The sequence below is a fragment of the Pollicipes pollicipes genome, unplaced genomic scaffold (assembly GCF_011947565.3).
Source record: "Pollicipes pollicipes isolate AB1234 unplaced genomic scaffold, Ppol_2.1 Scaffold_4881;HRSCAF=5763_pilon_pilon_pilon, whole genome shotgun sequence".
Taxonomy (NCBI): Eukaryota; Metazoa; Arthropoda; class Thecostraca; order Pollicipedomorpha; family Pollicipedidae; genus Pollicipes; species Pollicipes pollicipes.
The window spans coordinates 26,298,159-26,442,337 of NW_023596576.1; the positions used below are offsets into that span (position 1 = coordinate 26,298,159).

At 51.4% G+C, this 144,179-nt stretch overlaps 3 protein-coding genes across 5 annotated transcripts in view; all 3 read right to left on the bottom strand.

Annotated features, from left to right (window-relative positions):
• LOC119101716 (lysozyme C-like) overlaps nt 1-14,974 on the bottom strand; it is a 15,137-nt gene extending 163 nt beyond the window's left edge. Inside the window, exons 1-6 of one of the 3 annotated variants that reach the window (XM_037225131.1) lie at nt 14,870-14,974; nt 9,648-9,778; nt 8,739-8,912; nt 4,866-4,959; nt 4,275-4,465; nt 1-572 (exon numbers count right to left, since the gene is read on the bottom strand). The exon at nt 1-572 is cut by the window's left edge and continues 163 nt beyond it. In XM_037225131.1, coding sequence (XP_037081026.1) covers nt 538-572; nt 4,275-4,465; nt 4,866-4,959; nt 8,739-8,912; nt 9,648-9,778; nt 14,870-14,877 — 633 coding nt within the window. In that variant the 5' untranslated portion in view covers nt 14,878-14,974 and the 3' untranslated portion in view covers nt 1-537. Of the gene's footprint in view, nt 813-4,274; nt 4,466-4,865; nt 4,960-8,738; nt 8,913-9,647; nt 9,779-14,869 lie in introns of all 3 variants that reach the window. The other 2 variants (XM_037225130.1, XM_037225132.1) reach the window with 2 other exon arrangements.
• A 7,581-nt stretch (nt 14,975-22,555) lies between these two features.
• LOC119100177 (zinc finger protein 91) lies at nt 22,556-96,226 on the bottom strand. Its single transcript, XM_037223287.1, has 9 exons — nt 95,973-96,226; nt 80,906-81,124; nt 80,528-80,618; nt 80,095-80,266; nt 79,594-79,744; nt 78,165-78,346; nt 74,832-74,988; nt 22,972-23,082; nt 22,556-22,635 (listed from the first exon to the last, which is right to left on the bottom strand). Exons 1-9 carry the CDS (start codon nt 96,094-96,096, stop codon nt 22,556-22,558), a joined length of 1,287 nt encoding a protein of 428 aa, XP_037079182.1. The 5' UTR covers nt 96,097-96,226.
• A 37,645-nt stretch (nt 96,227-133,871) lies between these two features.
• On the bottom strand, nt 133,872-141,952 carry LOC119100179 (uncharacterized). The gene is made up of 6 exons (XM_037223288.1): nt 141,939-141,952; nt 141,445-141,524; nt 139,410-139,552; nt 138,512-138,629; nt 137,895-138,055; nt 133,872-136,124 (listed from the first exon to the last, which is right to left on the bottom strand). The coding sequence occupies exons 1-6, from the start codon at nt 141,950-141,952 to the stop codon at nt 135,798-135,800; spliced, it is 843 nt and encodes a 280-aa protein (XP_037079183.1). The 3' UTR covers nt 133,872-135,797.
• Between the last annotated feature and the right edge of the window lie 2,227 nt (nt 141,953-144,179).

Consider the following 144,179-nt stretch of genomic DNA (forward strand, 5'->3'; position numbering starts at 1 on the left):
ACGCCCGGTACCGCGGCGTACTGGGCGTACCTGTGGGGTACTGGCCGCGGTTGAGTGCCCCCAGAGCGGCACCGGTACATTCAACCTCAGACCGCCTGCAAAGTACCCAGCTTACTCAAGCAGCAGCACGTGACAGATAAAGCCGGCAAGGCGGGCAGCAAGCGAGAGCGTCTGCGCGATACGTCACTGTGCACTAGGCACGTTTGTCTGAGCCAGGTGTGGATCGAAATGTTGCGACGTTTTCACTGTCACAGAGTCATTGCCAGCAGCACAAGCAGTGATAGCCTGGCGGTGCTCCTGATGTTCAGGCCATACGGAGTCACACACAAAGTCACACGTCACAGGAAGCTTTCACCAAGAGTCAAACGTTACGGCTATTGTCCCCGCTGTCACACACCGACTGTCTGACATCTGACGTCACGAGTGTCGTCGCTGCCTGACATCATCGCTGTCTCTGCTGGTGGAAGCCGGAAACCACCTCTGTCTGATCGTTGTTGCCGTGAGAGGTCTGACGTCGCCATTGCCATCTGTATGACGTCAGCGTTGTCGTCGTAATCGGAGGTTGAGCGTTTCTGCAGGCGACACCAGTCAGGCAGGTGATCAGCGCCGCTAGCACGGGATCCGGTCAGCCTCGGCCCGGCCCCGGCCCGGCCCGGGCCCGGCCGGCTGGCGCAGCTGTGTACAGAAGCGGCGGGACTGAAAAGCGCCAGCGACCAGACTGAGAAACGCCAGCGGCGAGACTGAGAAGCAGCAGCGCAGGACGGCGAGGCGGCCAAGCGAGCGACGGCGACTGAGCGGCAGCAAAGGTCACTCTGGAACACCAGGAGCGGATCAGGTCACCCCGGCCACGCTGCCGAAATGTTTACGGACCCACAGTACTCATAGGCCGTGGAACGGGCGGCAGACTGCGCAGAGAGTGACTTGACAAGGCGATTCCTTGAAAGACAGAGCGCAAGCTGCGCCTACGCATGTCTCGAAGCACAATGGAAGTCACACATGGGGCCAACCAATGAGAATTACGTGGCTGAGTGAGCAGGTCTGGAATCATTGGCGGCCACCAAGGACAAGCAAACGCATTCAATGCACCCTTTGCGAAAATAACTCAAATCGTGGATTGTATTCGCGTGAGTCAGCAACTTAACACAATAACAAATCCACAAAATCGACAAATGCACAGTCTCAAATAGAGTTATGACATTTAAGTAAATTTCGTTATTTGCCTATCTAAGAGACACCTGTTTATACCACGACCTCCGCTTATATTTATTAAGCAATTACCTACAACTTCCATGACCGCAGTGGGCTTGCATCTCAAATGAAAATCACGTTTTCCAGGAATCGGCATTTGTAAATCATGGAAAAGCATCACCAATGTCTGAATACATTCCCGATAACAACACCACCAACCATCCCATCATCGTTATGTCCTAGAGCCATGCAACTCCTTGTTACAACCCTTACACCGCGGATGTAGAATGATGCATGTCAAGCAGCCGACTTACATTTAAAATACATCCGCAATTGCACCGCGACCGAAACAGTTCGACCCATATGGCTTTCGATGTATGTGTTCACAACGCTCAATCACGCTAGTGAACAGTGCCGACTCCTTTCGGCTGCGTCTTCCGCAACATCAACAACTAAAACTATCCTGATCAACAGGACGAGCACCCATGGCCAGCATGGTTATAGTATGATATGTATCAGGTTATCACGAGATCTGGAGATAGTCTCTCGGCCTCTGCTGATGACCACGCCCTTTAACTCATCGCACACAACAGCCAATCAGGAACGCAAAGAAAAAATGCAAGACATCTCTCGGACAAAACACGAACATGAACGTCAAGTGATATGACAGCTGACAGGTTACGCGAACAGAACGTACAATAGACGTGCCTTCGCCAGCGTTTTTCGTTTCAAGGTGAAGTAACACCTTCACGTCGTCCATAATAGCATAAAACAAACTGAGCGACCTACAGAATAACGCCCAGTTAAAGAACCACCACAGGGACGGTGCATCGACGCTGAAGACCGCTGACGACGACCCTCGTGAGCCTCAACCGGCTACTGACGCGGGCCGGCCCCTCGCCGTCGCCTTCAGGTTACCGTTCTCGTCGAAGATGGAGGGTCTGAAGGTTGTGGCGGGCGTGCTCCAGGCGTGCACGGCGCCCGGCTGCTGCGTGGCGCCGGACTGGCGCGCGACGCGGCCGCCCCAGGCGACGGGGCCGCTTCTAGGGACCGGCTCCCGAGTGCTGCGTCTTGCCGGTGGTCGGCGAGTGGTGCGCCTTGCCGGTGGTCGGCGAGTGGTGTGTTTGGTGGTGGATGGGCGCCTGGTGGTGGTTGGTCGTTTGGTGGTGGCTGTTCTTTTGCCGGATGGCCGGCGAGTGGTGGGTTTAGTAGTATTTGGTCGGCGAATAGGCCGTTTCGTGGTGGTCCGTGTCCAAATGTTACGAGGTTTGGCAGTGGCTGATCGTTTGGTGGTGGTAACGGGCCGCCTGGTGGTGACGGATCGTTTGGTGTGTGCCAGGTCGCCTGGTGGGTGACGGGACGCCTGGTGTTGGCGGGGTCGTTTGGTGGTGACGGGCCGCCTGGTGATAACGGGCCCCGCCTGGTGGTGACGGGTCGTTTTCTGGCGACGGATCGTTTGGTGGTGACAGGTCGCCTGGTGGTGCCGGGCCGCCTGGTGGTGACGGGTCGTTTGGTGGTGACAGGTCTTCTTCTGGTGACGGACCGCTTGGTAGTGACGGGTCGCCTGGTGGTGACGGATCGTTTGGGTGGTGATAAGGTCGCCTGGCGGTGACGGGTCGTTTGGTGGTGACCGGGCCCGCCCTACTGGTGGTGGTTGGTCGTTTAGTGGTTGACTGGTCTTTTGCCGGATGGTCCGGCGAGGGTGGGTTTGGCAGTATTGGTCGGCGAGTGGGCCGTTTCGTAGTGGTCCGTGTCCAAATGTTATGGGGTTTGGTGTGGCTGATCGTTTTGGTGGTGACGGGCCGTCTGGTGGTGACGGGCCGTCTGGTGGTAACGGGCCGTCTGGTGGTGACGGGTCGTTTGGTGGTGGCGGGTCGTCTGGTGGTAACGGGCCGTCTGGTGGTGACGGGCCGTTTGGTGGTGACGGGTCGTTTGGTGGAGACGGGTCGTCTGGTGGTGACGGGCCGTCTGGTGGTGACGGGTCGTTTGGTGGTGACGGGTCGTCTGGTTGGTAACGGGCCGTCTGGTGGTGACGGGTCGTTTGGTGGTGACGGGTCGTCTGGTGGTAACGGGCCGTCTGGTGGTGACGGGCCGTTTGGTGGTGACGGGTCGTTTGGTGGTGACGGGTCGTCTGGTGGTGACGGGCCGCCTGGCGGTTGACGGGTCGTTTGGTGGTAACGAGCCGTCTGGTGGTGACGGGTCGTTTGGTGGCGATTTCTTGCCGTGTGGTGGCAGGAGCTCTCGTGACAGCAGGTCGTCTGCCCGAGGCGGCTGCGGGCCGAAGCCTTCCTGGTCGGACAGAGGATGCACTACCGGAGTAGGGTCTTCTGTACCCCGGGACGAGCTCTCAGAGCTACTCAGCGAGGAGGAAGAAGCGGAAGAGCTGCTAAGAAACATGTTGTTTGGAAAGCGATTCGCTGCGGGTGGGGAGGAGCCTCCGGAGCCACTGAGGAACATGTTGTTGGGAAATCGGTTTGCTGCTGGCACGGAGGAGCCCTGAGAGGTACTGGAAGAGGTGCTGGATCCGCTGAGGAACATGTTGTTGGGGTAGATATTCACTGCCGGCGGGGAGGAGCTTTGGGAACTGCTGAGGAACATATTGTTGGGAAAGCGATTCGCTGCGGGTGGGGAGGTGCTTCCGGAGCCACTGAGGAACATGTTGTTCGGAAAGCGATCCGCTGCGGGTGGGGCGGAGCTTCTGGAGCTACTGAGGAACATGTTGTTGGGAAAGCGATTCGCTGCGGGTGGGGAGGAGCTCTCGGAGCCACTGAGGAACATGTTGTTGGGAAAGCGATTCGTTGCGGGTGGGGAGGCGCTCCCGGAGTCACTGAGGAACATGTTGTTGGGAAAGCGATTCGCTGCGGGTGGGGAGGAGCTTCTGGAGCCGCTGAGAAACATGTTGTTCGGGAAGGCATTCGGTGCGGGCTGAGAGGCGACCGTAGAGCTTCGGAGAAATACATTGCCGGTGCCCGGTCGCGAGGTGGGGGCCGACTGGGGGGTCCTAGCCGGCGTGTCACCGATGAACGGGTTGCGTTGCGTGTCGTCCTTCCAGCCCTTCCGGGCGCGCACGTAGGGCACAAGTCTACCTTTGTCGTGATTCCTGGTGCGTACTAGCTGGTTGAAGAGCGGCGCCAGGTTGTTGAAGTGAGTGTGCGCGTTCGTTCGTTCGTTTGGCTGGTCCGTCGACGTCGTCGTGGTGGTGCTACTCGTGGTGCGGTCGCAGCCAATTGTGTACGATGTCATATCCGAGCCGCGACACTTGTTCTTCCATGCCGTCCTGAAACAGGCGCGTCGGCGTTTACCGGGTGCGAGAAGCCTGCTGGCGGCGACCACAGCGGCCATCGGCGTCCCACCGGCCTGCGACTGGGCGATTTGAGCGACCAAATGAACCGACGTCGCGGAGATCTTACGACCTCTACCCGGGACGGAAGAGCGCTGTTACGAGCAAACAATCTCTCGGCCACCGGCTCGGCTGTTAGCAGCGTGGTCCGAACAGGACCCAGCCATTCCTCTGTGTCATAAAACGGCTCGCCTGTGGTCAACACGACACAAAGCCGCCAAGCCGGCTTCGCTTGGAGGAGGGATTACGAGTGACGCGCGCAGGCCCCGCGTAGCGGCTCCAGACGGCCGGCGGCGGCGAAGATCCGCGTGGGGTACTGATGTCGACGCCCTCTCACCAAGCCATGAAGCCGTTGCCCTGCAGACGCTGGTGCTCCTTGTGGATCATCATGACGCACGCCAGGTCGTCTGTGATGTCGTTGTCGTGGAACGCTGCGGGGGGGTGGCGGGGGTGCGTCAGGTGGGCGTTGTTGCGGATGGCCGATACACGTCCCACGTGCGACGGCGGTGCAGCCTGGACCGCTCCCGGCCGATATCACAGGCTAGTGACCGGACTGAGATCCGATCGCAAGCGCTCGCGCAGCCCGGGACGTACTTGGGATTCTATTCCCACCTGCGCAGCAACGACAAGCCCGATTTTTGCAGGTTCTCCCCGAGAGGCCGGGGTCGGCTGCCCAATCCTCTTGCGTCGCGGCTCAGAACCCCAGCAGGGATATTCTCTTATATCCTGCCGCCGACAGCACGGTCCGCCTCTGTCTAATGGCGTGCTAGCGCAAGCAGCGGCGCCACCGCCAGTGAGGCAGACGGGCTGGCGTGCAGCCCTGCGGGCGTCCGCGGCGGCGAGTCGCGCCGGACACAGCCGGACCGGGGCCGGGGGCAGCGGCGCCACCGCCAGTAAGGCAGACGGGCTGGCGTGCAGGCCTGCGGGCGTTCGCGGCGGCGTGTCGCGCCGAACACAGCCGGACTGGGGCCGGGGCTGTGTGGGGCACTCTGTCACGGTTGCAACAGCCGGGGACGCGTGACAGGGCGCGGCACGTGTCACCGCTCGGTCTACTGAGGGACGGCCGGGCCCCGCGGCTTCACTGTCGGCTCTCGTGCCGACTGGCCATCGGCGGTCGGGCCCGCCTCGCCCGCACACCGCAACAAGTGCGATGGCGCGTGCCGGGGCGGCGTGGCGCGGCGAACGCCGCCGCTACCGCCGAACGACTTATGGACGGTCGCGCGCCACGTCCGGCCCCCAGCAGGGGGAGGGGGGGGGGGGGCAGCGGCAGGCGGTGCATGAGCAGCCACGTTGGCAACAGTCGGCTGTAAAAGCAGAGGCTGGGTGAGGTTTTTGGTCGCCCGTCTTGTACCCTGTCAGGCTTTCCCTGACATGTAAAGTAATGAAATTGAAATGTGGTCGCCATAAGGGTTGGCAGGTAAGATGAGATATGATCGAGCATTAGAAGACAATGAAATTTTACTCAAACGCGGGACAATGCCTGATAACCACAGGTACTTGTGAGTGCTGTCAGAAGCTGAACTCTGCCTCTGCCAGGTTTTGATTAGCTGTTTGAATGCACTAAGACAGGTTGTCTGGATGGGCTTGGATTTGTCATTGGTTGAAATCCGCTGTGGGTGTTGACGTTTTTTAAATCCAACACTAAACTCAGCATCGGGACATTTTTTGTTGCAGAAACTGAGCCGGTAGGTGAAGCTCACTCTTGGGAATATGACAAAGTATATCAGGTACGCGCCAGTAGTAAATACTTTCCGTCGTTATCGGAGACCTGGCCACTTCTTGCCAGCAACTGGAATCCACGTAGCACCGTGCCTGCAACTAGCAGCGTCTACATTTCTTCGTGGAGAAACATTGCATTCTAGCCACAAGACCTCCGGGACGAATATCAGCAAATGTTGTGGTTGGTAAAAAGGGGAGGAATGCCGTGGGCCGCACCATGACATAATTGGCAGGATCAGCGAGTTGTGGTCCGCTACAACGGCGGCAGCGTACCGTGCCTGTCATGCAGTTACAGGACGTCCTGGGGTCATTCATTAGGCAGCGCATGACTGCTATTTGCTACGGGGCCGAGGTCCGGTGTGAGTCAGAATAGACCCGGCGGAGCACGCTGAGCCCGGCCGCCGCCGCCGTCGGGCCGAGCGGTGGCCGGAGCGGCCAGGCTGGGGTCATCGGTGGCCTTGCGAGGCGCCGCCGCTCCGCCTCGTTCCATGCCTGGCGGCCCACTGCAGCCAGCGCTATCCGACTAATCAGGATTACCAGGAGGACAGTCGGCGACCACCACTGGACAGCCGCCGGCACGGACGGCTCACCGCTCGCCGGCCTTGAGGCGGGCATATGCATTGCCGCCGCGCGGTGCGCTCAGGTAATCCGACTCACCACAGGACGTGCATTGCCGCCCCGTGCGCCCAGGTAAGCCGACTCACCATCGGACGTGCATTGACAAGTGACGGAAATAGCTTTGGTGCGGATTTGGGCGGCGGCTGGCGTCAGGAATGCCACCTGAACGCGGACACTGTTGGCGACGGCTGGCGTCAGGAATGCCACCTGAACACGGACACTATTGGCGACGGCTGGCGTCAGGAATGCCACCTGAACACGGACACTATTGGCGACGGCTGGCGTCAGGAATGCCACCTGAACGCGGACACTATTAGCGACGGCTGGCGTCGGGAATGCCACCTGAACACGGACACTATTGGCGACGGCTGGCGTCGGGAATGCCACCTGAACACGGACACTATTGGCGACGGCTGGCGTCGGGAATGCCACCTGAACACGGACACTATTGGCGATGGCTGGCGTTAGGAATGTCACCTGAACACGGACACTATTGGCGACGCGTCCGCGACGAAAACCGAACATTTTCAGGCAGCTCACCCCGTTATAAGTTGCATTTGTCCGATCCTAGAGAGGAAGCCGCGGCTGGCATGAGCCTCGCTCCCCAGTCTGGCCAAGGCCAACAGTCGCCGGCAGTTTCTGGAGGCAACGGCTGCGATGGCCGCCCAGGCCGCTCATCCCGTTGGCTCATGGGACACGGTGTGGCAGCCAGCGCCTGTGGCCGCGGATGGGTTACCGCGATCACCCCTGTCCTACGTGACCCGTCCACCGCGTGTTGAGCTTACCCCGCAGGGCATCGTCCGTCCGTACACGGAATACAGCTTTGCACGATGGCCAGTGTGGATTGCTGCACGACAGTGTGAGCGCGCGTGAAGCGCTGCCAGGGCGAAGCTAACCAGGATATTAGCCGGAGGTGGACCGACTTAGACAGGACGGAGTCGACCCGCAACAGAGCGCGGGCTGGCCAAGATGAGACAGAGTCAAGTCTGCGATAAAGCGCGGAGCGGGTCTCGAATTGACCTGAACTGAACTGAACTGAATTAAACTAAACTAAACTATACTGAAATAGACTGAACTGAACTAAATTCAGCTGAACTGAGCTAGCCTGACCTGACCTGACCAGACCTGACATGACTTGACCTGACCTTACCTGACCTGACATGAACTGAATTGAACTGACCTGTCTAAGCATAGGGAGTGTGGTCTCAACTTGAAAAAGCATACCGAGGCAATGGCATGGACAGCGCTATGCCCAGTTCCGCACATCTGACATCGTTTCGTGCAGACTATAGCGTGCTGGTCGCTTGGTAAGCTATCGTAATCCTCTTTTAGGATTCGAATTGTGGCGGCCCACTCTTGCCTTAACGGATTGGATGAAAGGTTCTGATCAATTCCTCTGATGGATCCATAGTAACAGCAACGTAGATTACACACCTGTACTGAGCTTCGGGGTTCTGCCAAAAGGCTTACACCTTTACATGACTTCACGGATGAAAATTAAGTAATTTCTGTTCAACTTTGAAAAGCGGGGAGCCTATGCTCGAACTTAAATATCAAAGATTGTGCTTAATTCGGCCTCAAAGTGACTGGAGTTGTTGCAGGAAATATACTTGAATCCCACAGAAAAAGTCGCGCAGAACCTAGTCACTGATCATTGCTTAGAATATGCTAGAAAATCATCACACATAAGTATGATTATGAAAGACGCCTAGAGAAGACAAGGTTCTAAACATGCCTCGCTGGAAATTTGTTTTAGGGAGAAAAATCATACAAAGAGAGACTGTAAAAACTGCACTGCAACAGAGGAACTACACCACGCGTCAAGGGTCAGGCCCAGGCCAGAAGCCGAGGAAGGGCGAAACATCATACTCACCGTCACAGCTCTTGCGGCACATGTTCTTGTAGCGCCTGCCGGGCTCCTTATGGCGCCAGTCACACCAGTAGATGTCCGAGATCTGGAAGAGGCCGTGGTCGACCGAGTTGTCCCAGTTGAGGCGACCCTCGGCGTTGGTGTCGTAGCGGGACTCGTGGTAAGCCAGGCACACCCCTGTCGGAGGGCCGGGCACACGTCACGTGACTGTCCTCGGGTAAGGTTGGGTAAGGTCGGGTAAGGTCGGGTCGGGTAAGGTAAGGTCGGGACGGTGCCACCTAGACGCTGATGTGGTGACTGTAATCAAAATGCATACACGGCCTAAGTTGGAAATGAGCTCCCGAGGGTTTGTGGTCCAACCCGAGGATCGTAGCAACTGATGATGTTGCATTTTAGTGACGCATTGATGAACATTGCGAATGAATCAAATCCGCCATGAAGATACGCAAGGCGAAATTAATGGATTCTGTGGTCCCACTGTTACAAACTTGCTTATGCACAAGTACGCGTCAGTCGGTCTGAAACAGCTAAGTCACAAACTTAGCACTTCGTCTCGGATCATGGGATAAATTATATGGCATTTGCTCTGCGTTCACAAAAACGGGCTTGACCGCGGTCGATATATCTATGCTTTACAATTTGCTGCTCGAACTTGAAAACATCCTATTTAGACCCATGGAGCTGATTTACCTCAGCTGCATTGTTCGATTGATTCCTCGGCAGTGATAGTGACCTGACGTGGGAGTTTGAGCGCGACAAAAGTTGAAATATAAAACACATTAACAGGAAGAGTAACATCGACAGCTGAACTGTGACATGCCCACACTGTGCGTCCTGGCGACTCCCGTGCGCGTCTGGATGACTGCGCGCGAGAGCCATTTCTGGGGAGGTGTGGGCAGTGGCGTTACTCACAGTCGGACAGGTCCTTCTCAGGGACGCCCTTGCGGCGCAGCTCGTTGACCAGCTGGCACCGCTCGTACACCATCGCCCGACAGACATCCTGGAGGAGCAGGAGGCTTACTGCCGCCAGCATGCCGCCCATTCTGCGAACGGAGAACGGTGTAGGTGTCACGTGGCACGTGGGGCTCAGCTCTCCGGGAGGTGCCAACAGGAGCTCTCAGAGCTTGCCCTGCAGCTATGGGAGGGGGGGGGGGGGGCTTAGGGACGAGCGGCCGTGACCGGGACGGCGGAGAGGAAGTTACCTCTGCATGTGGTAACGCTGGTCGGCGATGTTTGGACCAGAGCCGTGTCGTGGGTGCGCTCCGGGAGAACAACAGCCAGTGATTGTCTTGGTTCGATAGCCTTGAAGTTCGCGCCGCATGCAGCTGTGCTGGCAGCCGCGCGCCGCCCCTAAGCCGACAGGACCCTCTTAACCATGGGAGTTAAGCTATTTAGGTCGGACGCTTAGTTACGGTTCCGTGTCTATGTTACGTCCGATGGATAGTTTCGTATTAACGTGCACTAATGCGGACCGTAAGGCTTCATCTTGTGGAGGGTGAGGTGGTGAAATGAAGGTGTTTGTGGAAATTCCTTCATCTGACTCTGCGTTTTGCTCACAGCCAACACTAATCTTTCTCAATAACAGAGGAGGAATGTTGTTCTTCATCGGTGCGCTGGTAGTAGTCCTTTGTGGTTTTCAGGTCGCGTCAGGTGTCGGGCCAACCGCCTCTACCCACCATTGAGATATTAATCCCCATGCAATATTCATTATCCCGAAGCATGTAAGCCTGGATAGAGGTCTAAACAGTGTTTATCGAGAGCTCGGCCAGCAGTGGGTAGCAAATGACCTCGGCGGTCGGCTCGCTTCCCCAAAACAATCATTAATATGGGCGATCAGCGATGGCGCAGCGAAGTTGACGTAAACCATGCTTCTTCTGTCAGCTTAGCCGGTTTTACGTGGGCGGGTTGACCCCCGCCAATTTTTCACTCAGCATGCTATATACAAGAAAACATGACCGTGACCTTGTACGTGAGCAACAGCTTTCACTTAGGTTATTTTATGCAATACTTTAGGGTTAAATTTTATGCAATACTTGCTGTACTGTGTGATAAGCGGCAGTCTGAGTTCATCAGCATTCACATTGAATAGCCTCGGATTCGGGACTTAAATGCAATATGTTTATCATGGTTTATTAACAAAGTTGAAATACCATTAAACTCTCGATTTGCATAACTTGACCCAGCGTAACCATGATCTGAATGCAGGGCTGTAGTTCCCTCTTCAGTTGGGGGAGGGCTCCAGCCCCTTTCCCTACAACGCGGCTTCCGCTCCCCCCCCCCCCCCCCCCTCCCCTCCCAACTCTGAGACAAGATGGGTCCAATCTATAGAGGTTTGTTGGCTATTTTGGGGCAGGTTTTGCCATTTTTAACTGTTTAGTCCCAAGCAAATTTTGCAAAATAACTCCGCTGTCTGATTGGCACGTCGCCATTGATAAATAAGTCGTTTTGATGCGTTGGAAAAAAACGGTAGCTTACGTATTCCAGCTAACGCAGCTAACACACTCTGTGAAGAATCGTCGCCAAAGAACTGGATATCCATTGAGCGTGGTATCCAGAATGCGTCACGGGACGTATTTTGTAAGTACAAAGCGGATAAGGATGCTTTTTCACACTTCTCAAGTGCAAACGTTTTAGAACAACACCAAGGCGTCATAGTTTGACCCGAAGGAAGTTAAAATTGAGACTGAGTTCAGGTGCAAATAAGCTGCGATATCTGCTGGAAGAACGGGGCGGGGGTCGCTCGAGCTTTTAGAAGGTCGGGGAAGGCCAGTTTTCAAGGTGAGCATTCGCCGTGAACGAGGCCTCTTCAGGCCAAACGGTCCTCTAACGAGCTGCGGTCTTGATTACACTTGTAACTGTTTGGTAATGCGATGCTTGGTAATGTGTGCACACATTCCGTGGGAGCTACGAAGGAGAAACGAACCGCGTGAAGTTTCCCTTATGCAAAGTCATATGCCACTTCTCACCTATCTAGATGAGCAGCCCTTGTTGGAATCAAAAGTAAATGCAAAGGCAAGCACATGTTAGATCTTGCAGTGCGGTGTATTACCAGCTTTCACATAGTATCACGAAGCCATCAAATACGCGTACGTTACTTAACACTTGTGCCCCCATAGCAATGCGGCCTCTTCTCGATCCAGGCAAGGACCTCTTCTCAGTCACAACAGTCCTGCTCCCAGTCATAAGAGAAACCACCCCTTCATCGCTTGAGGTTTCCTGTCCTGCTACACCATGACCGCATTCGTCATGACGAGGATATGCTGCTGAACAACGGACTTCAGTCATACAATGTGTCCATCTCACAGGTGGCGGCGACCTGCTCTCCTGTCAGGACAGGTGTCTGCTGCCATGTCTGGGTTCTACATCGCATAAGGGTCATGTCTCAATGCGACCTCCCCTCGTTCGTGACCGAACTACGCTTTGAAAGTTATCGTGACTTCCTCCCAGGCCGACCAAGGAGCTTCTGCTGCACAGCGACTTGGAACCATTCAGCTTACTTGTATGACGAAGATCTCCTGTACTGCTAGCTCTCAGATCGCTCCTATACTGGATTGGGCATCCTCACCGTCATGGCGCGGCTTACCTGTTCCGTGAATCTCAACCATGCGCCACCCTCATGTAATTGAGGCCTCATTTCATTGATGTTAGGGAGCTCACGCGGCACGACCAAGGGCGGTGCCACGGACTTTGAGTTGGGGGCCAGATTTTTCAGAGGACCTCCTGGGAAAAATGAGACCACCTCACAACGCCGTCTTCTGCACAGTGTTTTATTCAAGGGGAAGGGACAACGTAGGTGATAATATCAAAAAAATATCATCGAGAGAAATAACTATCGACAGTTGGACAGGCCAGAATCGAAACCTTCCACTTGTTCAGCAAAGGGTTTCGCTAGCCTAAAACAGCGTCTCATGTCTAAAGGGCTTCCCATATATAGGGGAGCCTCCTAATCCCGAACAAGGTGCAAGGTCCCGTGAAGGGGACCCCAGAGCCAACGCAGGGGCCTCCTTAGTACAAGATTGGGCCTCCTTATCCAGAGGATCGACCACCCTATTAAAATAAGATGGCCTAATGATCTAGTAAACGGACTTTTTAAAGCGGAAGAGGGTCTTCTGAGACGCATCTATTGCCCTCCAGCTCAGGTATAAGGGCCTCCTTAATGTGATTTTTGGTCTTATATGACTAACTGCAATACCTTAAAGGTGGAAAAGGAGACTGCTCAAAAAGGGGGAGGCAAAAACATCCTCTTGCCCCGTTTGCCCCCTGGCGTCGCCGCCCGTCGTGGCGTCGTGGCGTCGCCCCTGAGCACGACCTCTTCCGACCGGTCCCAGCCCCCGATCCTTCTGGGATCTGGGGCTGGGAAGTTCTCTATATCATTGAGATTGTACGTTAACGCCGGCGGCCGCGCTTCGAGACCGCATTATTGCTGTTAACCATGCACAACAAATGTGTCATGTCTTTCGGAGGGCGTCCGGAAATTTCAGGATGGGCGTATGGGCGCAGACGCCCGTTATGCTTATCTGGTGGTGCTGGCTCTGTAGATGAAATGCAAGGATTGAGTGTTGAATGGTTGGAGAGAAGGCTCCGGTGAAGCTGGCAGGACTGTGTCACCCCGTCCATCCCGTTGGGGGTTAGATCGCCTCAGCATTCATTAGCCAACGCCAGGCTTTGCCGCTATACCCGTCTGATCTCTCCGTCGCAGCACTTCCCTTTTCATGCCGCCTTGCCGATGATGGCGATGGTGAAAGCGACCCGCCCTTCCGGCGAACTTTTAAGCCGGCTAAATGCTCAGTTTCCTGCTGAGTACACTGTCACACATATTTGGTGCCCTCCAAGTATATGCAAATGCGTGGGCTCTGCAAGGGTGCCTTTCGGCCAGACGTCCTTGGAGTGAGTAACATGCATCGCCGATGCTGGCATTACCACAGCACATTTCTATTGACATAGTAATGAGTTGGCGAGGTCAGCACTTTTGACTTGTCGTGGTGCGCGGCATGTAACACACAGGATACACTGCCACTCCGCCATGCTAAAATAACAAATCCGACTTAAGAGCTTTCCAATCACACCAAATAAAAACTACCTTGCTCGCTAGGCCTGCCACGCAGCACACATGCATATTTTGTCCCTCGACTGTACAGCTTACCCGGCTGTCCAGTGTAGCGTCCTCTCTCTCTCTCTCTCTCCCCTCTCTCTCTCTCTCTCTCCTCTCTCTCTCTCTCATCTCTCTCTCTCTCTCTCTCTCTCTCTCTCTCTCTCTCTCTCTCTCTCTCTCTCTCTCTCTCTCTCTCTCTCTCTCTCTCCGTACCCGCTCGGCGTGCGCCGCCGCAGCCTCGGGTTCCCGCTGAACGATAAGGGGACCGGTCGGGTGACCCGTCGCACGGCGCCAACACCCCGGAACCGGCCCAAGCCAGGTCAGGCGCCGATAAAATGAACCCCGGAAATGGGACTCGGCCGGGCGGAGGATGGCCGAACCTGTTTGGGCCGACCACGGACGTGATCACCTGCGTGATCCGTGGCCGCTGATGGGTCGACGGGGGTCGCTGTGGAAAGCTGCCCGACTGGACCGGCTCTCTCTCTCCTCTCTCTCTCTCTCTCTCTCTCTCTCTCTCTCTCTCTCTCTCTCTCTCTCTCTCTCTCTCTCTCTCTCTCTCTCTCTCTCTCTCTCTCTCTCTCTCTCTGCCTCATATCTGGCAGCGGCTGCGCACTTTCTCCCAGCGATGTGGGCGCTGGCTCTACCACTCCACCGCTGTCAGCTGCAGGGCTGCTGCAGGGCTGCTCTCGCCCTAGCGAAGGCAGCAAAGCAGCACCGCTAGTGTGCTCAGATGGGTTGTGTTTAAGGCTGGGGACGCTTGGAGCCAGCCCTAACCGAATGTGAAATGGGAATTAAGAGATTGAACGTCATAGCTCAAGTCATAAGCCACAGAACTGTCAAGGGTCACAACCCGTCACAATAGCAGGAGGGCCGACAAAACAGCGCCTCTACTCCGGACAGAAAGGCCCTGACGCTGCGACAGCAGAACAAGCACCGTCACCCGCCGCACAACCGCGACGGACGACACCAGCTGTCGGGTGAACCCTCAACAGGTGACCCCTGGCGGCGCGCGGAGCGGGGCGTGGTGCGCCGTGTGACCTACCTGGCCATGCTGTCCGGTGCGCTCGGTCACCCACTGTGCTGAGCCAGGGGTCACGTCCGTCACTTATATAGCCGGCCGGCGGTCTCGACCGCGCCGCCTCGCACGCTCGCCTGACGGCCGCCGAATCTCAGCCGCCCGTCCGGCTTCGTCAGGTCCTTTGCACCGGCACGGTGCACCGGTGCACGGTCCGAACCGGGCGAAACCCGTCCCGGTCGCGGTGCAGCACGCCGGCGCAGGATACGCCGGAGATGCGCGTCCGCGGGATGAAGCGGCATCACCTGTCGCGCGGTGCGGTTGTCCATTTTTTCCCCGAACACCGCGGTGCCAGAAATATCTACGGCGACCGCTGATTGGCCAAGTCGGTAGCCGTGTGGGGGAGTCCAGACCGCCTCACCACCCGTCCTGGCTAGTTTACGGTCCAGTGCCACCGCTTATCCGTCAACGCCGTCTTAGTCACGGCGGGGGTCGGCGTATCGGCCGCCACTCCTTAACGCAGATAAAAATCCCGGATTCGCCTGGCCCACTGCTGACAGCCCGCGACGGTTCGCCACCCAAATTTCCGGAACCAGCCCGCAAACAGCTCGTCTGCGGTGGTGGCGGTGGCCAGCTGCGGGGCTCTCCGTGACCGCAGGGGGCTGGGCCTGGTCGCGGCGGGAGGAGGCGCGGCCGCCGGCGACGCATGACTCCGCGGCAGGCAGGTGCGCCGTGTCGCCGGCCGCCCACGCGACCCTACAGAGCCGCCAGCCGCTGAGCGTCGCGGCACGGCTGGCCCCGGCTCGCGCGGCTGGGCCGGTGACGCAGGACCACACCGCACCGCGCACTGGCCAGGCCAGCGGCACGAGCCGGGCACGAGGCCTGGGGCCTTTGGTGCGGCCAGACGAGTATAGTGGGCCAGAATATTTCCGGCTGACTGATCAGCGCGGCAAGAGGGGGGACAGATTGAGTGCGCTTCCATACCTACCTCCGCCAGCGTGCAGGACTCGTAACATCCTTTCTAACAAGGTTATTTCGACATTCTGGGGTTCAAGCTCTGGGGGGCACATGAAGATTCGCCGACGGCACAGACCTGCTTTGAGTAAGACAAAAGACAATATAGGCGTGTGACTTATGGAAAATAAAGCGATCTAAACTTTAAATATTTCAGGATATAACGAAGGTCAGAACGAAGGGCATACGCGGCCCTAAAAAATTCATTAAGTACTGATCCAGCGAGGACGGCATTCCTACCAGATGGCTGTCTTGCAGGATAAGTGCGTCTAAACACGGTTGTACGCAGTTGCAGCCTGGCCCTGTGTCTCGTGTCGTCGGATCGTGCCGTGTGCTGCGCGCGCCGCCGCCGCCGCCGCCGCCGCCGCTACCGCCGTCGGCTGGGGGCAGCGCGGCACGGCGCCCGTCATCCATCTCGCCGCGGGCGACGGCGGCGGTGCGCCACAATCGCGCGCGCCGATCGCCGCCAGAGCGCCATTTCTCCCCGCCACTTCTTACACTAGCCAGAGTGCGGTAAAAATGGCACTAATGGCGCCCAATCGAGTTACGGCGCACGTATGGCCGGCTCTGGTTTCCATCCGGCGGCGGGCATATCTATAACGAGAGACGCGGCGGCGGGCCGGCGCCTGGTGTTGACCTACATCATTACCAGTATTGACAGTGTTTACGGGCGGCGAGCAGCGTTCGGGGGCGCGGGGCCGCGCCGCTGCCGCACCACGCGCCCTAATCGAATGACGGTTGGCGCCCGGCCGCGCATCATTTGCCGTTATTGAGCCGCGCTGTTGTGGCGGTGTAAAACACAAGGCCACCAAACGCGGCCGCGCACGCGCGCGGCGATTGACGTTGACACTGATGGTTGGTACTCTTGGTCTGTACTCGGCGCCGCGGTCACTTAGCTGCGCCCGGCTGTCGGCGAAGAGGGGACAGGCACGTGCTGGCCGGGCCGCCCTGCGAGCGGCCAGGACCAGCATGGGACACACTGGGCCCTGGTGTCATTTGTACGCCAACTGCATGCGCAGTTATCGCTGATTGTATGGGAGGGGCGTCTGCAGCAACTGGGCACAGATCACGTGGCTGTTGTCTGGACACTGAACACGATCCATTGTCGTGTTTACAAACCACTGAGCATGGTACGCCCATGCATTTGTTAGTAGTCGTTCAGTAGCTAATCGCCCATGTGTTCCCACACACACACATACACACACACACACACACATATATATATATATATATATATATATATATATATATATATATATATATATATATATATCAAAATGGCGAGACTACACATGCGCGAAAAAATGCGATGACATTTAAGTTAGCGGATGGAAGTAATCACACGCATGACTGTAATGAAATACCGATATATGTATCAAGGTGTCGAATCAGGACAGAAAGCCTGTGGATAAGCTCCATATCGACAGGAAGCCAGTGGCTCGTACATATATCTTTTGGTCTCAAATGTATGCCGGCCAGCCGTCACTTGAATGCTAATGTACCGAAATGCAAGCATGCTCGGCAAGTTTGGAAAAAATTATATATGCCAATAAATTTTTAGAACACCTTTCAAATCCGCTCAAAGCCCTTCACTAGATACATTGCAGGCGTAGGACTGTATCTTGATGGATGTAAGCTGGCAGCACATGTCTGAAACGCTTGAAATATGTCGTACATTCCGAGCCCAAGTGGTTTGGAGTGTCTGCCTGAGCGTAGTGTGACCTCAATACGCCCACGATCGGTGGCCATTACCAGGCTGTTACGGGTCGGAGGGTGGGCGCTTTTAGAGCCGTCAATTTCCTGACTAGCGCTCGACTTCGCCAAATAGCGGCGCTGGTGCTCCGTTAGGGGAATTGGCGGCGTCCGCCGTCCGCGCTGCGTCGGCTGACGCGCAAAAACGCCCCGGGTTGTCACGCGGGCGCGGTTACGGGTCTATCGCGGCGTTTCGTGCGGCTCGGCGCAATTTGACGAGTGGCTCAGGTAATTAATTGGTAATTACTCAACAGCTTGTAAAACGGCCGAAAGTGGCGCAGCGCACCAACTGAGCTGGAGTGAATGCAGGACTGAAGGCAGGGCTTGCGGCGTAAAGGCTTGGCCAGCTGATGTATATTTGTGACCAGTAATCACGTATAAACTGCGTGGTACAACATTTTGCACTGATGCGTGTCGACACGCCACTACAGACTTCTATCTCACTTACGGTTGTTGCGCCTGACCCAGACGGGCAAGAGTTTAGCCTGGCGGGTCACATCTATTACGTCGATGTACCTCATATGACGTGTGTTCTCGCTCTGCCTTTTCTGCCTGCGTTGTTTTGTTTGCAGAGCTTGAGTTTTAACAGCAATGCACCTGTGAGTGGCTCATAGGCTGGTACACCGCATGACAATGCGGCGTGAATAAAACTCACGTGCTCGGCGTCCTCAGAGGGACGCGAACAACGTCCACCGTTCCGCTAACTCAGGCCCCGAACCGAAGCAGGCGGCTTTGAATCAATGGCAATCTCGTGCGGCCGCTGTCCAAGGACTTCTCATTTAGCGTGTTTACGCGCAATTTGATGCCGGCTGTCTGCTCTGGTCTGTTACCAGCCGAGTGGGCGGCCAGCAGCGAATAGGACATCAGCCGGTGTTCTTTCCGCAGGGGCGAGCGCGGCAGACAATTGACTGTGCCTCGATGTTGGGCTTTGTTGTGTGCGGGAAGGAACCAAGGGAGGCTCACGGGCATTGACAAGAGAGCTCTCGCAGTCGCAAAGGGTGACCTTTTGAAGCAGAAGAACCTTTAAAACTCCTTTGATTCACCGACTGGTCTACGACCTAAGAAATCGTATTGACACGGTGGAAGCGTTCCCTTATTGCGCGCTTGAGCGGATTCACGGACGCTTAATTCAATTATGAATTGGGCTTGAATGCACATAGGCGACGACAGCTAAAAGTCACACGCTAAGGCTTAGAGCACCACTAACATTCGCCACATTTGCTCATTTTCTCACTGATTCTGATCTTTTCCATACATAGCTGAGTGCCTTCTCAATCTGCAGATCGGTCAGTTAAATGATGTATAAACATCGCACTTTCAGCGCACGTTTTCATCGAGTTTGCATGGGTTCCGGGCTTATAAAAGACAATAACAATGGGTGGCGTTTTATTCAGGCAAAGCAAAAAGATCTTTCAAACCAGCGCAAATTTCGTCACTAGGTACGCTGCAAGCGAAGGACTGTATCCTGATTTGCATGTTGAGTGAAGTCTCCAAGTATCACATGGACTTGCCCTGCTAAACTTTGTCGAAGGCGGATACGTTGGTGAATATTGGTGAATAGGTGCAACGCCCTGTTATAGTCCTATAGGTGCGACATCCTATTATAGGCTTATATGTGCAACGTTCTGTTATAGTTTTATTGGTGTAACGCCCTATTATTGTCCTATTGGTGCAACATCCTAGCATAGTCCTATACGTGCAACGTCCTATTACAGTCCTGTAATACGTGCAATTGTCCTTCTCACCAACGTCTCGATTGACACCACGCTGAAAGCGTAGTGCCTAGTGACTCTGCGATCGCTCCCACAACATACTGCAGGCATGCCGACGACAGTGTGGTTGACGTAAAGGGGCTGGATCATTTTCTCCGTATCTTTGTAGCATTTGAGGGTAACTGAAGCCTAATTGGAATTGCTGAGGGTGGTCATAAACCAGAAGTGATGAAACCCACGCTCAGTGACTCTCGTTATTCAGTGGCTAAATAAGTGCGAATATGTGCAAGTAAGATACAGCAGCTTACGTTGAAATACAAATCATTGAAGTGACGCAACGAAAGTTCTACCGTCACTTCAAGGTACGAAGCACCATCGATAAGCGTAATTTGGAGTCTAGTACCAAAGGTTATTATCACTGGAAGCCCCTGAAATTTGCAGAAGGAAGGCGGCAGGGGAATCGCACGCAACGAACCCTCGACGCCGCACAAAAGACCACGGAGGCTGCGCTGCGCAGCCCCAGCACGTCCTGGCGGTCGCTGAGCCTGCAGCCCCAGCACGTCCTCGCGGCCGCTGGGCCAACAGCTCCAGCACGTCCTGGCGGCCGCTAGGCAACACCTCGGCTGCGGCCGGAGCACGGCCCAGAGGATGGCAGGAACTAACGGGGAATCATTGCATATGAAGTATCCCTCCACCGCACGCTGACCTGGACCAATGAGCAGTTACGCGCTTATTTCAGCGGCTGGTTTTGAATACGCGTAGGGCTGACACTGTACTTTTGCATCAATTCCAGTTCAGCGATGACTCATATGAGAGACAACAATATGAATAACTGTTATCTTCCTAGTGCAAAATGCGCTGCATGGTACCATGAGCTGCAGGGGCATGAGCGGAACTTTTCGGTTCGAGGATTAGAGTGATATGACGGTGATAGTCAACGCCAAGCGATACATGCAGGTGTTCGCTAAGCCCTAGAGGGCCCCGAAGCGTAGGTTTGGTAGCGCAATACCGCAGCGGGTCAAGCAGTGGCTCCAGCAAGATGTAGCCAAAGTTCACACATCCGGCAGGTTCCGAAATCACATACCAGAGGTGGCTCCGAAATATCTTCCTGAGCGGCTCTAAAAATATAATCTCCAATCTAATCTAATCTAATAACTGATCTTATCTCTAAAAATCTGGCCCTAATAAAAGAGGCGCAAAGCTGACCCATATGCTCACCCGGCCCCATTACCCTGAGTTTGTTTTTGCTCTAGTGTGACCTCAAGTCTCAGGTTTTCGAGCAAACCCCACCATCATCGACCAACGCTGCGGGATTCGCAGGTACACGAGGTGCGGCTTAAGGTATGACGCGCCGCCCTGGAAGCAGGGTGGCGTCGCGCTTCTCTCCAGCTGAATCTCACGGGTGGCCGCGAGCAGATGTGATCTGCAGCCGTGATTCAAAATGTGACATAGATGCGTCCATTTTCCAAAAAAATACTGGATTCACTGAGGGTGTGTTTTTTGGTTTACACACAATTTGGATGTCGGCCACGTGTTATTTTAATCCGCCTGTCTTTTCTGAGACACCCGGTAATTACAGGGCTTTGGGGTAGATGATGAGGTGGTGAAAAGTTCTCATAAGACCACTGTATGTTTAACTGACCAAGGTACTTGATTCGCAGCAGAAATGACCAAAATACATTAATGCCGTGGATGGTTGTCGTTTTGTTTCAATGAAAAATATAAAGCACGGTAAAATGATACAATGTAGTTACAATACAATGTAGTAGAGTATAAAAATTATGGGTTAGTTCATGTGCTCACATCGGTTCATAACCGTGCTATCAAAAGCAAGCACTGTTTAGATGTTCTTTAAGTACCACAATAATGTAGCACATATCCTTCTTTTCAAAATAAAGCTCAACCCAATCTTTTTGCACACACAAAATTTCGGCACCGTGCCTTGCCTTTTTACTAAGTCAAAACCTATTTCGGAGGTTCATTTCACTTAATGGCCAGAATTTTGTTTTCGTTTCGACACTCGCTTGCAAATGGTAAGTGCCACCGGAGAAAATTGATATTCGCTCATCAGATTCACGACAACGTAAAACAAGAATGCATATGTGATCCACAATGACCTTTTAAACGTGTATGGGCGATGACGTTCTTTCCGAGCAAAAGGGAGTGTCCCACATTTATATGGGGTTTTGAAATGAAATAGCCATCTTAAAGACCTTTCGGTGCTGTTCACAACCCTGTCTTTCTTAAGACCTAACTAAACCCCTCTAGTTTGTAAGGTACACCTCCGCGATAATGGGGCAAGGTTTATCGGGGAGAATATTTGAGTCACCTCGGAATTCATGACGTCATGATAACACCGTTCAAATCCTGTCATTTCATAAGCCATGCAGCGATCGAGGCCAAGAAAAATATTATTGTCGAGGCGTTCATATCTGGCGTACGTGAGCGCGATTTCCAGACATACCGGCCGTCAATTGCCTCTCAATGTCGTGCAAGGTACGATGACGTAATCAAACCATGACGCATTGAGGAGCATATTTACTAAAAAAATTGCGCTGTCTAGAGCAGTCTTGTCCATTTAAAATGTACATGAATAATCATAAGTGAGCCTGGTTCATCATGCCTGATGCTTGCTTCGACACATTCAGATGTGAGACACTCCCTTTAAAGGTGCGCAGGCGGGCGCGGGAGTTCGAGGGGGGCAGGGAGGGCATGCGGGAGCTGCTGAAGATCTGCAGCGGTGACTGGCCTCGCCCACGTCATCCAGGTGGATGCTGAGGTAATGGAAAATCATCCCACGAAGATGACCAAATAGCTCAAAATTTTGGTCACACCAACGGAACAGCCCACTTTACCATTCAGAATCGCCTGCAGATGTCTAAAAGCCTTCTCAAGGTGGTTAAACAGCGGTCGCATGAGTAGAAGGAAGAGAGGCCCAAGTTGGCACAAGGTCTGCAACGCTACCAAAAACACGAACATGGTTTGCGGAGTCACTCGTCGCCACAAATGAAAGCTTGTTGTCGGTACTGTACCCAGATACCAAGAAATAGTCGATAGAGTGGAAACACGCAGACTCTCGACCTCCCAAAATTCGGTGCGCGGGTATTCTCCAAAAAGGTGATGTGCGCCACATTTTGGGACCATGCGGACGTGGCATTACCCTAGCTTGTTTCTAAATGTAATCCTATTGCAGAATTGCTGCACGAACACATCCTGAGTAAACATGTCCTGGCGGTCATCTCCCGGCACTGCGCGGGGACGACACGCAGACGAACACCTCCTGAGTAAACATGTCCTCGCGGTCATCTCCCGGCACTGCGCGGGGACGACACGCAGACGAACACCTCCTGAGTAAACATGTCCTCGCGGTCATCTCCCGGCACTGCGCGGGGACGACACGCAGACGAACACCTCCTGAGTAAACATGTCCTGGCGGTCATCTCCCGGCACTGCGCGGGGACGACACGCAGACGAACACCTCCTGAGTAAACATGTCCTCGCGGTCATCTCCCGGCACTGCGCGGGGACGACACGCAGACGAACACCTCCTGAGTAAACATGTCCTCGCGGTCATCTCCCGGCACTGCGCGGGGAAGACGCGCAGACGAACACCTCCTGAGTAAACATGTCCTCGCGGTCATCTCCCGGCACTGCGCGGGGACGACACGCAGACGAACACCTCCTGAGTAAACATGTCCTGGCGGTCATCTCCGGCAATGCGCGGGGACGACACGCAGACGAACACCTCCTGATAAACATGTCCTGGCGGTCATCGGCCCGGCACATGGTGTCCGGCGGACCGCAATGCGCGGGACGACCGAGACAACACCTCTGAGTAAACATGTCTGCGGTCATCTCCCGGCACTGCGCGGGGACGACACGCAGACGAACACCTCTGAGTAAAATTCCTCGCGGTCATCTCCGCATACGACACGCAGACGAACACCTCCTGAGTAAACATGTCCTGGCGGTCATCTCCCGGCACTGTGCGGGGACGACACGCAGCCTGATCAGTTTTGACCGCGCCCCGCCTCATGCGACGGTGTCGCGACTGGAGCTCTGGCGACAACTTCCAGCCGCTGAGGCGTTCCCTGTATGCCCGGACTTCGTTCCAAGTGAAGTCTGGTTGTTCCCTCAAATGGATGATCGCCTCACTTGCGTCGCTATCTTTCGCGGTCAGCACTGGAATCGGCCTTATTTCAGCATGGCAAACGCGCCTTATTCAGAGGTTTGGTGAAGCCATGAATCAAACGCCTGGTACGCCGCTGGAAGAACTGCATTGAAAAACAGGGAGAAGGCGTAGAAAAATGAGTCATTGGTGATGGAAACATGTTGACAGATGTGCTGCCTTCAGTGAAACGGAGCGTACTTTGGGCGGCGCTGACCCAATTTCAGCCTATTTAACCTGAAAGGTCGCATGTTTTCCCTATGATCTAACCTTATGTAAGAATCCCCATTAATCAGATACAAAAAAGATTGCTTACACAAACCAGTGACTGAACATCTCCAATTCTTTCTAGAAGGTAATCTGAAATGCCTGCGGGTGACAAACTATTAGAAAAATTGCAGACCAACACGTAACTTAGTATTTCCGCGGTCATCATTATTGTGCAAGGGTTTTGTCTGTTATTTCGTTGGACGCAGGTAACATTACTTGCAGGAACGACTCGTGACATCCCATGCACAGCATTCCAAGGAAAACATATTTTCATCGCTGACAGCCCCTGATACTTACTAATTTAGTCATGCAAGTCAACAGCCATACCATAAAATGCCTGTTTTCTCAAAATATTTTATCATTGCATGAGCAGTGATACAATCAGACTTGCAACATTCTGGTGCAGTAAGCTTCACTCCATTACACAAAGCGGCAGTTCCTGGTGTCTTGTTGCGATCGACACTGCTAGTCTGATGCCACGCTTAGTGCGCACTCTCGATCAAAATTTGTTTATAAGCTTGCTCAGGATTAAGCTGATCACTTCCTCTTGCTGGTGGCGCTACCACCATTAGCGCCAACCGTATAAACCGTAGCCCATAAGTCTCCCGTCTGGAAGCTGACTGGCTCGCGAACTACTGTACGTCATTTTCCTGCGACGGAGCGAGAGGGCGCGGCAACCACATGACATTACGCCATGTGTGACCGCGACGAGCACGTTGTTCGTGTTTAGATCTGCGGGGATGCGAATCGGAGGGCAAGTTATGGGGGGGGGGGATGTTCGCCCTGATCAGTATCTCACGAAGGCAAGCGTTGTCACGGTTCTTAAGTCATGCAGCCAGCCATTGAACCAGCTGTGCTGGCTCCCGTCTTGATCAGTAATACACTGGCTTATAGCGGTACCGGTATCTCCCCATCTTTCTCAGATCCAAAGACACTATGAACGGACTCATCAGGACAGCACCACCTGGCGGGCACTGCTGTCGGAAGATCACTCTCCAGGTGGGATGAAAATCAACTTGGCTAAATATTAGCATTGTGTTAAGAAGCGGCCGGTAGAGTACACATTCACACTGCATGAACGATTGCATGACTTGCCTTGCCTAGAATGGACGGATGTGGTGAATGTCCATGGCATTAGCGCCCACGCACGGTTTTGTGAGTGCTCTTCAGGTGCCCTGGCCGTCGAGATAACAGCATTGGCGTGCATAGACGGCGGCTCAGAATTGATCTCTGATAATGCACCACGCGGTACATTCGATGCCGGGTGCAGCGAGCCATTGGGCGTTACAGTTATTTCGAAGGGGTGATCGACTTACCTTTTTTCTTACCCCTATCCATTGACAATCAACCAGGCTTGCCCCTCCTAAATCCCAGCGACACAGAAAAAATGTTAAACCACAAATCTTGGAGGCAAGTCGCGGTGGCACTCCTTGCTAAGAGGAGGATTTAAAAACTTTCAGAGCGAGCAGGCGAAGCTGGACAGCAGATAATCTCAGGAACTAGCAGCGATAAAAAGGTGATAGCGGCCTTATAGTGGTAAATAGTGGCCTTATCCAAAGCCACCGTACCACTGAAAGCTAATCCCTCCCCCCCCCCCACTTTATGCAAATAACTCACTCACCATGATATTGGCAAGGGTGATTCACGCAAGCCGGGAAAGGCACTGTCTGGTGAGGAAGATGCAACGCGCAGGTTTTTAAACAGGCCGCCCACCAGGTTAAACAAGTTCTGGAAAACAACTTATCAGAAGAACAAAGCCGCTCTTGGGCAAAAGTGTCGCACATATGGTATCTTAAGCTTGCAAACACACACATACACACACACACACACACACACACACACACACACACACACACACACACACACACACACACACACACACACACACACACACACACACACACACACACACACACACACACACACACACACACACATACACACACACACACACACACACACACACACACACACACACACACACACACACACACACGAACACACCGAGACACACAATCACACAGCGGTCCCTAGATAATAATCCAACTCCAGTATTTTTAGACTTGCCCGGTTCTAGCTTTTTTCCAAAAGTGGTCTATGGAGATCTTATAATGGTGGCATGAAACAAATGAATTCATGAAACAGCTCAGACGAAAAACATTTAAGAGTGCTTCACCTACAGTTTGTTCTATGATATGGAACAATGCATATATTATGCAGCCTTGTATTGGGGTAAAGATAGGGATAACTCCGTAAGTCAGCAAACACAGGACTTAGTTCGATACATGGCTAATGAACTTAAACACCATCATCAGTCGCTTTTTGCAATGCAGGCAAACCTCCAGATGCCTACCTCATATCAGATTCAGGCCAAGCATAGCACCTAGCACCTAAGGTCTAGGCACGGCCGACCGGCCGTTCACAGGTAAAGACCTGTACGGCGAAATGTAGAGAGGCATGGACCGATCACAGCATATCTCACGGGCATGTGACGCATCTAAAGCGAATGAACTGCAGCTAACAACAGACTCGCCGCGCTCACCACTCACCCGCACCACCGGCGGAGCGGCACGACTAGGGGGTCCGAGACCGTGTACAATCCAAGTACATTGTAATTGCTTGCCACTGAAAGGGGATGCTTCACATTTGGAGATAATGAGCTACGTCACTGTTTAATTGCGTCATTGCATCTTGCACAACAATGATTGCGAGCCAATTGACGGCCGTTTTGTCTGGAAATCGTGCTCACCCACGTCATGTATGAGCCACTCGACAGTTATCTATTTCTTGGTCTTGATCGGAGCATGGATAATGAAATGACAGGGTTTAAATGACGGTAATATAATACGCCATAATGACGGTATTAGGACGTCATGTATTTCAAGGTGACCTTGAAATATTCCCCACAATTATCCTGCCACATCTTTGTGGCATTTAAGCTCAGAGGCCAGAAAGAATCAAGTCTTACAAAGTGCATGGCCGTGAGCTGCATCGAAAGGTCTTCAATATGGCTATTTCAGTTCGAAACCCCATACAAATGTGGAACACTCCCTTTAAGGCTGCAGCATGCATAATCATGTTCGTCGCTAATTTTTGCGCATTCGCCTCGCTGGTCACACACATCTGCCAGTGACAGGTTGTTATCGTAACGGAAACAGTCCGGTGTTCCCGCGGCCTTATTCCGAATATGTCTGGTGTGCGCATCTTTACCTTTCAGGCCATTGCATTTCAATGTTTTTCTACGCAAATCATCATGTTTGCTTAACAACTTTACGTTTTCAGCTCGCTGGTCATGTACACCTTCCGCTAAGGATCTTTTCATTAGCTATGCGAATATCTCGATGTTCCGATTGCTTCTAAGTGATACGTCCGGCGCCCGACGGCCCGCCGCGCATTGGTGTCCTGGCACCATTGACGTCACGCTAACGTTAAGTGAACAAACGAGAATCACCGGACGGTTTTACCTGTCTTATATGGCCTTAAGTGTAAATCAACTATTTGGCAATTGACCTGAAAATGCTGGCCATCTGGACCGCTGTGGTGTGATTGCAAACACCAAGCAGTACTTTGGTCTTACTCCTTTCATGGGTGACGGGTATTCACGGATAAAGTCATCTCGGAAAACCTAGCCTGTTGTTTAAGGGAACATACCTTAACATGTCTCGCCTTTTAGTACTTTTCAACTTGCTGTTACATTAAACGTGTGCGGTTTGACCAGTGATACCAGTTTTCTCGAAATATCTCTGAATAGCTCAGAATTTCGATTTCAAGGAACCAACCCTGCGGGTCAAATCTCACTAGATTCCCTGTTCACTAGCATGAAAGAAGTGCATTTCATTTGTTTCGCTTTTTGCAACATGAGTGTTCTTTAGCACGCTCTCGGGTGGGGGTCAAATTGACCCTCCCGAAGGTTTCTCCTGAGTGATTTCCGAAAGGCGCGGTGTAGCTACGCCAAATTTTGTGTAGCTGTGGAAAATTACATGGCGGATCGTTTGGTTTTAAAAGTTAAGATGAACCTGGTAAGGTCGCTGACCTACGGCAGGTCAAATTGAGACCATGGGTTCTACGAAGTCAATTTATAGGGAATCGTTCAATCTGATGCGACAGCGGAGTGTCAGACGAAACCATACATCTCCGAGAGACTTTCTTAGGTAACACAACAATTGAATAAACAGGTTTCATTGACGTTATGTCAATTTTGAAGATCAGACCAAGGTCAAATCCAATCTATTTTATTACTTCAGGAGTTGTTGTATAAGGTAGTTTAAGGTGCTCATTTCGAATTTATTGATGATAGGAACCGCACTATACATCCCCCCTGAACTTTTCGAAGGTCAAATTAATTCACTAACCTAAAATGACCCAGGGCAAAATTTCGCTTTTAGGAGCATACTGCCTAGCGTAATCTTTGTCGCTTGTTCAAATGCAGAACCCAAGGCAGTCTTGTAGGATTTTGGTCACCATGACCATCAAAAGATCAAACAAGATCAATGACCTTAAAGGAGCATGCGACATTTTGTTTAGAACAGGTATCTAGGCTTTGGTGATATTTTGGGGACCAACCTGGAAATTTACCTTGCTTGACCTTATTTGATCCAAAGGTCATGCATAAGGAATCTCAAACTTTGACCTAAGAGAGTTCATACACTGTAAATTTGGTGCCTCTAGCTCTCTTTGTTCCTGAGATCTCAGCGGGGTTAAATTGACCTCCACCCGAGAAAAGGGTATCTAACTGGCCACCCGGCGCGTGTTAATGTTTGCAATATACTAATGTGTCCAAATATTGCTGTAATAACCACTACAAAAGCTTGAAATGCTGTTAAACCATCACGCGAACATGAAGCAATCCTGCCGCCAATTCAACGAAATGTTTAACAATGGCTCTGCTTTCTCCCCTATTGCGTTTTTTACCACAGTGTTTCAACGCCAAAGTGCGTTTCCTTTCGAGACGCACTTTGGCTTTGGTAATGGAAGAATCACATGATCCACGTGACTCACTGGTTCAAACTCAAACAAACCAACTTCTCAGTAGCAGGCCCTTGCCCGCTAGGTCAATCATAAATGTTCTTTTATTCGTACCAGTAGAGGTGCGTAGGATCGTTGTCATGACGACGGTGGTCGTGACTGAACGGAAGAAGCGTAGTGCTGTTAGAACGCGTTGACAGCGTAATTTGGACTCGAAAATGATGAAAATCGATATCCTTATTATGTATTGACGGTGCTGCAGTGACACTTCCCAGTGCTGTTATTAGACTAACCAGCCCTGAATTTTTACTAGAGAATGCTTTTGAAATATGCCCCTAAGGTGGGACACTATCTTTCAATGATTTCAGGGACAGCGTGAGATTTCTAAAGTACATTTTTGGGGATCGGCCCACGTCAGTTCACTCTACAAATATCGAACTGCAAGTTGAAACCAACAGCCCAATGTTTCATTACGTAATGTTTCAGTGTTTGGGTCTTCTATTGTTCACCACTGGCTCAGCCTTTCGCAATGATATCTCAGAGGGAATGTTCCACATTTGAAGGATATCAAAGAAAGCATTAGATATGATTAAGTAAGCTCACTTACAACTGCTGGTATACTTTTAAGTGGAAGAGAGTGCTCCAGACAACATAAGTTCTCTGTCTAGTAACTGTGCGCCTCATTGTGTCAGTGTTTGATTACGTCAAGGCACCTCGCGCATCATTGATTGAGAGCTAATTGACGGCCGTTTTATCTAGAAATCACGCTCGCGAGCGCCAGCTATGGACGACTCGACAGTTATAGTTGTCTTGGGCTTTATCGGCGCATAGCTAATAGAGTGGCGGGATTTGAATGACATTATTGTGGCGAGTGTTTTCGGTCTTGAGAGAAGGGTAGGGCTGTGAAAAGCACTGAATGATCTCCAAGATGGCTATTTCGGCTAAAAAAAAAACCAAACGGATGTGGGCACTCCCTTTAACTGTCACACATGCGTGAAATAGCGCTGCTGGTAAGTTATACGTTACTGCATCCAATGATCCAGAATTACGAAAATTGCAGGGCTGTGGACAGCACAATTGATAGTCATGAACTGGAACACATGCCCGCGCAGCTTCACAACGCGACCTCTTCCAGCTAAAGCCTGGGCGTGTCGCATTCGAAACCAGTTTCGGAATCCGTGACATTGACTTCCCCTTTCGGTTTAGCGATGGCCCACGCCGGGGCCCGGCAGTGCGGCAGCTTCGTTAGTAACCAGCAGACGGTACGTCCGCCTACATTGTGCAGCTGGTTTCAAGACTTTGCATGCCTTGTTTGCTGAGATCTGACTTTAATCCTGACTAGCTGAACAAAGCGATCCCCACTTTTGTCGGCTCGGTTGTGCCGACTCCCCTACGTCAACACTTGTTGTTCTCGTGTCGCAGCAGCCCCGGGTCGTCGATGTAAATGTCGATGGACAGGCTTCCCGGAATTATGCGATTCTTGCTTCCGGTTTCAATGAAGTGGGAATTTCTACTGCACATAAAGCTCAATGTTGCAAGGAAATCACGCGTCGGCTTTTCAAAGAGACCACCTGGAAATGTGGAGAAATCTATTGCATGAAGCAATGTGCAACGGAGCCAGGCCGCCACATTAATTAACTTTTTTGCTGCCGAATTCAAGCTCAAGCAGCCCAATTTGGAAAATATTTTGGAGTGAAGCTAATCCTCTCAGGCCCACTTAGCGCATGCGGGTAAAATCGTGATGCTGACGTTTTTCTAACATACAACAGACCTCACATACGAAGACCACGCATCTATGGTAGCTGGAGGACTTCACCGACTGGGGAAGAACACCTAGGTACATATGTAGCATAGCTAACGGGCTGTGCTGTAAATATACTGGGGACAGTCGAGGATGTGCACATTGGCAGGGGGAAATGGGAAGAGAGGCGTGAGTTCAACTGGCTGGAAGTAAAAAAAAAACTTTGAATATTCAACATACCATCTTATTACTAAACTGCTTCACACGCATTCGTTGGAAACTATTTGGATTATTTCCTACGCTAGGTTTGATGAACAGAAATAATGTATTTTCATAGCCTGGTTTATTTCGTTCAGAAACTACGGTTTTGACAGAGCTGGTGCTTACAATTCACTTGGGTACAATGCTAACACGCCAACCCAACGAAAAGTCGTAGAAGGCACAGATCTTGATACATTGCAGAACGCCAGGACTGGATGAAAAGTCTCCGATGCTGGTTTGTTGAGAAATATCATAGTATTCGCATGAAGCACACAATTTTTTTTGTCTTTTTATAGAATGCGCATTTCACAGAAAGATCGGTCATCCATGTGTTTAATACACGAGGAAGCTGCGCAGCTGCAAGAGAGGACCACGAGGTCAAGGGTGAAAAGCGTGCCTATTCAAGTGAGTGGGGCACTAGCTTCCCTTAACTTGGGCTCCAGATCCTTCCCCAGCTTCGGAAAGTAAGTTGACGAAAGCCGGGAAGAAACTTGCATGTGGATGTAATTTAAGGCTTATGTTTAGTCATAATTCACCCCTTAGCCCTCCACACCCCACTATTTATATTATTTTGTAAAGCAACACCCTTGCATGATGTGATACTTTCGTCATGGCTTCAAGAGTTTGTGCAGTCTTATAAAATCCGTCATTTCCTATGGTTTTTGTGCTCCACTGAATTGTGTGTTGTGGACCTATGAATGGGTTGAATGCACAATAGCATTACCCTAGCACGAAGCTAGTTAAGAATGAAGCTTTGTTGGGGTTAAAGTTTGTATTTGACTGAGCTGCAGTCCTGGGACAGCGTGCCATTGTTGGCGTGTGTGTGGGGGGGGGGGGGGGGGGCTGGAGAACACTACGTACAGACACTAGTTTGTCAAACTTTTCTGACGTGTATGCTGCCTGTGATCTGATTGTTAAATACCTATGGTTTCAGTGCATGTTGCCAGAATTTGCTGTTGCTATCCCAGTATAAAGCTGGAGTGAATATGCATGTGGTAATGCCTTGAGCACCATAAATCGATATTTTGCACCTCCAGCATCTATAGGCGCTAAAGGTAAGCTGGAGTTAGAGGTAGATAAATCGTCACAGTAGTTAGTGACGTCTGTATGTACTTGTCACCATCTTGGTGGACAATATTTGTGTTACAGCATTAACTCCTGAACCATTTCCAAAGATGTTTCCCCCTCACTTGCAAACTCGGGATCTAGCTCTTCCCACCTAACTATCTAAACACAGTGGATCCCTACAGCAACCTACATTACTTTTGCATGGAGTACGATTTTAGCCCAAAGCCATAATTTGCGAAAAATATGAATCGTGCGATTTTTATTTAGATCCAACGTTGGGGTAATTAGTCAAAAAAGGAACAAATTAATAGAGGCAATTCCAGCTAGCCAGATGGCGCTCGATGCACAACCGTATCTAGGCGAACTGTGCACGTGGGTACGGTGTCGGTATCATGCTTACGAATGTGGGGGTGTATACTTCAAGAAATATCACGCAGCAGTATTGCATGCGTTTTGTAAGTCGCATTTCAGTTATCAACAAAGGAAGTCTGGATGCAAATTTCCATGTTTTTATTTTTTGCTATACCTCAAAACTTAAGCGCTGGAAGAAATGAGAACAGGTGCGTAGCAACTGATAGTAAATGGAACCCGGTGAGTGTGAGCACAGCCCCATTGGTAGCAAGTGAGTTAGTCAGAGGAGATATCACCATTGAAGGCCTGTACTAGCAACCCAAGCCCTGCACATTCCGTTTTTATAACCATACAGTTGATTAGATGGTAGCATATGCTGTAAATAAATGACATGGCAGTCAGGTAGGGTGTGCTGGCTTCACATTTAGACTATACACGTTAAGGTATTTTTGCTGAAGTATAGCACTGCATTTAGTGGGACTTTGCAAGGTATGAACTATTTTGAAACCATAACTACTGGAAACATTCTCTTGGATCCGAGGACACCCCGTGGCGATTGCGCGTCGCCTGGGAGCCGTGATTCGCAGAAATCAGACGCATTTCCGCCTTTATTACCCCGCACTGATGGATCGGCCGTGATCAGCTGCAGCCGAGGGTTCCCAGAACTAAGCCGGTCCTGAGCATGTTCCCCGAACCCAGGGAGCTGCGGAGAAGCCACGTCACAGACCGCCTGCTCGTGGACCGGGTGACCCAGTCCGTGCGAAGCTTACGCTACCGGAAATGGTGGACAAGCCAGAAACACTTGCGGTTAGGCGGGTCGTTACCAGGAGATTGAAGGCATCAGGGATGATCGACGCGATGAAAAAACCCAGCAGAATGCAAGATTATCATGAAGCTGGCCGTTAAACCCACCGCGGAAGAAAGGGATATAAAAGCGTATTTTACTGTTCTGAACATACCGCTAGGAATTAACAGCTAAGCGCGATATATCGTAAAGCACGGATGATGTTATCTCTGCGGTGAAATATTTTAAGCTTTCAAAAAGACGCTGTACAAATGACCACATCAAATGCAGCTCTCTGGAAATCCCTGTGGGTGTGTCTGGAAAAGCCGATGCGTTCACACCTGGTCGCGTTTCATACTACGGTCAACGGCGTCATCCCCAGAGATCGCCATCCGTGCTGCGGTCAACGTCTTCTTCCTCGGCGGTCGCGACCCATGCTACGGTCAACGGCTTCATCCCCAGCGATCGCCTGCTGTTCAGGGGCAAAACAACAGGCGGCTTGTCAGATGAGCTGGAAAACTACGGCGACGAAGCAAAAGGCAGCGAGGCAGCATTTCGCCAATGCAGCGAAATGCTGTCTTGGCTTGGATAGCTACACAATGTCATAATCATCAGATACCAAACGCTTTGCTCTGCCATCAACTGGACGTCCACTCAGGAGGCCATCTTCGTTTAAATGTTTTGCCTAACTATGGGCAGAGACTCATGTGAACTTTTGGTTTATGAATACCGCATTTCCCTATCAAACAAAATGTTTTTTCCTGTTGCGTTTTTAGTGTTTTAGTATTTTCCCAATTTTGAGGGAGCTGGGCAAGCTTACCTTGGCCAAGTCCCCTCCAAACAGATATAAACGTCTATCCATATGTTCAACTATTGGTTCTTGAGCTTGATGATTCAAAACTCAAGGAAAGTAAGAAGTCGTTGCCACAGAATTCCAAATTGACAGCATCATACCTTAAGGATAAAGATTAACCCTGAACACAAAATGGGCTAGCTCATTGTTATACGTGCAGCCCAGAGCTTGATGACACAATGACGAATAGCTGTTTCAAATGACAAGCTGGCAAAATGATGCCATTTTGAGTCCGGAGTTTCTATGCTTACTGTTATCGACCTTAAATAATCAGGAGGTGCTGGTCGTAAGACGACCTTTAAATAAACATATTTAAATAGGTTGATAACGCCGTTTAAAAATGGCGTTGTCGAGCAGGCATTGGCTTTACTATCAATACTTGCTCTGTCAAGCTGTGCTCATAGTCAGAAGAGCATTCTCTCGTCGAGTATTGACTATAAAACCAATGTGTGCCTGAAAAAGTAATTTAACCAGTACCTCTAGATATGCTGAAGGTCGATAACTCAGAGCGTTCCAAAATTCATATGGTGTGGTGGGCGGAAGGTAAATATAAATTCATGCTTCCAAAATTTGAGCTCCCGGAGGCCTCCGCACGAACAATGCGCTGGCTGCCAGTACGTTGTCCTTTGACCCCAAATCCTGGCACCTGCCCTGCCCGGCCGATTCGCCGAGCTCGAGGCGCTAAGTGCTGGGTTGACTGCCGCCTAGTTCGATAATTATTGACCGATCTTTACAAGCGGAAGAGCAACGGGCAGTGAACCCCGAGTCGGGGATGCAATAACAGGAAAAATGTCTACATCCGTCAACCAAACGGCCTAATGTTGAACGACTGGTCGCTGCCAGCATAACAGCTCTGAACTCAAAATTCCAGAAAACCAGGAGCTCCAGGTCTTTTTCACTAACTTTGAGTAGAAAATGACGGCTATTTTTTGAAGTGGCTTCTGAAGTTGTCCACGTTGTCTCGGGTGGTGTTTATAAAGCATCATGTTTAACACTCGCCGTTGTTGTTAAACACCCGCCTTCGTTTCATTAACACTCACCCTTCTTAAACAATCGCCTTCATGAACGTTGTTTTTTGTTGTCGTCATCTCGGTAAACGGCGACAAATACACCACCCACTCCGTCCGTATTAGCCTGATTGCTGCCCAGGAAAGGCTGGTTCTTGATGTGTTGGGCAGAGAGAGCGAGCAAGCGAGAGAGAGAGAGAGAGAGAGAGGCGGTTTATCGTTTAAAAAACACTGTTTCGTTTACCATCTCACATAGTTCGTACTGCAAACGTGCAATGTGCTATTATATATATATATATATATATATATATATATATATATATATATATATATATATACATATACAGATCACAGCGGACTCAGCATTGATAATCTTTTTTGATGGCTTCTCAATAAATGTGATAGCAGCTTTCGCTTTCCTCGATGCTCGTTTAAGATGGCACCAAAGCTCATGTTAAAAGAATAGTTCCCCGTGACTATCCTAACGTTGATCTCATGTCTACATACATTAGTTCTTATAATATCAGTACAGCGCAAACGTACCAAATGCGCGTTTCAACACAGATACAAGCATTTACGCATTACATTGGCGCATCATTACACTTACGCATCATATACATAGCATTACATCGGTTATCTCTGTATTGTGACATGTATGTAGCATGTTTGCACTATAACGATGGTTTAAAAAACTGATGCGTGTAGCCATGCGATTCATGCTAGAATAGTCGCGAGAGAACTTGAACTTTACAAACACGTGATTATATCGACTTTGCCTAAAACTGTCACTCTGGAAAATGTCCAATGAAGGATGAAACGTCGAAAACATAGCTTGCATTAGTCGTGCAACCGGGCAACCGATATTTTCTTTTATCATGAGCTTTGGCGCAATTTTAAACGAACATCGATAAAAAGTGGAATCGGTCATCAGATTTGTCAAGAAAACATAAAAAGATAATCAATGCTGAGTCCACTGTGATTTTTAATAACACATGTATAAAGAATAATCTGCTTGCCGAGCTTTTATATATATATATATATATATATATATATATATATATATATATATATATATAAGTGAATATGTTTGCATCAGTCGGGGTGAAAATTTGCCGTTGGGATGCAATTGCTCCATGTGGTAATATGTTTGGGCCTGTAAGATCATCAATTAGCAAGTTATGACACGAAGTCTGCGTATTTTGAGTGGTTTTGCTTGGTTCATTACTTGCCAGCTACAGCAAAACGTTCAGAGTGTTTATGCACTCCGTTTGTGTTTTCCTAAGATCGACGGCTTTAGCTTAAGAAGCAGACCTCTATACGCGGGAGATGGTCGGACATGTTTCCATAACCTTGGGCATAGTTTCCTCTTGTGTCAGTGATGGTGTTCATACCCAAGCGTTGCAGAACGTCAAAGGTGATCTTCAAAGTTCTCTTCTGTACCCTTTCGATATGATGTGCCTGTTTGGCAATTGGCCTCGCATGGAAAACGGATGCATAACACTGAGAAATGGTCGAATGTACCTCAAAAAATCCAAACAAGCCGTTCTTGAGATAGACGGAGCTTCTTCATAATGCAGAGCATATATTGATTACTCGGCCTCTTAGTTGCGTCATTCACATACTTTGTTATAACGTGTCATCTGATGCTGCCCGACCTAAATAGTCAGCTTTGGCTGCTATTGGTAGGATTTCCTCATGGAATATGATAGCCGGTGGCACGGACAATAATTTTTTAGCTGTGAAAAAAATGCATGACTTCATGGTTGTTAGGGTTGAAGATAATCTTGTTTGGTATTGCCCATTCACATTTCACTATCAGGTTGTACTTGCAGATCGCAAGGCTGATTCATTCGGCCCGCTTCACACGGCCGTAAAATGTTGAGTTCATCTACAGTCTCATGTTTGTTTTCAAGTTCAGCACCGCTGAACTTGAGAACATCGTTAGACACATGGTTGACTGTGCCCATATCACCACATGGTAACGTTTCCAAGCCTTTTTTAGCAGAGAAAGCGGCCAACGACGATACGTTGGGAAGTGCCCCAAGTAGATGTTTTCTATTGAATTGCTTCGTCTGGCGTTCTGGCCGGCTGCTGTCGGTCCTGCAAGAATGAACGCAGCCACTTGGCATACACGGAGCGAAATCCCAGGGCAAGCATACTCTGAACAACCGTTGTGCGATCAGTGATGTTGAATCCTTTCTTGAAATCGTGCAAAACCGCGGAAAATAAGCTGTCTGGTTCGTACAACTTCGCCAACGCGTTATGCAACAATCTGATTAAGTAATGGTGGGGGAAAGAGGAGTTTATCATATTACCGCATTGACGCATGTGCATTTTTGTTGTGAAACTTGCTTGGCATGGAACAGATACCGCACAGATAATTTTGTATTCCAATCGGATCGCTGAAACGCATGAAATTGTTGTCAAAGGACATGACCGCGCAGTTTTCTATGTTGAAGACCCAAACATTTTTTACCGTGTTTGTCGGAGGGCCTATTTCCACTACGGCCACCCCTTCATTGTTTGTCCGTGACTATGCCTTCAGCTTAACCTCTAATGCACAGATTTGACCAGCACTATCCTGAATCACCGGCACTGGCCTGCCGCTAATCGCCCTCAGTGGCGGATATGAACAACCGATTTCCGCCGAAGTTGACCAGCTCATTTCTACTGCAACGAAAACTGCACCAAGAGCCCCCGCCACCAGCCTGCATGACGAACCCCCGCCAGTCCGTTTCCGGCCCCTGTCCCGTCGGCGCGCCGTCCTCAGACTCGTCGTTCGCCGTCGAAATTCGCGGAGCCGTTCGTCGCGCACGACTGGAGCGACGCGGCCGGGGTCGTTAGTCGTCGGCGCGCGGCGGCGGCCGGCGCCGATTTCGGCGAACCGGCTGCCACAGGCGCACGGCCAGGCCGCTAATCGCGGTCGGTAGCGCTGCCAGCGGCAGCCCGCGTCAGATGGCCCGAGCTAATCCTGCCATTCCCGGAGGTCCGTGTCGGTGTTCGCCAGCGGAGCCTGTTTTTGACGAGCCCGCTGTGACCGTGAACTGTGTGACGCCAGAGCAGCATACGCCTCCTCTTTAGGTGCGGGGGAGGGGCTGTACAGAGTGCACCCGAGCCCAGATGGCGTGTCGGGTCGCAGATATACCGGACATGCCCTCAGAGAGTGCATGCTGCGGAGGCTCTGCGGTTGGTCGAGCGTCACCGCCTAGGATTTACTTGTCTGACGGCATGCAGATGGCACATCTCCACTCCACGGGCAACAATTTCGGTTTGTGGGGAAGGTGCTGGCCTGCGGACGGATGAGACAGCCGGTGCCGACAACTCGCTGGAGACAAGCGGCTGTCGTGTCCTGGTTTAAAACAGTAAATGCCAATAGAGCAGCACTACGACGCTGAATGCTGGTGTCAAGAAAAGCGACCTAATCATGCTGCGCGTAGAGGGAGTGTTCCACCTTTGGAGGATATTTCAAAAACATTCTCTTGTGACCTCAGGACCAGTTAGTCTAATAACAGCCCTTGGTAGTGCCGCTCAGCACCGTCAAAACATAATAAGATCATCAATTGTCATTATTTTCGAGTCCAGATTACGCTGTAAAGGCTTCGTAACAGCATTACGCTTCTTCCCTGCTGTTGCGACCACCGTCGTCATGTTAACCGCCGTGGCACCTTTACTGGTGCAAATACAAATAATAATTAAAAAAAAAACGTTTGTGATCGGCCCAGCACCGAGAAGCGGATTGGTTGAAGTTTGAACCAGTGCGTCACTATGAACCGCGTAATACTCCCGTACCCAAAGCCAAAGTGCGCCTCGAAAAGAGCGACTGTGGACAGCGCCGTATGGGAGAAAACAAACCCATCGCATAAAGTTTCGTTGAATTCACGGAATTATAATGTTATGTTCGCATAACTTTTGTCTAAACAGAATGTTTCAAGCTTTCGTAGCATGCATTACACAAACATTGTAACACACTATTGTGTTGCAAACCTTACAGAGCACACTAATTGGAAAAATGCAAGGCAAATTAAACATATTCCTTGCATGGTGTCAAATAAGATTTCTCCCGCAGGAGCGGCTACTTTAAATCGAAATTCTGCGCTGTTCCGAAGCATGTGGATGAAACTGGTATTACGGATCACATTGTTACGCGCCCGATCTAACAAGACGCGAAAAGTGCAGAAAGGTAGCGTACTCCCTCTAGCTCCCATTCCTAAAACCGCTCAGCTGATTTTGCCGACTCTGTCATGTTATCGGCGGGTGCCACATCAGTATTTGAATATTTTTGCTATTTGGTCCGGCTGTGCGAATCTACAGCAAGCGATGTTATTCAGTCAAGCTTTTCTCTCCCCATACCTTCTCTTTAGGACAAACATAATTTGTCGCGAAGTTTCAAACGGGTGTCAGAGGCAGTGAACAGAAGCTGAACTCCCACTCCTCGTGACCTTTTGGTGCTGCCACTCCTGCAGCAAAGCATGCATAACTATGCTGAATTCTGAGTAGAGATAGCAAAGCACCCGAAATCCCCACAACATGCTTTGAGACAACCTAATACCGAGGTCATTTCGATTTCTGAAAGCACAGTCAGTCAGGATTGAATCCATTATGTTACCGACACCTTTATGGATCTGGCAGATAAGCTAGTCACAAGATGCTTTCCAGCGCTTCTTCTCAATTTCACAGGTGTGACATGTTGTGCGCAGCCCATATAGTACTAGCACATAATACCTGTCTTATTTCCATCTGCTCGGTGCGAGCGCGCCAGGCTCGGCCGCCGAGACAGAGCACACGAGGAACACGGCTCCGGGCTCGTGGCGCAGCAACCACAGAGCACGGCCACCACAGAACACCGCAGGTGGGCCGACGCAGCAACCACAGAACACGGCCACCACAGAGCACCGCAGGTGGGCCGACGCAACGACCACAGCCACCATACAACACCACAGGTGAGGCGAGGCAGCAACCACAGAACACGGCCACCGCAAAACACCACAGGCGGGCGACGCAGCAACCACAGGACACGGCCACCGCAAAACACCGCAGGCGGGCCAGCGCAGCAACCACAGAACACGGCCACCACAGAGCACCGCAGGTGGGCCGACGCAACAACCACAGCCACCATACAACACCACAGGTGAGGCGAGGCAGCAACCACAGGACACGGCCACCGCAAAACACCGCAGGCGGGCCAGCGCAGCAACCACAGAGCACGGCCACCGCAAAACACCGCAGGCGGGCCAGCGCAGCAACCACAGAACACGGCCACCACAGAGCACCGCAGGTGGGCCGACGCAACGACCACAGCCACCATACAACACCACAGGTGAGGCGAGGCAGCAACCACAGGACACGGCCACCGCAAAACACCGCAGGCGGGCCGACGCAGCAACCACAGGACACGGCCACCCCAGAACACCGCAGGCGGTCCAGCGCAGCAACCGCAGAACACGGCCACCCCAGAACACCGCAGGCGGACCGACGCGCAGATCGGGACGCGTGACCCAAACAGCCATGTCCAGACCTGTCAGCATGTTGGAGTTGCAGGCGGGCGGAAAAGGGCGTCAGCCCCCAAAGTTTGGATTGCATGGCATGTAATGCGATTTTGACGCTCACTCGGCTGGCCTGCGGACTAGCCCACCCGACGGAGGGCGTTATGTTGGACATAGGCAGCCACGTCACTGGTAACACGGGCGGAAATCTGGTGGTATCAGCACAGTGACATCTGGAGATATCTAGGCAATAACAGGCCTCCACACTAAGGCGATACAACTCCTGCCTGCAGAGATTTGGGATGGCTATCATTCGGCAAATGTGGTTCTCTGCAGGATGCGTAGTATACTCATCACGTGCATTTTAATGACGAAAGGACAAAGTGTGTTAGGAATCCATCGAATGACACCCGTTACAAAAACCCTAAGCAGCGCATTACTTGCATGCAATATGGGTTGCAAGCATTACCACGAATATTCATCACTTCCAGCACATTTATCTATATACATTTCTATGTTTACCATGTGGTGTCGTAATGGATGCCATTGAAACACGTACGGCTATTCTGAAGTAATTGCATGGGTCGATTCAGATACTGTCGCCATAGCACTGTGACCGTTTAAGTCAGCTGCCGGAGGGGAGCTGCGTGAGTGGGAGTGGGGCGCGGCTGCACCAGCCCCGGCTGGCCCGAGCCGCTCCATCGTATCAATCGAGCGCAAGTCCGAAACAGCCCTGGGCTTTTCTAGAGCTTCGGCCGGTCGGCTTGCAGCTTCCTCTGCCCCCCCCCCCCTCCCTATTCATGTGCTTGAATGGCCCAACCTTTCAACGAAACCCACCAAGTAAATGCTTAGGAAATTTGCAGGCACCCCGGGGCTTTGCGGGGCAGCCGACGTTCAGCCTAGGCGGACTTAGCGCTACAGCTCTCATTACGATTTGTTGGAGCTGTTGAACAAAACCCCCGTCCCCTCCCCCTTCCCCCAAAATCAGCTCATGCAGCCCATGTTCTAGCTCATACTGCTCACCTTGTAAGGCCCAAGGTCGGACATGTCTTGCCCGCTCACCGACCCCGCTCGCCATGCGTTGCCACGCCGGCCGACTGTGTCCGCCAACGGTCGCCACGCCGGCCGACTGTGTCCGCCAACGGTCGCCACGCCGGCCGACTGTGTCCGCCGACGGTCGCCACGCCGGCCGACTGTGTCCGCCAACGGTCGCCACGCCGGCCGGCTGTGTCCGCCGACGGTCGCCACGCCGGCCGACTGTGTCCGCCAACGGTCGCCACGCCGGCCGACTGTGTCCGCCGACGGTCGCCACGCCGGCTGACTGTGTCCGCCGACGGTCGCCACGCCGGCCGACTGTGTCCGCCAACGGTCGCCACGCCGGCCGACTGTGTCCGCCGACGGTCGCCACGCCGGCTGACTGTGTCCGCCGACGGTCGCCACGCCGGCCGACTGTGTCCGCCGACGGTCGCCACGCCGGCCGACTGTGTCCGCCGACGGTCGCCACTCCGCTCGCGTGTGCGAAGCGCGCCAAGCTTATAAGTTAATGAAAGGGAGAAGCGGCCGTAAAGTTAATCAAAAGTCGGCCGGATTTATGCTGCCGGTACACGAGATCCTACCATTACGGCGTAATATTCGCCGACGGAAGATTAAGCGATGTTCATCGTATCAAATATTCATGGCGGCCGGTCGGAAGAAGAGGTGAGATATCAACAAGCGGCGTGTAGAACAGTTCCGAGCACCACGGGTGGGGGGGGGGGGGGCTGTCTCAGGGTGTCAGGTCGCTGTCACGACTGCTCCGATGAGAAGAGATAAATGGAACACCAGCCGACATACTTAGCGCCTAGCGTGAAGAGAGCTACAAAGGCCACCAGAGCTGTCGGCATCAACGGAGCGCACTGGGTCACTGATAGTGGGACGGGGATCAGCACTCGGATAGGAATGAGAACTGTCCTTCCTACCAACTGATCGATAAAGTAGAGCTGTACTTACAGTCACGCCCATGCACTCCACCTGTAAAATGCAGCCCCACTCTCTGACGCATGGCAAGCCTCCAAATACCGTCCACTTTAGACAAATTGATTGATCAGATAATTGGCCTGCTAGCAGCAAATCGAAGTTAGTCCCCACAGTGCCGGCGTCTTCCTTTGGGCACGCGCAGCTATCGTTATGTTGTAGACGTATTTTTACTGTTACTGCCCCTACAAGTGGATAGCATGCACAATGTTTCGCGCATCCCAAAAAGGGTACTCTAATGGCCTGTCATCAACTAGGTACATGCCACGTTTCCCTGTTCAGATTTCAATCCGGTGGCTGTTACAGTGTAAAATATAATTGTCATCTCAATGAATAACAAGCTTTCCTCTTCACGCTAAAGCGGAACGACTTATTTGTGTGTTCAGCTTCTGTATGCGCATATCAGGCTGCATGCGTTCGTCATTCACCGGGAAATAGCTTAACTGACACTTCAGCCCTGCCCTTATAGTTTATATCTGCTCAACTAAGAACATCCGCAACTGCAAGTGCTGTTGCCTACACTTCTGTCTTCTCATTGGTGATGGGTCTTACTGTAGGTATCGTCCAACGCGAAGTGCATATTCGTTTTTAGCGTTTTCTGTCAAGAACCTGAAACAATGCCGTCCTCAGGGATGACGGATGCCTTCCCATTGGCTACACTTACCTGGACTATGCCCAGGGGCGTAGCCAGTCATGGCAAGAGATGGGTACCGCGGTCAAAGTGAAGGTGGAAAAGGCTTGTGGCTGGTGGAAAGACAGCAGGAAATCTAACACCAAAAAATCACCCCAGAAATGACCCACTGGATTTCATCGTTTCTTCCAGCGCTAATTTTTCTGTTGTAATACGTTGAGTTTCTTGATTGAAGGCGATCCAGAAACTACGAGAAGGTACCATTTATGGGAGCAGAAATGCATTGAGATCAGCCAGAAATTAAATGACTCCAATCTGCATCGAACAAACCGTGGGCGCTTTTCATTTCGCAACGGTTCATTCGGAACTTTCAATGAAATGATAGCATTCGGAGGCGTTGCCGAACATTCTCCCCGGGCCTTACGGAGATAGTGAGTGGCTCGTGGATTAAGCGCCGGCATAAATAAAAAACGCGGTCCAAAATCTGTGTTTAGGTGTCTAGCTCCTGCTCGCGTAGAGAAAATCGTTAATTTTCTAATCCGTCAGCGAAAAAGTATTGAAACTGACTTTAGCCATGCGCGCCTGAAGGATGCTCAGGAGAAAGAAAACTGACACGCGACGTTGCAGTCTCCGCGGGCTTTGCGGTGTCGGCCCGACAGCTAGCACTTGATGGGGGTCGACGGGCGAGCGAAGACGACCACATATCGCATGGTAATGGTACTTCCGAACGTTCCATGAAATAGCTTCGCATGCGTGCAAAATGCATCCGGGCCGTATATTTCACATGTGCGATTTTCAGACTTATATCGGAACAGAATGGTGCGTAAAGCACCACGTACTCGTACCGCAATGGCGTAATCTCGACCCTACGACCCTTCGGACCCTCCGATGGGACCACTGATCGTTGACGACTCGGGATCCTCGGGACATAAGGTTGGTCGCTTGCCTATGGTGGTCACGTCACTTGTTTGGGGCAATTTGTCGCGCCCGTAGAATCTGATGCCACTTGAAATGAAAGGTCTTGTGGATCCCTGTAGTGTCTCCATAAAATTGGGGGGCCTCATTGTCACGCCTGACGTAACGGATTTAGGTAACTCTTCACTGAATGGCCTGGCCCAGGATTTCGTCAGTGAAGCGCCACGGGCTTTGTAATTTTACTGGAATTCGTTGCCTTTTAGAAATAAAGATCCTTGGACCCTTTTAGGTACCTCTTGGTTTTAGGTGTCCCTGAAAAGGGTTATGATTTCCCGAAATGAAGATTTGTGGCGCCACTAAGCCCAACGCTGCAGGCCACACCGATCAGAAATTTCTTCAGTGAAACGCACAGAAAGTTTTCTTGAAAATAAATGTTATGCCTCCCCGAAGTAATGGTTTTGGTGCTCTCTTGGCCGTGAAGACAACCCATCTTTTCAGCAGATGAGTTGTCTTTGAACCGGAGGAAAATGAAAAATCAGTATATAACACTTTTGGGAGTAATGAGACGTCTATGAAGAAACATAACTAAACACTAACGCCCATCTGCTGTCCTATGCACAGCCTCAAGAGACGGACTTTTGAGGATGAGCACTGCTCGAAACATTGAGTACCGTCAATCATGGCTGTAGGAACAGGGGGGCCAGGGGGGGCCTGCTGCCCCTCCCCCCCCCCCACACACTTTTCAAGGTGGGGGGCCAGCAGTGTTAATTGGCCTTCCCACTTTTTATATTAAGGTTGTGTATAGCTTACTTTTTCACCACATTTAAATACACGTGCTGATTTACCTAGTTCACCAGCTATCTTTCTCAAGATAGATCATCTTTTTCTTTTACTTATTGGCCATCGCTCAGTGTCACAGCCGCAAGCAGACGCCACGCGGCCTATGGAGACTGCAATGCCGTGCGTCCAGGCTGTTGTTGCTATGACTTGCGTGCGCGGAAGTTCAAAACCATCTTACATAGTTTTTTATCAGTAATCAATTCTGACTGAATCTTGAACATTTAAGACGAACGTGGATTATCCATGTTAATACAAGCTTAGGACCCCACTTCATTCACAATCTACGCTCAGGGACTCCTCGATATCTCTGAAGAACACAGAACTGGAGCCTGTGGGACAATTATCGGACCACCTGCGACGACCAGGAATGTTGTTGCGTCAATGTGGGTTCCTGTGCTGATCCGGGGCCAACTGCGCGGGTCAGAGGGCCTACCGTGTCAGGGAGGGGGACAATGTGATATGTCCTTCCAAGGGCTTCCGGATCGACAGGAGATCCCGCCCTGTGTCGCTAGAATTACAGCCAGAGACTTCGCGATCGGACGGAGTGGCCCTCCAGCCCTTGACCAGAACCGGTAATGTGCACGTGGTATTCTACTCAAGGGGCTCCTTGCCCGGAAGGAAATAAGGAGTCTCACTATTGTTGAGTAGAGTGAGGGTCTGGGTCTGAATAGAGTGTGTCGAAATTAATTCTTAAAAAACGAACAAGGCCACCCCATATTTGCCTGAGAACGTTTATTTTTTCAGAATGAATTATTGAAAAAAATGCATCAAAAGGTTTGAACATACCCACCCGCAACCTCGAGAGCAAGGACAGTGATGGTCTGGGTCGCAGCTTCCTTAAAACCGAACGGCGTCGGCCACTGCAAGTGCCACCAGACGGCGGGTGCCGTATTAATCTGTCTCCTGGACAGATAAATAGTTACAGAAACACGAAAGATAGAGAATCTACCTTTACTCTTCTAGTTCCACCGCCAGATTCCAGCACCACTTCGCGGCACTTTAAGGGCCAATCCATTCTTATCATCAGTCTAAAAATCGCACACGTGAAATATGCACCCGGACCGCCTTGTAGTCGTAAGATTTCATGTCCTGAAGCGTTCAAAAATACTTTTTCAGAAGCGTTGTCATTTCCGTCCACCCGTTGCCCACGACTCAGTATTAGCTGCTGGACCAACGCTGCACAGCCTACGGAAACTGCAACGCCTGGCGTGAAGGTTTTTTAAACTAAGATTTGCGAGTACGCATGCTCAAAATTATGTCACATAACTTTTATTACTATTCGATCTAAGTGTTTAAAGGTATTTATTTCAGAACCGTTGTCATTTTTGCCCACCGGTGGGCCACGGCGGAAACTTTACCACTGGGCTGGCAATCCGCGGACAATGGACAATGTAACGCCTAGTGTCGAGGTGTTATTGCTTACTTTGTTTACGATTTTGCGAGCGCGCATGTTAAAAACCACGGTATATAAATGGTATCACTAATCCATTCTGACTGAATGTTAAAAGCTTCCAGACAAACATGGCTTGGCAATGTTAACACACATTGTTGACCACTCGACCTACAATCAAAATTTTGACCCTCAAATTTAGGTCGAACATTTTGAACTGCAATCTACCTTTGCGATGTCCTCAATGTCTGTAGAAGGCAGACAAAACATTATAAAAAGATTCTAAGCTATATCGGTCTAGAAAGAATCCACTAAACCATTGTAAATTAAGGACACCGGGGATTTATTCCATGCGGTCGTTAAGCGCCTAATTTCTGCAGCTTATTGACCTTAACAATGTAAACAGAATTGATCTCTAGGTAGCTTTTGGTTTCTCTTCTGGTTACAACATAAAAATAGTCATGAAACAAATAAACCATATCTGGGGATTTTTAGGGGGGGGGGATAACCATAAGAAGGGCTTTTGTCAACCCTGTTAGCAAGGCTCTGTCTACCCCTGCCTACACACAAAAGCAGATCAAGCCATCTACGTTAAATGACGGACAATTAAATATCCCTTGAGCCAGTTCATACCTGAGGTAAACAGCTTCCCGGAAGCATTTTTATGGGGTGGTGTGGTGTAAGGGAAGATTATTCGGGAAAGGTACTGTTGCAGGTGTCCAACGCATGCTTTACATTCCAGCTGATAGTAATGTTGATTCAGAAATGTCCAACAAAGCAGCCATACCATCAGTTCGCGGTCAGTCATTCAGAGACAGCCGGGCCAGGACAGTGGCCACCGACGGCGGACGGGAGCAGGGCTCAGACAAGGAGCATATGACAGAAGGGCCTCCATTCTGCGGCTTGGTTTTCAAAGGAGAATCACCAGTTCTATGGCTTTTGTCACATGGCTTTTGGCGGTTTCAAGCTTCCGAATTTGTTTCCGCCTAATATGCCGCGGCATGTCTCATCTCTTGAAAAGCAGCCAGCGAAATGAAGGCACAGGCAAAATGAAGGCACAGGCAAAATCAACTGTACTGTGAGCCATCGATTCACTGTAAAAATTCTCACCAGCCTATGCTTAGGCCATATTTTAGGCATCTACCCTTTGGAGACAGATGCCTCCTCAATGACCCAAGATGTCTACCTGCTCGTGGAATTTCGCCTCCCCAGGAAACACAACGTTAAACTGGACGAATAATCTTGGGAAGCTGGATGGCCTTATTTGCCGAATTCAGATGAGTCGGATATAGGCAAGAGGGTGCACCAGTGAGAACAGCTCTAGATGGATATCTAGAATAGCAGTCATTACATCTGAATGAGAGGCGATAACCTCCATCCCCCCTCCCCCGTCATCGGGCTTGTTTTCCAGAAAAAGTCCCTCAAGCACTCCCTGAGCTTGCCCCCCACACTTTTTGAAACGTTTCGACGCCTATGCCGTCATTGGAATCTTTTTAGCACGAGAATGTCGATTAATCCCTTAGTTTAATGACGATTTTAAACACATTATAAGAACTTTGCACTCATAATTAAAAAAGGAGAGCTGAAGGTCTTTTTGTCTTATATCAAATGCAACTTATGACCAGAATAAAGTGGGCGAAACCCACGAAGAAATGCGTCTGGGATATAGGATTAGGACGACTATTGAGTTTGACCCTCACCTCCGATGAAACGTGTAACGTGCCACCTTTGTATTACTATATGGTTAAGCACTTGCGTGCACTTATGAGGATGCATGCGAACTCGCGATGTCGGTACCACACATACCACCACACACACACACAAACATGCGGCAAATGTTTCACTTATTATGTTCTTCTGAGGATGACAAGCAAATCAAGCGATGTGAAAGATGATTATAACTGACGCGTTTGGGGCATCTGCGGTAAAAGTCTGAATTAATTTGAGTGGGAATGGCACGCATGCTTGCTTTAACAAGGGCCTTTATCCTTATTATCTCACCAAAACACATCACTCAGTAAGGTTTGGCCTTAAAATGTTTGAGCAGTACAAGTGCAGCGTTGTGTTGCATGATGGATCCTTTTGCACGAAGCCTCCTCAATCAACATATGTGCGCTTGTTGGCATACCGCTTTAAGTTGCCTTATTTTATTTGGACATATGTGCAACACGACATTTTCTTATTCATCACTGTTGTAAACAATGTTTGTGCGTCGGCGATTTTCACCACTCATCCACGACAGATCCTGACATGGCTCCGACCTGCCTTTGATGCCAAGCATAGCTGCTGCGCGGATCGTGCATACATCACACTGATCGACCAGCGGCCGCTCGTGCCGGGCGCTCTCCTGCCGGCCGCCAGCAGCCCAGTAGAGCCACCTATTGACGGACGACCGAAACACTACATGACCGAGTCCGTGCGGTTGCGTCGGCGCGAGCTCGGACGATGGACCATTCAGCTGCCAGGGGATAGATCATCCCGCCTAAAGCACGCGCATATGATGCTGGAGTCAGACATGTCTCCGGATTAGCTGGCTTATGGCTGATTAGGGTGTGCAATTTAAGTTATAATTACGGAGCGCTACGATTCCATCCACCGGGCTCTAGGAGTTTTAAATATGAATGGCGTTGAATCGGAGGGAAAACCTGCTTCCGTTAGTATGCATAACATGCCGTATATATCTCGCGTAGTCCTACTAAATGGTTCAGTGAAGCATTGCACACAACTGTCTGGGTGGACCATCCCGTCTCTCGAACATAGCGCAGGCCTCCAAACCTAGCTGTTAAACCATTGTGTCGTGCTCTCCTCCCAAGCATAATGTGCAGGGTTCACACGCCTGAGTACAGCTCAGACATTAAGCAGCTAACTGCCGACTGGTTACAACAGGTAAACCTGAGCTGCTAGTCAGGTGCTGAGTAGCAACCGACCTACTTAACCTCGCTAAAGTGCTATACTATTCATGCTGGTGCGTAGCTGCCTGAAAAAATTGAAGCTCAAAATGCTCCTTCCCTACTGATTGGCTTTGAGCATGCATGAAGCTAGTGCAGTTTATCCGTAGCAGGTTCTGACAAAAACAGGCACTATGCACAATACCGCCTCCAGCCGCATTAGCGTCAGAGCAACAGCCATACTGCCTCCAGCCAAACAGGCGTCAGAGCAACAACCATACAGGCCCCAGCCACACTGACGTCAGAGCAAAATTCATACAGCTTCTAACCAAACAGGCGTCAGAGCAACAGTCATACAGCCTCCAGCCAATCAGGCGTCAGAGCAACAGCCATACAGGCCCCAGCCACACTGACGTCAGAGCAAAAGTCATACAGCCTCTAACCAATCAGGCGTCAGAGCAACAGCCATACAGGCCCCAGCCACACTGACGTCAGAGCAAAAGTCATACAGCCTCTAACCAAACAGGCGTCAGGGCAACAGCCATACAGGCCCCAGCCACACTGACGTCAGAGCAAAAGTCATACAGCCTCTAACCAAACAGGCGTCAGGGCAACAACCATACAGGCCCCAGCCACACTGACGTCAGAGCAAAAGTCATACAGCCTCTAACCAAACAGGCGTCAGAGCAACAGTCATACAGCCTCCAGCCAATCAGGCGTCAGAGCAACAGCCATACCGCCTCCAGCCAAACAGGCGTCAGGGCAACAGTCATACAGCCTCCAGCTACCTAAGCGTCAGAAGAAAAGTCAAACAGTCTCCAGTCACCCAGGCGTCAGAAGAAAAGTCAAGCAGTCTCCAGTCACACATGCGTCATAATAACAGCCATACCGTCTCCGGCCGAGCGGGTGTTAAAGGGACACGAGCACCAGAGGGTGCTCAAATCAACATTTAGATCCTTCAGCAGGTGCTTCAGGAAGATAAGCTACCCAGTGTGTATCTGAAGCTCAGGTACCAGATACCTGCGCCTGGATCATCTTCACTCATACTCTGGTCAGGGCTTTCACTTTGCATACTTTTGGGAGGGGGGGACTGAGCCCCCAAAGGCTGACTCGATGCTGAATGCTCTTCTGCCCCCCCCCCCCCTCCCTCAATGCATATGGGCCAAAAATGGGATATTGTGCCAATGAAATGCGGCAAGTGTCTGAACTTCTGGTACACTAAGTTCTAAGTGCATCAGTATTTTATCATCGTCACGAATCATTATTATCACTACATCAGCTCCAAATCGGAAAACATTCTTCAATATAAAAATATTTTTAGCCAGCCGATTAGTTCTAATCATCTTAATTTTGACATCAGAGACGTAAGTCAAAGTGGTCGATGTCCGGGGAGAAATTGGAATTAAATGGTGGGCGAGGTCCACCTAATTGCCTCTTGTGTTGACCTATTTAAAATCAGCCTCACACAAACATCAGTATTCCCAGCTAGAGGAGCATCTTCAAATATAACCAATGCTTGCAAAAAATGTAAGCGCTGTTAACCGATGTTATTATAACCAATGTACCAAAATCATGACCAATCGTAATCGTACACAATCTTGGTTCTACATCATCCTATATATGATTACAATTGTTCCACTGTGTTGGGCACTGAATGTAAACGTTATAGCTGTGATCTCTCTTTCAGCATTAACAATTTAACCAATGTTTGCCCAATTACAACCGTCGTGTAACCAGCATCTTTCGGCATATTGAAGATCAATTATTGTAAATATGAGAGCTCTGAATTCATCATGCCTCCAAAATGCTCGCAAAATTTACGAAAGAGTATTGCCAAAATGCTAGTGGCTTGCTGAATGCATTCGGTTCCTTAAATGCCTTAATGCCTTGCGCTCCAGTACTTGAACACACGTTGGACCAGGCTTGCTACTAGTTATTCATGTCTGTGTAACGGAAGAGAGTATCGCATGATACATTCGACGCACTGGCTCAAACCTCAACCAACTTCTCAGTAACAGGCCCTTGCTCGCCCGGACAATCCCAAACTTTTTTATTCTCACCAGTAGAGGAACGCATGGATGTTGTCATGACGACGGTGGGCGCAGGGAAGAAGGGCAGAGTTGTTTCAAAGTGTTCGGAACGTAATTTGGACGCGAAAATAATGAACACTGATATCCATATTGTGTCTTGACGGTGCTGTAGTGGCACTGCCCAGCGCAGTTATTAGACGTAACAAATACTGAGGTTTGAGTAGCGTGTTTTTGAAACACGCCCCAAAGGTGGGACAATCCCTTTAAAATTTGAAATGTATGTAAGTGACTGTCGTAAAAAGGAGTGAAGCAATGTGTGGAGGTTTCTACGACCTCTGCAGTCGCAACTCCCTGCAGTCCCTGCGCAGTCAGTCTTTGGGCCTGAGCCAGTGACATCTCGGACCAAACAACAAATAGCTGGCAGCTTGATATGCTTGCCAGGCTTCGTCTCCACCAAAAGCCCACCGTCATAGGCGCTGACAGCTTTCTGACGCATACATGCATAGCACATGACGAGCGACCGAATCTAAAGGAGGCAAAAGGCGCTGTAGAGCTTTTATGATTATTTTCACATCGCTGACACGGCGAAAAGATTCAAAACATTGATCAAGTAGCTTATAACGGACGATAACGCTCTCGTTACTGTGTCTAACTTCTTCGAAAGCATAAGAATCTGCCAGCTTATTGACATAGTTTTTACATCAACAGTCTTCTCTTGCAATGGCAATACGGAAAGAAGATATCAGCAGCGTACCAAAATCATGTTAAGCGTTGACCTTATGTTCAGGTGCTGCTGAAAGCATGCAGCCGTGTGCAGGATTTTGTAAAGATCGGGGACAGCTCCCAATGTCCCACAAAATAGCGCTGAAGAGATCTGGCTTTTTTCCATGGCCCATACCAGCATGGAATGTGTTCTATTTATTTGCTTCTATTTGTCTACCTCGATTTTTCATAGTGGGGTTTACTCACATGCATATAGAGTCTTAACTGAGGCACGCGGCCCCTCGAATACGCTCCGGCAAAACGAGTTATATTGACGACCATCCTTCACGTAAATTATCAAGAGCGTTCCATGCTCGGGAATTTCGCCACGACTCACTTATTCAACATAAGGTGCCCTCCTCCCCCCCCCCCCCCAAAGAAACATCTCGCTCTCCATGCTGCTCAACCCTCGGCCGCGCCAGTAGGTCGGCGGGAATATCAAGCGTGCTATACCGACCTGAGGGGCGTGTCCTTGTCAAAAGAGATGTGTTGTACGGGCTGTATTCTGAGTTGCGCAGGGCAATGATGTGGAAAAAGAATGACGTTAAGCCGGTAACGCCCGAACGAACATCTGCAACATGCAACAAAAACACCCAACGCACTTACAAGGCATCCTTTCACAGTTAAACGTTCAGGTCATGCCACAACAGACACAGTCAAAGACATAATCATCCACAAATGAATTGACGAAGCAGATTGCACGACTGCTGAATCCATATTCACCAGAGCAGGCGCCGACACTCCAAATGCATACTACTTTGTGGCCTGTTCGTCTCCTCTGATCGCTGATGTCGGGCTTGCACATCTTAACTGAAGCGTGGCCTGACCTGGTCACATCTTCTGCATTTGGTTGTGTGGATCGTTGGTGTAGGAGTGCATGTATGCATGCATTGATAATATATGGACTGTATGGTGTGACCAATGATTATTTATGGGCTGTGGGGAGTGATCATTGATTATGTATGGGCTGTGTGCCGTGATCATTGATAATGTATGGGCTGTGTGTCGTGACCATTGATTATGTATGGGCTGTGCGTTGTGACCATTGATTATGTATGGGCTGTGCGTTGTGACCATGGGTTATGCATGGGCTGTGCGTTGTGACCATTGATTATGTGCGGGCTGCACGGTGGGACCATACAGCCCATACATACATGCATATAAAGGAACCACACGGCCCATTGTGTGGGTTGTGTGGTATGACCATTGATTATGTGTGGGCTGTGTGATATGACCTGCATGGCTGCAACGGCTGTGGTGTGACCTGTGGCCTGCTGTACAGTGGAGGTGACTGGTCAACCACGGACCAATGAATGAGTGCAGTTGTACTAGAAACGACTGTCTCGGATTTGAGCTGTCTTGGCCGTATTGTGCGGCGGGTAGACGTGCGAGGGCTCATCCGTAATGCTTGTGATGCATGTGCCGTGGTGGTACGATGCTGCACACATGCACAAGTACAGCATGCGTCCATGGCTGACAGGGGCTAGGGGCTGAATATGCTTTGTACCTTTTGGTTATTTTGAATTTGCAACTGTTAAGCATACGGTTAACATCTAACCGAAAGCGTCAGCTGATCCATGCTTAACTGGGAAGCCCGTACATGAGCGGTTACACCAGTTACACAGGCGCATTAATAAAGCAAGCAGGCAGCAGCCCGCGGCGCTTTTTATGCCGGGCCGTGACGTCATGAGCTTGATGTGATATCAGGCTCCCGTGTGTCGTTGAATAGCGGACATTTATGTGTATGCATATGCCTGTGCCTACTGTTGATATATTTTTGATTCTTTTTGTGCTTTGGGCCAATATCCACTAAATTCCTTACAATATTCCAGCAGGTGCAATCTCCACCAGTTTTTTCAGCGGTACACCTCTACGATGATGGCGTTCATTGTTGCACACCGTGTAGTCGTCATGCAAAAAATAGCTGTATTGCTACCGTGTAAGGAATTGCGGCAGCCGTTCGGTTCAGAATATTATTTTCCTCTTGAAATGTATGAATGCTGTTTTTAGACTAAAATGTAAGCTGATCATTTCTTGCTGGCTGGTCTAAGCCAGCAAGGCGTCACGTGACGCACAATGCATCACAAGCGAGATGCACAGCAGAAACGTAGGAGGCTGCTGCCGGTGGCCGCAGGCAGCACGGTGACGCGGCGCGACCCGACAGCGACCGGAAGTGACGGCACGTGCGCCAGTTGGTGGGCGGCCCTCCAACGGTCGGCCTCTCTGAGACAGCAGGCGCGTGAGAGGCCCACAAGATTTATCGCCGGGACAGACGGGCGGCGGCGCTTTAACCGGGCCCTGGCTGCCTTCCGACCCGGCCGGACTTTAAAGGCCGGCCGACGGTCACCCCGCTCCCGACTGACCGCTGCTGACGCTGGAATGTCGGATCGCGGCTAAAAGGAAGTCCGTAATTGGAAGGGCTTTAAACTCGCCGAGCGACGGCCTGTCTCATGTCAGACACAAGCGCAAATATTTCAGCCATGTTGTCCGGCGACAATTGCAAAGTGTTCGACGAAACTTTCCACAATGGTACGAAAGAAGTCGTTTGATCACATTCTTTGAAGAATAGCGCAGACATTTTGAAACAAGTAAAGTCAATCTGCTTGTATTGGCCTGTGTGGAACAGCTTACTTGAGCCTGTAGAGAGGCAGTAAACGGAAATGAATTTAATGCAACTTTTCTAGCGAGTAAAACACATCATTATGATCTTCTTAAAACTCTTGGTAACCATGTGTGAATGTTTGTTATAATAGCTGGGCTGATAGCCGCCAATTTTTTGTCCATTAATGGTTACGCCAATACCAACTCACAAGGCATTGCGAGCACTTTGCTGCTACCAGCATCCGTCATAATGACAGCTCAGGCATCCCGTTTCAGCTTGGCATTCTCATTTCGCAGCTCAGGCAACAGGTAGGGTGGCTTCCAGCGTAGATGGCATATCCCTTTTACAGTGGCAGTATGAAAATTGTATTGTGCCAGAAGGAATGCTTCACATTAGTAGATACTGAAGCGTCAGATATAAGTTAATTTGTAACTACTGCTGTACTTTTAAGCGGAAAAGACTGATCTAGACAACAAAATCTCTTTATTTAATAAATATGCTCCTCAATATTTCATTGCTTGATTGCGTCATTAAACCTTGCAAAACACTCATTAAGAGTCAGTTGACGGCCGCTATATGTGGAAATCGTGCCCACGTACGCCAGATACGAGCCACTCGACAGTAATAGCTGCATTGGTCTTGATCGCCGCATTGCCAACGGAATGACAGGATTTGAATGACGTTGCTATAGCGTCATGAATGCCTGGGTGACCTAGAAATAGTGTGCTCGAAAAAGTCTGCACGAACCAGTTTGCACACCTTTGTGGACATGTAGCCAGAAACTAGAGGGGTTTTAGGTCTCAAGAACCGGACCGCATGACCTTGAAACTGACTTTCACTTTAAACCCCCATACAAGTGCAGAGCACCCAGTTCAAGGAAATGTTCCACACATGAAGATGTTGAGATAAGCATCAGATATGACTGGAAAAGCTTGCTTGTAACTATTGGTAAGCTTTCAAGCTTTAAAAGCCACCCCAAGTAGCAAAATTTCAAAGTTTGTAAAAAATGCGCCCCACTACGTCCTTGTTTGATGGCACCACGGAATGGTTTCGTGACGACAGCAATTCCTGGCAGCTTCTGGCAGCCAGATCTAAAGAATACCTCAAACGCACGAAAGCTGACGCCAACAAGCCATTCCCGTCGCGGGCGCTGTGTTGGGCGGCGGATTAGTGAATAGCTTGTTTGTGGACTCTGTCTTGGTACTGGTCGCAAGAGAAGGTTTGGTGGGTTGGTTGACATACGCAACGTAACGACCGCCAGCTTTTAGGGCAGATTATTAATATTAAAGCACGATGTGCTGTGAAGACTGTCATGAATCTCGTAACGAAAACTACCAAGGATTGTTGAGGATGTGAATACTGTACTGTCCACTTGCACTTGCCTGCAGTACTGTGGTCCTGATGTTGATGTATTGTGTGCACAGTAGTGACTTTCTTTATTATTTGTAAATTGAAATGCAACTGCATGCAAAAAGTAATAAATCTGTACCATTGCTATGAATTGATTGCCAAAACATTGTGGTTTCTGTGGTAAAGATGGTAAGGTTGAGTTACCAAAAATGTTGTTTTTTTTCTTAGGATTTTATATGCAATAATTAGTGAACCCTGGTATAACCATTCTGGTGGAACAACATTCTCACTGCTGATAGTCCTTTGGCGTTGCAAAAGCAGTTGTTGCCAGTCATTCCTAAATGTTGAGCTGTTATCTCGTAGGCTTGACAAAGAGGAGTCAACCAATGTGATCCATTGTGTAATGGCACGGGTCAACAGTATTATCGTGGCACTACCTCAGTCCTGTACTGTGGCATGGCATAATGAACAATGACATGCTTTTGTACTACAATCCCTGCTGTTTTCATAATAAATTCCACCATGAAAAGATGGGTCAAGCATGCATTCTTGTGTCAATTCCGCATCTGGCATATGGGTGACCAGAAAGACATAATGCAATATATAAATCACTTTCAGCAAGCACACAACCAATAAGTGACAGGCTTGCTCGGCCTGTTTTGGAAAGCCACAAAACATGGGTGACAAAGATGCAGACATGTCTTCTGCTTCCACAGCCATGCAACATGCTGCAGCCATCAGGCTGCTTCACTCAAACATGTTGTTCACACAAGTAATAGCATGTGTGTGACAAGAAAATATTACATGTGAAATGACACTGCAAACCTGCTGACCTTGCACAACTCTGCAGACATGACATGTGCCTGCAGTTATAGTTAGATCAGGGAAATGCAAGGAAGTGGTAAAGCTGCTGATGCATACATGGCTCATGATAAAAGCATTTTCACTTGCTATCCAAGAAACCAACAGCAATACTTCACCCTTCTCAGCACACAGCATCTCACAAGTTGCAGTGACTATGACATTGATGACTTACAAGCGATGCTTGCCTGCATACAAAATTCAGAATTCTTGAGGGAAAGACAATTTTGCAAAACTGTATCATATGACCTTGTACGAGCATGTGCATAAATGGGCTGCGCAGACCAGCCCCTACTGCCAAAATGAAGTGTTAATATAATGGCATGCACTGGATTTATTGCAAGCAGTAATGCTTCAATAGGTTCAAAACGTTGGCAAGTTCATAACACAGTTGCAAATTGTCTTTGCACACCCCTACAACATAGGTGCTAGTGTTCCTTTCAGTTTACGAGTATCACCGCCCTGTCCTGTTCAAACACGAACATAAGGATAGAGCCAGCTATCGATATATCACATTTTATTGGAAGCCAGTAGACTTAAAGACTACCAAAACAATGCTCCCTCTCAGAAGTGCAAACCTCGCACGTACACTCCCCATCACATCAAGATCAATGCAAGCCACTGGCACGCACCACCAGTGATCACACCCATTTCAAGCCATTGTTCCACACTCTTTTGTGAAATAAGTGTGATTCCACGCTTGCACAGCTAGCGGGACTATCAAATTGCAGGTTTTCTCACAATTTCCGCACAGGTTTCCGGTCATAACACCACATTTCACCGTGAGCTCCCTTCCAAACAGTCCCAACGAGGGCTCATGACAATGCATATCAAGAGGTTGTACTTGAAGGACACAATTTTTTGTTTCAGATTTTGATTTTTCGTGCAATATGTGTTAAATATTTAGCAAAAAATATATGTAAAATCACTGTGATGTTTCCCTAATGTTATAATGCCTAGCTAACCCATAAACCCGTGCAAGATTGTTTGCCCCGGTGCACACGGCGCCAACTGAGCTGTCCGTAAGAAATACGCGAGTAGAAGAAAAAACTCCAACAGGAAAAAAAAGACAGAGCTACGTTGCGTATTCTTTTAAAAACATTGGGGATAGCGTCATTCTTTTTTTGCGGTGTCGTATTCTTTTGCAGACAGTGACGTTCTTTTTTTGTAACTTTGGCCCATGGCCTAGATATAAGGAAAAACGCACCATTGACGAGGAGTGCCCCACAACTCTAAAGTGCTCACGCTTACATTCGCGACACGCATTCAGCAGCGAAATCCTAATAACAGCCAACCACCGTGGATTGTATATGTGCCGCACCACGGCTTTCGCGAACGTATCAGCGGCCATGCTGTTTTTGACCATAAGCAGAAAACGGCCTGTAATATCACGGCGATCGTGTGACGTTTCTATGACATCATCATTGCGGAAGTGGCTTTGGCATATTCCCTAAATAAACCTTTTGCCACTTATGCGTGGGTATAACTCAGGCTTCAGACGGCTTTAGATCTAAAAAAGGGGCATGGCCGTGAACGTATCAAAGGTCCTCAATATGGCTTTTTCAGTTCAAAACCGAATATAAAGGTGGAACATTCCGTTTCAAGTTGATCTGTTTCTATTTCCCTCCTCCTGGGGCCGCGTAGTGGTGCTCACACCTGTGCTATGTTTTTACAGCTGGACAGGCGTTTTGCCGCGAGTGCTATGGAGGTTCGCCCAAAGTATGATACAGGCGGCCAAATCTCACAAACATTGGAAAGGTAGTCGAAAACGCCTTTGCTTTCAGTTTCAAGTGGCAAATTGTTTGCACAGATGCAGAGGATAGGCTAGTCCAGTTTACTCATTTGCTGTAAAATACCAGATGTTAAATCAGACCGACCTTCCCTTTGCCTTTGTCATTTGGGACGAATCTGATCATCAGTCAAATACTAAAACTTCAGTTACTTTTCGTGTTATCAAAGACGTCTCCCAAACCTAAAAGCTTTCGCAGCCAGGTTGTGGTATATAATCGATCATTTTGGAGACAACCGATCGAAAGGTGCCAATGTCCTTTCTGTAGGTCATGAGGTCCTGCGTGATCTGGAGTTTACCGCCTAGCGACTCTGGTGGCCAGTGAAAATTGAAATGCTTTGGGGTTTTAGGGTCGTTTTATAATCGATTTTGTTTCGCATAACCTACGAACCTCTCTATGCTGATTCGGGGGCAGGAGGCACGCGATGGAGGGAAGGTCTACTTCGACGACATGCTGTTCATGGAAACGCTTCTCAGAGCATGGGTGACGTTATGGGTGGCGTCTGCTGTTTCAATAACCGTGGCAGCTTCAGGGGTCTGTAGTCCGTTCCCACACTTGAGTGGCTCAGTGCAATACGAAGACCTCGTTTGGTGGACCCACTTCGCGAGAGGTCCCCTGCCCCTCTGATATTTCCCTCTCAGTACCAGCTTCTGAGCTCCAGATTCAGACCTCCAGGAGACATGATCTCGAGAGGACTTCAAAAGATTTGGATCAAGTAAGACTAGGCCTCTCTCGTAGCCCAAAAGGCCGAGTTTTATATGAAAACCTAGTCCATTGAAGCCGCTTGGGCTCTTTCGAAACCTGTGTTAGCGTGTTGCCCAAGTATGTACCATGTCGAATTTAATAAGCTTTATGTACCACGGCGTCATCACCGACAGCCCACCGGGCTACTCGTCAGCAGAAGCTCAGCTTCTGTATGTGATATGGTGGTGGTGGGGGTGGGAGCTCGGGGGTCCGTGGACTGGCGACGAAATTAGTAATTAGATATTGCACACCTGATGACCTAGTTAGTAAGTGGAGGCCGCACAACGCATGCAATAGGCACGACATTCCGGCATAAGGGCACCAGACCATATTCTCTACGTTTGACTTGATAAACTCTTGCACCTCTCAGTCTTAGGCCCAGTGGTCTAGTCCATAAATTGGCCCCATCAACATTGTTGAATTTCATGTCAGTGGTTCTAAAACTCAGTTCACTGATGCATTATGAATGGCACCGAAATGTGTTCGCAATGTAAAAGCTTTCACGAGAGAGCTGCTGTGGTTAGTGCTGAAACAACAACCGAGTTCAGGTAAGCCGGATCAATTTCAGAACCAACTTGATTTATTTGGCTAAGGACGTGGTCACTGCCAAGGGTGGGGGCGGGGGCAGTGCTTCGCGTGCCATGCTCCCTCTGGCTGCGGTGGCAATCACATGGTTTCAACGGTTTAGGCTCTCAACGGTTTGGGCTCTTCGGTCTGGCAACCAAGCATCAGCGGCTGGAGCAATGCAGATAAAACCTCGTGCCAAAACCAGGCATGATCGGCTGGACCAATACTGGTAAAACCTCGCACCAATATCACAAAGAGACCAATATTTGCTGTTCTAATTGTGGCATGCACTTGATGTAGATTTTGGGGCATTCAGCGCTTAAGACGAACTTCCACATCTTCCTTAGTCGCTTAGATTGCTAGATTGTTAGAATGTCACATTGCTCCTTAAAGCTCCAAACAAATATGTGCATTGGCTGCCGAGCACTCTTTTTAAATTTCCTGAGCGTAGGTAAGCCTGCCTTGGGTTAAAATAAGTGCACCGCCTCAACAAAACAGCTATTACTTGTTGATGCTGAGTATAAAGATTCACCATCAGTTTTATGATCTCAGTGAGCATTAGCAGCTGAAGACGGGGGCATCCGGATTGCAAATTCCCAGAGTCGCCATTTACCCGTGAGGCAAGACCGTGTTAAAAAATGACTCAGCGTCGTGGCCTGTTCTTAAGCGTCAGCGTTACCGGTGCTGAGCTGCGACTGCAATCTTGTTTTTACTTTGACAGTGTTCTGGGCGCACCATGTGTGTTTGAACGCGTGTTTGTATACCAAAATCATTTACGCGGCTTAGTTAGGTCCGAAAAAAGTTTTAGCGCGCGATAGCTACAATGAAGGCTGTGGAAACAATGGGAATGAAAACATTGAAATATCTGTGATTTGATATGTTAATGAATGTTGTTTAAATATTTGGTTACAGTATTCAAAAGCATTTAGAGCTATGACCCCAGGTGTCTGCGGTAAGACATCCAAGCTGTGGATGAGATGAATGGATAAGATCAGTGGTCGAGATATAACATTCAGTTATACGTTTACAGTCACGAGGAATTCGCAGTCAAAGATCATCAGGGCTCTAATATCACCATGCCTTTTCCAAGAGCGCTTAAACAAGTAACCAATATAAACTATGATATCTTCATCTCTCGAATCGAAACCAGGGCTCTCCCGCACCGTCGTCATATACGTAAGATTCAGAAATGGCAAAACCTAGCTAGCTTTGGGCCCCTATTTCTATACCATTACCGATTGCGTTGGTACAGTTCAGTGGGACCATTTGCAACACACCGCTGGCCGACTGCTAAGAAACGCTTTACACCGTGGACCGACTGCTAAGAAGCGCTTGCGAGGCGAGGTCAGTATGATCCATCATGAAGATGACATGTTTACGTACTATCAATCTCCTGCACCCCGTCTTCTAGTTTCGTTTGGTTTCAATAAAACGCCTTTCGACCATAGGTGACCATTTTAGAGTCTTGATATTACGGAGAGCGGTGACTGGCGGGGCAATATTACGGTCATGCTGGGAGAGCTCGATGACCAAACCATGCCCTGCTCGTCTTGCACCTCCGAACCTCACCAGGCACTGCTCGGGACTTGTGTCGGCGCTCCTGTCTTGCGCCTCCGAACCTTGCCAGGCACTGCTCGAGATTTGTGTCGGCGCTCCTGTCTTGCGCCTCCGAACCTTACCAGGCACTGTTCGAAATTTGTGTCGGTGCTCCTGTCCTGCGCTTCCTGAACCTCACCAGGCACTGCTCGGGATTTGTGTCGGCGCTCCTGTCTTGCGCCTCCGTACCTTACCAGGTACTGCTCGAGATTTGTGTCGGCGCTGCTGTCTTGCGCCTCCGAACCTTGCCAGGCACTGCTCGGGATTTGTGTCTTCGCTCCTGTCCTGCGCTTCCGGAGCTTACCAGGCACTGCTCGGGATTTGTGTCGGCCCTCCTGTTCTGCGCTTCCGAAGCTTACCCAGCGCTGCTTACCCGGCGCTCGGTTAGGCCTCCGCCACGGCGGCACCGAAGCCAGCTCACGGCTGACGGGCGCAGACGGGCCCGGGGAAACGAGGCGTTGAGAGGATTCAGGATGAAGCGGCGAGGAACGAAGGATGCGTGTGTAGTGACGCGTATCCAAACGGTCCGCAGAGTCAAGTACTATCAAGCACTTGATAGCAAATGAAACCAAAGGTGCTGTTAAGTACTTCCGGGTGCATTGTGTATGGAAACAGCGGATATTGGAGCATGCCAGGAAGACACATTTTCCAACACAATACAGCTTTGATAAAATGAGAAGCGCACTTTCATTCCATATTTTACAGTTCGCAAAAAAACTATGTGGAACGCCAGAAAATGAAGCCCATCTGGAAGTAGCGAGTGTAGATCACCGAGCGATGTGGGCAACGGAAAAATGATAGCTGCGGCTTCCCGGCTTTAGTTTGTAATTAGCTCATGGCTTCCCGCCCAGCGGCGGAAAGCCACGAGCTAATCGCGAGGGCGACCGCCGCTTATCTAGTGACGCGTCTCCAAATGGTCCGCAGAACACCGGGAGCCGCCGCGGTTGTCCCCGCGTGCCTCCAAATGGTCCGTAGAACACCGGGAGCCGGTGCGGCCATCCCTGCGCGTCTACAGGTGGTCCGCAGAACACCGGGAGCCGCCGCGGTTGTTCCCGTGCGTCTCCAGATGGTCCGCAGAACACCGGGAGCCGGTGCGGCCATCCCTGCGCGTCTCCAGATGGTCTGCAGAACACCGGGAGCCGCCACGGTTGTCTCCGCGCGTCTCCAGATGGTCTGCAGAACACCGGGAGCCGTCACGGTTGTCTCCGCGCGTCTCCAGATGGTCTGCAGAACACCGGGAGCCGGCGCGGCCATCCCTGCGCGTCTCCAGATGGTCTGCAGAACACCGGGAGCCGCCACGGTTGTCTCCGCGCGTCTCCAGATGGTCTGCAGAACACCGGGAGCCGCCACGGTTGTCTCCGCGCGTCTCCAGATGGTCTGCAGAACACCGGGAGCCGTCACGGTTGTCTCCGCGCGTCTCCAGATGGTCTGCAGAACGCCTGTAGCCGGTGCGGCCATCCCTGCGCGTCTCCAGATGGTCTGCAGAACACCGGGAGCCGTCACGGTTGTCTCCGCGCGTCTCCAGATGGTCTGCAGAACACCGGGAGCCGGTGCGGCCGTTCCTGTGCGCCGCGCGGCACGCCGCCGTAAATTCGGCGCGGCTGGCGCAGCGGCATACGGCAGGTAGGCGGCGGCGCCGTGAGTCGGTAAACAGCGCGGCGCGCGACCAGCAGATGGGGTCATTATTTGCGCCGGGCACGCGCTGACTAGGGGCCGCCGGGGAGGGGAGGGGAGGCTGGCTGCACGCGCGCTGTGACAGCTGGGTGCCGCGCCGAGTGTCGGGGGATTTAAACGCAGCACTGCCGACAGCGGACCAACACCAGTTGGTCAGCAGCCGGCAGCGGCAGACTGTAACCAGGCGCCGCCGCCCGCGAAGATTACCCAGATTTAACGCGATTCTGAATAAATTCCTTGCGCTCTTAATGAGCAGTGTGGAGGAGCGTAACACGGAAGCGAACAGATGGAAGGTGCACGGCAACTGTAACGGACAATCGCGGCAATTTGTCCACATGAGCGGGTTGTTTGAATTTCACGCGGGACGTCGGCGGAGTGGGGAGGGTAGCGGTCGCCCGAGCCCGGCCCCCACACAGCTCTGACCTCAGCCGGCCGACCACCGGGGCCCATCAGGCGGGGCGCAAGGTGCGGCGCTGTGGCACCGGGCCCAATTGTGGCTTTGGTGGATTATCTGGCCGGCCGGTAACGACATAATGAGCGTCAGAGGGGCGCGCGCGCCGTCACACACCACCCTTTTTGTCTGACTAGCTGCCGGCACCTGGCCGGAACCGGGGCCGATCCAAGGAGCCGGCCAGACCTTCTCCGGAGGCAGCGTCGTGGCCCGACCTGGCCGGCTTCACCTGCGCCGACCCACCTGTCCCGGACCCTCTACCCCCGCCTGCCAACTGGTCCCGGAGCGCGCACCGGGCCGCCACCCCCGCCGCTGACTCCCCCCCCCCCCTTGGCCACAAACAGGAGCAGAGGTGCGGCCCCACCTGCGTCACCCCGTGCCACCTTGGAGGGCGAGCCGTTGCCGGACACCCGTCGCCAATCGCCGCTAATGCAACCCGCCATCAATCTGAAAGCTGATAGAAAATCCGATATTCCAATTAGCGCAGCAATATTTGCCGGCGCTGTAATCTTACGCTATTAAGCATCATAATGGAAGTGTGCGGCCTGCCATTATATCGCCTTTGGTAAACACCTCGGAATCGTGGCTTGTTGACACTCTTTTGAGTGGGCCCCAGACAGCGACATTCAGCGGCCGAGGACGGTACATTGTTACCACATGGATTTATCGACGTGTCCGATGGTGCGGCCGTTTTCATGGGTCGCGCGCTTTGTCAGCACCGGCCATGCAGGAGTTGCGATGCACGGACTGTGCACGGCCGGCGGCGGCCGCTCAATGTGCACGGCTTGTGCACAAGTCAGGTCAATAGGCTCGGGTCGCGTTCGACTATCGGGGAGAGCCCGAGAAATCGAACGCTTTTGCATGCGCGGCGTAGCGTTCTTCCCTTGCTTTTTGTTTGTCCCATGGAGGCGGCGGCGTCGACCACCGCCAACTCTCAACAAAGCCGACGTGCCGCAGCGCAGATATGCAATCACCCGGAAATATATTGAATAATGTGAGGCTGCGACCGCTATGCTCGCCGAGTCATTGCTCACTCAGCTGACAGCACCGAGCTACACACGTCGTTAGGGATGGCGGCGCTTATCGGCCACCCGTGCCCGTTCCCGTGGGTGGGTGCAGGTTGTCGTCATCGGGAAGATGGTGAAACATACAGCTAAAATGGGTATAAATATATAATCAGGAAATATATTCCTCAAAAACCCACGCAGTCCCATTTATCGGCAAGGAGGGGACAGACGCTTACAGATTTGGTAAGTTCTATTTCGGTCAAAATCCTGTTGAGATAAAAGATGGTGCCCTTGATTTGAGAAAGATGGTTTTAACACAACCGAAACAATAAAAATCAACCAATCAACGGGCCGAGTTATCACTCGTGCCAAGAGATATATCAGAAACCTCGCCTGGCACGATGTACAGATTTGAACGGAAAATACGATAGTATTATTATCATTTGTCAACATCAAAACAAAGCCGGCCATTTTTGCAATATATGAGCAACAGTAACATTGCCGTCGCCGATATATGAGTCTAACCGAAATGTTTATAGACCGTGACCGACAGATACGCCTTCAAATAGAACACATAGAGCAAAGGTTGCAACCCTTACTCAATGCGTAATCCGCAGTTCAACATACATTCGGAAATATTGCCGGCTATGTTGCAAAAGCTCCAACCCACGATTTTATGGGCTCAGTTTTATCACTAGTAATATGACGCAGTCTTCTTAGGCGCACAAATATATCAGCATGCCTTAGACGTTTCACCGAAAAGCGCACAGTGCGATTTTGCATCATGTTTTTTAGCGTGCCTTATCTGACGTAAGCTGAAATTGTCACGTTGCTCGTGAAACTCACGTTAGCGTATAGCAATTACAACTAAGATTCACAAAATTATCCAACAGGCATTTGCGGCGTTGTATCAGGAATTGACATTCATTTATGCAATGTAGTGCCGCTACTTTTTTCTGTCATTCGATTTATTCTCATAAGATTCAATAATCACAGGCAGGTGCAAATCGATGTCTCGTGCTGTGTTTCTGGTCTTTCACTGCCATGTGCGCATCACAGCAGATGTTTGCTTACAACATTGCAACCCTCGTGATCGCAAGGTGGATAGCACCTCTTCTTGTCTCGAACTTTTCATTCAATAAATATACTTTTCCGAGCTTTCAACGGGCACACCTGATTCGATACAGTGACAACTTTCAGTGCCAAGTAAGCATTTCTCTGCAAAACTTAAACAATATAAAGACAGGTCATGCTATGCGTCACGGAGCAATGACATCAAGAAGCGAGGTCGATGACAACAAAGGGCATTGAGGTGATGAAGGGATTCACCATCTGCAAAAAGTTTTCTCTCGAGGCGCTTAAGGCCGGCGGCCCGAAGCGGCGGCCGCGGCGCGATACACAATGCCCGGCCCAATGTCTTGTCCGGCCGGCACTGCTGCAGGTGAAGCCGAACCACAGCCAGACCGCTCCAGACTGGCCAGACTGGCCCTCGCTGGCAGGCCGGGCCGCTGGGGCAGCAGGCAGTCTGCCCAACATTGTCAACGCCTCAACATATAAAATATCACTTTGGAAAGACGAAATCTGCAGAAAACATCAGTTCAAAGGCCAAGATCTCTCAACAAATGCTCAGGTCCGCCATCACATATTTAGTAGAAACAACATCTTGTCTTTCACAAGCATGCCTGGAAACCAGTGCGTATAATTGGTATCCCACCTATTCCCTGCGGGCTGTGGAGTTTTCTGCAACCTCCAGGATGACCGAACTCTGTCTCCCCCCCCCCCCCCCCCAGAGATATCGAGACCACTGGTCAAAGCTTTATGAAAAAGACCTCCTCGGTTCGTCCCAATAAGATCACCGCTTCTAAATCGCCAATCTCTCATTGAACTTTTGAAAAAGAGCTCCAGGTTAAAAAACGCGGTAATTTGGGGTATCCTTAAAGGTCATTCGCTGTGCCTATATCAAGTAGCCGCATTTTGTGGAACAACAGAGTTCAGGTGAAATGGATGGATTCCTCCGTCACATATCCATAGGAAAGGCAAAAACACGGATTTTTTAGTTTGAAAATTATGCCATTTGGTTTATTTTGCGTGATATAGGCGTCGGGCATGTGCTTGCCAAGCTAATATGTGATGTTAGATATTTTCTACATGGGCAGATCCAGGTAAACAATACTGAAGATGCAGCATTAGCGTAACATTTATCCAACGCGCCACCTGGTTCCCCCATCTTTGGGCACCCTGTCGAACTCCCGCAAAGCACACGTTGTGCGGTACATTTGTTCAGTACTAGCACCGGACACATTGCTTACTGGATTACATAGCCAAGACATTGTTGAAGGGGTTGATGTAACCTTCTGTTCTGGTCTTCAAAGATCTAACCAGAGCCCGACGTGTTCTCATATAGTGACGACGACCAAAGTAAATTACACACAGGTTTAGCCGATGGCGAGGGGTCCAACGAAAGCTCAATTTATCTTCGCATTGGTGACCCACCACTACTTGGTTCTGTCTTGCAGCGTTTTGGTCATCCTCGCTGTCCCACGGCAGAGGCCATGGGTCGGTGGCACGATCACGAGGACGTAGGTTCGAGGTTTCCCTCCGCCTGGGTTTTGGCGCCCAGAGGGACTGCGACAACAAATGACCGAGATACTCAATGCTTCTTCAGATACCAGCAATGGCTAGTTGTCCGCAACCCATGACATTTCGCAGGTAATAGTTCAACTCAGTCCGCAAACATGTGACATGCATGCTCCCTTCAAATACGTTACCGCTGCTGGCAGTAAGCCAAATTTGAGCTGTATGGACATCATAGTAAAACGCTGACATTCTTGCCCATTGGCGTTAGGGCTGCATGAGCCCTAACGTCCTTCGGTGCACTCGCCCCAGGAGCGTGAGGGCCCTATCGGAAGAAGCGGCATTGCAGAGCGGCATTGCAGGGCGGGTGCTCAAACAAATTCCGAATTTGTTGTCCATGTCAAGTATGCAAGGCGATGCGTGACATCTCGACAGGAGTTCATCACATCATCACGCGACATCATGGACATGATTCTCGTCTCGTATTTCTAATGCTAAATCGAGGAGTTGTCACTCAGAAACTGCAGGACTGTTGACTGTCAGGCTTATTTCGTTTCCACGATGCGAATTGTCATGAGACTTCTATTTGGCAGAAGACCTTCATGAGTGGGGATCTCGGTGTCGGCAATACTGAGTTTGACTCCTGTTAGCAATGATCCGTTGCACGACTCAGACTACCTCGCCACTGGTTGGGATCTATCCCTTCGCTCCACGGCGGCATGTTGCAAGGGTGTTGGACGGGCGCGCGGACACCCGCCAGCGTCTGTATGCCACTTTGAACATGAAGATATCCCACCAGGGAGTTTCCAGCTTCGCGGACCATAATTGTGTCCATGTAACTAGACAGGCTTACATGATAAAACTCCACCGATCATGACTGTGACCATTTGTATTTACGGCTGCTTAGATATTGGCAGTGTTGTTGATGTGGTGCAGCGAGTGGCACTTTAATAGTCCCTTGGTGTGCCAGGACAACACATTACAGAATAACACTACAGAGGCCAAAAACAATTAACTCTCACCGAGGGCGCTATTCAAGCGTGCAGCTAGATGTGCTCCACACGAAGGACGTCTCCACAGTTTGTCGATATGAGCGTTTTGAAACGGATCAAATTATTATCACGAACAGGCAACGAAGAGAAGCTGGACCAGTTAACCTTTCCATAAATCTTGAGTCACCAACCTACACACTATTTTTAAAAGGCATGAGCGTAAATGAATAACAACCATTTCGCACAACATGGCCGAGACCAGCATTGGCCTTGCGAAGTGTTCCTAGGTCTGTGCGTTCAATAGTTTCTATAGGACGTTTCGGAAAAAATATATTGAATGTTGTACTATCGATTCCTACTGATGTTGACAATGAAAAAGAGAATCTATGTTTGGGCCTGCAGGCACGGAGTGCTCAAATCGGTACTGGAACCAAAGTATGTCAGTTCCAAGCGGTGCCTTAAGAAATTACTGGAAATTTTTAGTTTGGTCTAAATTTACACCACTTACAGGAAAAAACTTGAGGCAAATGCCAGAAAAAATATGAGCTGAAGGATAAGACTGCATTTTGTTTTGAAACATGGAACAGCAATAAATAGCATGACGAAACCATTGCTCAGCAGGCATGTATAACGCAAACAGCGCGGTTTATTGCATTTTCTGTTGCTTTTAGACCGGTTACTTTTCGATAATTGTGTGCCTGCCAAAGAGTCAGTTCAAGCGTGCCTTACGCTGGAAATTTTTATTGCTAAATTACGGAAAAACTGAGGCAAATGCCAGAAAAACTGAGTGAGGATAGCTGCATTTTGTTTTAAACATGGACAGCACATATCTGACTAAGACATGTCAGCAGCATGTAACGCAACGCGCGGTTTACTGTTCTGTTGCTTATACGAGTTAAATTTTCGATTTTGTGTGCATGCACATCCCCCTCAAGAACATGGCGACAAGAGAGTGACAGATGGCTGGCGGAACTCCCAAATGTTATCATTCGTTCCACCAGAGGACCTCAAATGTTATCCTTCGTCCCACCAAAGGACTTCAAAAGATCTCCCTGAGATTGTTTCGTAATCATTTCGTAACGCCTTTGAGCGAGGTGCGGTGATTATGGATGTACTTGAGTAAGTTAATTATTTTGATTTCGGACTTTGGATGCTGTCAGTTCTATGCATGGGAAAATTTGACATTTTATGCTTCGACGATTCATAATCTATCTTCCATATCTCAGGTGCAGGTCGGTGACATTTGGCTCGAAATCAGCAAAGAACGAATATTTCTCGCAGAAAATGCGCTCAGAAGAGGTTACCTAGATTTCTCTTATTGTCTTCAACACTCTGAAGTACATTCTTAGCGTTCTGATAGCTCTTTCAATGTCAGGTCATCCAAGCACAAGCCAAGTCAAATTTTGATCTCTGATTAGATTTGACCGTTTGAAGGTCATACAATTTGAACTGAAAGGGCTCACACCTTACGGATTAAGTCTAAAGGCACTTTTGACCCTGTTTTTCTTTTTTGATGTGGCTTGTTTAGTTCTTGATATAGCACGACGGGCATGGAATGTTGACTTTCCAAAGCACTCGATTCACTACAGAAGTGACTAAACGTCTTAATATTACGGTATCGTCATCACCTCGTGTCATCGATTAATTGTATGAATCTCGCAATAAGTAGCTACAATGGTTCCCGCCAAAAAGTCAAATAGTAAAAGTCGAAGAAAAAGTGGAACAAAAACAAAACAAACGAACGACATTAAGGTCGAAAGGGATAAAAGTTGACAGATATAACTGCCGAATTGGAAAAGTCAAAGGACAAAAGAAGGAATGGATACTAGTCGTCAGGGATAAAATCGGATACAAAAACAACCAAAAGACAAAAATTCCATAAGGATAAAGGTAACAAGGCAGAACATCGATATCGATCAAAGTCAACCTGGAAAAGTAAAAAGACCAGTGGCCAAAATTATTCAAAACGAGTCGTCGGGATTTGACGGCTGGTATGACGATGGATAAGGCTGTGGCCACTGGAGAGACAAACGGGACAGGAATGGGACTGGATGAGGACGGACGGAAGCAGGCCGGACCGTGTGGGACCAGATCACACCTCAAAGGACCGGGCGAAAACAGATGACATGGGACTGGATTGGATGGAATCGGAGGAAACCAAATAGAAACATATGGAACCGAGCCGAACCGAAACGGACAGCACCAGGCGGGATCGCGCATGACCGGGCGCGATCAGACAGGATCGGACGTCACCGAACGTGATCGAAAGTAACCGGATGGGCCAGAATGGAATCAAACAAAACCAGACGAAATTGGACGGAACCAGCCGAAACAGCACGAGGTAAGACGGGACTGGACGGAGCATGATGCTATCGGACGAGCAGGATGGGGCCAAACAGGGCTGGACAGAACCGGACGAAACAGGATTGATCCTAAGTCCTCCTTGTGTTTGTTTGTCGTATCTCCAGGTCTAGCTTAACTAAGCTAGAAGTGGAGAATGGGATGGAGCCCCTTTCGTTAACTGATTAAGTACACATACCCGTATTCGGCGTTATGAGTTGAGGGCAATTATGCTGAGTTATCGACAACCAACGCACGAAGATGTCTGGATGGACAATAGTATAGAGCAAGCATGGAGTATATTGTCCGTACTTGGCGTTTTAAGCTGTGCTTGTGATCACGAAGGTGTCATAAACACCCACTAATGCCTTGTACGCATCCTATCGGTTTTTGCCCGTTCGGTATATTCATGTTTTGAGTTGTATTGTTTTTAGTTTTATCCCAGTCAGCTTAAGTTCCTGTCAACGTTTGTCCTTGGACCTTTTTTTCCAACAGGGCTCGTCACTCCTTTTATCCCAGCCAATTTCTATACCTGTTGACGCTTGTCTTTCGACTTTTTCTGATTCGGCTTCTACCTCACTTTACTTTTTGTCCTACGATTTTTTTTTATCCGAGGCTAACCCCTATTGATTTGTATTCCTGTCGCCTTTTTATCGCTGGACTGTTTCAGCTCGACTTTTTTCCATTCCACTTTGTTCCATTCGACTTTTTGTCCGTACGTTAGCTACAAGAATCTTACACAATACGTGTGGCTTCCTAGTGACCTCTACACTCCGAAAGCAGCATGGTGGAGCCCATCATCTATCCAGATATGAGGATCATCGTCACCAAGACGCCCAATGCACTATGCTTGCGTCAAGCAAAACATGACCAGCTCGAATTCTTGCCACAGCATTAACTGGGAAACATGCTGCAAACTCGAGAACTGCGCATAAGCCAACTCGACACTACATGTCTTAATGTTGTTTTGCCGAGGCTGCGGCTGATATTTTGTTGTGCATAAAGGGCTTTGCTTTTGCGGGAACGCAAAATGATGTCACATGCCGAAACACGTCAGGTTGGAGTTAACTGTTTTCCCAGTCGCTCGAAGCATATGCTGCTAATTTAGCCATAAGGTTTAAACATTCTCTAAAATGCTCGCCATCTCAAAAATATGAATTTGATGCTTGCAAATGAGCTGTCATATTGACAGCATCTGCTTGCAGAAATATGTCTTAAATTTTATCGCATGATGATAGTTCCCAATGTCGTGTCGAGGGTGGCACTGCACGTCTACCAGCACGTTTAATGCAGAAGTTCTGTCAATATTTGTCCACAAACCTATTCAGAACCACGCTGATCACTTCCTGCCTGACGGCGGCCATTAATGGCCTAAACCACGGCCCACAGATCATCCGCCTTTAACTCGGTTAGTTATAATTTTACACTACAAAGTGCAAACCGTCATTTTTCGGTGACGGATCACGGAGCACCCGTAAACTAATCACGTGACACCGACCTTGACAGTCACATGCACCTAGGGCGAGAAAGCGCATAAGCTTTGAGCATTGGTGCTAGGCAATGCAGTTGACTTGTTGACAATTGGGTCGTGCTACTCGTTTGTTTCATAAGTACAGTCGCTTTCGACGTCACTGATGTGCGGCGTTATTGAATCTGATGGTGAGGGTTCAGGCCATCACAGGTCACGCCAGGTCAGACATGCCCAACTGAAGACGTCCCCAATTCTACATTGAGCCCAAATACATTTAGTTTTTAGTTTTCTACACAGCACAATTGGATGATCTTTACTTGCTTTGGGATATATTCAGGTGAAGAGATGTATTTAGAAGATTATACTCATATTCAAGTGAAGAGACATATCTCATCTTATGTATAGCAGTACCTACCTATATCACAATATTTACGTCAGTATTTTGGGAATTGTTTAGGCGAGCCATAGTCACAGGTGAGGTTAATTTACCTGGAAACTTGATTTATGGGGAATTATGCCTGTGTGCGTGAGAGCGTATGCGTCGGTAGAACTTACGTGTGTCTGAGTGAGGGTGCTTAGGTGAGTGACCGTGCTTATGTGGGCAGTTGATATGAGTGCGGTTACAAGAGCGAGTGTGCTTATGCAAATGAGTGTGGTATTCCTGTCTTCAGTTATACGCGTCGTCATATGACGCCTTGCCTGCCCCGCTGCACCTTCAACAGATGTTCAGTAACACAACACATGAACGTACCTAAATAACGCTATACCCATTTCCACGCTAATCTATGCGTACTTTCACCATTTTACCTGCACGCGAACGTTCAGTACACATTTGATTTCTCACAGGGTTCGGTGCTGCACCTAATCCGGATATTCTCAGATAGAACACACCCATTCAATTGCCGATTCATAAAGTCAAGGCAGGACTGATGCGTGTTCACCGATGTTTCCACCGGCACATTATGCTGATTGCATCCCGCCTCGAAGTCCCGAGATAAACTCTCCACTCCCTCGTCACTGCCACCAATCGCCTTAGTCACTCTCATCAATAATGCACGGCTTTACTTATTATCGAAATCCCTAATCATCTGAAAATCCCTTAACGCCGGCGTAATTAGGCATGGTTATTTATTGGCCGGGGCGACCGGGCGAGGCAGTGACTCCCCGGTGCCTCGTCTGCACCCAGAACAATCCGTTTTTCATGAATAAGCGAGCATAAAAAATTCATTGCGCCAATTGTCGTCGCAGCCGAGCCTCGGCGGCGCAAATCGCCCGCGGGGTTTTGCTGAGTGCACTCGATGAAAGGCCCGGCCTCACGAGGTGCTACAGTATCGATTAGGGGACAATTAAGCGTAATTGGGTTCGAAGTGTATTTCGCGTGGCGGTTGGTTGCGGTTCCGTACGGTGGCGATAGTTTTTGGGGCCATTGCAATAATGAAGCGGTTGTTTTGCTCTGTCAGCGCGATACGTAGGCACAGAGTGAGAGAAGGTCAATGTTATTAATGCATGTTGGGGGTCCTCGACGTATGTTATTGGGGCAACCCAAATTAGAATTCGCGCTGAGTAGGCCATTCATCTTCCCAGCCGCCGGGCGAGTTTTATTATTTGCATCCGGCTTTAATTAATGTTGTTTGATTAGAGTGTTTCCGTCCATCGACAGAAAGGTGAAATTTGATTCTACGCTCGGAATATTGGCTATCGGAATCATTTATTTGCTTTCCCAATTTGAATAAATAGAATGCGCACAAATGTGTTTTATAGATAAGGGCATTAATGGCAGGTAATAGGATGTCATTAAGAACTCGGCAACATGCTAAAGTCAGGTGCGACACTATATACGGTGACATGTCCCATTCAGTCACCTTGTGCAGAACATCTATCGCAAGGGACGCAGGCATCGTGACTGGTCGCTTAGTCAAAAGACGAATATGCTACCTATTTGTCTATTTATTTATTTTCTTTCATCGTCGATAGAGCAGCGCTTCCCTGACAGGCGTAGTCGTTTAATTAAAATGCAGTAAGTCCGCAGCACACAATAGTATAAACACAAATAAGGGATGGCATGTCTCAAAGCTAAGTTGGGATGCTACAGAGTTAAAACATACTTGATCACTTGAACTATATGTATGTCGAAACTAGCATGAAAAATATCCGCGCCAGTGCTGTTAGCTAAAAAAGTGTTCCCAGCGCTTTGCGGTCTCCAAAACAGGCCGCTCTGTACTGTCTACACACAAACGCGAGGTATAGCGAGCAGAGTTCGGGTGCGGGTCAATCGATGTGGAACAAGCAGCGGGAAACAGCTGAGCAAGATTTGAGAGTTCTATTTATCTTGGAAGTCCAGTTGACCTCTGACCTCATTGAACGCGTCATAGTATGTAACCTGTGTACATATTGGAGCGTTTGTCTTGATCACCAAGACGCCCATTCGAAAGCTTAGCCCGCTCAAGAAAGCGTGCATGTTGCCCTTCCCACGAATGCAGTCAACAATTGTCAACTGGAGCGCAGCCGGACCAGACTTCGGTGGGATGATCAGTAAGAACATACCGTCTCGAAATCTGCTGATCTAAAATCATATGATACCATGGTTCGCTTCCGCTTCGCTTTTCCCTTGTTCGCGTCCGCAGGCGTTTAATGAACGGTATGCGTGTGCCCAGCTTAGGACCGTTGCCAAACAATCGGCCGCTTGTAACGGTCGTGTCCGTTGATGGTTTGTGATCGGTGAATTGCCAACGGTACGATAAGCAAGTGCCTGTGATCGGTGACCAGTGACAGAGCGTGTTCGTTGGATAGATGAATTGTTGCGAACTGAACCTGCTATCGCTGAATTCTGCCTTCCGGATCAGGGGGGACTTGTGAATACAATGGCGACCTGCTTAAGTAATAACCGAGCCGTCGTAACCTTTAATGCTTTTCGTAAGACCCCTTGTGATGCCTTATGATACCCTGCATCATAGGCGTAGGAACGGGTTAAGCCAGGGGGCATGCCCCACCTTGTGAGAACATTTAACATTAGCTTACGTCGAGCCATGGAATGTTGACCTCAAAATTGGCATCGCCTGCCCCTCGCCTCACTTTCCGGGGCGTTCGTTCGACTATCCTGCAGGATGCGGCAGCTGTAGTAATTTTCGTCGGACTCGAACCTCACATGCTTTGCTTCGCTTTCTGTCATGCCGATGTACTGCTGGCCGGCCTCTGCCAGCGGCCCAGCCCCATCCCCGTCCAGAGGAGCCTGAGAGGTGTGCCAGGCCCTGCACAGCAGGAGCAGGAGGCCGCTCCGCCGGCCGCCGGCACGCCTCTGACGTCAACAAGAGCTCAGCTGGCCGCCGTCGCTGGAGACGGCGCGTGTGCGCGCGCGCCGCCGCCCGGGCTCGCGCCAGAGCAGGTGTTACGCGCGCCATTAATGTCACATAACCTCATTATAGTGTAATTGTTCCCATTACCGGCGGCCGGAGCGCGAGTAAACGGCGGCGCGCAGATGACTCCGCGACGGCCATTACGTCAGCGTCGAGTAATTGGGATTTTGTGGGTTTACCGGAGAAGACGGCCACGTCGATCGCGATCGGCGCGCGGCCCCGGGCCAGGGCCGCATAATGAGCCGCCAAATGAGCCGCGCCAGTTGGCTGCGACGCCTTCAAGGCTGTACTGACGCCCTGCAGGGGATCCGAGCTCTCATTATCTCTTCAGCTTGCTTCCGGTCGGCGCCACGCATCCGCGGGGCCTTGGCCGACGTAGATGTCGACATTGTGCAGGCTTTGTGCACACAACCCGCCAACAGCGTTGCGCATTTGAGCCCGGCCGCAGGCAGGCCGTGCCACTGTTGCTGGCCTTCGATTGGCAATAGGTTAAGGGGCCGGTAATATGGTTGGCTGTCCTTTGTTGACATCGTTGTGCCTTCTTGGACTCTCTCGGACAATGGGGGTGCTCCCCTGCTAAGAATAGAGGCGCTGTTCTACTCAAACTCGGGGCACCCCTCTATTTGGGATTGAAAGATCTCTCTTCTTGTGTTTCTGGGTACCCTGTCACCAAGGGCAAGAGCTTACACCAATTCGTGGCACCCTCTCTGAGCCCGGGGCGCCTCAAACTAGTGCTGAGCCGCTCCATGTCAAGGCGCCGGCAGTTTGGCAGTTACAACAAAAAGCAAGCATAGCTTCACGGGCAGCCTGCTGTAGAGCACGCAGGAAGCAACAATAATGCAGCATTAAGGCGATGGTTGCGGGGTAAAAGTCGTTTAAAAGTTCATGCCAAGCTCGCGTCATTATTGACAGCACGGCGAAGCTATATCGCGCTAGCCACCAGCTGATAAACGCCCGTTCTCTTCCGTCAGCCACCCTCTGTCGCTCGGCGCGTGCCATCACAGAGGCCGGGCCGTCGCGCACTGGGCTGCAGAGAGGCGTGTCCGGCCGTCAAACGAGCCGACGCCGGCCGCGGCGCGTGCGGTTACGGCTCGCTGACCCCACTAATCCTGCGCACGCGCGCTGCGGGTCACCCGCCACGCGCCGCCAGCCGGCCAGGCGCCGCCAGCCAATCGGAGCCGCCGCTGAACGACGCCGCGTGGGGGAGGGGAGGGGGACATTTGGTGGGTGTAACGTGTGAAGACGCGGTCGTGTGCTAGACACAGCGCTGCTGTCGTGCCTCGGCAATGACCGAGACTGTGGGTGGGCTCCTCGTGAAGCCTCAGCGTGGATATAGAAACTTCTCATTGTGGAGGTTTTTTCACCCCTCCGACTACGGATGCATGGAGAGGGGCGATGCAAAATCCCCCTCCCATCTCCACCTCCTCTCTAACACTGTACAAGCTCACTCTGCCGCGCGCCTCTTGTCGGGAGACGAGAATGACAACCAGATAGTTCTCGAATGATAACAGTAATTTATTAAGATCGCAGCCAACATGCAACGAATGACACTGCTGAAATGTGGAAAATCAATTCCATCACAGCGATCCAAGGTTGCCCGCTCGCGGCACGCGCATCCATCTACGCATGTTCAACAACGTACACATAGTCACCCAGCCACAACACAATCTGAAACACCGATAATATGGGGCTAAAATCTGTTTAGAATCGTAACTAGATGTTGGATGGACCTGCAAAAAGGCACGCAGCGTATACGTATGTACAAGTTATCATTTTAAGGTGCACGTTTGTACAGTGCGAAAAAGATGTCGATGATGTGGTCTAGAGGCTGAGGAAGATAAACTCGACGGCGATTATCAGAAACAGGGCAATGCGAAGGCTGAAAGTGATCTCCACTTTTGAGATGCACGGCAACTAGGAAATTACATTTTCCCGATAATGGTGGCGCAAATTTACGATGGCAATGCTCTGCGTGACGATGACCACCAGCCGCCCGCTGCGGCCTCACCAAAGTGGGTGCATTGATGAGAGATTGCCCCAGGCGAACGCATTCACCATCTGGTCACATTGAAGCATCGATACACGTAAGCGATCCTCTTGGATATACATGGATATCATGGTCGGGAACCGTCTTAACCCAAACCGATCTTTATGATCGCGAAAGCAAACCAGCCACTTTAACGTCGAACGAACAGCCCGCAATGCAGGCGTAATTGCAGAGTCGAACATTGAAAACCATGTGCGATATGCACCGTACACGCCGCCCGCACACGATGTCACCGATCTTGAACACACCCGAGGTGGTAACAAGAGCCCTGTCGCACTTTCTGCCCAGGTACTTGCAGGGAACAGCACTGTTCTTACTTCTGCCTTTCACGATCACAAAACCGGACGACCCACCCTGGCCCCCAATACCTTTCCCACCCCCTTCTGTACACAAGCTGACTAGAAAGCTCCAGCACTCGGCGCGCGCGGTCGTTTCGTTGTTTGCACCCGCCTGGCATTCGACTGCGATGCCATCGACTCGATCGTCCCCCCCCCCCTTCCCTCCCCCTGCTCACGGCCCCCTTCCGGGCCTGTTGTGACGCGGTGCCATTTGTAGCGCTTGTGTCAAACGCCGCGTCTTTCGTCGCAGCGCATCGCCATTGATGCCCGCGATGAATTTGTTAAATGTTTGAACAGCTTGTGTGCAAAACCCAAACAACAATGCCACATCCAGACGAGCCATTGCCAGAAATCAATGGGGGAAACGGCGACCTAAGTGCTTTGTTTAAAGACTCTCTGCCGAAGAGGGTCCAGCCATTCAGGCTGGCGATCGAAGATTTTTAATTTGTTGACGTAAGTAATGGTCATATTGGCCGGCGTGTGCTACAGAGCTACAGAGCTTCGGTCGCCTCAAAGGCCCGGCCATTGGCGGAGATTCGGGCTAGGGTTCAGCAGCGGCGCGGTCGGGGGCCGACGACGCCGAGCGTCATCAGGGGAGCGGTGAGGCCGGCTCGGCGGCCGGCGGTGCCGGCGGCCGCGGCGTCAGCTGCGGCGCCGGCGGCGGCACGTGCACCAGGTCCGGGTGTTGGCTCTCGCGGTGGCGGCGCAGGTCCACCTTACGCTGGAACGCCTTCTCGCACAGACCACAGGCGAACGGCTTGTAGCCGGTGTGTTTGCGCATGTGGGTGATGAGGTTGGATGACTGGGAGAAGGCCTTGCCGCAGACGGAGCACTTGTGTGGTTTCTCGCCTGCGGGGAGGAGGGACCTGGTCAGCGGACAGCGGCGATTTGCCCGCTCAAACCAACTACACCGCAAACGGCTGGTTTCGCATCGATGCGTCTGTGGTTGGTTTTCGACGATAGCTGAAAAAGCCGTCCTCAGCACGGAGCCCTCGATTCGGCGGCGGTCTGGCCGCTATCTCCCCCCCCCCCCCCCCCACACCTGGCCGACGCCATCCGCCGCCGCCGCCGCCGCCGCCGCCGCCGCCGCCGCCGCCGCCGCCGCCGCCGCCGCCGCCGCCGCCACTTACCCCGGCCCGGCCCGCGTGACGGCTACCCGAGAGGTCTGAGGCCCGCACTGCGGCGGCGTCTGAGCCGCTCTCCGCGGCGGCGGCTGGACATTAGGATGCACGCCGGCCGCAGGCGGCCCGCGACACCAGCCCGGCCGTCGGTCGTCTGGTTCCTCTCACGCCGCCGCCCTACCTCCCCCACCAACCAACGTCAGCCTGCGATATTCAAAGGCGGGCGGCGGTGGCGACGGCGCGTGATTTCCCCCTCCCCCTCGGCGGAGGCGGCACAGATCACTACAGTGCCACCCGGCGGCGCAGCATGTTCCGATGAATCGATTAGCTCGATAGTATCTTCGATGGCGGCCGCCATCTGGCAGCCAGTTCCCGGCCGTTATCGTCGGGAATAACAGTAACCGTACTTATCAACAACTGTAACAATGCCCGTCCTGATTTCATGCCCGGGGGCAATCAGTCGCCGGCGGCGAGTCTCATGATAAAACCAATTTGGACGAGGGGCGGGCGCGCTTCCTCGTCGATAATTTTTATGGAGAGGGGACGCTACCCCTGGGTACACACATAAATCAACGACAAATTGAATCCATATCGCCGATGGAAAGGCATGAGAAAGTTCCAACGTGATCATCTGCTTAATTCAAAGAGACGTCGCTCGGTATAATCATACCACCGCAGAGTGCTAGGGAGCGCCTGCCGAATGCAGCTACAAGTCGGCTGATAATGGCTCAAAGAAAAACCAAGGAAAACAATCCAATCTTCTTTTCTCCACAATTTCAAGCACTCAAACCACTCTTGTAGCAAACGAGCGTGCAACCTTTTTCGTCAGGCAAGAATGACTCACCCAGTCACCAACTCTTACACATCAGCGGAGCACACACAAAGCCGAGTCGGACCATAGCAGCACACCGAAGCCGAGGCCGGCCCGGAGGACTGACGGGCGATATCGGACGGCGATGTCGGACCATTACCTACCGGTGTGTATGTAGGTGTGCTTCTTCATGTCTGACTTCTGGTGGAAGCGTTTGCCGCAATACTGGCACGGGTACGGCCGGGTGTCCGAGTGGATCAGCAGGTGCGTTGACAACGTCGATGAACGCTTGAAGGTCTTGTTACACTGCTTGCACTGGCAAAAAACAATTTATTTTAGAATCACACGGACTCAGCATTTTGCGTACTTGCCGGAAGCGTTCGGTCAGTCAGGAAACGGCAGATGCATAATACTACATTGGTTGCCTCACTTATGTCACCTAGCCGTCTGGCAAGTCCGCGACTACATGCCGAGGGTGAGCAACACTCCACAGAATCTGCCTCCATTGACTTCAGGGAAGCTAAGCTCATAAAAATCAATCAAAAACATGCGGTCTAGAAGTCAAAGTGGTTTGAATGGTAGCGGCGTCCTTTGTCTCCAGTATCGGGAGCAGCCTTCTGTGTGTGTTTGTGTGTGTGTGTGTGTAGGGGGGAGGGCAGACTGACCTCGAACGACCTCTCCTGGGCCGGCTTGGCGGTGCCCTGGGCGGGGCTGGCCGGGAACGAGCGCGGCGACAGCTCCAGTGAGCAGCGCCTCACGTGCGCCTCCAGCGCCGCGGCCGAAGCCAGCGCGCGCTTGCAGGTTGGGCAGATGAAGCTCTCCAGCTGGGGCAGCCGGCTGGGCGGCACAGGCCTGCCCAGCTGGCGCGAGGCCGCCGCCGCCGCCGCCGCCGCCGCCGCCGCCGCCGCCGCCGCCGCCGCCGCGGCACCCGGCCAGCCAGGCAGCACCAGGCCGTAAGGCGGGTAGCCGGCGGGCAGGCGGGCGGGCGAGCCGGCCGGCGGCGGACTCAGCGCGACGGCCGGCTCGGCGTCCGACGACGAGCAGCGCCGACGGCTGGCCTCGCGCTCGACGGCCGCCGCCGGCGACCAGATGCCTCGCCGCGCCGCCGACTTGGTCGACAGGTTGAGCGGCGTGTCGGCCTCGTCGTCGTTCGACGACGGAGATACGGTTGACTTAGGCGTCTTGGGTTCTGCGGGAGCGTGCCGGCGTCAGCGGAGGGCCGAGCGTGACTGGCGTGACGCGGTGCACAAACGGATTCAACCGTGAGATTGACAGCCGGTCATACGGAACGATGCTCCTGGAACCCGCTGATACCAAATTACAGGTCTCTGACCCACCAAACATTAAATAAAGGACGCCAAACTCCTCTTTGGGAAGGCCATTGAACTCCGGGATGAGCGTGCTCAAAATCTTGACCCGAGCAGCAGCAGACCAGGACGCTGGGCGGTGCGTGCGGCGCTCCGGGGCGCGTCTCACCAGTGTTGGCCGGGCTGGAGAGGTCGCGGCGCGAGACCGACTCCCAGAGCCGGGCCGCCTCGTACCGACGCGCCAGCCCTGAGTACGAGAGCGCCGGCGCCTTCGCCTCGGCGTACCAGCGCTGGTACTGCGGGTACACGTGCAGCAGGTAGCCCGGGTACAGCATCGAGAGCGGCAGCAGCGGTGGCATCGTCTGCCCGTACGGCGGGCTGCCCGGGTCTGCCGGAGATGCAGGGGGCCGTCAGTGAAGTGATGCGTCAGAGGGCTACGAAGCAGCGACAGATAGGTGTGACAGTGATCGAATACGAGTCACAGGTGGAACACTGATGTGCGAAACTGTGAACGAATTATAAATGTTACCCACATTTTACCTTTACAGATGTCGGCGTGTGTTTATCCCAATAATCTGTCGTGTCTGCATTGGATTCCTCTAAAGAGTCGCACAGTTGGACATTGGACGGGCTAGATAATGTACCACATACAGTATACACAAGCCGAGTCCATACAGGACATGAATATCGTACATTTCAATGACGTAACCCTCCAGCTGACGTGACGCCGACGCTGCTTGACACGCTATCGGCGCTCTCTGATTAGTTTGACGAGCGCGTCTGATGAGGTCTGAGCGGCCCCTATCGACGAATTTGGCGCGTGCGGCCACCGCGCACGGCCTCGTCGTTACGTGACCTCCCCGGGGAGCCGGCTGGCGGCCGAATCTGGCCGCCGCAGTTTGAAAATCACGATGCCATATCGGATTTGATGAATGATTGACCGAACCTGGCCGGGGTTTGGACGTCGGCCCCCGCCGGTCGAAGCACTCCGCACGATCTGTCGACCAATGACCGGCGGGAGCGTCGCGTTCGCCGCGCTCCGGCACAGCTGCTGGAGCTCGCAGGACGGGGCAGCTTTAGCGCCGGCTCGCAAGCCTGCACAAAACCGTTGTCATTTTACAAATGGTGTTTAAAACTGCCGCCGGTCGGCCGACGGAGTGGGAGCGTGACTAGTTGTCGGCTGTTCAGCGAACTTAACGACCGCGCATCAGTTTGCATTTCATGATTTAGTCGGCATCACCTGTACGCACTGAAATATTTACAGCCAGTCGTGTTTAATGGCCTTTTCTGCTGTAAAAACTGCCGGCGACCACGGTTGACCAATCAGAACGGATCCATCATCATTATGGGACGCTTCTGATGAGTCAAATAATCCCGGGGCCGTCACGGCTGTGGGCATAACTGACCGTGACGGCGGCGGGCGTCACAGCGGCGCTCATCACGTCACAGCTGTCCGGCCGATTACGGCACGTGGTCCAGGCGGGCGGCGTCGTAGCGCCGCCCCGCCGCCCCGCCGCCCCGCCGGCCCGCCGGCCGCTCGCCACACCACGGACACGGCCCCAGATACCGCACTCACTCAGCAACGCGGAGCTGGCGTGGTCGCCGTATGGCGACTGCGTGCCCGCTTCCTCTGTTACGCCCGGTAGCTTAAATCAAATGTTAATACCTATATGAAAAATGCCAGCTCGTTGTCTGTGTGGGACATTTTTGTGATCCAACAACGTGGCAAATCCTAAATCAAACCGGGCTTAAACCTGGCTACTAAATCAATTTCGCCCTCCTCACCTGTGAGCCTGATACCAAAATGCACGCATCGCGAGCCCACGTGTTGGCCGCCAAGTCCGGTCGGGATTTCGATCCGGCATGGCCTCACCTCAGGTGCGCTGCGTGAGCCTGTCCACCGGCACCGCGGGCCCACCTCTGGTTTACGAGCACGCGAAAATACACTTGAACTTGCGCCTCCGGCGTGAGTGTACGCGTCATGGATGGTCGAACCTCGGCTTTGTACGCCCACGTCAAAGTTGAGCTACCCGGGCCGTCCTTGGCTGGCAGGGCACCGCGCGTTACACCTAGCCAATACAGGCCGCTGGTGGGCCCAGCCCCGGCGGCCGGCGACGCTATCCGGGCCGTCCCCGGCTGGCAGGGTAGCGCGCGTCACACCCCGCCAATACAGGCCGCTGATCTGCAGATAGGCGCCCGGCGCTCCAGTCCCAGAGGACCACCGTCAATTATTCACGCAAATCCATACAGCGGCTGGCGGCCGGGCGGCACCGCACGCGTCCTGTCGGCCGTCTCGGCCGGGGACGCCACCGTCCGCGCCGTGACCGCCGCAGGTGAAACGGCGCGGCGGCGTCCTCGCCGCCGGCCAGATGACTCAGCCGGGAAGGGCGACACGCGCCGCGCCGGCCGCCCTACCGGCCGCCAAACTGACCCTTACGGCGCCCATGGCGCGGCCGCGCGTTGAGATAGGTTACACTCGACTGCACGGACGCGGGCGCAGGCGGGCCGCGCCAGGTGTAACAGCGCGTAATGAGCCTCGGAAGGTGGCGGCCATCGGGCGCTGGCGGCCGCTGCCCGTCACATACGAAGCAGTACGGACCGTCGTGGTCTCCGCAGAAAACCGTTCACGGCTAACCCACCGGCATGCAGTCAGCTGTGGGAGACCGACGTGCCGGATTTTTAGACGCGTCGGTGACCAGGTCTCAGCTGCACTGTCGGTCGCTTGAGAAAAACCATGGGTCTTGGCCTGATCAGATGCTTACAAGGCATTCGGACATGCGGCATTTCGGATGGTTACACGAGAGCAACGACCGGGATTCCTCCACTAGTAATCCGAAAACTTGCTCCAAATAAGCGTAGCTCGTTCATTGCTGAAACGCATCTTTTCACTGTGACGGAGCCGAACATCTCTAAGTTGAACCAACGATCTTGAGCCGAATCGATCTCGCCAGGACAAATTTGAAATCGACCTCGTTCGGCCCATAACGACGGAGGTGAACGGACCATGAATCTCAGTCAGGGGTCGGTGGGGCCCGCCGGCGCCAGCTGACCGGCGGCCGGCGGACGTTGGCACGTGCCGTGATTGGAGCCGGTGCCCAGCTGACGCCGGGGACCGACTGCGGGGTCCAACGGTCCGCGCCCAGGGCACGACGGCAGCACTGAGCCCGGCTACCGCACGCGGCCGAACGCAGCCACCAATACTGGACGGCCTGGAAGGAAAGAGATCCCAGGGAAGGTGGAACTGAGCGCATGATTTCCAAGTCCGTGCTTTTCCCTAGGGAGGGAGCTTGCCATGTCACGCTCACCTACTGGAATGAGGCAGACGCGAGTATGCCATCACGTTTCAGCTCATAGGCGATGTGAGGACCTGGTACCGGGGGCTTCGGCAACACCAAACGATCTCGACATCAGGCAGAAAAGGGACAGCCGCCGCCGGCCCAGCGTGGTGACACGTCGGCAGCCATCCCCAGACGGCCGGCAGGTCACGAACCTCCTCGGTGCCGGGGAGAGAGAGTGGGGCACCGGGCTGACCCGGGGCGCCGAGGCCCGGCAGCTGGCGGTGTGACCTCGTGGGAGAGGGGCCCGGCCGCGGCCGCTCCGATCAGCATCATGATCCGGCCGTGATAAGACAGGGCTGGCAGATACGGCCGCCGGTCGGCACGCGCCGGGCCGGTCCGCCGCCGCGCCGGACCGGCCCGCCGCCACGCCGGACCGGCTCGTTGCCGCGCAGGACCGGCCCGCCGCCGCGCTGGCCGATTGGCCGCCACGCTGGCCGGCTGGCCGCCGCGCTGGCCAACTGACCGTCGCGCTGGCCGCCTGGCCGCCGCGCTGGCCGACCAGATTGGTGCAGGCTACCGTCGCGGCCGACATGCCAATGCCACGCGGCAAAACTGCAGCTCACGCCACTGTGGAACCAGCACGCTCCATGCCATCGTTCACATTCTCGCTTTCATAACTGTAGGCGCCACAAAAGTTGTATCACATTTAGTAAATCTGGGCCAATTGTAGTAGAAGCTTTCTAATTTCATAAACGACCACACGCCAAATGCAAACACGTCCTGTTATCTGCATAAAGAAGCACAGCTTGCAGTTTGTTATTCGCGTAACTGCCTGTTCGTGGCTGATTGTTGGTGGCTGACTATTGGTGGCTGACTGTTGTTGGCCGACTATTGCTGACTGACTGTTGGTGGCCGGCTATCGGCGGAAGACGCTCGGACGTTGCCGGTCACCTGGCCCGGCTGCAGCCGAGTAATTGTATTGGCATTGTTAGCTCGCTTCAAATGGAAATGCCCGCGGTAATGAATATGCAGCGGTGGGCCGACCGTGGCGACGCCGGGTGGCTGTCGACCTCAGCGCTGATGTATGTCCCCACTTCAAGACGGACCGTTTGCAAATGAACTCGCAATTAATTTGTGAGACCGCAATGGCCCTCCGGACACTTGAAATGTCAAGCCGCGAGTTACGCTGGTAGTCACACCTTCAACAGCGTGATAGGGGGAGGGGGGGGGGGGGGGCGTCGCCACGAACTCATGCAGATGTCCGGCGAAAAGGCAACAGGCCTGGCACTGGGTCGACCTTTTGACATCTAGAGCTAAGCCAAAGTGACAGGCCAAACGCGCGCGTCCATCGACGTTAGCATATCTATGTGGAGTGACGCCGCGATTTTGTTATCGCACGCAACGTGGCTGCATGGTCACCGATCGATCCGATGCCCGTCTCTCACTCGTGCCGGGCGTTTGCTGAGCCCCGCGCGGAGCCTGCCGTGCGTCGCGCTGGGCGTAGCCGAGGCGGAGCTAAATGATGACGGCTATTAGAACGCGACACTGGCGGACAATACGTAACAATGCCTGGCCGCCACGAGCAGATTCATGAGCCCTGCTGAGAAAAAATGGTGCCGTATGCACGTGCTGGGGACCCTCGCTAGACACCCCTCCGCTCATTACGGTCCAATTTCAGGCCTGCAGGGGCATCTGGACCATCCGACACACGGTCCGGGCCCCCCTCACACCGTGCTCATTCACATTATAATAACGCCGCAACGGGGCGGTGGAGCGCGGGGATGGGGAGCCGCTGAAGGGGAGATCACCTGCCTCTCATCTGGCCGTTACAGGTGTTAGCGCCTGCACAGAGCACGGCTGGCGGGGTCACGAGGTAATGAATGCCCCAGGAGTGACAACACTCCGTGAAAAAGCAGAAGAGCAACAGTCGCCCAGAAAGTGGCAGAAGAACAGCACTCACCAGCACTCCCTGGTCCGCGCTGCGCACCGATGGTGAAATTATGTAACGGACAGCGAAGGACGGCAGCGCAACGATTGGTCACGCAATGTGCGCCAACAACCAACTCACACAAAGCCGCCTTTGGCCTCATTAGGACCTATTTTATATACTTTTACAAACTGTATGAACATACATCGACTTACTTTTTAAAGTGGCGCGATGAATGTTCAGCAATCCAGTCGCTGTAATATTTTGCGGCTGCGGAAATGCAAGCATGCCTTATGGCTACCTATCAAGGCCGTGGTGAGCCGCAGCTTATTGTTCTGTTATCAATGTTACAAAGAGAGAGAGAGAGAGAGGGGGGGGGGGGGCGGCAGAGCCACGTGCTCGGGCCTTGCATGGCCCAAGCCTTCCGACGAAAACGCCACGCCCATGCGGCTAAATGTGCTTGATTTGCTTCCGCGTGTGATTAATTGCAGCGACGATTCGACTCAGCCTGGAGTTGAGCACAAGTTTGAATGCAAGAGCAAAGGGGCTTAAAATGAGGTCAAGAGACTAAAGCCTCTCTTGGTGCATCTCTGCCTGTTTTGACTCGGCAGCGGCGCGGCAGTAAAGCCTTGCAGGCGCGCCCCCAACCTATCCCATCTCTTCCGTCTGTTCCAATCTCAAGCCTTGTTTACTTCACTTTGAACGGAGCGCATAGAACAACACGCTGCACAACACACGCCCTACAATGTGTGCTCATCTCGTGCCTGTTATACTGCCCCCTCCCCGCCACTTAGCATCCCACAGCTCTTCGCCCGCCAGAGGCAATCATAAGACGTATGGAGCCAGCCGGGCCCGCCCAGTACAAACAAAGCCATCGGCGGCAGTCGTCGCCGGCTCTGGCTCTGGCCGCGGCGGCGCCGCGTCGAGTCGATGGCGGTCGTGTTTTGGTCGGCGGCTAACCACCGGCTGCCACGCGCGACGCTCTCGACCGGCCGTTATCGCATCAAATCACACTTTGCCGCCAAACGGGCCGAATTAACCGGCGGCCCGGCGGCCGCTCCGGTAATGATCGGCACCGGGTATGCACACGCGACCTGTTGCAGCGCCCGACGGGGCGTAATTACAGAGAGCGCCCGGCCGTCCGCATCCCAGGAGGCCGCCGCTCGACTGACGTCATAAATTGTGACGCGCCAGCCGGCAGCAAATCATGCCGTACCGCAGCATGGGCGGCTCCCGGCGCGACAGAATAACCACCGCCGCCAGCGCCGATCTCCGCGATCGATAGCCGGCTATTTGCATGCATCAGGCGGCGGCAGCGGCGGCGCGCATGGCAGGCCCAGTGTCACACGAGCGTGTGTGAAGTGAAATGCCCGCCCGGCGCGACGCACGAAGCGACGCCGCCGGCGACATGGCGTTTGATTAATATGTCATCAGAGAGACTCCGCGTGCGAGGCCCTGGTGTGCGGGGCTCCGCGCGCGAGGCCCTGCACCTGAGGCCGTGGGGGTCGGCAGCTCTGGCGCCGACGCCCGCCGACTTTATACTGGCACGCCCGCGCGGTATGAAGTGGATGAGTGTACGGTGCCTCGCTCGAGGCAGGCCTTCGTTATGCCAAGAGCTATTTTAGTGGCAAGCGATTTTAACGAGCGTTAGCACTGATCACGAGAGATTGAAGCGCCCAGACCCTTTTTAAGTAGAGGAAGATGATAGATCTGTCTCATCAATCCCAACACAACGTATCTCATGTTAACGGGTGACGTGGTCATTATTGCATGTGTGGTGGGCACCCTCGTTACCATTTATACATACACAGCCTGTACGGAAAACATATGTCTTTCACACAGAGATTCACTTTTGACATGGTCATGCTTTTTTAAACGGTAGTTTATGCTGGCCTTATCAGCAGTGACAGTATTTTCATGCAACGCAAAAAGAACAACGTTGGAGTGCAGCATCACTGCGAAACGGAACAACGTAGCTACGACATTTTAGGTAGGGTCGGGTCAAAATACGAAACTAGGTTTTGAAATTTTACTCAGATGCTGGGAAATAGAATTTTCTCAAAAATCCTACGACGTTGGACCGCATTCCCACAAACCGCAAATATCTAAAGGAAACCTTTTGGCTACAGAGTGGAGTGGGGGTGGGCGGCGGGGTAAAAAAACTCCCTTGTCCCCACCCCTGACTACGCCCCTGATCGGATTACTTATCATATCACAAAGTCCGTAAACATTTCGCAGAGGATGTGTGTGCCGCCTTGCAACTTGCTGGCATCATTTATCTCGGGACCCGCACAGGGCGACGCGCAGAGCCTAGTCACAGCTTTGCGATACCTAAAACAATCAGCCCTGAACAAAATCGATCTCGCTGTTTATTCACATGTGAAACCAGGGCTGCCAGCAGCGCCCCATTGTATCGTCTGAGTCGTCTCCAACTCCTGCGTTTACTTAGGTGCACTGCCGCGGGCGCCGCGGATCCAGAATAAACAGATCAGTCGCGCAATTCAGGAAAACTAGCGGAGGTGAGCCGGATTTACTATTCGGCTGAAGCAGCGCACCGGATAGTGGATTATCCTACTGCGCGGCAGCTTTACCCACCACGCGGCAGTTTTACCCACTACGCGGAAGCTTTACCCACTATACGGCAGCTTTACCTATTACACGGCAGTTTTACCCACTACGCGGCAACTTTACCCACTGCGCGGCAGTTTTACCCACCACGCGGTAGCTTTACCCACTACGCGGCAGTTTTACCCACTACGCGGCAGTTTTACCCACTACGCAGCATCTTTGCCCACTACGCAGCAGCTTTATCCACTACGCGGCAAACCTTGCCGGATGTTTCAAACTCTCCCATTTGCTTTGCACCGCCTTGGTTCTGTACAGGTTTCATTTGTGATGCGAAATAATTAGAGTGGTTATCGTAACAAAAGTGTGACAAAATTTCACAAGTTGGCAACTCGTAGTAAGTGACACCTGTCTGCCTCTCACCATTACGTCCACGTTTGGTACTTCCACTGCGAGATCGAGCATTGAACCTTGTGTGCTTGATGCTATCTTGCTTCAGTTGCACTGATAGCTGCCACCGATCTAAAAGACAGGTCCTTTGTCGCTGTACTCCGATTACAAATTCCTGAAGCAAATCACATATTGGCTATTCATTGTGACCGAAATTTTGACACCTTTATATGTGAAATTCATTGCGATGCTCTTCAGTAATTGCAATGCTACGTTTCTCACGAACTACGAGGGTAAATATGCAAAGGTTCTGGACAGGTGATAACAGGCAAACATTTCGTAATTGAGCTCGAGCGTGCTGCATGCCTGGAATTAAAATAGCGACAACTCACTTGAACTTTCCTTATAATGGTTCATTCACTTAACCGCTCTGTGAAGCACACTTTCAAGACGAGTCTGCCATTGAGCCATGTCAATAAGTAGGTGTGGGAATAAGTAGTTCACATTCTTAGTCCGATCAAATTAATGCGCAACGTTCTGACGCGCGGGTGGTGTGATAAACACAACGTTAAGATATGCTGTGGACGGTAGCAACCATTGTATCGTCGCTGCGCACATTTCGCCACACCTGCTCCTCACACGCCGCGATGCCGCCCGGCCCGGCCCGGCCCGTTTATAACACAGAGCCACCCTAAATGAACCAGAATTTTCCAGCTGTTCCTTGTCCTGAAAACTGCATCCACAGGCGAGACACTGATCACGCTGTGCCAATGACATAGACGTTTACGATCTGCTCTCCCAGTGCCCAACGGTGTAACCCAGCATTCTTATCGCATGACCACAGATATTGCAAATTACAGCTGCCCAAGCTTAACAAGTGAAATAGGCACCACGCAATCTCTCTTAGGCGTCCGGCGTCCATTTTGGTGACATCGGGGCAGCCGACGGCCCGTGGCCTGACTTGACCCAGGTCGACGGCCCGTGGCCTGACGTGACCCGGGGCGTTGGTCCCTAATCTGGCGTGACCCAGGTCGTCGGTCCGTGACCTCACGTGACCCAGGTCGCCGGTCCGTGGCCTGACGTGACTAGGGTCGTCGGTCCGTGACCTCACGTGACCCAGGTCGCCGGCCCGTGGCCTGACGTAACCAGGGTCGTCGGTCCGCGACCTTATGTGACCCAGGTCGACGGCCCGTGGCCTGACGTGACCCGGGTTGTCAGCCCGTAACCTGACGTGACCCGGGCGGCGGCCCGCCTCCTCATGCAGGCCGTCAACGCGCGCCAGCGCCGGCTACTCGCCGGTGGCGGAAATGGCGCGCGGCGGCCGGCCGGCGGCGGATGTGGCGCACTCAGTTGACCTTATTGCCGCGTGCGCTGGGCGAATGGCCCGCTTGATCGTGTCATCAGGCCGGCAGATGAGCGCATGCGATGTCGGGTCCCATCGCCGCCGCTCGTCGGACTATCTCGTGACGCTCTCGTAATGGCGCCGATCGCGCCGTTTGTCTCGGCGCGGCATCATCCGTCAGCGGCGCGCCGACAGCCAGGTTAATTTGATCGGCCGGCACGCGCGCCGTGGGGGGCAACACCCCTCCCCTCCCCCACTCGCACCCGGCGGGGCGGAGAGGGGCGTCGGCCGCGCAGCCGGCCGACGGCTGACGGACGGATGGGGTGTGGGTGCCGACGAATGGCTTCGGTGCCTTGGAGTTATCAAGTGCTAACGGTGCTTGCATGCGGGCCGTCTATTTAAGGCAGTTGAGCCCACTTGAGCCGGTGATTAGTGCTGATCGGGTGAGTCAGCGACACGCCAAGTGGGCGCAACAGGCCGCAGCGCCGCGCCGCGCCCAGCCGCCTCCAGCTTTGGCGGCCGGCTGGCGCGGGCACCCTCTCCACGCGCTGGCTTGCTTCTTGGCAGAAGCTTCGAAGTTGGGCTCAGGGACCCACGCGCATCTCTTTGGCACTGCAGAACTGATAGACGTGCCAAGGATGCTTAAGTGCTTTCCAGTCACCAAACAATACAGATGCGCCGCTTTCCATTATAGCATGTAGCAGCTAATACTTCATAGTATAGTATATGGTAGTTTAGTTTCTGAACGTCGGGAAAATCGTGGAGAGCAATCACATGCCAAGCTATTTCCCGACCGTCACCCTTTCAGTTCCGCTTGTTTTCAATGGATTTAGCTCTATGCGGCTGCTGGGACGAGGTACAACACCCCACGTGCCGCGGACACGCGGCGCATACGCCATCCGTGCAGCGCATGACGCGCCACACGCGGCCGTCGACACTCGGATTGGCAGCATTCAAATTATGCGCTCTGCCTCAGTGTTGAGTTTTTGCCGGCCCCTCTCCGAAGTTTACAGGCGCTGGGCAGGCTGTTTTCAGAAGGTGTGGCAGCGTGGTTTGACCCTCCGCTGAAGTGCCGAAGCGTGCGCCGGGCGAGGCCTGACGTCACCGGAATCGGGAACACCGAATTCTTCAGTTTGGCTATTCTCCATGGCCAAAGTACTTATTCCCATTTTTGTCATGCCTGAGGCACCAGTGATATCTTGCCACCGCCGTTGGCCTGTCGCCATGAAAATACGATAACGAATGTGATCAGGGGCCCATTCTTCATGCTGACCTCCAGGAGCGGAGCCAAAGAGAGCCTGTCTAGGCACAAGGCATCTACGATGTTCCACACACCTTGCAGGAAACTGGACAGCATGCGCAATAAGTGAGACGATTCTGATGCAGTTGTGAAACCAGGGGAGAAACCCCCAAACCCACCCCAGAACAGGAGCACCATTCATGCAACATCGCACGCGGTGGTTCCAAATAGTGGGCATGAGTCACGACTAATTAGATGAGATGAGTTACAGACTGTGTGCAGCTGGCTCCTCGGGCCTTGCAAACTTGCCCCGTAACACTTCATGACATCTTAAAACAGTCCCTTGTGACATGCCCAGCAGACTGAGTCGCTCGCTAGAATCGAGCATGCCACTTCACGCTCCGCATTCCAATGTGGCCGACGTGGTCAGCGTTCACTCGCACCTGATTGATATAATAGCATACGACAGGGAATGTTGTAGCGCTGTCGGATTCGCTAGCGATAGACGCCATTGATGGGGGTGGGGTGGGGGTAGGGGCAGAGAGACAGGCAGACACGGACAGACAGATACAGACAGACGCTCAGACAGACGGTATGACCGACGGCATGTCGAGACAATGACGCAGACACCGACAGATAGACAGACAGCCGGCATACTCGGCGGAGTATAGGCCGGACGAGTGGCAGTGGAGGGCGGCCACCCGACAGTGCCGCCAGCCGGCCCGGTCGCTTGGCGGGAGCGGCGGCCGACGCCGATACCGATCCCCATCGACCTGGCCTTTGTGTCCCGGCGCCGGCCGCGCCGCCGTTCCGTCCCGCCGCCACCTCCGCCGCTCGGCAAACAGCGTCCCAGCGCATGTAAATTATCGACCCCCGCGAAAGCCGGCCGGCACGTACCGGCGCCGCTGTGTGCTCAAATCGGCGGCACCGACCATGTTTGCTCTGCGGCACGTGGTTGTTGGCCGACGTAGCCCGCCGCAGACCTACCACGGGCCAGGGTCGGCGGGTCATGCGGCGCACGTGCCGCGGCTGGCGGCCTCTCGATCGGGCTCTCGGCGGGGATACGCCTGTCGCGGGGTGTGCTGTGAGCTTGGGGAGGTCAGTTCTCAAGTCCACGGAAGAAGAGTGGAAGGCTTGCACACTTCGGCGAGAGTTCGGAGGTCTGCTGTGCGGCTGTCGGTCTAAACGGCAGATCGCAGTGCGAGATTATACACGAAGCCGCTGAGAATCAGAGGCTGTCCGCTGCCTGGTATGGTGCTCAATTTCAAATTCCCATTGAAATATAGTTAAGGTGCTGACAAGTAGAAAACAGTAACATGTCAATGCTTGCATCTTTGAGTAATCCTGGGGCTGTAACAATTTTGCTTTACTCATTCGTTTTCGAGAGGGACACGTTGGCATACTGCTTTTCAAGCTCCATAAAATGCTGCTATCAATTCCTCTGTTGCGTTCGTCCATCGAAGCACACTAAGCCCATGCCACGAGAAACGGTATTCGCTTCAGGGGTTAGAAATGATTAAATCTGAGCGAAGGACTGCGTATCCTTAAAATAGAGACAGCAACTTAAAACGGATGCTCTCATAGGTTAAACGGACGTGAAGCGTCCGAGCGAGGTTGTGAGTTAGCGTGCCCCGAACACCCGTGTTGTGGGAACGGTGCAGCGGTGTGGGCCGAGACAGCCGCATCGACCGGCTCAGAAGTAAGCCTGTCCGCCCCGGCCCTGCTGGCAGTGAAGGCCTGCTGGTGGCCGGGCCAAAACGGCCCGTTCTGTTTCCCGCTTCCTTTTTTTGTTTTGGATCAAGACAAGCATTGAAAATTCGTCACATTGGTACCGAAATTACAGTTTCATTTAGATGGAGGCAGCGTTAGCAGTTTTTACAACATTCGCTATTGCTGAAGTACAGAAAAACAAAATATGGATTTGAAAAAGAAGACTTCGAAACAGTCAGCATTTTATCAACTTGCGTTCAAAATTATGTCATACTGTAGTTTATCCATTCCACCATTTTTGGTCAGCATATATGCAAAAATTAAAAAACTCTGAAGCTGTTGAAACAAGAAACGGAAAACTGCTTCTACTAACCTATCATACGCACATCATTGGGTGATGTTATTGACTCATCTGTGCTGTGCTGCGAATATGTTTAACGGCAGGAAAGACTTCGCTAAAAACCCAGTATCATGAAATCAGTATACCTCCCTAAGATGATACAAAACATTGTGCTTTACGCATCCAGTGCAGAAGGGCGGTCCGTCCAAATGCACGGCGGACATTTCACTGCGCTTAGCAAATTTTCACGCTGACTGTAGTGGGGCATGGCAAACATTCACGCCGACTGTGGCGGGGGACGGCAAATATTCACGCTGACTTTAGCGGAGGATGGCAAACTTTCACGCTGACTACAGCGGGGGATGGCAAAATTCCACGCTGACTGTAGCGAGGGATGACAAACTTTCACGCCGACTGTGGCGGGGGATGGCAAACTTTCACGCCGACTGAAGCGAGGAACAACGAAACACCAGACCGGTGACCGGGCTCGAACCCACCACTCGGCACAATGTTGTTGGTGGGTTCGGCACAATTTGGGACTACCAGGCTGGTGCTGCTATCGTAGCTTTAAAGGGTAAAGGGATCCATTATAAAACTTACAAACTAAAGGCTCAACTCCCTTAGACTCAGCGGTTTGGCGAAAACACCTCTCTAGTTTGATGCGTAGTAAGCTTTAGCACAATCCCTTGCCTAACTTGCCTTGTTTGTTTTTGCCAGGGGCTTTCTGTTTTGGTTATAATAATTATTCAAAACTCTCGCCTTACATAAGACCTAGAAAAGGCGAGTGCGGCATAGCGAACTTGCACTATGGTAGTGCTTTAAAAGTCCATAGCGTTACGGCCGTAGACAAAACGAAAAATGGCAATATGTCAGCTGTTCGGAATGGTGATGATGAAAGGCTGCTCTATGAAAGCTGAGTGCTTTGTTTGCGCCAGGAAAATTACGCCTGCAAATTGTTCATCAGCTTCAATTCCTTTCACGTGGAACAGTACCAAAAGCCGATTTTTTACCCTAGGTCATGAACGCGGATTTGTCGGATTATATAAGCTTTTATCTAGTGCCTGCCCAGTCGTCGACGCCATAAAAAAGCATCGGGTCAAATATCGTGCATCGCACATCGGTATTGCCCGCTGAAGAAGTGTAAAAACACGCTTTTGGCCTGGGTCGCTACGCTTGGTGCGCATGTCGGAAAAGCGCAAACACCGACATACGTTTTTTTTTTGTCATGCCGTTGCGCTATACAATCTTGAATTAAGGAACAAGCGCATGAGTGGATGTACAGCTTCGCGCTGGTAATGTCGAAGAAAGGTCGTCGCTGCAGACCAATGGCCATACTCATTCAGTTGTTTCGCACATTTCTTTTACTGCACAAAGTGTATATGATGGATACCTTTATTCTGTTGTCAGTGATGGGATGCTAATGGCACGTACGCGCTCTGTGATAACCCGACAGGAAATGGACACGACTTTCTAGCATGCACATTTAACAGAAAATAGCGGTGGTTCTCTTCGAGCGAAAGGGCTATTGAACAACATCGTTGAAAAAGTTAAGCCGGAAATGTAGCGTATAGTAAATATACAAGTATATCATAAGTCGGAAACGGAACATACTGGCTTGAAAGGCTGGATGGCTGAACCTATTACACTGAAAAATGTCAAGCAGCGTGCTATGCTTTTCTTCCCTGGAAATGCAGATCTTTTATACGCAACAAGCATTTCCACTTCGAAACGGCACGATAATGGCGATTGAAGGCTTCTACAGGGGCGGAGTATCAATAGACCTATCTAGACGATGACGAGACAGTGGCAAATGTCTCATGTTTCTTAGTTTTGGTGTCACACGCAATCAGCGATGTTGCAAGCAAGAAACCTATGGAAAATTCAGGTAACGAGACAGAAAGGAAGAAAGGCGATGAACGCAGGCAAGCAAGAGTTGACCGACCGCAAATGTATTCACTTGTTTTCCTCTTTCGGTAGGCTCGCTTTGAAAGGCCGGTTCAAAAGCTGTCGAAAGCTTTTGGAATCCCGAATGCGCACAATACACGGCCACAAAGTGGTGTGTGTGTGTGTTTGTTTGTGTTTGTGCTGTGACGGCGACGAGCGATAGTTGCATTGAAATCGACAATCACTCAGTAGGATCACAACCGCGATCTGCTCACGTAAGCCAGTGCAGCGTCCAGTTCATGTCCTGAGTTATAAGCTTTCGGAACACCATTAAGTTCGCCGGAACTTTGTACCGCTTCTTCCGCTTATTGCACCCGCAGTATTTCAACCACCGTCCCACTTGCAGCGGACATGAGGGATCGGCAATAAGTTAGCAGTCAGCTGTTTAACTTTCCCCACTGGAGCTCTTCAGCTTCCACGCCGCGGTCCAGTCGGCACGTACGCCGGCAAGATTCATGTCGAAACTCGCACCGAACGCTAAGACAGCTTGGTGCGCTTACCTTTGGTGGGACTGGTGCTGAAGTGAGGGGCCACGGCGGTGAAGGCGCTGCGAGTCCGGTCCGCTTCTGGCCCCGACAGCAGGTCAACAGGTCGCCGACCTGGGGGACTGGACGGCGACGACATGGCGTCGAGGCGACACTGCGGCTGGCCCGGCCACGGCTCGCTCGCACTGCGCGCCACCGCTGGCCACCGCCGAGTCCAGTCCGAGCTTGCAAATCAGAGCGGCGCAGATCCCCACTTCTGGCCAGCTTTGGTTGGGATTCGACTTTGCCGCCGTTTCAGAATCACCTCGTGCCAAATCGCGAGCCCGCCACCACTTGAGCGGCAATCAATGATTTCAGCCAATCGCCGACGAGATTCGCCCGGATTGCCGTGATAGCTCGCGCGCTGATTGGTCGGCGTCGGCCAGAGGCCGTGACCGTCTTACCCAATCACATTGCGCACGTGCAGGCGAAGGTTGAGTGGGCAGAGGGAGCAGGCGGCCGGCGCCGGGCGGCCGACCGCAACATGTGGGCGGCGGACAGCCATGGGGAAGGCACGAGCCGTTTAAATCCCTAATGGCCGGCCATCTGCTGCGCACTCCTGCGCGGTTTAAATCCACCCCATGGACAATCTGTTCTTGGCGTTTGAATCAGACCGCTTGCAACCTGTCCAACTTCCTCAAATTCCGTTCTCCAAATGCTTCTCGATTTAAATGCCAAACGGACACGTGTCGTTTTGAAATCATGACCACCGTCTGCTGCACTCCGACCGTGGCGCCCCTGACGGCCGGCGTCCGTCGTGCGCCGATCGGTGGCGGCCGCTGCGTATTGGCGCAACCCCCTCCCCCTCCGGCGGCGAGGACGCTTTCATAGCACCAATAATGGCTTAATTGAGATGAGGTTTAATGAGGGAGAGGGTCGGGAAGCGGGAGGGCTGTAATGGTTCGGGCACGTGCATCAGGTAGGCGGCGTCCGCTCTGCCAGGGCTGATCGACTGGGCCAGCGCCGAGCCGGTAAAACGGGACTTGGGGCCGCCCCGGACCGCCGGAGCATTCTGCACTGCCGGCCCGCAGCACCTGGGCTCCGAGCTCGTTCCAAGTTCACAGAATTCGGGTGTTTGTCACTCTAGCTTTGCCAGCAAGGTAGATTTGTACAAATTATTGGTCGCCGAGTCAAGGCCTCATACCCTAGTCTTTCCCCAAACGTATGTTTCTCAATGAATTTGAGCGTCTTTATTTTGATGGGCAACAATTTCATTTTCGTATCGGTGTATCTTCCACCAAACAGTCATGCATTCCAGGAGCCTAGTAATATTTGTTATTAAGTGATGCCAAAGAGGGCAAACCTTCTATGATATTTCACTTCTTTCTTATTTTCTGTAACATTCCGGAAAAAGCATTGGAGAGGTCCACACCAAAATCGGGGAATCAAGTCAACACTGGGGGGGGGGGGGGAGGGGGACTTTTGAAAGGATGCAAATTGATACCCGTAGTCTTTGGCTTTGCCGATTCAGCCAAGGAGAGGTCAGAAGTCAGGCCTCGCGACATTTACAGCCGCAACTAAATTTGGTAAATGTAGGCGGTATGGCGACATTCCTCTCCCGACCACCAAATGCGAGATAGTCATTTGCAATATCTGCCCGAGATTATCAAACAAATTTTCTCAATTATTTACAAATTCTGGTGCATATGCTTTGATATTTCAACTTGAGAATTCGGTCTAAATATTTTCATCTACCGCCCAGTCCAAGAGAGGCTAGTTGTCCGAATGCTGCTAAATGATCAACCAACTACGAATGACTCGGCGCTGTCGCATCTGCTAAAATGCTAAAGCGCTTTTTAAAACCCAGCGAAATAACGCATTGCATTTTGGCGCACAGTATACAAATACATCAATCCATAATTATCACTGAAATAACTAAATATGTACATAACATATAGCCCAGATGTTTGATCACATCACATTTAATTTCGAACACTGACGTACATATATTGTAGCACGGTAACAATAGTCATGCCAGGTCTGCTCACAAGCTTAATTCCAGAATTGACTTAAAAGGATCATTAATATGTGCTAGCAGAACGAAGGCGTGTGCGGTGATGATAGATGCTGACATGTCTACGCGGACGGCAATGATAGGGTCCAAACACGCACGCATTGGTTGTAATTATGTCATATATAACTTGCACGAACTTTGAGACATATGATAGTTTCGGTTGTCGGATGCAGGTCAGCGGTGTAGCTTCGCAAAGTTGTTGGGGAGGAGGACACAAAAATTGCTAAAATGACCCTCAAAATACGCCAGACGTGTAAAGAACGTGTTTCTCCCCGAATTTTGACCACTTTTCAAATCGACGGCCTGGAGCCCCCGACTGAATAGGATACCACATCCTGGCGCAAACCAGTAGCAAATATGACGCGTAAAAGTATTAAGAGAAGCATAAGGTCCATTTAAACCTGGCAAAAAAGTAGCAAGGGGAAGCAAAATAGTCATGACGGCAGCTGGTAGCAACGTTTGTATACCCAAACAGCCATCTTAGGGTAAATCGTACGTGGTTCATTTAACATCACCACATACAAAACTAGTTGCGACTAGAAACATCGAACATGCCATGAACATACTGTTGAGTATTGGTTTTGCTCATTAGCCAGAGCCACAAGGAAGAGCAGGCCCTATTTTAACATGACGATGGTATGAGGGAAATTCGCGTCAGTGACAGCAGAATCCCCCTTGCCAAGTAACGTATCAACGAAATCTCCATAATTGAAAAAGTTACGTTGTCACCAGCACCCGCTCGATCATGTCTTCGACACGCTTCAGACAGACACTGAAAGCACCATGTATCTGGGGCGAAGCGGATGTTTGTAAGCAAAAAGGGAGAAAAGAGAACGAACGACCAGCGCACAGCTGTTTTGTAAAAATATCAGATACGTTTCAGAATTCAGCCAACTGGATTTTTATTGGCGTAGATGAAGGCGAAAATTGAGGCAAGGATAATCAAATTTGAGTCTTCGTGCCCGTGACGGTTTTGTTGAACTCACTTCTGACGGGATCAGTTTCATGAACCGTTGCGATTACAAGCGCAGTCAAACGGACGAATAAAATGGAGTGATGCTGTTTGCCGGAATCAAGTAAAGGGAGGCGTTCAAGTACTGACACGCTTGAGAGAGAGCTCTGGCCCGTTCAAAAGCTTCCTGTTCGTGCTGCGATCGGGGGCGCGGGAACTGAGAGCATCCTGGAGGTGGGGGAGGACAGGGGCAGGGGGGAGGGGGGGGGGGGGGGTTGAGCCGTGACTTCCTGAATATTAAGCCTGATTATGATTGCAATAGTACACCATGCAGCGAGGCGTAATCTATTGAACAGAGGTCAGCCATGTGTGTGGCACGTGGATAGTGAAGTCGTGACCCACGTGTCAACAAAGATTAAAAGTTGCCATTCTGGGCTGCTAGCGAGCTAAAAACTACCTTTGCCACCTTTTAGTCAGTAGCTGGCATTGGTAGCACGTGAGATACAACGTTCCCATGTTTGGTTTCTAATCGAAACATAGCTATTGTTGTTAAGGAACTGGTTTTGTGTAATATCCTAACCTCAACTCAGCTTCAAACCAAATAAGCAATGACCCGAACTGGGATTCGAAATTGCTGCTGAAACCGTGGATTCGCATCCGGAAGGATTCATCACGACGTCATGACCCAAGCTCGGACCCGCACTCAGCTTCTCTGACCCAGCCCCCGTCGTGCAGCACCGAGGCTTGAGCCGATGCTGCGCATTGGAGGGCTGCGCGAGGGAGGGGAGGATGTCCCTGCTGCACCCATCCTGTCACGCCCCCTCTCTTCCCCGCTGGCACAGCCCCCCGCGAGCGTGCACGACCAGCACCACGTCACGGCGTCAAAGGCGGCCACAGTTGCGCGTCGGCGCTGCCTCTGAATATGTATCTATCATGCCGGCGTACAATCCGGCGTAACTGGCGTTGTTGGCCGCCACAATGCGGCTGACTTCTGTTTGCCATTAATCAGACACGTGAATGGCGCCGGTCGGTGAGAGCCAGCCAGCTGTTAACGATTCGGCCAGGTAGAATTTCATTGTTGCAATTATTTCCGTGAGCGTGGCGTAAGGAGCGGGGCGCGCCACCAGTGTGGGAGATTCCCGCATAGACAGGCCAACTCTTTGTTGGCACAAGGGTGGCCGGTAAATCATTGGCGAGCCGTGGGCGTGCGGCCCGGCTGCGGACGCGCCAGCGCCAATCAATTGACGCGTAATGGCGCACCGCTTCACCCCTGGTAGCGGTGACGCTCCATGGGCCCGACCGCCCTCGAGCCGACACAAAGCCGCTACAGCTCGCTACGCGCCTTTGACGGGTCATAAGAGGTCATAAGAGATCAGAAGGGGGGCAGAACAGGTGTAAAATCAGCAAAGCGATGTCAGCACAGGCTTAAAGAGATCACACGATGCCGACGAAAGTCATGCGGTGAGAGATTGGGGAAGACAAAATGCACCAGAACACGTCAGGTCAGAGGCAGTAATGGGTCCAGGACTTCGTCAAAGGGGGAGTACGCAACATTATGGCCTCCTGGAGTTAAAATCTTCTCAAATTCTTATTAGTGTTATTCGCTATGCGGGAACCCATATTCCTTTGCGCGGCCATAGAAAATTAGGCGTGCCACGTATGTACATGTATGGAGCTTGTTCACTTCCTTCAATTCATGAGACATTCTGACATGTTGAGGCTAAGTAGCTCGAAGAATATATGGCGAAACGAGCTAATTTTGGGTGCTAAATACCATCAATTCAAGCAAAACACTTGATTCCAAGGTCATTTACGGCTAGCTGGTCTCCGATGGTCGGTGTGATTAGTTGATGGCTGATGGCAAATACAGAGCTTTTGTTTCGACCGCAATGAACGAGCTCAAAATATCCCGAGGTTCAAAGGGTATTAATAACGTGGTACACAACAAGTGTCACAAAGTTAATAACCAAGGGAAATGAGATATACTACGCCGATGGCGTCTAAACATAGGTAGACATGGCTCTGTGCCGTCCGTGACCGGTGGCTTGTGAACAAAGGTGGGCACGGTTCGGAGCTCCGTTTAGTCCGTTGCGAAACGTACTACTTTTTTGATAAGAGAAACAGATTCGTCTTCCCTTAAAAGTTAACGGAACGGATACCTTTCATCACGTTTGTATGTTATGACTCCGCTATAATTTTATAGTCACAATACACCGACGAAGGGAAACCAAGATACTTGTTGGCATGGTTCATGCGTTTCACTTCGACGTGCTAATAGTGGTGCATATAAGCACAAAAACGCAATAAGATTTATCAGGCTTTGTGCTTGTGTAAACGGGCGAGGAGGCGGCGCGAGGCAAGAGGTTGTTCATTTCGGGTGGAATATTTAACCCACACGTATTCAAGACAAGTGATAAACTGTTCACTAAGCATTACCTGCTCACTGTTATGGCCGTTTAATCAAAATGGACCCAATGTCAAGGTTTTACAATCGTGCTGTTGTCTAGCTATTTAACGACACATACTCTAGGCTAACCATTTGACGATGCTCAGCGGTGACTCCCTTCTGTGACGGTGACATGAGTGCAAGAATTATACAGAAGCATGTCTGTACCTTACAAACCGCAACACATTTTGCAAAATGTCTTATTTTCGCCCCGCCGCCGTTGCTACTGCTGCTGCCCGCTCGGCGTGTGCATGTATATGTATACATATACGTTATATCTAAACGTGTACACTAAGGAGCACAATAACTGGGATTTGGAGATTGAGGTCCATGGCACATTTTGCAACTTAGTTGAACAGACAGTCAAGAAAAGAGAGGAACAGTCGCCATCAAAGCATCCTACAAGAACAATTGTCAACTGCATATCAAGTGGATGAAAGGATACTTCATCAAAGCCAACGTCATAAGCCGGAACAACGATGACTAAATTCAGCCCGGAACAAACTACCAGACCGAAAAATTGTCTAACCTTATCATGGACAAACAGCCTAGATGATGGCAAACAACTAAAACATAGCAGTGAATGAACTAGAACATGCCTACGAATTCCATTGTCCAAATTCAGACAGTAGGTAGGGATAGCTTAACGAAGAAAATAGAGCAAATACCAGAGTGCTGACTTTTGTGATGATCACCACTGGCTTTCCATATAAGAGATTATATGTAAGAGAACACCACCAAAACATGAACAAACAGTAAAATCGCATACAACCTTCGCCTTGTATTAAACAGCAGACTGTTGTGTGGGGACCGCTGCCCAGTTCCTTATCTGTCCCCTGCTTGTAAAGTCTTGACATGTATTTCCGATGTTCGTGCTGCTGAGAGTTTTCGTTTGTGGGGTGATATCGTGCGTATTCTGTCAATATTTTGGAAACCTGACGAGCTGTTTGTTTCGACCATTGCCTTTCATGACGATGGAGGATATGTCTCTGAAACATTGTACTCGAGGAGAGTGTATGTGCTTGCCCTGATTGCAACATGTGGGACGATTCTCGAAAAGATCAGCAATGACTTGCCCAACGGCACGTAATGTGCAATACGAGGGCTCGAAAGATCTAAGAAAAGGCTGACAAGAGCCAATTATGCCTTGGCATACAACCAACGGCGCCTGAAGAGAAACACTTGAACGAGGTTGTTACATGCAGATCACACACAGCAGTAGCACCATTTATGTAAATATCATTTGTGTCAACCAGACGTGTGCCTGGTTCCCAGGATTGGCTCCGAAAACCGGTTCCTGGTGCCTAGTTCAGGAACCAGGAAGAACCCAGAAACCAGTATGGGATTAGGCCGAGGAATCTAGCTGAAACCGGGATTCGGCCTCACATTAAACCAAAAGATCCAACAAGGATGGAGATCCAACGTAACATTATGGCAAGAGATGTAGGAAGAACCGAGCCTTAAGGTGCATCAAATGAATGGAAATAATGTACATAAACAATTCTAGAAGGCTTTTTAAATTTCAGATGTTGGAGCCGCGTCAGTACATACTACATAGATCATCACAGAACGCGCAACACATGCAAATGAGACGCTAGCCAGTGATAAACATACGATGTTATAAAACAAACGCAGGTGACCGTAAGCTTCCATGAAAGTATCTTGGCAACAAGACCAGGGAGCACGTACCATGGCGCACAAAGTTTATGCGGTATTTAGCCCAACTTGAACTCATCAATTCCGCCATTCGTTTTGTTTAAATTTGTCTTGGCTAAGGTTATACAAAACTGGGTGACACAGAACCGTGCTATGAACGCACACTGCGGAATATAATTTGGTGAACTGGCATTTTTATAATAACCATTTTGAAATAACCAGTCTGTAAGATAATCATGTTTATCATAAGACTGAAATTAATATAATTCATTAGTATATAACCAAGCAGGATTACCCGAAAGGCAAATGGCCTAACCACTGTTGAACATTGGCTCAGGGGGTGTGAAGGTTCGTAGACATTGGATGGAGAACCGTTAATCTGTTGACCGATCCACACTAGCGACGCCACTCGGGTTGTGCTGGCATTCTTTCGACCTATATTTCATCCATGTTATCTGCTATACGCCGTGGGTTCTGACCATATCTTGTTTTGATATCAACAAGAAAGGCACCATTTCATGGGAGTTTGCAAGTTTGACGAACAGGACATGGACACAGCATAGACAGATAAACAGCGTTATTCCCTTTTTGCTGATATCAGACAGCAGGGCCAGTGGAAGCATTCCTAGTTTAGGGCCCGGGACCTGTATTGTTATTTCATTTCAGTCAATGTATAGCCAACGTTTTTTTAAACTCTATTTTCAAAGGGCCAATATTGATTTTTCAAAGTCAGAGGTCCCAGCCCGTTCTGGCTCCCCATGCATCTCATCGATGCCAAAGGAAAAACAAATTGTAAAGAAAAACTGCTGTTACTGTGGCAACTGCAACTCTGGCAGCATTTTGGGAAGAGCCTAATGGCTGAATAGTTGGAGTTCTAACATTGTTTTTATTACCTTGAAATCTAACGGGGTATTGCAAGATCCTAATGTGGTTTATTAGCGCCATATTCTTAACAGATATGTCGACTTTTTTGCAGTGGTGCGCACATCGCTTCAGCTGCCAAGTTGATGCCCATTTTAAAATGTTTGCCATTGATCTTCAACTATCAACAACAACAAATCCTTACCAGTTTTAGTGGTGGCATCATGACATGCTGACTGTTTGACACGTCTGTGGTGTGCGACTTCTAACTTATTTAGTGCGAATATGCGTATCATCGAGTTGATAGCTTCAGCTGTCACACACTTCTATGTTCTAGGCAATAATCTTCAACTAACAGTAAAGCCTTATTGGTTGTAATGGCAGCATGGTGATATGCCGTTTGACTTGCCTGTGGTGTGTGACTGTCATGCGATGTGAGAGCAGAAGTACGTGAGTTATCCTGTGTGAAAAAGCTTCAGCTGTCAGGTGCTCACTTCTAAACCGAAGGACAATCATCTATAACAGTTAAGTTTTGCTAGCTGCATTGACGGTATCAGGGCATATTCATTGTTTGACTTGCCTGTGGTGTGTGACTTCATGAGTGTGAAAGGAAAATATGTGGGCTGTTCTGTGTGACTTGCATGCCTTTGTGGCAGGGCTCCATATGTCAGAGTCTTGTATTTAAAAAAAAACAGCAGCAGCCGGTATTCAAGGACCAGTGTTTTCAAAAGAACCAATGATAGCCAGAAATCGGGAAACACGCCCATGTTCTGCTAAAGAGCCAGAAAGAACAAGGATCCAGGGTTTGGCATTTTTAAGAAACCGCTGGAGACCGGCATCCATGGTTTTGTTTTGTCGAAAGAACCAGTGAGAATCAAGATCCAGGATTTTGGTTTATCTAAACAACCTGCAGGAACCAGGATCCAGGGATCTGTTTTGTCGAAAGAATCTGTGGGAACCAGTATCCAGGATTTTATTTTGTCGAAGGAATTAATGTGAAACAGGAGCCAAAACTGGGAACAAGGCACATGCCTGGTATCGACCTTTCGATATTTTTGAAATCACCATCAGAACAAACAGCGGTGTAACCAAGGGGGAAGGGCAGAGGCCAGGCCCACCTCTTAGACTCGGATTTTTCCGTTTTTTCTGCCATAGATAGCTCTGGACAACAGCATAAGGCATGTAAATGTCCTTTTTCTTCTTTTCAAATGCCTCTAGCAAGTGCTTCATAGGGATACGATTAAACCTAGTTTTTATATATGCACTGTGTTTGCGACTGCATGTTCTAAAGGTAATGGCTATACAATGAACTTTGGTAATATTCGGGATCGACGCGTCGAAAACGTCAAACGCAACATACGAAGCCTTGAACGAATGACCAAGAAAATCAGAAACGCTAAGTTAACTGAGGTACACAACCAACAATGCATAAGAGAAGACTTGCTCCCGACATACTCCACTATGTATATATGCAATTGTGTATATATATATATATATATATATATATATATGTGTGTGTGTGTATATATATATATATATATATATATATATATACCATTGCATATATGTGAATCTGGTCGTAGGAATGTCTTGTATAAAAAATATAAACGCCTTTGAATGAGTATGTATAAACTCCCATCCAATAAATGCGATTTTTCAGAAAACGCATGATGATCTCGTTCTTGTACGTGTTTTGGTGTACCTTGTTCTATTATGGTGTGGTAGCTATGTTAGATGCTACATGGCCACAGTTTATATAGCGCGCTTCTAGTAAGCACAGTGAGAGCAAGTCATGTTTCATGTATGCACGCAGGCGGCTTGCTTTTCACCACAGCATCGCACTTTCGTCATAGGGAAATACTAACTGCGTAGGTAACGTTTAAAAGAGCATTTGCTGCTTTTTTGTGTAACATAAATATAGAAATAACGGGTAAACTAACTTCCGTCACATTTCCTGTTAATGAAAGGAGCAACAAGTGATGGAACTACCTTTCTGAAGTAACGAAGTAACGAGTAGCATAACTACCATTTTAAGCAACGGTGACCACCCGCGCCTGTGGACCAGGGAGCGGCGGCTTCTGGCGGGCCTCTGCTATCAGTGAGTTACCTCCCTGTGCACATGAGCGGCCGTAAAGACCAGGGGGGTCGGCTCTGAGACCGAGTCCCATGACAGCAGGGGCCGATACCGGGTCCTGGTCTGACGCGCTCGCCGCCCGACAGTGCGGGGGGGGGGCAGGTCACGTGGTACGGACCGGTGCAGCGGCCTGGCCCGCCCCGGACCCCTGCCGGACCTGCTAGCGCGTGCAACTGCACAGCCGCCGTGCCTGCAGTGCACCCTCTCCCCTCCCGCTCAGTTGGAGACACCGAAGACGGATATCCATCGCTTGATTATGTGAGCGATGGCCTGCTTGCGTTGTTTGGCAGTGGTGTGGGGGACATCATATGGCGTCGTCATAAAAGGACATGTGTGCGGATTGTCGTATAAGGAGGTTTGAAGACGATGTGCACCGCGCAGTTGTATTGACTGATTGGATTCATTGTCGTTCTGCTGTCCGTCAGACGTCTGTTGTAAGACAATCATCTACAAACGGAGAATAGATAAGAAATTCCACAAGCAGACAAGACATGTAGGAAAAGACGTGACACCCAGAAAAGGGAGTGGAACTCGGATGAAGTCATCACCAGGTTCAATGATTGTGGCCATAATTCCCTTCGGGTATTGTCCGTCATTATCCACCTTCCAGTTTACGGTGACCTGCAGCCTGACGTGGTGCACGTGTCTGGCTGCTATATCCTACTGACCTGGCTGGACCATGATGCTCTAGTCCTCCCAGACCATAATGACCATGATGTTCCTGTCCCCCGAACTATGATGACCGTGATGTTCTTGTCCTCCCAGACCATAATGACCATGATGTTCTGGTCTCCCGAACTATGATGGCCATGATGTTCTTGTCCTCCCACAGCATGGTGACCATAATGTTCTTGTCCTCCCAGATTATGGTGACTGTGATGTTCTGGTCCTCCCAGACTATGATGACCGTAACGTTCTGGTCCTCCCAGACTATGGTGATCGTCCTTTTCTTGTCCTCACAGACTGTGATGACCATGGTGCTCTGGCCCCTCCAGACAATGATGACCATGGTGTTGTGGTCCTCCTAGACAATGACAGCCATGGTGCTCTGGTCCAGCTCAGGTCCTCCTGACCTGGGCTGGACCGTAAATGCTCCCTCCAGCGGCCCTTGGGTGCCTCAGATGTCCCCGCGTCTGCCGGCCGGTGGGTGGGCAGATGTAGGATCAGCGCCACGGGAGGAGCAGCACGGGCACAGCGTGACATGCCACGTGCCTCCGCGGGAAACTCTCTAGGTGTCACACATATGTTTTATTGGACGGTTGGAAACATATCACCAAGTGTGCACCGAATAATTGCACTCGACAAACGGCAATGTCCCGGTGCGTTATGCCCGCTGGGTAAAAGATTCAGTAGCGGTGCCATTAAATGCAAATTGGCAGGCGGCGAATTCCAGGACCACCGGGGCAGTGGGGTTACTGTGTGTTTGCTGTGGTTGGAGTAGTGTCTTCACTTTCGAACCCACATGTCTGGCGCATTAAAATACTCCTGACCTGTGTTCAATAGGAGGTGCGTAAGTAGGATTCTCGTTAGGAAGGAACCCCACCTAAAAAGGAACATTGAAAAGAGGTCTTGTGGCATGGGGTCAGCTGTGGAGTTCTTGGACTGACGGTTCTTGCCCACATTTTTACGAAAATTCAGGATACGCCCTTGGAAAAAAACATATTGAAGGCCTGGATGCACCCAGCTTTTAACACATGGTGGAGATCCCAGTCATGGAGGTTCTTTAAGTGAGCATCTTTAAATGCTCGTCATGTCACTGCATGTTTTTTTTTGGGGGGGGGGGGAACTCGGTTTGTATTCGCGTACTAACGTAGGTGATGCTAAAGGACGCCCATGTTATGCTTTTTTCCGCAGACTGGGCCTCACACGCCAAGGGGGGATGAGGCACAGACCTGTGTGTCTCCTTGTGTGCTCCTCTTGTCAACAACACAGGGGTAAGCACATGTCGCCGCACTGCGTGAGTTCCCCGTTTTACCTGCAGATTCGCAGCTTGCAGGGTCTGATCGCGGACCTGACCAGGATGGGGTCAATTAACTCTTTGGTACCCTTCAATGGGGTCAGGGCCGTGCAGTGATCAATGAAAGCGCTTCCTCAAAATTTGTCATACCTCATTTCTCTCAAAAAACCTTGCGTGCTTGATAAATGTGCAATGTGAGTTTGAAGCCAAACACTGAAATCAAATGCGAATCCACTGAAATCAAATGCGAATCCACTGAAATCAAATACGTTCAGGCCTCGGCGAGGTGTTCTTCCCTGAAAAACAAGCAATCGGTATGCTACGAACGCATTCTGATATGCTTATATTCTGATGTTCTAAAAGCTCCCTGTTTTTTTCTCTTGGCATCGTGATGATTTGGGATCATCGATATTTTTTGAGACACCTCCTGCTTCTTGGTGACCTTGATGCTTGCCTGGAGGCGAAACACCACGACACCAGACCAGACCAGAACACAGAAACGAAGCCAGACCAGACCAGATCAGACCAGACTAGGACGCAGACACGCCACAAGACCAGACCAGAACACAGACATGACATCAGACCACACCAGAACACAGGCACGACGCCAGACCAGACCAGACCAGGCCAGTACACAGGCAACAGTCTGGGGGCCGTGGGCCTCCATACCCCTGGCGCCCCCGGAGCTCTGGTTTGGGAGCGCGTTTATGTTGTCGAGGCCTAACATGTCGATGAAACACTGATCACTTTTGCGGACTTGACTGGTCCCCACAGTGCCTTCCCTGGATCCACCACTGGTGTGAAAACCGTACTTACAAGGTATGTGTGCTGTTTGCTTAGGATGATATTGCGAACATCACTCCGTTATAATCTGCTACGGCAGAAGAGTCGTTTACATGGCGAGCCGGTGTTGCCGGGTGGCATGGCTTAGCTCATGTAGCCTAACTTGCCAAGAGTTAGGCGAAAAGTGATCGAGTTATGTGAATTGTTCGTGCCGTTGAAATATGTAACATAGGTCGCCAATTCTTGCCGCGGCTGGCCCACGCAAGAGCGAGGGAAGTCTTCCAAGATTGGAGACGGGGGAAAGACATTCTTAGTTGCTCCTTTCCATACAATGCTATGAGCTTAGTGCTAAATTATCCCAAATGTTTGGAGAGGCTCGAGGCCCAAGTGCCTCCAACACGATAGTTCCCGCGCCTAGGGGCCCACGTCAGCCGACGTTGTCATGATGGTCAAGGCCAGCCTATCCCGAGCGACTATTATGAGGACAGGAAAGTTGTGAAATTGATAACCACGGCATCCGTAATCGCACAGCTGTTGGTAAAGATCCAGGATAATTTGTGAAAAAATGTGTGTAGGCACTGGCTCCTATGTTAATCAGTAATCCTGTAATTTATCACTGAAGCTGTACTTGTCATTGCGACATTGTGAAGAGTTCTGTGGAAGGCTCAGTTGTGAGTGCTCACAGGTGGGTGTGTGGAATAGCTCACTGATGGAATGATTGTGCAGACTATCGTCCCGTATTGTCCGTTAGTACGCACACGTTTCGATTCGGCCGATGTCAGAAATTATCTAGTATTGATAAGGTCTGACCAACGCTTTGACTTCGACCAGGTATGCATCATAATCCGAATTATATCCTTGGCGTTACTGGGATTCGAACCAGGTTCTTCTGAACGCGAGTCACTGGACTCGCAATATGTCCTAGCTGTCATTACACGGAAGCTGGCAGTGGCACATTGAGAGTTCTTCGTCTCATGTGTGCTGCGGAGGGAAAATTGACGGACTGATCTCAATTAAGAGCCTTTATGCGGCTCTCCCAAAGCAGCTGCTGCTTTGTAGGAAGATAATTGGCGTCGTGAGGTAATGGGTGTTAATACCACTAAAGCCCCCTATAAAGGTACTTTAATGAAACAAATCAACTGTTATCGCCGGAGCCAGATGATAGGCATTCGTGGATAACGTATGCCAACCATTCATTTGCTCTCATTCTCCCAGTTCAGCATGGAACACGAAACGCACCTTTTCATGTTCAGCATGAAAAAGACCAAGCTATAAAGCAAATACCAGTGCAGCATACAAATCCGCAACAGATATGGAGGTAGACCTCACGTTCGTCACCCGTGACGCATACATCACGGCTGTGGCAACCGCTCTGAGTGACAATTACCGGCAGGTTACGGGCCGGTTATTGGACCGTGGCATCAGCACGCCAGGAGCGTCTGAAGCAGCCAGCCAGCACGGCCGAGTGCATGATGGTATGATCCCTGTGTTATCCCCACTCCGAATGAGCCACGGGCCGAGCCGTGGCCGCAAAAGCGCGAGAACAGAGCCACTACCCATCTAGTGAGCTGGGAGCGCTCATGAACCTCGTGACCCATAGCAGCACTTGTGGCATTCGGCACGGGTCTCACGGAGGGCTGGCGGCCCGGGACCCCGCTAGGACAAGCGCTCTTAGCCTCCTTCACGGCGGTCAGCCCGGAACTCTGCCAGGACAGGTGTGAGGGAGGGAGAGGGGGGGGGGGGGGCCCGGGTCACAGCGCGGGGCCGTGAGCCAGCCTCAGTCGCGATGGTCAGGTGATTGGTCACAGGGCCGGGGTGGTGCGGCCCTGTCTGACATGCGTCGGCCCCGCACCACCGGCCCCCCCCCCCCCCCCCCCCCCCACCCGTCTGTCGCGTGTGGCGGGTGTGGCCGAGGCGACCCGTACAAACAGGGAACTCCCGGACGTGTCATGAGATGTCTGGGGCTGGGCGGGACGCGCAGAGTGCCGTAACGAAGACGGAGCACGGTGCCAAGTGTCATTTACGATCATGTATGTGCCCGGTTCCGGAATTATTCGAAATTAGATGTGGAGTCATCCCGAGTCTGGCTGAGTCAAGGTGAAATGGACTCCTTACCAGGAGTGTGTGAGCCGGATTTAGAGCTGCGTTATGCTAGTCAGAACCATCGCTGGGCTGAATGAAATCCGGCAGTCTCTGCCGCCCCTGTCTCGGCCGCGCACTGTCTCAGCCGACTCTCAGCAACTCTCGTGAATGAACAGGTTACCGACTGCCAGAAGGCCGGCCTTGCACACCAGCTTCTCTTCGTCTCGGGCTTCACAAACCTTCAGCACAACAAACCGGCAGCAGATGATAATTGAGGTGGGGGTACCGCTGCGGGCGCTGCGGTCGGGACGATGGCCCTTCCCGGCCCGAGACCAGCGGCCCTGCGCTTGGCGTCGCGGAGGCGGCCATTGAAATGGACAAGGCGAACGGTCCAGTGGGACACCATACGTTGCAATATAGTTCCGCCGTCACTGAGGCGCTGTTGCACTGCGCCCAGCTGTCTACACTAAGACAGTGTAACAAAGCTGTAAGTGACCGAGGTGACCGATATAATCTCCTGCTGCACTTCCCGAACCCAGTCAGCATGACATTGAAAAGAGTGCCGTGAATCCACAGCATTGCGCTTACTTATGGGTACGATGCTGGCTAAAATTTAGCTAAGTGAAAGTTGGGCATGCCCCTGGTTCTACATAGCCGTGTTACCTGTATGCCACTACCGAAAAGAGCGCCCCCTGAAAATATGACTTCGTCTTGGGCGACAAAGGTTGCGTTAGAAGGAGGGGAAGATGCACCACACAAGCGCGAGTGGGGTCAGAACTTTATTTTTGTCCACGCATAAATCCAGGGTCATTCCGGAGCCTCTTCCGAGGGCGGCAGGATCCATTCAGATAGCACCATGGAAACACCGAGTAGGCCCCGTGAAATCCAACAAGAAGCATGAGCTCAGCGATTACCAATCCTTCAACACCTTTCTTTCGCAGTCAAGTGGCCAGCAGATGACGTCAAGGAACACCAAAAGGTCAATAAAAAGGTGCAATTAGGATGAATAACAAGAATGAATGAGTAAGGTATGAGCATAAGAGTGAATGAGTATAAGTATAAATATAAGAATAAATAAATAATACGAATGTTTAGTTCGTTCCAAGCAAATGATTTCCAGGAACGTTTTGGAGGGTTAATCCGCGCACTAGCATTCGACGTGCTTTATGGCGGCAATGCTCAGACTGCTAAAGCACTCGTTACAGAAAGCGCATTTATGTGACAAGTATGTTGGCATGAGGGCGCTCTGGCACTCAGTCCTATTACTTTGACCATCTCACTGCCTTGTCTTCAAGGGGAAAAGATCATGAGAACAAATCACACAGCCATTTTTGCTATTCAAATGTGTTGGCATGATACATTAGATATTCCTTGTTTACCACGGTAAGTCTCGTGTCGGACCACTGTGTGCCATTGTACCCAAATTATTTGTCAGAGGGCCCGGGTGAGGCCTCCTGGAAATCCACCCCTGTTACGCTTTATTGAGCACATGTACACTGTTTAAACATATAATTGACACACTAGACATATACTCGAAGCGGTGGCCTTGGCGTAAAACATTTTGTGTCCGAGTGATGCGTGAGTGTTCGACTGCTAAGAAATGCTGGCCAAGATATGGTTCATCTTGTTGAGACACGACTCGATGTTGCGTCGTTGGCGGCGTGGCGTCACCGTCACCTGTTGATGTCCCCACATGACGCCACCTGCTCACGCCGCGAGGGAGAGGACCGCCGGTGTCATCCGGATGTGATTTGTTTCAATGCAAGCACGAGCTGTGACAAACTTCGTACAAACACCGGCCGCCTCTAGCCAAACAATTGTGGTTAGCACAGGCTTGTAACAGCACACGATTTGTCCGAACACGTTGCCCAGAACCTTTTTGGGAGTCCTCTCTGGATGAAGTGAAATCTTGGCCTATGGTGGGCATGTAAAATCAAAAGTCAATAAGCTTCAGGAGCTCTAGCTCTAGCAGCTTTAGTGCACTACCTGTGTTGAAGACACCAGATGATGGGGTCAGTCGGGGACGGTAACCCTGTGCGCACCCCAGCCCGGCCCCAGCCACCACCCCCCTCTCCACCATACCACATGCACGCCCCAAGCCGGGGCTTCATGCGTGGTTTGGTGGGCGCTGCTCGTCGCGTCCGGACCATCGGTGCACAGCGCTGGACTGTTTCTGCGCTGCTTAGAGACGAAAGAGAATGTATGATGGGTTGGGTTCAAAGCGAGCTGGCGGTGAACGTCCTGGAGCAACAAATGGGAGCATGTTTGGAGGATTATATACTGAAGCAACGGAAAGGTAAGATCACAGCACTATCTAAACAAACGGCTTGTTGCTGTTGCGCTTTTATTTTACGCCCAGCAAAAGAAAACAACGTGCAGATATCACGGCAACCAAAAAAGCTGGTCAGGTAAAGAAAACATGGTGTAACTTTTACACCAATCATAACTTCAGTGGACATAATTTACTGATCATAGCCACTGCACTTCTTCAATAAATGAGTTTTGAAAAAGAATGCAATTCTTTAACGGTGTTTGTCAAAATAGATAGGGCTAAATTCATTGAGGAACAACGTAGGGGAGAAAGGGTACCTGACCCTGGACTTGGCCTCCAATCATTTATAAAAATCAAGGCCCCTGATACGACGCCACCACTCAATAAATAATATCGATTATATTTCTATTTAGGCTGTCTTTAGGAAGTGTAGATCACGTCTTGGACTGGAATTAATAGCTTAGTCAAGAAAGACAATAGACTTTAAAAAAACGCTGAACTATGCAGGTGCCTAGAGGTGATGTTAGAAACAAGTGAGATGGAAGATGTTACAACCAAACAAGGCTCTATCATGAATATATGCTATTTCGGTGGTGGAAAATAACGAGAATTAAATATGTTGCATATAAATCAAATCGAATTTCTAGTAACATCACATTAAGCAATCATAATACCCCCAGTGCCGTCCAGAATGTGGGACAGGCTGAAGCACACGTCACAAGGAACAGGTTTGTCAAGTCACGAATGCGGTTGCGAGCACGGCAAAAAAAACACTTTTGCGATACATTTATTTGTGATACCGAATCGTACTTTGCTCCCGAATGTTGTGCGCCCGTGATCTGAAGTCGTCGGCAAAATGAGAGCAAAAGCGGATATAAAAGCTTTCTGTATTAACAGACGAACCACCGTCTTAGAATGAAGCCACCGAGCGTCCTACCCCGCCCATCCTCTCACGCCGAGTCGACGCCCTGTCGACATCGACGAGCCGATGTGGCGCGCTGCACCCAGCCCGCTGGTGATCACATCCGTACATGTCACAGCTCCCTGAGATCGGCCGTGCGGCCGGTGCGTCGGTGATCGGACGCTGGTGGGCCGGCTGCCCGCTGTCGGCTCGCGGGGGCGGGAAGCCCGCTAACGCCGCCGGCGGCGGGGCCTGTTGCTGCGGTGGCCGGCACCGCGCCGGTCCTCAGTGCGATCGCCGTCTGATCGGCCCCGTTTACCGGACGGTACTTGTCGGCTTTCGGTGCCGGGTGTCGCTGATCCGGCAGCGGGCTGCTTGTGTTACCGGAGCCGAGGCTCTGGCGCGTGCCCGGCCGGCAGGTGTCGGCCGGTGGGGTGACGCTCCGGCGCTGCGCAAGGCGAGGCCTCCGCGCTGCCACGCTGTGGCAGCTACCGGAGGGTCGTGTGGTGACTAAACCCCGGCTCGTCGGCCCACCGTCGACGACAACGTGTTGCACAGTGCCGGTGGAGCTGGGGCTCTGTTGCTGTCTGTGATCGACATGGGTTGATCGTTGGGCCGACTCAAAATAAATGATTTACTTTGTTGGTGTCTAATTGGCCAACGTGAGGAACGGGAACAAAACTGCGCTTTTGATGCATTTGCAAGTGTGCATCCGTTGCAACGATCTCTCCAGCAGCGCGTCTCTCGTTTATGAGCACACCAACGTGTACCCACGTATGGCAGTGTTCGAACGTCTTGCGTCACTTTTCCTTTTTCTGTGCTTTTCAAACCACAGCTCGCCCATTATTGATAACTGGTGTTGTTTTTTTAAGATTTCATCCGAAAATTTTGAATGGATAAATTTCTGGGATCAGAGCTCACGCCAAGCAGCGCTTGTTGTGTGAACTCTGACCCCTGCCATCCGATCGCGCAACGCTAGGCAACGGCAGAATTCAGTGGCGAAAGAGTTACGTACCGCAATGCTCGGCACGGTTCGTCCTGCCTTCTGACGTCGACTGCCTTTAGCGGGCCCTCTGCCACCGGCCGCAGGCCATACCTGTCAAGGACAAACATCGAGCGCCTGCAGTGACTCGAACCCACCCCGCCACGGGTGGGTGGCGTGGAAGACAGGCACTCCAGCCAACTGAGCTACCGGGACAGTTGGCTGGACGCTTTTGCAACCGGGTTGATGTGTGTAACACGACCATCACCAGGTAGGTGTCGGTGACTGGGCCCACATGATGGAAATACCCAAACAACCGACTCCAAGCAAAAACAAACACTTGATGTACTACATCTATGTTGACCTATGCCAACGAACTGAAAGCTTGTTAAGCCCAATGCAGCGTATGTTGGAATTGCCCCGACCACATTAACAACCATGTCTTGAGGACAGCGCCTGCACATTTCGTTGGGAGAGGCTTAAGACTATTGTTAGACAAAGAAGCTCAACAACGGCATCGCGAGCTTACCATGTGCAATTAGACCCAACATCAAAGCCATTGAATACCGGGATCATCACAGACGAGCTTCTTTTATGGATGTTGAGTACGCTCGGTACGATTTACAGGACGCTCCATTCGCCATGGATTAAGCGCTGTCTGCCGTGACTGGGGCCGTTGAAGCGGCCCGGAGCATCGACCGACGCCAGCGCGGCTCTAGGAGGGCATCTGCTCGTTTGCCGACACGCCACACTGCAGCACTGTGAGTGCGAAATCGCGTGCCCAATGAGCATATCGTGAATATTTGAACGCGGCCTCTTCAATTTGCCGGAACATTCCACTGTGGTACGTGCGGAGTTCAGCTGTTGATGCCGAGCTTCTCAGCCATTTTGCTCTACATGTTGACATTGCTCTACATGTTGACCGTTCCAAACGGCCGGAAACCAGATGGGTTTAAAATTAGTTTCAGATTGTGCGCCAGAGATCCTCCACACCGCGTCCTCACCATCAGTCTTAAAGCGGCCCACATTTACATTCTCCTTTCGTTTTGCATAATGCACGATAAGTTACTTTGTAAACGGATATGCATTTGGGAATGCAAACTGATGTTATAAGATTTTACCATTACATTAGATTCATTTAATTTATGTTCATATTTTATGACTGATCATGACAGGCGGTTTGCATCTCTTGTTGTTTGCATCTCTTCCGCCCAGAAAGTGTATCTACAGCTGTCTCTGGCCGACGCCCAGGAAGGCCTCGGTCCCCGCCTGCCCCCCCCCCCCCCCCCCCCCCCCCATCCTCGCTGTGATAGGGCACGCCGGCGCCACAAGCGACAGGTCGTCCCGTGTGGTGAGCACCTCCGTCGTAACCCCGGAGCAGAGACTGACGGCGCCGTCACGCCCGAGCCCCCCCCCCCCCCCCCCCCCGGCGCCGTGACCTCCCGGCGGGAAGCCGGGCGGGAGGGCGGCGCGCGAGACGCACACTTGATCGCCTACACCTGCACCGCCCCGGGCGCCGAAGGGAGTGACCTATCAGGGGAATCGGGCACCATAAGGCTGTCTGGCGGGGCAGATGGCCGCTCGAAGACGCTGACCTCGCGCAACTGTGGCCAGCGCACCGGACGCCGCACCCGTGCCTATGCACAGGTCGGCAGAGTCGAGCACAGAACAATAACATGACATTGAATGTCACTTAAGCGCTAGATTTGAAACGTCATATGTAAGCTAGATATAGACAGAGAGCTCAGGCGAATGCATCCACCCCTCACACCTAAATGCAATATTTTCTTCACACATCCGAGCAGACCATGGAAACCCACCCAGTTATCAGGAAACGCCAACCGGACTTCTAAAATCCCTGCTGCATCAATAATCTGAACGGAAATTTCATCTGTCAGCCCTGCATAGGAACTGGTGAGATGCACCGCTTATAAACACACAGCTACGTTGCAAGGTTTACATTAGCAAAATGGACGGAATGCATTAGTCACACGGCATGTGCGGTGATAGCTAGACGTGTGACACAGCGGCGTGGATAAGGGGATTTCGGAGTCATGCTCCCCCCCCCCCCCCCCCCCCCCGGAGATGGTGGGGCGCCCTGGACCGAGGGCCTCAGGGATTTTTGGCAGTCAAAGTAAAGACGAGGGCCTTCTTAAACACAACGACGAGTACTCGAGGCAAAACATAAGATCCTGGGGATAAAGCAGTCCCCCATCCAAAACCAGGGCCCCAATAGCGGCGAGGAGCCCCTCTCGTCAGCTAAAAGGGCACCCGACGCCCCGATTTGACCCGTTCCCAGACGAAATCATGACTTTACCACCTGTGTGGCGAGATTTGTTGTTTAGTTTGTGGACAAAGGCGCTTCCCAGTTCGTCCAACCGTAATTCTGGGAGCGTGGTCACGGATCAAAAATGGCCACAACATTACTCACATTGCCACGTGACAGGAATCCAGTTCTCAATCATACCCTCGGGATGAAATGAATGAAAGACTTCAAGAAGTCACAATATTTTTTTCCTTGTAAAAATACTGGTCGGTCACATAAGGGTCGACATTTGGTACCCATTATGAACCCAGAGGTGGTTCTCAAGAGACCCAGTGGGGCTCTAGATCGATAAAGTCGCTGCAGCATCGCCAGAACAATGCACTGCTAGCCATTCTAAGAACATCTTGGCGCCAGGAAGATATTTAGGGAGCACGTGGGACTGCGTGACCGCCATGTAAAAAACATTACACCTGAATGCAGCACGATAGTAGATACATTTTGGCTAGACCTCAGACCTTGCAATGGAACAATTCTGATTGTGAACACCACAAATGAGAGAGTTCATCTGAACGTGGTGCTCCGCTCGCCTATGCTCCAGTAACCTGGAACCCAAGCGCCCGTTGAGCCGTGGGAGAGCGGCTCTCAGCCGTGCTAAGAGGTCACCGTCTGGCTCTGCCCCAGCGGCCAGAGGGGCAGCAGCGACCCGGCCCTCAATCCGTCCGCTGACAGCCGGCACCAGGCCGGCACGGCCCTCCACTGTACCGGAGTCGGCCGCCCCCATATTAATTACCCCTCTAATGAGCGGTGGCCAGGCGCACGTGCCCCCATGATTGTTCCGGAAGTGGCGGCGGGATACACGGGCAGACGATCACGCGGCACGTGCTGCGCTCCCGAGGGGAGATAGTATCCCTCCCCCAGCCCTCCGCGCGTGACGTCAGTGCAACGAGCCACGCTGGGAGGCCGCGCCGCTGAGGTGAGGGCGCTGCGGGAGATTCGCAACCTGCTACTGGAACGGCCTGCTACTGGAACAATCTGCTACTAGAACGGTCTGCTACTGGAACGGTCTGCTACTGGCACGACCTGCGGCTGGAACGGCCTGCTACTGGAGGAACGGTCTGCTACTGCAACGGCCTACGACTGGAACGGCCTGCTACTGGAGGAACGGCCTGCTACTGCAACGGCCCGCTACTGGAACGGTCTGCTACTGGAACGACCTGCGACTGGAACGGCCTGCTACTGGAGGAACGGCCTGCGACTGGAACGGCCTGCTATTGGAGGAATGGCCTGCTGATGCAACGGCCTGCTACTGGAACGGTGCGCTGGCGCAGTGACCTAAAAAGTCAGAAGTACACAGAACGAAATGCGTACATTCAGCCATGGTCACATATTTCAAACCATAGTCACCAGCAACTCTCGCAGGAAGTGCATAACGTTTTATGCGTTTGGATTTTCAGAAAATCCCGAAAAATCTATGACCCCTTGCATGACAAATTCACGTCAATGTTCTTATTTTGTTTGCCCCGTTTTTGTTTGTAGCTGTAGTCGTATACATTGTTTCCCCGAGTGACGTCATGATCGGAGGCATAGGTGAACACAGCTGAACAAGGACGTCATTGCTGCCTACCTCGACACGTAGGGGCTCATAGCCATGTGGTAATTTCACCTCAAAACGTAACCCGGTAGCTTTGACTTTCACGCCTCGTTTCAACTTTTTCTCTCGCCACTGCAGTCTGTTCTTCATCCGGTAATCGCTGTCCTAAAAATTTGTAGAAAGATACGAAAACTCGAATTCGCCCTGTGAGTCAGATAAAAAGATAGCTTTGATAACCAAAACATGGTTAACTGCATGCGCTTAACACCTAAAAATATCTTGTCCATCCGTCATTGGGTTTCATTCCACTAAGATGATGTAAGGATAATTGTCCAGACTGCTGTTTTGGTTTACATCTGATCGTAGAGCACATTGCGAAAAGCTCTAGAAACCAAAGGGATGGGTCGCACACACCAGGGAAACTTGTGTATATTTGTGAACATATCATCCCCGCGCGGTTCAAGGACTCAAGCGTCCAGTGACCCGGAGTGATTTGGCCGAGGTCATGCGGGAAGACCATGGCTTCTGGCCAGGCTGCTTATCTTCTCTTTGCGGCTGATACCATGCATTCTTTCCGTTCCCATTACCATCGTATTAAAGGCAATGTGTTCCACGCTTGAATATATTTACATAAGCATCAGATATGATGGAAAGAACCTACTTGCAGCTATTGGTGAGCTTTCAAGGTTAGAAAACGACCCTAAATAGCAAAATTTCAAAGGTAAAAATGCGCCCCATTACGTCATTGTTTGATAGCGTCATGGAGTCGTTTTGTGACGACAGCAATGCCTGCCAGTATCTGGCAGCCAGACTTAAAGAATACCTCGGAACACATGAAAGCTGACGCCAACTGGCCATTCTCGTCGCGGGCGCTGTGCTGGATGGCGGATTAGTGAATGGCTTGTTTGTGAATTTTTTCGTCTTGGTACTGGTCGTAAGAGAAGCTTTGGTGGTCTGTGTGACATACACAACGCAGCGATCGCCAGCTTTCAGAGCAGATTATTAATATTAAAGCACAATATGCTGTGAAGACTGTCATATAACGTCATGGATCTCTTACGGAAGCCTGTCAAGGACTGTTGAGGATGTCAACACTACTATCGACTTATCCTTGCCCGCAGTGCTGCAGTCCTGACATCGATATCATGTGATGCGCACAGTAGATCCTTTCTTCACTATTTGTAACTGAAAATGCAGTTGTGTGCAAAAAAAGTGTTCAGTTCTGTAACATTGCTATTAATTAATTGCTAAAGCTTCGTTATGTCTATGGCAAAGATGGTAAGGTTGAACAACCAAGAGTGTTTTTCTTGCTTACGATTAGTTATGCAATTACTAGTTAACCCTGATTAACCATTGTAGTGCAAAAGCATTCTCGCTGGTGATGGTCCATTGGCACTGTTAAATCAGCTGTTACCAGTCATTCATAAATGATAAGCTGTTATCTCATAAGCCTGACATAGAGTGGTCAGCCAATGTGGCATCTTGTGTAATGGCATGGGTCAGCAGTGTCATCGTGGCACTACCTCAGTGCTGTACTGTGGCATGACATAATCAACAGTTATATAGTTTTGTAATGCAATCCCTGCTGCTTTCATAATAAATCCCATCATGAGAAGGTGGGTCAAGCATGCATTCTTGTATTAACTCTGCGTCTGACATATGGATAGCCAAAAACACATGGCACAATATTCAGATCACTTTCAGCAAAGCACACATCCAATAACAATAAGTGATATCACTTGCTCAGCCTGTTTTGGGAATCCACAAAACATAGGTGACAACAATGCAAACACGTCTCCTGCTTCCACAGCCACGCAACATGCTGCAGCCATCAGGCTGCTTCACCCAAAAATACTATTCACGCAAGTAATAACACATGTATAGCAAAAAATATCACATGTAGCAAAATGGCACCGCAAACCTGCTGACCTAGCACAACACTGGAGATTAAACCACCATATTTTCAGAATTCTTAAGTGAAAGACAATTTTGCAAAGTTGTATCATGCAAGCTTATACCAAGCATGTACACTAATGAGCTGTGCTGACCTGTCCCGACTGCCTAAATGAATTGCTAATATAATGGCATGCAATGGATTAATTACATGCCGTAATACCTCAATATGTGCCAAAACACCCCTGCAACACGGGTGCTAGTGCTTCTTTCAGTTTGCGGAAATCATTACATTGTCATGTGTGTGTGTGTCATTGGGGCTTTACGACGCACTCAGCTGCTGAGGCTATATGGCGTCGCCTGCCTCTCGCCCTGGCAGGAAGGGTGGGCGCCTCGAGGAATCGAACCCCGTACCTCTGGTCTCCCAGACGCGCAGTGGTTAACGCAGACGCATTAACCACTACACTACCGGCACCCTACCTTGTCATGCTTAAACGCAAACTTAAAGATAGAGGCATGCATCAACATATCACATCTTTGGTGGGTCATTATATTTAAAGAATACCAAAACAGTGTTCCCTCTCAGAAGCACAAACCTCACACGCACAATCCCCATCACATCAAGATCAGTACAAGCCACCGGCACGCACCACCAGTGATCACACCCATTTCAGCCACCCGATTCACACTCCGTCAGATAAGTGTGATTCCACACTTGCACAACCCGCGGGACTATCAAATTGCGGGTTTTCTCGCAATTTACTCAGGTTACACAGGTTACACAGGTTCTCGGTTATGACACCACATTGATCGGTTATAACACCGCTGTGAGCTCCCTTCAAAACAAAGTCCCAACCGGGGTTCATGGTAATGCAACTCAAGAGCTTGTACTTACAGGACACAATTTTTTGTTAAGCATCTAAATGTATCATGCGATATGCGTCAAATATTTGGTAAAACCTATATCTAAAATTAGTGTAACATTTCTCTAATTTTATAATGCCCTGCTAAGCCATAAGCCCGTGCAAGGTTCTTTGCTCCGGTACACAAGGCACCAACCGAGCTGTCTGTAAGAAATACGTCAGAAGAAGAAAAAACGCCAGCAGGAGAAAATGACAACTTTGCCGTGGCGTCATCTTTTTTAGAGCATTCGGGAGGGTACCGTTCCTTCTTCGGTGGTGAACTTTTTTGCGGACAGTGGCGTTCTCTTTTTATAACATTGACTTATGGTCTAGAAACAAAGGAAAATACCCGTTGACGACGAGTGCCGAAGAACCCGAAAGTACTCACGCCTACGTTCCCGACACGCATTCAGCAGCGAAATCTTAGTGGCAGCCAGTCGCCTTCCGCAGATTGTATCATACGTGCCGCATCATCGCTCTTGCGAGTGTATCAGCGGCCATGCTGTTTTGATCATAAGCAGAAAACGGCCTGTAATATAACGGCAATCCTACGGCGTTTCTATAACGACATCAATGCCGAGGACCTTTTCGCGTCTTCGCAGGCGTATCACTCAGGGACCGGAGGGTTTTGTATCTTAAAAAAGGCATGGCCGTGAACCGCATCAAAAGGTCCCCAAGATGGCTATTGCAGTTCGAAGCCTCATTTAAAGGTGAAACATTCACCTTCAAACTGTACTTAGCTATCGACATGGTAAAATAAAGCGTCTCCTAACCTTTTGCCTCTAAATCTCAGAATGACCCTCTATCTCGTTCCTGGCTGACCCATGAGATCTTCTGAAACCTCGCGGGTTACGAGGGTGGGGAAGCTGCAGCGGCTGAGTATGGGGGGAGGGGGGGGGGGTAGGTAAGCGGGAAATTGCAGCGGCTGTTTATGGCAGGCGGGTAAGAGACGCGGGGAGACCGCAGCAGCTGAATATGGAGGGCAGGCAAGGCCGGGTATAGGCGGCGGGGGGGGGGGATAAGGCAGCTGAGTATGGGAGGCGGGTAAGGGAGGCGGGAAGGCTGCAGCAGCCGGGTATGGGAGGCGGGCAAGGGAGGAGGGTAAGGGAGAGCCGCTGAGTACACCGGTCATTACGAGTTGGCTTCACAGGGACGCGCACCTTCCACAAAGTGCTGACTTCGTCTTTTTGACGTCTCAGCTGGTAATGCTGGACATTATGAATGATGTACATTGCCGCACAGTGAATACTCCTTAGTCGTTCCCGGTGTTGGTAAATGGATGCATATGGTAGCTCAGTGTAATGGGCCACAGACATTTGCAATTTCCGTTACCGCGCACCGGGCATACGTGCCGTCATATCCACGGTGAATACTCCAAGCAGGGGCAAGGGCAAGCGAGGGCATAAAGAGCGTTGCCTTCTGAGTCCAGGGAACATAACATTTTGTCTTTGCAAGAGCACACAGCGCCAATAACTTTCCATGACGATCCGACACAAACTTGGGAGAGATCGATGGACTTAATTGTGCTGAATGTTAATGCTGCTTTCGTGTGCGAGTTAATTGGTGCTATTCATTTAGCGCGGGACAGTTCTTTGCATCACACTTCAATTGAACCGACTTAATGGCCATTGCAAGTGTACGACGCTCCCTAAAGCATGGAATGGCGATGGCCCTGTGCGCCAGTCCTGGATCGCCACCGAGCCGGTACGGCAAAGGCTCGCTCCGCCCAGGTGATGATCTTCCCAGCCGCGGCGCACTGCTTAAATAACGGCGATACACTCGCTCTGAGAACGCTCGGTGATACACTCAGTGAGACATACACTCAGAACAGTGATACACTCGCTCTGAGAACGCTTCTGCATTATTACAGTCCACGATATGGACTGGGTTTCGTCGGCTTTCCAAGTCAACATGACAACGTTCCGTGCCGAATAGCATGGCTTCATGCGTGCGAAGACTGTAGCTGTGCGCGCGAAATGGCTACGGTGTTGACAGCGACGCAATCCTAAACAAGTCTGCAGCTGTGCATTATCCACAAACTGCTTCATGGTAGCATGAGAGCAGAAAGTGAAGTGTAAAATAGAACACTAGCTAGGGGCCGTGTGAGAGGAGCCAAATATCGAAATCAGGTTAGCGTTAAAGAGGATGTTCCACATTTTAAAATAGACAACACTGTTTCTTTGTTTCGTAAATATGCTCCTCAATACGTCATGGTTTAATTACGTCATCGTGCCTTGCAAAACATTGATTGAGAGCTTACTGACGGCCGTTATATCAGGAAATATTGCTTACCAACACCAGATATGAGCGAATCGACAATTATACTATTGATCTTGATCGCCGCATAGCTAGTGGAATGGCAGGATCTGAGTGGCGCTTCTGTGGCATCAAGGATCCCTGGATGGCCTTGAAAAGGTCTCCTCGAAATAGTCTGCATATATTCGCGGGCTGTAGCTCATAAACTAGAGGGGTTTAGATCTTAAGAAGGACAGGGCTGTGAGCTGCGTGGAATGATCTTTAACATAAGACATTTCAGTTCAAAACCCCATACAAATTGAAACACTCCCTTTAACGCAACAGGAATACAATAGGCGAATATGAACGGAAGAACAAGGGATGCATGTGCTTATCTGCTGGGACGTGATAAGATTGTGATAGACATTATATGTTAAAGATATCTGAAACGTCTCTTCTTTCTCTCACGTCGCGCTGTTTCAGTATTAACATTTACTTCTGTTAGCCAAGCCCATTTATACTTACCAAGGATGCGGCACCACTCAATTCAGTTGGTTGAATCCGGCTGGATCCGTGGTTCTTCCTGCCTTTCTGTTTTGTCCGACGGACAGAGAGTGCACGAAGTCATGGAACGAAGCAGGCAAATGGCAGCTGGACGTCACATGCGCATCCAGCTGGCGCTGCTAGGGCTTCAATTGGGTCTTGGTAGTGAGCTGAGCGTGGTGTCTCACGCCTTTGTGAAAAATATCCTGGAAAATGTATTGCTATGATGTTTTTCCCATAGATACCCGCCCAAACGCCGTCTAATAACACCACCAACGCTTTATTCAAGCATGTGTAAAAATTATCGCATCGATGATTGGTCGTGGCTGTGCCGTTGTGCAGACAAGCAAGCACTCTGCTTGCAATACAGGCAGAAGCGCGCGGGTCCAAAGGGTCATAAGCACCATGCATCATTCTAACCCACTTGGTTTCGCCAGATTGCTGAATGTGACACAGAACATCCGAGGTCATGACATCCAAAGAAAGGCACGGAAACTCGGGCCGCTCCTTGTTGGCATTACACCCAAGACTAGTGATTACGTCGGCTTCGTCGTCAGGTTGTCAGGTATGCAGGCCATGCCTTCAAATATCTCGACACGCACTCAAGAGCGCAATAAAGGGGGGGGGGGCGAGGCATGTACCTTACTATATGTTTATTCATAGTAATATGCATGCGAATAAATGCAAGACTAAAGAACAAGGTACACGTGTGACAAGAAAGGATTGAAATCCTGTGATGCCGCTATGCCCCATGTAATAAATTTCACGCATCTATCGCGCGCTTAACTGGGGATTTCTGTGATAAATTTTGAGTTGTGCTCCCCCACATCGCAAACCCTGTATATGCCCTTATCTGCTTACCGTGATTATTGTAAGACCCGAGGAAACCATGGAGGCTGATGTGTTGAAAGACTTGAGGCCTGAAGGCACTCGAGGGGCAAAGGTATAAAAACGCGACATTGTGAGACCTGAGGGGAATTAAAAGCGTTGGGTATTTCTTCTCCAAGAATCAGTGCGCCATCCGGCTTTCTGATGCCATTTGGCTTCAGAATAAAAGTCCATGATATTACGCCTGGGCCAAGTACACCTGGCCTCAAGGGATTTGACCTAACGAAGATACTGTTTTGTTGAGTGCATGCAAAAATGCGGCGTGTTCTCGAACTCATAGTGCCTGTCTGCCAGGATTTCACTCATTATGGTGCAACAATTGCGCTAAAGCTTGACCCTAGCATGAGTAGAGCGACAGACATCCCTTCAAGTGCAGCAGAACTTTGGGTTGACCTGAACTATGCCGGCGCTGAGGGTCAGAGCCTCTCGGCGTGGCCAGGCGACGAAAATTTGGCAAAAGTGAAAGTTTCTGCCGCGCTGCATCTGCTTGGGCTGAGAAAGATTTCTATATGATGAGTCCGGAGCTTTTCTGCTGAGTTACTAACCTGACCTGCTTCGAGTGTCGTGCAATGCTGTGGTAGGCCAACGCCGGGCCAAATAACAACTAACAGAGGAGAGAAAAAAGTTCAGATGGACCATCACCAGCCAATAGGCGGCAGGCTTTTGCGTGCCAGTCGGGCCAAACAATACGTGCTTGTGGGATTCCTGCCCATTGCCGATGCATTACGAGTCCAACATCTCGTCCCAGACCACGAAGACGCGAGGCCCTGGTCCTACAAGCATAGTTGGCTTTGTTTGCATTTTCGCTGCCCGAGTAAAAAAAAACGAAATCGATGATAAACGGGTGTCGCGTGACAGCTAGAAATACTGAAATGACCGGACTTTCAACGTCAATCACTTTGCTCAAATGTTCTCAAGTGCGTAGTGGATCGATGATCCTCATGCAATAAACATTCGGCTTTAAAAGCTGGCCGTTACCAGTGCGGCGACATTTTACGGCTCCGGCTCTAAGCATAAGATAAGATCACTGTGTGAGCGAACCGTGAAGCTGGGGGGGGGGGGGGGGGGGGGGGGGAAGGGACAGTCGGTGACTGACTCCGCGCGCGGAACAGGTCCTGATGAAGTTCCGGGGATTAAGGCCTGAAGACATCATGACGACATTACGGCCAGGCGGTACTCCCGGATCGAACAATGGTCCGCTGCTCTCCCCTCCCCCTCCCGGTCGGCCGAAGAGTACCGTGCGGCCGACGACGTCCGTGGCGCCCCCCCCCCCCCCCCCGGGGGGGGGGGGGGCGGGTAACGGCATCTCCAGCCGGACAGTCTCGGCGCGCTTTGGCGCCGAGACGGCCGCGTCTACTCCGCTGTGCCGCAAACAGAAGGGCGGCCGGCTAACGGACAAACGCGGCGCGCTGAATTGCGCGTCCGCGGCCGGGGGCGGCGTAAACAGCGCGGGATGACGCGGCGGCGGCGCACCTGGCCGCCGCTAAATCAGCTCCCATCAGCGTCGGCCGCGTCGCCGCGCCGCCGTGCGCCGGCGTCGACAATGCGCGCCGCCAACCAGCTGACTCCCGGCGTCGGCACGTGGCCGGCGTAATTAATATTTTCAGCATGAGTGGGTTCAAACGCCGTAATGGCCGGGATGAACGGCGCCTGCGGCCGAGTGTTGGGGTTTGCGCGCGAGCGCTGCCAGCTGATTGGGCGCCGCCGCGCAGTGACGTCACTGGTGCGCACGGGAAGGGCAGCTGATGGGGTGAGGGGTGAGGGCGGGCGGAGACGGCCCCTCCGCAAATGATCAGCTCGAGTAGCGGGGATCCGATGAGGCTGTCAAGTGAGCTGTGAGGGCTAAACAGCGGTCCGTCTGGCCGGCTCTAATAGGAGGGGGAGGTTTAGCGCATCGATGATTCATGGGATTATTTTCAACTGCTCATTTTAACGTGTAATGACGACTGGATTTTCTGAATGGAATACGGACAAACAAAATTTCTCCGACCAGAGTATCTTACCGGTCGTCAGTTCAGTAACCACAAATGGTCGTGTAGGAATTGTGTATTACCGCCTGGGAGTCGAGATGATAATTATATGGTTGCGCGGCGACGCATGCAACTACCAGCCCATAACAGTCGCGAATGATCTCGCTGATTGCCACTACCGGAACTGTCACGTGTACGTCATGGTCTTATCGCACGTATTGCTGTCCACACCGCATAGGCGCAGGGATCGGGCAAATAGCGGGGGGGGGGGGGGGTAAGGACAAGGGGATCTCACTTCACGTGAAAGTTTCACGATAGCCTGTAGTGACGCTCAGGAAGTGCACCTCAAAGAGGTGCATGAGCCACTCATCTTTTGAGAACTTCCTTCGTCTCTGCTGTGCAGAGGAACCGACCAGCCATGCTCTCTCAGAGCTCAGCGCAAGTGGCACTGACGAGCAATGAAACAACCGATGGACGCATGAGAGCTTTTACTTTACGCCGTAATGTTTCTGCAAAGCTTTTTTGGCCTTGGAGATGGCCCCGTGATAGCGACTATACGTAAGTGATGCTTTGATCATGGCAACGTTTTAGTCCGCAGCGTTTAGGCCGACGACGAAGCGCAAAAAGTGCAATGGTTCAGTTCGCATTCCTTTTTGTAGCAGGTCATTTTTGGAAGACCTTTCTGCTTGTTCTGGGATGGATATGATCATATAGCTTTTCTGATACACTCAGTTCATTGAATACGACACACGGCGGAGATGATCCCAACCTTTAAACATGCAGTTCTAATGCGATTTACCTTACTCTTACACCGATGCATGTAGATTGGAGCAATCAGTTGCAGTCCGTAAAGACATCCATTGTATCCAACTGACCCAACCGAATCAGTTACTTCAAGAACGACATAACTGCATGAAACAAACATCTGACAACAGTGACATGGTTTGGCGGCCTGACGGGTAAGGTTTCTACCAGCTTAACCAGGCAGCTGAGCGGCGATTACTCACCCCACTTGAAGCCTTAAATGGCGGCTGTAATCGCACCCCGTGCACCCCCACGGCTCAGAGGGCGGCGCGTCAACAGGGACGCCTTCTTCTAATCGCACCCCGTGCACCCCCACGGCTCAGAGGGCGGCGCGTCAACAGGGACGCCTTCTTCTAATCGCACCCCGTGCACCCCCACGGCTCAGAGGGCGGCGCGTCAACAGGGACGCCTTCCACCCGTCACAATCAGGAGAAATTGGAACCTGTTCGGCGTCCAAAGCGGATTAGGCTGTGACGACGTCAACGGAAGCGTTTTTGTTGGGCAAGATCACCAGAACGCTGCAGTAAAGCATGTCTATTTTCAAAGAGCCGCACAGAAGCAATTCACAAATTGTCGCTGAGAATGTCTATTTTGTAGTTTAGTGAGCAAATCAATCACCACATAATTCATGTACATACTAGAAACGTATGCGGCCTTCATAAACAGACCAGGGATCTAGATCTTGAGTCCTGGATTGCACGTTCTCCGAAATCGGAGACCTATTTTCACTTTACCCAGAGATCATTTGGACCTTGACCCCATTCAAACTGCTGCCGAATGGCCCACCTACACTCCAAACTTGTCACACCGTCGAATAATCTTTACACATCCAGACTCCACTTATAGATTTCGCCGCAGGTCCAGGATGCATTTTGGTAAATGGCTTAACCCGGTTTCCTGCGGACCGTGAAATTCATGTTGGCCTACAGGGAGGGCAGATTTTGACACCCCTCACAGACTTTACGAGCCACTTGTCCAATTTTAACGGAAAGTACGCCGACTGATTCAACACAACAAGGTATTTATCTCTTGCCCAACAAATAAAGGTTTTAGAAAGAAGGGTTCAGAAGCGCAATAAAACCCAAATATTGGACATTTTTCAACGGCAACTCCGCCCATGTTTCAGGACTACATTCTATAAAACGATTCATAGTCTACGGAAGGTCTTTGGCATGTTGCAAATATAGTGATGAGGATAAATATGACCAAATTTATGCCAAAGTCATACTTAAGACATATCATACAAGTCAAAAGAAGCAACAAGCTTTTGCCCCCAGACCATCTCAGGGTGTGTCCTGACGTTGAAAGGTTGCTGTTGCTTTTGTCTTTCTGTCTATGTCTTTGTGAAGCGCGTTACTATCGTTCAAGTGGCTTGGTTTGGTTATTTGCTTATTTGGATTAGAGCCCTTTCAGTCAGTCATGGCCGTTTCAGGGATGCAGCATATAGAAGAATGGATAGCGGCGGGGCAGAACTACATGCCACTGAGGATCCATGCGCCGAGGCTTTGCCGGGCGAGGGTCCCTCTGCGGGGTGTGTGCTCGGCGTCCGAACGGGAGCCCCACCAGGGGACACTTCGACTCACTCTGCGGGGTGTGTGCTTGGTGCCCGAACGGAAGCTCCACCAGGGGACACTTCGACTCACTCTGCGGGGTGTGTGCTTGGTGCCCGAACGGGAGCCCCACCAGGGGACACTTCGGCTCGTTCGTGGTTAGCGTGCAGCCTGCCCCGGACACACGGGGGCGCCGCGGGGATGCAAGATAAAGCGAGACAGAGGATAAATGGGTGGATGATCTGGTGATTTTGCGAAGGCGATGTCGTTCAACGTCAAGCCAGATAAAATTCTCGTCTTTCGAGACCAGGTTTAATTGTTTCAGATTGTATAATCTCAATCTTAATGGTCCATACATTAACGTATTGAAAGGCCTCTCTGAGACCGTTCTTCCATCATGTGGTTTGTTAAGTATAGTTTAGTTTAGGTTAGTTTGTGACCTTGCCGGACGGGCCAATGCGACTGTCCGCCTTAACCCTTTTGGCTTGGCACGACACATTACAGATCACAGGTGTCGATATCCACTAGTGCATATCTATAAGCTTTCCAAGGGCGACTTCGTCGTTTTGTTGGCATGCTGAGTTCTTGTGACTAGCTAAGGTGGTTCCTGTGACCTAATTTTACCTGTTCAGTGTCCCATTTACCATTGTCCAGTCGTATATGTCTGATAAGACTTGACGAGAGCGCGTCCCGTTACCGTTTTACTTGTTGCTCTTATCTCGCTTAGTTTTCGAGATGTTAGGGCAGGCCTTCGAGACCACCCTCTGACGGCGAAGGTAAGAAAATCCCGTAGGAAGACGTTTAAAATACCCTGTTTAATCCCGTTTAAAATACCCTGACACCATGCTTGCGCGTTATCTTACACCAGATACACGAATCCTATTAAAGAAAACCGTTATTTTCTCAACTAGTTCGCCTAGCTTCTGTGCTCTCCTGCTCCTCAGCCTCAGGGCTTAGCGGCTTGATAGACTGCTTGATTGATTAGATCGATTGAGCAGACGAGCTTTATGTTTCTTTGGAATTACAATCCCGATAATTAACAACAGCAGAGTTAAATAACCTTCAAGCACATGCAACAAAGAGGTTTTTCGATGAGAACAATGCAGGATGCAAGACATTTATGATGCACGATTTTTTTCATTTTTCGAGAAATCTCGAAACAAGATTACGCAATGCACCGCGCCGGACGTACAGCAGGTGCGCATTAAGTCGCCTCTGGCAAGAAACGGTAAATGCCTGGACAGAAATATTTGAAACCTGTGCCTTGAGCATTAGGGTCGTAATTTTTAGTTATTGAAACAAAACAGCCCGGTTATATAAAGCCTTCAAACTGATGAACACGAAAGGAGTGTGTAGAGACTTCTGCATTTAGCAAGGCCTCAACAGAGTAAAAATCCCCATAGCCGCCAGTAAGCAGTGCTATGCAATTTGTGAAAAGACGGCACAATTACGTAAAACATGGTCTCCACGCGCTCCAGTGCGCCTTACTTCCCAGAGGTCAATCCTGAAGCCTCCAGCTGTAACACGGCCCACAGCGGCTGTGCGGAACAGTCGTACTCCTCGGCAGCAGACAGGTCAGCTAGCTGGGTGGCGTGGCTGAGAGCCGGCCACTTGTCCGACGGCGAGGTGGTGAGACTTGGCCGGAATCAAAGTGAGCGGGAGAGGTTGCTGTGCGCTCGATTCTGTCGTAGCCAGCCACTGGGTGGAAGGCATGCATCGTTATTTGGCCTTTAGTTTTCATAACATACCGAACGGTACGTTATGCGGCATAAAAACAAAGGAATCAAGGCGGCATTCGTTTTTTTTTCATTTTTAGAAGATTCAGTCCTAACACTTTGGTTGGATAGATTTCTGGGATCAGCACTCATGCTGGGTGGTGCTTGTTGGGTGAGTCCCGACACCACCATCCGATCGTGAAACTCCGGATCAGCGGTGACATTTTACGGCGAAAGCTTAACGTGCCGCAGTCCTTGGTACTGCACGTCCTACCCTCAGGGCAAAAATCTCTGACGTCACCTGACCTCTGCCGCGCCCACTGCTACCACCGCAATCCATGTGAGCCAGGGTCAAATAATGAGGGCACACAGCGGCTCGAACCCTCACGCCCCCAGTAGGTGCATCGGAATGCAGGTGATCTAACTAACCGAGCTGTTGGGGCAAATTGTACAAAAATAGGTAAGGAGAAATATGAGCAATTATTTTTGTGGGCAAGCTTCAGCATTCGCGGAAAAGAACATTGCCACCGCCGGGATAACAAAACGGTTAAAATGAAGGACAGCGAAGCATAACAAAAACACATTACACATTTTGATATTGACGATTGTGTCTGAGGCCCATTTGAAAGGGGCGATTATACCACTACACTGAAGATTTTGTGCACATTGAACCTATTTTGCCACGCCTAGGACGGAACCGTGACCTAGATGAAAGCATAGAGAAACATCACTGGCGCATTCGGAAGTCAAAGAAGTGAGAAGCACCTGAATATTTGACTCCAGCCAGCTTAAACATGTGGCTGGTCGTGCCAATGTAGGATTTCAACATCACCGAATTAACACGCGCTTGAGTGGTTGTCTAATTATCCCCCCCCCCCTCCTCCGAGGGTTCTTCTGGAATAGTTTCCGAACGGCGTGGCGTAGCCCCGCCAAATTTTGCCTATTTGTAGACAGTCGAAAAGTGGATCGTGTGGTACCAAAACATTAGACGCAACCTGTAAGGTCGCTGACCTACGGTATGTCCAAGTCAGGCCATGCATCCAGCGAAGTAAATTTCTAGGAATTGTTCGATCTGATGAAACAACGGAGTGTGAGACCGAGCCGAGCATCCCTGAGATACTTTCTTAGGCAGCACAACAATTGAATGGCCAAATTACATTGACCTAGGGTCAAGTATAAAGGTCAGGTCAAGGTCAAAACCAACCTGTCTTATTACTCCAGGGTTTGCCTTATGGTGTAGTTTCTGGTGTTCATTTCTAATTTGTTGTTGACAGGAACCGCATAAGACATCTTCCATGGACTTCATAAAGGTCGGAATAGGCCACAGACCTAGAATGACCCAGGTCAACATTTCGTTTTTAGGGGCATACTGCCTAGCGTGATCTTTGTCGTTTATTCAGATGCAAGACTCAAAGCAGTCTTCTATTATTTCGGTCACCATGACCCTCAAAAGGTCGAACAAGGTCACTGACCTTAAATGAGCATGTGACCTTTTGCTTAGACCAGGTATCTAGGTTCTCGGGACACTTAAGAGACCAACTTGGAGTTTGACCTTGTTTGACCTTATTTGACCCAAAGGTCATGTCAACCCTCAAAATTTGACCTCAGTGAGTTCACGTACAGACCAGCACACCCTGTAAATTTCGTGTCTCTAGCCCTCTCAGTTCCTGAGATCTCAAAGGGGTCAAATTGACCCCCCACCCAAGCCAAGGGTATCCAATCGGCCACCCAGGCGCCTGCTAAAAAGTAAACAAAACAAAAACGAAAACCAAACAATGCATTCGAAAATATGTGTGGTAGTCTAATCACCATTCCTACATGGAAGTCAGACACAATTCTGAACATAACAAGGGGAAAGCTAACCTTGTTTTGCTTTTTCGATCCCAAATGTCGTTTTGGTACTCCCGATATGCCATTGGTTTTTCCCAAATGCTGAGGCCTGTCCGCAACAATAACAACTCGGATGTTTCCATTGCTTTCTGCAACTTTTCCCAACAGTTCAGTTAGTTAGAGTGACTGTATTCCGATTCAAATACTAAAGGCGGGGAGGGTTCGAGACGCTTTAGGTGCTCCTTATCTTGCCCGGGCTGACATGGATTGCACGCCCAGCGTCATTTTGTTTCAGTCAAAACATTACGACACCCACTTTTTGAAAAATGATGACTGAATAGATGCGTGCCACCCATTTACCTGAAGTGCAGACTCATCCGCACAGCGCCTTCTTCAGTTCAGTCAGATTTCGGTCACGCTTCACTACCACACCGTCAGACGAATGGGCCGGCTATCGATGATCCCACCCATCTGACCTGTCTGCTACCGTGGGATTATGCCAGGACCAGAACTGCTCCGCACCGCAGCTTTGTGGTGAGGTTCAGTCTAAGATTCCAGGATTTACCACCGAGAAATCAGAGGCGGTAAAACGCCAAGGGACCTTATTTTCGCTGTGATTGTACAAAATGCACGACTGAACGCCGCAGCTCTGAATGCCATAACACATGCTGCAGCCAGGGTAATAAGCCCAACACTCACTTAAAGCGAGCCCTTTCTAGAGATCGGCGGACGGAGCTTTGGGACAGTTATCGCGGCAGAGCAATCTTCCAAGTTTGCAAATTAACAATTCAGTGCAAGACAAGTAAAAAGGTAAAAAGAACCGGCAAATGGGATACTAAGCTGCGGCCTGGTACAATATATCAATGGGAGAGCACAAGCAGGCGCGGGCTGGCACTTCCAACAACCGAAAACGATGGCTGCTTTGTTCGATTTTAAACAGGATATTACAGACCAAAAAGTCTACCAAAAGGCAGAGCATTACGGACAAAAAGCAATGTCTCTTTTGGGAATAAGCGCCCGAGGATGTCACATTTATTCGCTGGTTGTCAACACACTCGGTCTTTTTGGTGAGACGTTTGCCGAAGTTCCATCTTAGTACGTTATCATGATGTGCTCTATAATGCAGATTCCCTTGCTTCATTCCCTTGCTTCACTCCCCATTCCCTTGCCTAATTCCCTCATTCATTACCATTCCTTGTGCTCACAGCTTGAAATGCAGAGCTGCATTCATTACCATTCCTTGTGCTCACAGCTTGAAATGCAGAGTACTGTCGACATGACCCATGTTTGCTCCATAACGTAGCTAAACCAGTGCTTGCTGAGGTATTGAAGGTTGGTAACTCAGCACAAAAAGTCTAGCTCATGATGCCTCGGAAACTAGGTGCTGGAGGCCTTTCTTGCTTATGCAAGCATATGTATCAAGCATATTATTTCAGCGGGAAAAGTCGCACACGAATGTTATTAAGCGCGACCATAGAGCGGGAACGCGGCCAGATCCTACAAATGTATTGATAACATTGATAGGAGCGTATATGTAGCGTCGAGTACGTGGGCCACCGTGGATTCATTTTAGTACGTTTTTTAACTACTTAAATTATTAACAACGCACCGAAACATACATATCAATACAACGAAACCGGATGTCAAATATGTCGCGCTATTGACCGAAATTGACGACCCGTTTCTGAAGGACAAGGCCGACGAGTGAAGTGTGGTGGTATGCGTTTTATGGGGAAGGAGACATCGCTCATGCAAGAAAGGTGCGAATGTGTGATGGGTTTAACCGCGCATTTTGTTTCCTTCACTACCAATGTAGTCAAAGCGGCCTTCAGAAAGCACAACGGTGTTTCTGTAGATCAATAAATAACATACTGTCAGGACGAGAAATTAATGAATCACATTGTTTGAAAAGTATGCTGGCATGGTTCCGTCGCCTGTCGGCGGCCGGCGGCGTGGTGAACCGTTCAGCCGCTGCCACCGCCGCCTGCTACTACGCGGGTGCATACTCATGGTCTACTTTATATGGAATGCGGTTGTTAGGCCTTAAATATGCCAAGGTAACACAAATTTTGCTTAATTCTTCCAAAAAATGATTTGTGGGCTCAGTATTCCACAATGCAAGACAATAGTTGCATGCATCGTGTAACAATGTTTATCGTATTATTACTGCAGTTACGTAACCAAAACGTCAGTGCCTCCCAACCTTAGCACAAAAATGCATCTAGATGGAAGAAGTGCGTAGAACTGATTGGGAAAAGAGCGCAGAAAGTCCAGGGCGGATATCTTCATTTATTTTTTGCTAGCAAACATATCCGCCCGGAGGCAGATTCTGCCCCTCCCCAATGGGGGGAAAATATAAGCTCTGGGTTAACAAACACATCGGAAAACTGTAGCCTTGATTGACCGCAACGATGGAGCCGACCACATCGAACGCCATCTCGCGCGCAAAGGAGGCCAGCGCGGATCGGATCGGAGCTCCATCACTCCTCCTCCAGCTCCATCGGATCGGAGGATCCTACGGGGACCAAATCCCCGCCAGACCTCGCAACGACTCGGGCCAGCAGCTCTCCGTCGTCAGCCCATCTCCAGGCCGGACGAGTCCGAATCACACGGCCAGCGTCTGACGGGGTCGGCAGCAGGCCGCGGCTGTTCCGCCTGCTTTGGCGCCGGCAGCAGTCCGCCACAAACATCGCAACTGGGCGCGGCGCGGCTGGCCATTCGGCGGAGACAGTCGGCGGCCGACCGCAGCGCCGTCTCCCGGCGCGACGCCAGCGCCATCTCGCGCTCCGCCACCAGGTGACGCAGTTGCGGAATGGTGAGCTCGAGGTTGGCCGCGCGACCATCCGGGCCCGGGCCACGCAGGTAGGCGGCACCAGTGTCTCGCACCACGAACACCTCCCGCTGTCGGCGGCCGAACAAAGTGGGACGGTTAGAAATGCAGCCAGAACGGAAGTACGGCAAATCAAAGGCCAGAGCATGGCTTGAAGACAAAATTGTGTGAGGAAAAGGTATGTTGGCATAAAGGACGTACGTAATTAATTCTTCGCAAGTGCACGAATGGTATGAAATTCCTATGCCACAGCTCCATACGCAAAAGCTAGAGGGAAATAGTTCAAAAGCAAATGTTCGTGTGCGCGTGCAAAATATTCTTATGCATGGAGTACACATGTAATTGTTCGTAAGCACTTACACGCGCACACAGATGTTCGAGCGGATTACATTCGTTTGACGAAAGTGTGTAAGCAAAAGCATTCATAGGAAGTAATGACTTTGTTTGTTTATAAGTTAACATTTCTATACGATACTGGTATGGAAGTGTTCCAGGACAGATCGACCACCCGAGCACCAAATCATGCAGTCAGCTCTCAAATTTGGCTGAAGTGTGTTCTCCGCGGAAAAATCTACGACGTAGAGCTCAACTCAGCAATCATTAGCAAAAAAAAAAAAACGTCTGCCCATCATACCGCACGATGCAGCTGACACCAGCCGCGGCATTCAGCTGGTGTCCGCGGCGCTCTCAGAACACGTCACGCGAGGGGCGTCGTCAGGGTGCGGGATAATGGGGAAACAGGACAAAAAAAAAAAAACGCCGGAGGATAAACAGTGGACAAGTTTGTTTAGCTATCTACCCCCGCGTCATTCGCACTGATTACACCGATTCGGGTTTATTTAATGGCCGGCGGAGGGCGCTTCATTTCATGCCCTGGAGAGGTGAGCTGATCATAATATTTGACCTGACCCACCAACTGCCGGTGTCTACCCCCATGCCCTGCCCCCCCCCCCCCCCCAACGGCGGGACGTGGTGGCCTCGGCAGTGACCATTCTTCCAGGGTTCCGCATCAACGACGCGGATCTAGAATCGATTGTCTGCACCGTAACTTCCGCGTTCGTGCTTTTTTCGAACACTTGATCCCTGACAAACGTTTAACTACCAACCTTGCTGGCTTGCAATTAACATCGATATGCGAACTTTTGCGTTCATCCTTTTAACATACCAACTTCCTTCCTGACGAGCATTTGCCTAGGAACCGACCTTTTTTCCATACGAACGCGCGCACGGAGATTTCCCTTAAAGCTCTTTCCAGACAATTGTTTCATCCTACGAACTTTATCCTGTACGAACTTTTAGCTTTTGGCGTTACGAACTTACTGCCCCATTTACTTTATTCTGACAAACATCGGGCACGCCAACCTTACCTTACGAACAATGAACATACGAGCTTTTCTTATGTGATACAATTATCGATGTCATGCCTCAATTAGAATTGGTTCATTCGTGGGACACAAACGGTGCACCAAAACCAAACAATCCAAACCCCTGCAGGTCGAAACATAACAAACATAACAGCAGGTCGAACGAGAACGAAGCTGAGAACGTCGGGTGAAAGTCAAGCGAAAGTAAATGCAACCAAACATGGTGAAAGTGCGATCATACCCATGCTAACCCATAGTAATCACAACGTTCCAAGTAATTAAGGGACCAGCGCCCTTGCAATGGACCAACGTCAACGTGTTCCACACCCAGTGGACCACCACCAACGTGTCCAACGCCCAGAAGATCAACATCGCACGTCCTCCAGCCCGGCCAAGCACATCCTGCGCGAGCGCACCGTCTGTCGGGCGGTCCTGAGGCGGCCCTGGAGCGGCCCAGCTGCCCCCGAGCCCACCTACCGGGGCCGGCCGGCAGTGGACGGCTACCACGAACAGGCTGTGCTCGGCCGGCCGGTACTCGGTCAGCGGCTGGCGGCGGCCCAGTACGGGTACAAACTCCAGCCGGCAACAGTCGGGCGGCGGCGGCGGCACCAGGCGATCACTCAGTGTCTTGTCCAGACCTGCAACCGAACACGACGGCATCCATTACACGCATGGGAACACGCGCTGTGCTTATGGGCCAAACTTTAAGTACAACGTAGAGGCATAGATAAAAATATGACTGGTCAATGTGCTGCTAAAAATAGAACAGAGCAGCACGCTGGACGTTTCCTGACATTTTATTCTCCTATCAGTAAGGAAGGCCATAGTAGCCAGACATTTCTAATGTCTGGCGCTGCTGGTTATGGTCTGCATAAACATGCAAAAGTTTCAAAAGTTTTAAAACAAATGCACTGATGTGTATTTCTAACTTACATGTGTACACTCGCAAGCCATAACAATGTTCAGAGCAGTTTAATATTCGTTTCCAGGCTAAGCGCGAACTAGAGGAGCTCGCGTATTCCAGTACGGCGGAGCGCCGCGGCCGGGCCGAACGGGCCTCGGGTGACGCTAAAGACCGGGCGCGAGCCGCTCACCGAGCCGGAGACAGTCGCGACTGCGGCGGTCCACCTGTAGCCCGCTGATGCGGCCTTCCCTGGTGACGCCGTAGTAGACGGACCCGCCCTCGCCCGTGTTCAGCATCCCACACACCAGCTGCGCCCGACACACCAGACACCAGTTAGGTCGCGGCGAACAGCAGCGGCGCACAGACTGCAGCTGTGCGAAGACGTTAAGTCCAGACACACTACAGCTGTGTGAAAACGCCACGTCCAAACAAACTACAGCTGTGTGAGGACGCCACGTCCAGACAGACTACAGCTGTGTGAAAACGCCACGTCCAGACAAACTACAGCTGTGTGAGGACGCCACGTCCAGACAGATTACAGCTGTGTGAGTATGAGGACACCACGTGCAGACAGACTACAGCTGTGTGAGGACGCCAGGTCCAGACAGACTACAGCTGTGTGAGGACGCCACGTCCAGACAGACTACAGCTATGTGAGGACGCCAGGACCAGACAGACTACAGCTGTGTGAGGACGCCAGGTCCTGACAGACTACAGCTGTGTGAGGACGTTGGGTGAAGACAGACTACAGCTGTATGAGGACGTTAGGTCAAGAGAGACTGCAGCTGTATGAACACGTCCGGTGAACACAGACTGCAGCTGTGTGAGGACGTCAGGTGAAGACAGACTACAGCTGTGTGAGGACGTTGGGTGAAGACAGACTGCAGCTGTGTGAGGACGTCAGGTGAAGGCAGACTACAGCTGTGTGAGGACGTCAGGTGAAGACAGACTGCAGCTGTGTGAGGACGTCAGGTGAAGACAGACCACAGCTGTGTGAGGACGTCAGGTGAACAGAAGCTGCAGCTGTGTGAGGACGATAGGTCCCGCCAGCTACAGTGGCGGTGTGGGCGCTCGTCCAGCCGACCCACCTGGGTCAGCCTCAGTCGGCCGATGTTCGTGACACGGCGCACCTCTGGCTCCAGCTGAAGTCGCTGCCCGGACACCAGCCGGGCCAGCTGGCCGGCCCGGCAGTACTGGCCGGTCCACACTGGGCCGCCCTCGTCCCAGCCGGCTGTCGAAACCTTCGCCGTTGTCATTGGAGTTTTACCACACACTCCGCTGTTAACGCTACGTGCCGCCGCCTGCCTCTGACCCTGACAGGAAGAGTGGCCACCGCGGGGAATCGAACCCCGTACCTCCGGTTTGACGCCAGACGCGCAGCCAGACCGCGCTACTGTTACCTCGGCTGAGGACACCCGACACAAACGGTGCGTCGCACGACAGCTGGGCAGCCGGCTGCAGCCAGCGGTATGATACTCCCTGTCAGCTTAAACGCTGCTGAATGCACAAATGCATGCCACTCAACTCTTTGGGCGCGAAAAGCGGCAGCAGCGGCTTGCAGCAATGTGGACGAAATTTGACGTATGTTAACATTACAATTACGTTAGCAAGCAAGTAGAAAGAGGTCCTTGAAGTCCTACGTTTTCGGCATTACGAGTTGAGTTTTATGCTGACAGTCATCGACTTTCCGACTACAAGCGCAGCTTGGTACATCGAGCACGGACCATACAAGCAATGCTCGCTTGATCACGTCGTTTATCCAGCACCTCCTGGCATGTCAACGGTCGTAACTGTCAGCACAAGAGCTCTGAACTCCTGCTGGCCTACATTGTTCGATTGGGTCTGCAGCTGTGCTGTGTGCTGTGTGCAACTAAGCTGTGTGCAACTTTGTGCTGTGTGAATCTGAGCTGTGTACTGTGTGCAGCTCAGCTGTGTGCTGTATGCAGTGTGCAGCTGAGCTTTGTGCTGTGTGTAGCTCAGCTGTGTACTGTGTGCAGCTGAGATGTGTGCTGCATGCAGGTGAGCTGTGTACTGTGTGCAGCTGTGCTGTGTGCTGTGTGCAGCTGAACTTTGTGCTGCATGTAACTGAGCTGTGCACTGTTTGCAGCCGAGCTATGTACTGTGTGCAGCTGAGCTGTGTGCTGTGTGCAGCTATGCTGTGTAATGTGTGTGGCTGAGCTATGTGCTGTGTGTAGCTGAGCTGTGTGCTGTGCATAGCTGAGCTGAGCTGAGCTGAGCTGTGAGCTGTGTGCTGTGTGCTGTGTACTGTGTGCAGCTGAGCTGTGTGCTGTGTGCAGCTGAGCTGTGTGCTGTGTGCAGCTGAGCTGTGTACTGTGTGTAGCTGGGCTATGTGTTGTGTGTAGCTGAGCTGTGTGCTGTGCATAGCTGAGCTGTGTACTGTGCACAGGTGAGCTGTGTGCTGTGTGCAGCTGTGCTGTGTACTGTGTGTAGCTGAGCTATGTGCTGTGTGTAGCTGAGCTGTGTGCTGTGCATAGCTGAGCTGTGTTCTGTGTGCAGGTGAGCTGTGTACTGTGTAGCTGAGCTGTGTGCTGTATGCAACTGTGCTGTGTACTCAGTGTAGCTGAGCTGTGTGATGTGTGTAGTTGAGCTGTGTACTGTGTACTGTGTAGCTGAGCTGTGTACTGTGTGTAGCTGAGCTGTGCACTGTGTGCAGCTGAAATGTGTGCTGTGTGCAGCTATGCTGTGCACTGTGTGTAGCTGAGCTGTGTGCTGTGTGTAGCTGAGCTGAGCTGAGCTGAGCTGTGTGCTATGTGCTGTGTGCAGCTGAGCTGTGTGATGTGTACAGGTGAGCTGTGCACTGTGTGCAGCTAAGCTGTGTGCTGTGTGCTGTGTGCTGTGTGCAGGTGAGCTGTGTACTGTGTGCAGCCATGCTGTGTGGTGTGTGTAGGTGAGCTGTGTACTGTGTGCAGCTGTGTTGTGTGCTGTGTGCAGCTGTGGTGTGCAGCTGTGCTGTGCACTGTGTGTAGCTGAGCTGTGTACTGTGCACAGCTGTGCTGTGTGCAGCTGATCTGTGTGCTGTGTGCTGTGTGCAGGTGAGCTGTGTGCTGTGTGTAGCTGTGCTGTGCGCAGCGCGGCCTGACTGGGAGTCAGCGGCCGGCTGACCTGCGCAGTCGGCCGCGTCCGAGGTCGAGCCGCCGTCGTCCGAGTGGAGGTCCTCAGGCAGCAGTGTGACTGCCCGGCCGCTGGCGGGCGCGGCGGGCGGGCCGCCGGCCGCCGAGCCATCCGGCCGGGGCAGAGCGTCCAGCCGAGCCGGCGTCCGATCGGACAGAGGTGACGTCCTGAAACACAACGGTGTAGATCAGAGACGGGCCGCGGACGGGAGCGCTGGCTGCATGTCCGCATGGTCGCCCGATGCTAGAGTGCCATTTACGCCGATGACAACACATGCTGCGGCTGCTGGTAGGGCGGGGACCAGATCCATTGGACTGGGATGGTTTTGCTTAAATCCTATTGGGAGGTTCTAACCATGAGATGCATCAACAGTGGACGCGAGTGCAGCACGTGCATAAAGCTGGCTGGAAGCATGATGGAAGCAACACGATTTACGACGAATAGTTCTCCACGCCGGTGTCTGCATTGACACGTGGGGGTCCTACGTTTTGCAGCACATGCAGTGTTTTGCAGCGTGTATGACCATGAGCAGCGCATGCCCACCAAAGGAGCCGTTCACCAGGCGGGGTGCCACCGTACAGTGCGAGTCTCGCAGCGCGAGCAGCGGGCGGCCACGGCCGGGGCGCCGCTAGTGCTGCGCCGTGCGTACCGCGCCGCCGCCGGCCTGCCGCTCCTGGCCGGCGCCGCAGCGGATCTTGGTCTCAGCGGCGGGGCGGCGGCCCTCCTCGACCCCGGCGTCGGCTCGGACAGCAGGCTGTCGTGGAGCCGGGAGAGCGCCCCCGACACGCGGTCATCCGTAGACAGCTGCTGCAGGTCTGCGGCAGGGCACGGCTGACGCGTCACAGACCGGACAACGCACGGGCTGCTCGTCAGTGATGACGGGGCACACCCCTCCAGACGTGGGGAGGCGGGGGAGCCGTGGGGAAGTCGGCGCGGACTGCTTATCGGCGGCGAGGGGACACACCCCTCCAGAGGTGGGGCGGCGGGAGAGATGTGGGTGGAGCCGGCAGTGACGCAAACCACCAATGACCAACCAGCAGCTTTCTGCACCACGAACACCACGCACCATAATAGTAGGCTTCCACATGGGAGACCGCGGTCAAAGTCCCCGCCGACATCATCGCTCGGCACTACCATGATCACCAAACTCACTACTGACACTCCAATCACTGTCGTGCAGTAGCGTAGCACACGCAGCCTTCCGGAGCGAAACTAGCGGTGGTGGCATCTCGGCACCACCGGCACTGTGCGCTGCCCCGGCTGTTCAGGCGGACGCGGACGCCATGCAGCGCCAGGAGCTGTGCTCGGAGGGAGCGCCAGGCGCCGCCCGATGCCGCCGCACCGTCCGCTCACTGTGTAGCAGCTGGGTCTGATGCAGCAGGTGGCGGACCGGGTCGGAGAGGCCGGGGCCGACGGTGGCGCAAAGCACCTCCACCAGCCGCACCAGCCGGGCCGAGTCGGGGCCGGCCGCCTCCAGCAGACGGCGTATCGCGTCTGCCGCCACAGACGGACTCCGTCAGCCGGTGTCAGTCGCGGCGGCCGTCACAGCTGCTGCTGGGCAAGTGTCACATCGGTACATACAGTCACAACACAATGCCGGCCGTAGTGCTGCTGCTGGCAGCCGTCCACCGCTGGAAACAGCACGTCCCAGGCAGTATGACCAGGCACGGCCAACATGATTCCATGCTCAGTATATCTGAGACGGCCAGTGCGGCGCGCTGGCCATCACACCAGCCACGCCCGGTGCGTAAGTCGGCGCTAGTGCGGCTGCACCGACATTGACCGATCGGCACTGAGGCCACGCCCACTGACCAGTCAGTGCCGAGGCCACGCCCACCGAGCGCAGTAGGGGCGCGGTGTCCGAGGTGCGGACCAGGTGCAGCAGCAGCCGCTCGGCTGCTGGAGCCGCCTTTCCTCCGGCGCGCGCCACCTCCGCCGCCAGCAGCGCCAGCTGGCAACCGGACAGCTGCTTCAACTCTCGGTCGGTGCAGGGAGTGAGGGAGGTGGCCAGCAGCGAGAGACAGTCGGCCACCAGCTGAGCGGGCACCTCCATATCCAAAGCTGAGGACGTACGGGCCGCGTCATGCACTAAGAGAAGTAGGGAAATTCAAATGTGGAAGGTCATTCAGTCACCTTTCTGAAACCAAAGGGTCGCTTTACGTTTGCACAATGATACACGATATGCAGACCTAGAGCACGTAATTGATATAAAACGGGAAGCATTGATATCCAGAGCCCCGTTATGAGATATGCCTCCCACGGCATCCTCTCTCACCTCGTCCCCGCAGACTGTAACGGCATGGCGTGGCGGTCCCACTCTCTCCAGCCACGCCTCACCTGTCCGCTCTCCCCTCCTCCCCCCCTTCCCCTTCCCCCCCCCCCCCCCCGCCCACCCCGACACTCACGTCTGCCGGCGAGCAAGACCAGCAGCGGCGGCCGCCGGCACAGCTGGAGCGGCCCGACCGGCGCCGCCAACAGACTGTCGCGGCGCACCACCAGGGTACGGCCCATGTCACAGAGCCAGACGGGCACCAGCGTCGGCACGGCACACCGCCGCCACAGGCTCAGGCAGCGCAGAAACCGCGGCAGCTCGGGCAGCGTGCAGTTCTGCGGCCACCCGCGCGCCGCACCATCACACAGGGGCTGGCACTCATCGCCATACAGAGGCTGGCGCTCACCGTCACACAGGGGCAGGCACCCACCAGGCGGCAACGTACGAAGTGAGG

Coding starts and splice junctions, on each gene's coding strand:
- LOC119100177 (XM_037223287.1), bottom strand. CDS start 96,096: ATGTCGTCGCCGTCCAGTCCCCCAGGTCGGCGACCTGTTGACCTGCTG. Junction 80,267..80,527: donor TCGACCAAGTCGGCGGCGCG/GCGAGGCATCTG, acceptor TGTGCCGCCCAG/CCGGCTGCCCCAGCTGGAGA. Junction 74,989..78,164: donor AACACCCGGACCTGGTGCAC/GTGCCGCCGCCG, acceptor CACACCTCTCAG/GCTCCTCTGGACGGGGATGG.
- LOC119100179 (XM_037223288.1), bottom strand. Junction 138,630..139,409: donor GCCGACTGAGGCTGACCCAG/GTGGGTCGGCTG, acceptor TGTCGGGCGCAG/CTGGTGTGTGGGATGCTGAA. Junction 136,125..137,894: donor TCCACTGCCGGCCGGCCCCG/GTAGGTGGGCTC, acceptor GGCCGCCGACAG/CGGGAGGTGTTCGTGGTGCG.